At 38.9% G+C, this 144,179-nt stretch overlaps 4 protein-coding genes across 15 annotated transcripts; 2 read left to right on the top strand and 2 right to left on the bottom strand.

Annotated features, from left to right (window-relative positions):
* Positions 1 to 24,516: 24,516 nt before the first annotated feature.
* Positions 24,517 to 46,548, bottom strand: NSUN3 (NOP2/Sun RNA methyltransferase 3). Of its 6 annotated transcripts, none has more exons than XM_049824489.1 (7): positions 46,429 to 46,539; positions 45,414 to 45,647; positions 45,080 to 45,189; positions 43,125 to 43,468; positions 41,473 to 41,627; positions 40,836 to 40,957; positions 24,517 to 25,197 (listed from the first exon to the last, which is right to left on the bottom strand). In XM_049824489.1, exons 2-7 carry the CDS (start codon positions 45,426 to 45,428, stop codon positions 24,936 to 24,938), a joined length of 1,008 nt encoding a protein of 335 aa, XP_049680446.1. In that variant the 5' UTR covers positions 45,429 to 45,647; positions 46,429 to 46,539; the 3' UTR covers positions 24,517 to 24,935. The 6 variants fall into 6 exon arrangements, with proteins under 6 accessions (XP_049680446.1, XP_049680445.1, XP_049680448.1 ...); XM_049824488.1 differs by lacking the exon at positions 46,429 to 46,539 and adding an exon at positions 46,126 to 46,342; XM_049824491.1 differs by lacking the exon at positions 46,429 to 46,539 and adding an exon at positions 46,136 to 46,342 and having other exon boundaries at positions 45,414 to 45,572.
* A 4,665-nt stretch (positions 46,549 to 51,213) lies between these two features.
* On the bottom strand, positions 51,214 to 102,611 carry ARL13B (ADP ribosylation factor like GTPase 13B). Of its 4 annotated transcripts, XM_049824485.1 has the most exons (12): positions 102,535 to 102,611; positions 97,489 to 97,660; positions 95,694 to 95,760; positions 91,690 to 91,939; positions 66,963 to 67,068; positions 64,033 to 64,235; positions 61,525 to 61,621; positions 59,402 to 59,633; positions 58,825 to 58,941; positions 58,292 to 58,360; positions 56,562 to 56,605; positions 51,214 to 53,310 (listed from the first exon to the last, which is right to left on the bottom strand). In XM_049824485.1, the coding sequence occupies exons 2-11, from the start codon at positions 97,555 to 97,557 to the stop codon at positions 56,598 to 56,600; spliced, it is 1,218 nt and encodes a 405-aa protein (XP_049680442.1). In that variant the 5' UTR covers positions 97,558 to 97,660; positions 102,535 to 102,611; the 3' UTR covers positions 51,214 to 53,310; positions 56,562 to 56,597. The 4 variants fall into 4 exon arrangements, with proteins under 4 accessions (XP_049680442.1, XP_049680440.1, XP_049680439.1 ...); XM_049824483.1 differs by lacking the exon at positions 56,562 to 56,605 and having other exon boundaries at positions 95,694 to 95,764; XM_049824482.1 differs by lacking the exon at positions 56,562 to 56,605.
* Positions 80,883 to 81,844, top strand: STX19 (syntaxin 19). The gene has a single exon (XM_049824493.1). It carries the CDS (start codon positions 80,966 to 80,968, stop codon positions 81,842 to 81,844), a length of 879 nt encoding a protein of 292 aa, XP_049680450.1. The 5' UTR covers positions 80,883 to 80,965.
* An 864-nt stretch (positions 102,612 to 103,475) lies between the features above and the next one.
* On the top strand, positions 103,476 to 138,732 carry PROS1 (protein S). 4 transcript variants are annotated; one of them, XM_049824717.1, is made up of 15 exons: positions 103,476 to 103,647; positions 108,332 to 108,489; positions 109,518 to 109,542; positions 109,874 to 109,960; positions 113,830 to 113,952; positions 114,112 to 114,234; positions 116,144 to 116,269; positions 123,067 to 123,188; positions 125,733 to 125,851; positions 127,923 to 128,112; positions 129,101 to 129,268; positions 130,344 to 130,512; positions 132,148 to 132,296; positions 133,117 to 133,330; positions 136,292 to 138,732. In XM_049824717.1, the coding sequence occupies exons 1-15, from the start codon at positions 103,569 to 103,571 to the stop codon at positions 136,435 to 136,437; spliced, it is 1,998 nt and encodes a 665-aa protein (XP_049680674.1). In that variant the 5' UTR covers positions 103,476 to 103,568; the 3' UTR covers positions 136,438 to 138,732. The 4 variants fall into 4 exon arrangements, 3 of the variants coding, with proteins under 3 accessions (XP_049680674.1, XP_049680675.1, XP_049680673.1); XM_049824716.1 differs by lacking the exon at positions 103,476 to 103,647 and adding an exon at positions 104,961 to 105,162; XR_007509075.1 differs by lacking the exons at positions 103,476 to 103,647; positions 132,148 to 132,296 and adding an exon at positions 104,955 to 105,162 and having other exon boundaries at positions 136,292 to 136,430.
* Positions 138,733 to 144,179: the final 5,447 nt, after the last annotated feature.

The raw sequence follows: 144,179 nt of genomic DNA, 5'->3' as shown, positions 1-144,179 counted from the left end.
GTCAGCATTGGGGTGACATTGTCCTACATGCTTGAGACAAGCAGTTTTTCTGCAGTTTCTGCTTTGAGCAGCAATGTGCCATCTTACACTACGCTAAGACTTCGTACAGGAAAGGTGAGGGAGCATGGAAAACCAGTAGATGTCAATGGGGAGAAAGGGTTAAATAAGAGTGGTAGGGAGCATGAGGCTTAGGAAAGGAGCAATAATTCGGGAGACAACACTGTAAGTGTTGGTGAGGTGTGTAGCCACATGAGTTCGAAGGAGAAGAAGGTAAATTTTCCACAGGTGACCATAAGAGAAGACAAGGTCACAGACAGGGGGGATACAGACAAGAGAAGGAAGAGCACTGAGAAGACTGCTAGGCTGTGTGGGGGGAAAAGACCATGGTAATTCCTCTAACTCTGGCTCCTGCCCTTGGGTATCTCTTTCAGAGCAGAGCTGTAGCCAGCAGGGGAAGAGGGAAGGACATCATGTTGCTCCCTTCTCACAGGCTCCAGGAGGCAATTACAGGTACTTGGTATTCCAATTAGTATTAAAGTGAATCTAGTTCAGTGCAAGTGAGGCTACTATCTCCCGATTTGGATTTAGTCCAACGTTTCTAAGACAGAAAGCAGATGGTTTTTAGCTTAATGCTCTGACAAAAGCAGAACCTTTAAAACAATGCTGTGTAAGAGTCCTGTAAGACATTTGTTTATAAGCACTTTCCTAAATAGCACCACTTATTATTTGAAGAGAACAGCATTTGTGGGCTGTTCTCACCTTTCAAAGATAGGGCATAGGCTGCAGTCAAGATTCTTCTTCTTATTGTTTCATTATTTCTGCAAACATAGGACAGAACATTGACTAGCAGACTATGAAGCATCATAAATAAAGATACACTAACGCTGACAAAAAAAGAGAAACAGAATATGTTTACTGAAGCAGTGGCCATCCTTGTAAAATGGTTTATTTGCTAGTGCACAAAATTCATTAGTGTAGAAGTTTTTTCATTCACCACTGAAAATTAGCAAGGACTTATTGTTCTGATGAAGGGAATGAAAATCAGAGTACGAAAAGACAAAGGGAAAAGCTTTTCTTTTCAAAACTGCCAAACCCCCACATCTATACACCAAAGTAGATGCCTGAAGTCAACGTAATTGTTTCCTTGATTCAGCCATTTCTAGATCACACATTATGTGTTTGATTTTTCAAAAGGCAAAGCACATATGTTTAATCATGGATTGTATATGAAGCATACAGATATGTATATAAAAAATGAAGTGCTTCAGCTCAGACAGAAATCATAGCTCAGGTTGTGGTCTACATCTGATGCAATGCATTCAAAATACAGGTAATTATACAGAAGAACTAGTTGTAAAGATACATGAAGTAAGATTCTATAACTTCTATTGTAAATTCCTGTATTAAAGGGTGATTCCTTCAGTGATGGACTTTTCTACCATTTAGAATGTTTCCATTTACACGTTTATGGTCATGAGTTTTAAAAGCGGGACATGCACACATATCTTTTGTTAGACATACATGACTGCTTTCATTGTTTTTTGACTTCTTGGCTTCAATTTACAAATTTTCTGACAAGACGCTTTAGTAGTAAAATCTTGTCCTAGTTTAGCAAATGAATTAACCATTATCACACTTGAGTACAGCAGACTGAGATTGAAAATATCTAAAAACCCGTAAGCAACTCTTCCTCAAAACTAATTATCTTGTTTCCTAATTTGGTTTTTCGTGGTTAGTTCAGAATACAGTACAAAATTACCTGAAAACAGATCTTGATGTGGGGTATAGCTGTGCATATCCATGCTCTCTCCATTTCTTGCCATGGACAGTATACTAAAAATCTGTGTTCATAAGCTTTTGTGGACAGTTTGCAAAATTGAAGCCTCAGGGAAAAGTGACAGCTAATCTAAGTGATCTCACAAAACAACATTTTCCATAGTTCTTGTTATAAAATATAGACCAGGAGGCCTCTTGGTCTTATCCCTTACAGCAGGGTGGATCAGGAACAATGCACTATGAACTATTTGAGTGCCTCGATGCAGAATTAGTGGAAAGGGAGAGCTGAGCCAAGGGACATTAATGACTACACAGCATTACATATCTTCCAAAATCAGTTACCAAGACACATAAGGTTTAGTAATTGGAATGAATTTTACAGTATCTCCATATTCTTTAGTTAGTGGTACACGTAACAACCCAACAGATTCAGGTGATTCAGGCCAGTTGGCAGCCCCAGAAAGAGGATGGGTTTCTTGTTGGAAATGTTCTTTAAATGGACTGCATATTTATGTTCCAATTTAATAGTTACCCTTTGGTTTTTCTAAAATCTGCTCTCCTTAAAAAAAACCACAAACAAACCACCAGCTAAAGGAGTAAAACAGCTTCACAGACTCCATATTTATGCCAATTACCAGAAATGTCACCTATCCTTAATTTATATTTATTTATAATGTGCCTAAGCATTGTTTTTCAAGAGCATGTGAAATAAGCTACAGAACTGAAGTGTATTCATCAACTTTGTTACCCATGTAAAATCAATTGTTCAAATCTCTAGGAGGTGTGTGGGGAGGGAAAAAAGGTTAATTCCTTCTATGCCTTTACTTAAAAGGCTTCCCTGTATTTAGAGAGCAACCATTTAGCTAATTACTTTCATCATCTTAAACTTGAAGGATCAGAGATCTACAGAAAATGCTAGTGGAATTTGTATTAGAACAAGCGCAGTGTAAAGCTTGAAAACATGAACTTTGGGAATCTGAAAATCCACGGAGAAACCAATATTCAAGTGCTTTTTAAAAAAACATGTAAGAAGGCTTAACTCACTCTTTTCTTTTTGAAGTCCAACTAACTCAAAATACTGACAGCTTGAGGCTAAGGAAGGGAGAAAAGGGCAGGCAGAAGTGAATGGAGATTACGCAGTTGGGAAGACCAGGCAGTGTCCCTGCCACCTAGCAGATTTTAGCACTGCTAAACCCATCCAGCATGGGATGTCTTTTCATTAAATGGAAGGAGGATCACATAATAGTTGTCTTTCTCGGTCGCTGGGTTCCCTGTGTATTCACAGGGTAGGTATGAATTACACGTACAACAGTATTTTCTTTGGATCAGGATTATGCTTTTGGAGCAAATCTGTCTCACCATGCTTTTGGTTCACATTATGGGGTGGTTTTGGAGTGTGAAAACTGGATTCCTTTTAGATGAATCTCAATCAGACGGTGTGCTCTGAGAATCCACCTGGTGTTCTCCAGCCACTAACAGCCACCGAGTTCACAGCACCAAGCTACAGTTGACCCAGAGTAAGCTGTTGAAATACATAGTGCTGGGTTCTCAACCCCAACTGTTCTGCTGCACACCTCTGCTTCTGTTTAACTGTTGGTAGCTGGTTTAACTATTTGGTAATACAGACATAGCCATGAACCTAGGTGCTTTATGTGGTCTACGTCTTTTGAGCAAGCCTTTTCTAGCTACAACCATGCACTACTATTTCAACCCTTCAGTGTGAGAACATGTTGCTAATACAATCAAATAATACTGCTGCATTCTGCTGCAGCTCCATAGTGGATTGGAAAACATCCACCCACCCAAATGTGTTTATGATGCCAAAGGTTCAAAGCCTGTGCATCAGTAGAGAGCTCTAGTTTCCTAGAACACTTCAAGTTTTCTTTTCCCTGACACACAGAAGTGCTGCGCCACATCATATAATACCATAAGACCATCTGGCTTGCTACATCACAAAACCTGTAAAGAAGAGTCTTGCACTATGCCACAAAAGCCTAAGACATGATCCTACCTCAAGGGAATGTAGAGTGCAGCTGTTTGTATGAGTCTCTCCTAAAACAGTGTTTCTTTCTCCAAAAGATTTTATCTTATGGTCTTGACTTATGATAGGACAGGCTACTTGAATAAAAATGGTCGGGAAGATAAGGTAAGGTGGAGAAAAATATGCTGCTCCTAGGAATAAGCTGAAGATACCAGTTTGAAGCCTGCATATTTCTGTTAAGCCTTGGATAATCAACAACAAACTCAATGACAATGTGTCAAGCCATTAAAGAACAGGTCTGGCTTATGGCCAAGAGCTATAAAAAGAACAAGGATATTTAATCAAAGCCATAAACGTGCAGAACTGGGCATGGGAGAAACTTTATCCTTTAAAAGGCAGAATGGACAGTCTTGCAGATAAATATTTCTTTAGCATGACAAATTATACACCTTTGTCTGCATTTCTCCATTTTTGGAGTCATAATCTGTATTAGGTCATTCTCTCAAGATTAAAATTCTACTTGGTCTCTGCTCTCTTAAATGGAAATTCTCATCTCTCTGTCCTTGTTTATCCTCTTGCTGCTCAAAACTCTTCCCTACCTCTCACAGTAGCTTTGAACTGCAAGGTCATCTATTCCTTGTCTCAATCCTAATGGCTGGACTCCAAATTCTCCTGTTTTTTCCTCCTTGTGAAGCTCCTTTCTCATACCTTTTGCACTTGCTTGACATAGACAAAATATTTAAAATGGAAACAACAAATCCAATATTCATGAAAATGTGTGTTAATTCAAGTGTTGGCAAATGGCCTTTGTTGTGCCAGAAGTCAGATCAGACTACCATAATGGTCTCTCTCTGGCCTTTGACTGTAACAGAAAACACTTGGTTCTTTCGTACTCATCCATGTAATTAAGAAGCAGAGCATCAGTCAGTAGCTTATACATACAGAGGGCTTGGTGTTCAACAGAGGCTGAGTTCCTGGCAGTGCTGAATTCAGATATGCCTAGGAGAAAACATGATTTTAAGACACAAGAAAAAATAACCTTATTTAAAAAAAAAAACTTTATGAAATCACACTTTGCTCTGAGATTCAAAATCTATTTCGTATATTCAGAATTTAAAATTCTGGAAAGCTGTTCTTTCCTTTAGTAAAAATAATAGCACAACCTTTGAAAGGAAAAGGAAATCTCTTATTAGCCTGATGGTTGTCATGGTATGAAAAATTGCCTTGTCTAACTGAAATCTGATTCAAATGGCTTGGATATCAGGATTTGATATGTTGCATTCTTAACTAGACATAAAGAATTTTTTCTATGCAAATTCACCTGCACAATGTGATTGCTTGGGTGCAGATTCAAGAAAAAAAGCAGCTGATTACAGCAACACTCAGCTAGCTCTACATTAACATGAATTTATTATGTGTATTTCACTACATGTATGCTTCACAATATATATTTAGGTATGTAGCTGTGGATGAGAATCCGATGATGTTAGACCTTGCAGAAACACAAGAAAAGGAGGACAAGACAGTTATTGCCCTAGAAAGCCCTCTGTACAGTAAATGGTTTGACCTCAAAACCTGCTTGCTTATACTCAAGAGTATGCAATTTTACTAGGTATGAAGGTTTTCAGGTGCCACCGCCTCCCATGGGAATACAAAGGCAGCTGTCCTTTTGTGTGGAGAAAGCAGAATGGTTTTCCTCAACACTGCAACACATCCAGACTGTCCTGTGGGCTGCACTGACTTCACTTCGTGCCCCGTAGCTTTATCCTGTGCAGTCTTTGATGCCATAATCTAGGCTACAGAATGCCTCTCCACTACCCTGCTTGGATTGCTTGCCTGATAAACCTGTCAGAGGATGGAAGATGGAAATCTGTAGCCATTTTGTAGTCAGTCAGCACAGCAAGAGAATGAGAGCTCAGGAATACAGCTCAGGAAATAAGGCAGATAAATCATATCTGAATGCTTGGGTTTTCCCCCACACCATCACCTTCAACTCTCTTCCATGTCTCTTACATGTTCATATATCAGAGAACTTGCATTAAACCTGAAACAAGCTTACCTGGGACTGAGGCTGAACATGTTTCCATATTTTTGATAATGTTTCACTTTTGGCTTAGATTTATTAACAGCCCCTTTGCTGCAAAATTCTGGATGAAGGTAAAGAAAGCTATAACTCAAAATATTCTGCGTAGGAATCTGCTGTGAAAAAAAATAATTTGTGGATCTCTGACAGTAAAGATTTAATGTACTAATAATGATTTTTACTGTTTTATTCATATCCAGAATTCACAAACATGAGAGGATAGAAAAGAGACTACAGAAATTCAGTTCGAATAGCAATTTTGTATTAAAATGAAGACTGTTATACCTTAACCACCAAGTTAGAAAAAATCCAGTTTGCACATCTCAGTCTAGTCAAATAAATACCAACAATAAGCAGCACATCTCTGACCTCTAGACCTTTCAGATTTTTCTAATTATTGCCATTTTTTACTAATCAATATATTGGTATTATCTGACAAGCAGGCCTACTATAACTACAGAAAACTACCTGTGCCACCAAAAATACTACATCACTGGGTATTCATATGTGAGTGTAAATAACAATTCAAGCACTGCTTATATTACATTGGCCTAATCATTACTGGAGGTCACAGAGATCTGGTTTGGCCAAGTAAATCAGAATCATGCATCATATCACCTGTTTGAAATAAAAAAAACAAGCAAATAATTAAAAATAAATTGACCTGGTCAACAAATAAACTTTGTGGTCAACAAATAAAAGAGCCAGTAGCAAGTCATCTGATCTGCTGTCCCCTCCAGAGCCCATTACTCACCTTTCCTTCCACAGAGATAGAAGGAAAAAAACCCAAGAAATGGTGTTGAAATTTTATGGCTATGCAAGAGGTCAACTCTTCAGAAAAACTGCTCTCTTGCCAGTAACTTCTGAAGCCAGTATTCACAGATGTAATGTGGTGAGTAATGTCACCATCACTGGAAAAACCCTTCAAGACCTCGTGGCCACATGAATGATGAAGCATACCAGAAGGGCCCAAGACTAGTGAGAACTGAAGGTGAGTGAAAAAAGTAGAGATAACGCAATGCCCCAAGATCTGCCAACTCTCCTGCTGGCCCCTGCTCCTCCAAAAATAGACAGGAGAGTGAGAGAAGAGGTAAAAGATTTGTGAATTAGCTGCAGTAGTCTCGCTAAAAAGAACTCACAGCACTCATCGACTTTCCCATCCTTCCATTTCACCATTGCTTTCTTTTTTGAAGCTCAAACCCACTATTAGGCTGTCATCGTTACACTCTTGATGTTTTTAGTGACAGACCAGGAGAGGCATTCAACATACATTGACTTCAGCAAGGCCTTTGACACTGTCTCTCATGGCATACTCCTTGAGAAACTGGCGTCTCGTGGCCTAGATAAGTGTAGTCTTCACTGGGTGAAAAACTGGCTGGATGGACAAGCCCAGAGGGTTGTGGTGAATGGGGTGAAATCCAGTCGGTGGCGGGTCACAAGTGGTGTTCCCCAGGGCTCAGTGTTGGGCCCCGTTCTGTTTAATATCTTTATTGATGATTTGGATGAGGGGACTGAGTGCACCCTCAGCAAGTTTGCAGATGACACCAAGTTGGGAGGCAGGGTTGATCTGCTTGAGGTAGGGAGGCTCTACAGAGAGATCTGGACAGGCTGGATCAATGGGCTGAGACCAATCATATGAAGTTCAACAAGGCCAAGTGCCGGGTCTTGCACTTCGGTCACAGCAACCCCATGCAGCGCTACAGGCTTGGGGAAGAGTGGCTGGAAATCTGCCCGGCAGAGAAAGACCTGGGGGTGCTGGTTGACAGCCGGCTGGATATGAGCCAGCAGTGTGCCCAGGTGGCCAAGAAGGCCAACGGCATCCTGGCCTGTATCAGAAATAGTGTGGCCAGCAGGAGCAGGGAGGTGGTTGTCCCCCTGTACTCGGCATTGGTGAGGCCGCAACTCCAGTCCTGTGTTCGGTTTTGGGCCCCTCACTACAGGAAAGACATGGAGGTGCTGGAGCGTGTCCAGAGAAGGGCAACCAAGTTGGTGAGGGGCCTGGAGCACAAGTCTTATGAGGAGCAGCTGAGGGAACTGGGGTTGTTTAGCCTGGAGAAAATGAGGTTGAGGGGAGACCTTATCGCTCTCTATAACTACCTGAAGGGGGTTGTAGTGAGGTGGGTGCTGGTCTCTTCTGTCAGGTGGCTGGAGATAGGACGAGAGGAAATGGCCTCAAGTTGAAGCAAGGGAGATTTAGGTTAGATATTAGGAAATTTTTTTTTACTGAGAGGGTTGTCAAACATTGGAATGGGCTGCCCAGGGAAGTAGTTGAGTCACCATCCCTGGAGATATTCAAAAAACGAGTGGGCAGGGTACTTCAGGACATGGTTTAGTGGGCATGGTTAATGGTTGGACTCAATGATCTTGAAGGTCTTTTCCAACCTAGATGATTCTATGTTTCTATACACATACTATAACCAATAGCAGACCTTTCTTGAACTAATATGCTCAAGTGATCTTTTCAGGTAATCAACAATACTCAATAAACATAGACCTGTTCTTGCCAAGAGCATATTACTTTTGCATTTTATACTACAGGTTGCTCTAGGACTGTAGCAAGCCACAAGGAGAAGATGCTGTACTACTTTATGGGAAGGTCTTGTGCAACCTAAAAAAAAGAATAACTGAAACAATGAAACACCATAGAAATGTGATGGATTTATACAGAAATTATTGTGAAAACCTGTGGAATTTGTTAGATAGAATCTTGTTCTAAAACTGTGTTAAAGTATCCTATAGAAATGAATGTCACAGATAATAATTTTACTAAACACTACAGCATGGTCCAATTTAAGATTGGAGCTTTTCCAATAGTAAGACTCCTCCTCCAACCTGCAGTTGTCCTACACCATATGCATGCTCTATGCAATATTATATATGTTTTTTACTTATATATTTTACATATATATTATATATTATATTATTACATTATATATATGCACTAAATAATCTATATGTTTCTATTCCTATATTTTGGGCTGGTTTACAACACCATGTCCAAGAGCAACTACCAGTATGCAAACAGCTTTACATCAAAAGACAACAGGTAATTAAACTATTACTTACAGTAGTAGCTGAAACAGTATTGAGAAGTCATAAATTTTGGCTGATTCAAAGCACACTAAACAAAAAAAAGGAATCCCTATTCTATGAAAAGCTACAGCAATTTGAGGTTCCAGTCTGTGATACAGATTGTCATCCAAAGACCAGCAGGAAGGTGGAAAGGAGGTAAGAGAGAACAACATTATCATAAATGGTAGAGAACAAACAGCAACAGTATTGAATTTTATCTGAAGAAATGAATCAAAACCTCTTAAATAGTAATGAAAAAATACAGAAATACAATACCAGAACTTAAACAAAGTAATTTATAAGAGAATATTTGTAGCATATTTCCAACCTACTGCAGTGGGAAAATTCATGAATAATATTAGTGGCATTTATGTGATCCACTTTCTGCCTGTACAGTGTTTGTCTAATGTAATGAGATCTAGATCAGCTGAATATAATACAAATTTTAAAGTGTTATACCTGATACTGATCATGCATGTTAGGAGGGGAAAAAAAGAATAAAAAAAAAAAAGGGCAAACGGAGCATTTTTAATGCATATAATGCTGTGTGTTAATATTTACACTCAACTGCACTAATATAGGAGGTTATTGCTACTGAATTAACAATGCTCTCAAATTAACAGCCCTAGAAGCCCCACAGATTACACGGGCACCTTCTATATAAATATTTTTTTTTTATTCTTGTTTCTATTCAGGTCAAGGCCATGACATTCTAATTTCATTTGAACATTTCAAATCCCATTTTCTGAAGCAGACAATGTGCAGAAGTATGACCAATAGAAGTTGGATTTGCTTTATTCTCTGAAATTGAAGTGAAAATTACATTTGTGTCACTACATTTTAACACACTCTTACCATGAATATACATATACATGAATATACATACCAGTATACATATATATATTTCTCTGACTATGTAGATGCAACTTCTTACCATTCTAGACACTAAAAGTTGAGTAAGACTCATTTATAGCTCCAGGAATTCAAATAGGACTAGCACCTTTGTTTGCAAGCACTGCATAAACTATGTACAGTAGTTTTCACCAAGCAGATAGTATGCAAGTCTCTCCTACTCTGGGAATAAAGCCAGATTATTTTAGGTAGGATAGGACTGGGCTTGCCTACAGCATACGTTAGCGAGAACTCTATGTTTAAAAAGGGAAGCAAGTCAGTAGCTTGTTAAATGTGGTCTTATGTCTCTTCCCTTCTTTGAGCCCTGTTTTTCAGGTTCTTATTTTTTGTGTACTACCATCCCAGCCACCTTTTGAGTAGCCACACAAAGCCCTAGTAGCTACAAGTATGTTCATGTCTTCAGAACGTGTATGTTTTTGGTGTAACCAAGGGACACCATTCCCTTTCCTCTGAGAAGGAAGTGATCTTCAGAGGGATTTTTGTGCTCAAAGCACACTACTTACTTGATGAGGCTTGTACCCCCAGACCATCTAGGGATAGTTCTAAACTAATTGCTAAGTCAAGGCAATGTGAAAGCCTGGATCTTGCAAGTGAAAACTTCTAGAAAGCCTTTCCCTCTCAAAGGATGGAGCAGATTCCTAGCTGGTATTGGCTACCACTGCTCTGCTGAAACTGCGAGAATTTACACCAGCGGAGCATCTGTCCTCGGAGAGAATTTGTACCTACTAAGGATTTTCAGTGTGTAGATTCAGAACAACAGGGACTGCTACAGGGTAAGAGCAGTTAGGAGGTCTTTAATTCTGACATATGTATTGACATCCTTTAATGGAGTAGGGTTGTGAGATAAATGTTATAATTTTGTTCCTGGGCAATAGCTACGAGTGGAAATGAGTTGACAGGCCTGTATGCGAGGCTCAACAGACTCACCCTTCTTGGAAATACAGAAGTGAAACGAAGCGAGATTAGAGCTGACTCTATATCCAAATGTGATAATAGCCAAGACAGCTCTTCTACACTAGAGGTTGCAATAGTTCAGATCCAATATAAATTAAGCGAATGAACCGATGCTTAACTTCACTTTTACTTCAGTTTGCATAGATTCTTGGGAGAAAACAACCACTTAACTTTTACTGTTTTCCCAACCTCCAGTAAACCTACTAGGATGGCATTCATTACAGACCTTGCATTTTAGCGTAAGCATAATCACACCTTTTGGAAGAGGTGAGAAAATCAGTTATTCAACTGAATAATATTTAGATATTATAGAACAGAAAAATACTCCTGCCTGAAGCCCCTGAGAGACACAATGTTAACATTGGTTATGCACGTCTCGATCTGAGTACAAGACCAAAAGTTCAAAGAAATCATCATAGGCTTGTCATTACAGAATATGAGTTAAAGACAGAAAGGGGAAAGACTCAGATCTCACTCTCACGTCATTAAACTCACTGAACAAATATATGACGTAAAACGTAAGGAGGCATTAACACAACGATATTCTAGTATCACTTATTACGTTTGTTAACTTCTTCCTCCAGGGCAGGCTGCTGCCAAACTGGCTGTGCTTAGAACTGGCTTCTTCCAGATTTATCAATGCTCTAAACCAATGATGTCAAAAAGGGAGTACACCAAAGAAAGAAGAGCAAAGACCAGGTATGCATTTTGCTTATTTCAGAAATACCATTGCCATTTTGAAGGAAAATCTTCATGTTTACTACTTACCCACAGGAATTTGAAATCCAAAAGCAGGCTGGGATCGTGATACTACTATAAGTTCAACAATGAGACTTGTCGGGGGGAGGAGCTTGTGAAGTGAGCCATCCCACTGTAAGAACTCCTAAAGTCAGCCATATGTTACCAAACCAGCCACATAGCTAGTCCAATACCTTGCCCCCCAGTATGATAAAAAATGACTGCTGGGAGAGAAAGTGCAAGAGAGAACCACTTAATATGCTTTCCAGCTTCCCTAAAATCATGGGAGTAATCCTTGCCAGTGCTTCTGATTGAATGAATTTATACAGGATGCCAATGTAACCACCTTAAGCACTCATTCTCTTCTCCCTCCCACCAAACCATCCTGCTCACCTCCATTCAGAGTTGCTTTTGCCTCTCCTACAGTTCTTACAGGTTTTCTTTTTCACCTCTCCTAAAACTTCAGGTAGAAAGAAAACAAAACATTCTCCTTACAAAAGTGGAGGGTGCTGTACAAGTGCAACGTGCTGCAGAGCAGTAAGAAGCAGCAGCAAAGGGAGCAAGGTGACCTGGGGCAGCTGAGCTGCCCTGTGTGCTCTCTCCAGGGAGAGCAGTGGCGATGCCCTGGAGGAGTGAGTGACCATTCTGCTGGGCTGCACTTCGTTTGGCAGCAGAGCACGAGGAGAAAGTTGCTATCCAGAGGGATGGGGCTTTTCTTACGGATCTTACATTCTTTTGAAGATGAAACCTATCTGTGTGCCTCCATGGGCTTAGCTGCACCCAGGCCTAAACTTTTTTCTTCTTGGGGAGTGGGCTGTCAGGTTCCAAATAAATTTTGGAGCCTGAATGAAGACATCAACTAGATTCTTTGAAACATACTTAGCCCAAGCAGTGGTTTGCAGTCTGCAATTACCTTTGTTACACCAACATCAGGCATTTGTGTGCTGTCCTCTCTTCCTAAGGGTATCCTCTTAGCAGCACCCTGTCACATAATTGGACTTAAACATGGACATACAGGCTGTTAGAGATGAGCTGGTATGATGGCATTTCTACTGCAAAATTTAACACCCATTTGTGCCTAGTCCTGCTGTATTCATCATAACAACAATCAATTAAAGAGTGTAAACCAGTTGCAGGTATTCCACCAGAACTTTACCTTTTCTTTTCCGAAACAAGTCTACACAATGTTTTCATTAAAATCCCTTATGGCAGATCAAATGCACTTTCCCGTTCACCATCAGCAATAGCAGTTGTGTACCTGAAGTAACTGAGATAGCAGGAGGAAGAGCTGCCTTTTAGAACTAACTGAAACTCTGTCCATTTTAAGCTTTGAGTTAACATTTTCAAAGTGCTGAAATGATTTTGAAAGCCTAAGTCTCCAAGGAAGCGAATATGACTTTGACACATAGGTCATAGCCACTGTTAACCTTACTCTGTTTCAGACAGACTAGAGGTACCATGTAAAGAGTGAAAGAGAGTTCTCATTCTCCTTTTAATGTAGGGTTCAACAGAGGATGTGCTTTCTTAGAAAGCTTTTTATATTCCCCTTGTTTTATAGCCTGTTTCAGAAATAGCAGTTTTGCCACTTTCTTTTCTTTAAGAAAACAAACAAAACAAAAAAAAAGGAAAAGAAACTTTGGAAGGCTTAAGATTATTAAGACATTTAGCCCTAGCACAGTTCGGGGTTTTTTTCCCCTTCCAAATGTTCTGCTTATTCAAAATATGCAAAAGAAATCAATAATCCAACAGGGGCAATAAAACAGAAAAAATAAAACACACCCCAATGCATTTAATCAGCTTTCACTTCCTTATCTCTGATCCTATGAACCTAATCACACTGTGGCTATTTATAAGTATTTTCCAGGCAGAAAACTAAAAGGCTCTGCATGTGTGTACATGTGTGTAGTGGCAAGCTGGGTTTTTTTTGTTGTTTAAATACCATTTGGACCATTTTTCACAGAAAGACAGAGATTTCCTTCTTGCATCAAAGCCTATACAGTCAAATCTAAAATCCCCACAAAGAGTCACTGTCAAACACTTCAGAGGAAAACATGGATCCATTCAGTAGAGCTGGCAAAGAGCAACTCTGCCAAGTCACTTTCCGTATAGTTCTCCAAGAGACTGCCCAATGCATGAGGTTAAAACAACTCATCCAAAATTGGTCACCAGTAATGATAATTCTGTCTCTTCTGAGTCACAGCTTATTATGCCCTCATTCTCAGAAACATCTTGTGAAAAAGAGCTTCCAGTTGAAACACAGGCATTGCATTTCAGCTTCCTGAACTTGGAGTTTCCCAAGTTCTAATGATAAAGATCTTGCTGCTTGCATAGTATGAGAAGCTCCATGTCTACAAATTTATGCAAATCAGACCATAGAAAGGGGACAACCCCAGCAGTTCAGAGTTCTGTTTTGTTCCTGAGACTCTTTTTTCACTTTAAGCCAGTGTTTCAAATTTTCTGTCACTTGAAAACACCTGGAAATAACTGACAAATTGGTATTCCAGTCAGTACAATAATTATCTTAATTTTCTTTTTACTCGTTCTTCCAAATAGTTGGTGCACGCTACACTATTTTGGTTCCAGCATGGGAAATTTGGAGCTCAAAATCCATTTTATACATATTTTTCTATTTACCAATATGTGTAATACTCATTCTAATCATAGCCCCTGTGAACTTCTTTAACTACAGTAATTAGATCTAGCATAAAATCTGATAATTTTATTTTTCTTTAGCTCAACACAACTCTTCTCCTGTTCCTTCTCAGATATCCCTTCTTGTCAGGACTGGTATCTATTTCCCCCTTCCGGAAACCCACTTCTGCTGCAAATCAACTCCAAAAGCCTCAAAATGTTGTGTTCCTTTAAGCAGCAGAGTAGCCTTCAGAGAGTGAATTTTTATAACGTCCCCTTTGACATCCCCTGCCTCTGCAACCCCATAACTGTAAATGCTTTTCCAAAACACTTTCTCTTCTATATTGGGACCAAATTTGTATGATGCAACTTCAAGAAAAATAAAACATGCCCTTTGTGTTTCTTGGGTCAAGCATCAATAATTTAAAAAAGCAGCAGCATATCTCTCTCAGACTAAAGCAAAGCCGAGTTTAGAAGTTAGGGCGTTTTGTATTCTGCAAAAAGGAAATGTAAGGGAGACAGGCTTTTGTCAGAAGCCCAGTCCGTTATAATTTTTTGTCTAAGAAAGAACATTTATATCTTTTTTTGTTTAACAGCTTTCACTTATTTTAATCTTTGACATCTCTGGAGTTCACAGTATACTGCCAACTGCCACTGTGACATCTGCTAGGGAGGGCAGAAATAATTTGCAGGCTACCAACAGCTGCTGTGGGTTGCAAGACTCTCTTTTAAGAGGGGACACAGGAAGAAAATGTGTGGCAAAAAGCTTTCCTCATCCCCACCGTCTGCTATTAAAGCATTGTACATTCTCAGTAAAAATAATGAATCCTCTCATTAAAAAGTAGCCTCATAATTTAAAAAATAAATTCCCAGGTTAGTCAGCTTCTGGAAATTGGTGGAGTCAGTCAGACCTTTACAAAGTAAACAAGTGCTACTGGGCCAAGCTTGCTTTTTGTTCTCTAAGATCTGTGTAGCTCACACATATCCAAGAATTTATCCTCGCATCATTTCTATGAGTAAAACACACAATTCTCAGTAGACAGATGGAAAAATGAGACTGGGAGACTTTGAGGACAAAACATCCAATGTGCTTCAATAAGTCTTTGTTTTCAGATAAGTCAATAGGAATTTTTGATTTTCATAGCAGAGTCAGGCCTACACCAAGCGCTTCTAAAAATCTCATCAGAAGCAAATTACCCAAAGGAAATCAATAGAAAAACTAGGAACTGAACTTGGACCTCCCGAACTTCAGGCTAGTGCCATAGGCACACCACCATCCTCTCCACAAAGCCATAGTGGTGGTTTATAGGTGCTTTACAATGAATGGTGTTCTGCTGCACAGTTCAGCACTTGAGACATAGCTCTAAGTGAAACTGTTTTCAGCACTTACTCTGTGTTTCCAGTGCTTGAATTCAACGTCTGCATTCCCTTGAGAACCACACAGGAATATAAATCCCGGCCTAACAGTTCAAGTCAACTTTGTGCCTATAATTTAAAAAAAAAAAACCACCTACTTATGTATTTTAAAAAAAACAAACAAACCTCTGAAACTACCAAGATGGTGAAAACCAGCCAACCAAAACCAGTCAATTCCTATGTGTCTTAGATAACTACTGTTTTCCAAGAGTGGCTGTAAGGGACTGGATGCAAGAGGACTACTTGTACATTTAGATGACGCTTATGTCCTTCAGAATGGTGGTGGTTGTCTCTCCAATTATTGTGTCGCCCGAACATAGCACAGCTACTTAAATCAACACATTCATAAAGAGATACTCTTCAATGTCATGGCGCTAACTAAAGGCAAGTGTACTTCAACAAGCTGCAGATACTCTTGCATACATCCAGTCAAGGAAAAATTTCGTAACGAAGTCTTTGCATAATCCAATTCTAGGACCTGTGACTGCAGCAAGCATTAAGTGGAAGAGTGTATTGTACAGTAAGGCTCGGTGATCCGTCACCTGCTGTGCAGTCTGCTGAATTATCTAGTCTCTACTGGTACATAGCTCATAACTACATTCTAAGAGTTTTAGTTAAACTGCAAACTTCCCATCTGAGTCCTCTACAAACCCTGTTCTCTCATTAAGCTGGGAGTGTGACTGTTCTCCAGCATACATTATTGTGAAGAAAGGAAGCTTCTTGAGTGAAGACAACAGCCTGCCAAGCAATTCCATTCAGCACATGCTGAATGCTGCTATGAATCCAAATCTTTCAATGCATAACCAACAGGGTTTACAGCTACTAAAATATGGCTTATATATTGTACATTTTCTTTAAATATGGTCAAGGATGATGGGTTCTAGAGGGAACAGACACGTTACCGCTGTTTAAAATGTTTCTCAATAAGAGCACTAGCTAAAATATCCAAAGAATCAATAATTAACCTTTTTTTTCTTTTTGGTTTGCACCTTGCTAATTGAGTGAGTGCCTATCCAAACAGATGCTTTACAAAAGGGACCTTTCTTAGCCTCTGGTGCTGCAGGCTGCTGTGTAATCTACTAACCCACTGATCCATGCTGCCTTCAATTTTCTTTGATGCTTCCTATTTTTCAAACGCTGAAGCATAATGTTAACCTTGCAAGTGTAACATCTATTTCTAACATAGTTACCTCCTACAATTTATTTGGGCAAATTTTTCAAAGACAGTACTTTATACATGGAGACCTTCTAGTGCATACTGTGCCTAAAATAAATAAATAAATAGATAAATGTCAACCTTTAAATCTTGTTTTGGAGACAGATCACGTTATCTCATCAGGTGGAGACTACATCAATGGTTGTGACTTAGCCATTTTATAAAACATTCTCCAAACCTCAGACGAGAGGCACATTATACACGAAATATAGTGTGTGCAGGAAATATACATTGTATATCTACAAAATGGGCCATATCCCACTGCTATTAAAATTGATGGGAGTTTTGCCATTCACTTCAATGGGATCAGCAGCAGTATATAAAGATGAATTGGCTATAAGCGCACACACTGGCGCTTTATGGGCGTGACAATATAAAAGCCGTGTGTGAAGTAATGGAATGAATTATAACAGTGCTGGGTGTGTCAATCTTCCTTCTTCTACCTTCAGTTGCTGTATCAGGAACATTAAACATTTCCCCGGTTAGCCATAGAATCATAAAAATTACAGCTAAAAAAGTACTATTAAGTCTACTTCCTGCCAACACAAAATTATTCCTCCCTGTACCTTTTCTAATCCTCTGTGCAGACTGGTTTTACACCACTCACATGTTCTGGCATCTTCTTCTCTCTGTAAAGAATTATTCGATCAGCTACTTAATCACACACTCAGCCAAGCTAGATTTTTCCTAGAAAATAAATCAACAAAGCAAAAAAACTCTACCAAAACCCCATGGTATATCACTCTGAATTTCCTCTTATCATCTTATTTCACTTTGGAACAATTAGAAAAATGCTTTTTGAGAACGTATTTCCCTGCTTTTCACAGCCTACCACATCCAAATGCAGGTAGTAGTAGCTGCTCATTTGTTACTGGTGTGATGGTAAACACCAGAAGCAGGCAGGGAAGTGAACTGATCATTTAGTTCTTTGTATTTTGAGTAACATAATTCCAGAACTGCATTCCAGTGGAGACAGAAAACCTGAAATCTTTGAGGTAAAGTTTTAGCAGTTTATGGCAGGCATATTGGAGACTTACCAAAGCAGGGAAGTGGAACTGGTGATACAGGCAAACACAATGCCAAATCCCTTGATACAGGCAGTCTCTATTTTGTCAGCCAGATTGAATGAGGAGTATGGGGCCACAGTTATTTCTGGACAAAATCTAATGAAATGTTCAGTCTAGAAACCACCGTTTAATTCTCAGTGATATACACATGCTTGTCTTACAGTTCTCAATGAGGCTGAAATCATTAAAAAATGAAGCTATCGTTGTTACTTCATGTTGCTCCTTCCCCATCCACTCCCTACTGCCTTATCACACTTCTGGACTTCACTGACGTGCTGAAAACAGACTCCACAATCAGTGAGATTGTAAAGTAGGTATGTTCATTCAGCGCTGGGCGGCACGGGGGGTAGTCCCACCAAAGTCGTGCGCGCCCGACTCGGCAGTTCGCCTCAAGTTTATACAGTCAGGTATTACATATTTACAATACGCCTATACATATGCATGACCTATCCCCGCTTCATATTAAAATTAGCTCCGAGAGGTCATTTCCATAGTCCCCTCCCAACTGCGCCTGCGCAGGGCCTCTTTATGGTGGTCGTCTGGTGGTCGCAGAGATGAAGATAGATGACTCCTCTTCGTCACCGCTAGTACCCTCTTTCCTTGCGCAGGCTCAGTGATTTCTTGGTATTCACCCAAACCGCAAGACCAGTCTTGGCTGGCTCTTGGGGCCTGCTCCTGCTTCTTATCAAGGACTGTCTTTACCTCGTTGGCTGGTTCTTGGCACCAGCTCTTCTTATCAAGGTCTGTCTCTACCTCAGCTAATTTCAACAATGTAAGCACTAAACATCATCTTTCACCCCCCTTTATTATGTCTACTGAGATTCTTTGACTCCCCTTGTCTCATCACCCTGTTTTAGTTAGGGCAAAGAGCACCAGCCTCCTTTCTCTTTTAGGGCAGGATGTTTAATAGGCACCGAGTATGTTAAAAAAGGGGGAAAACTCCTTCTAAAATATATGCTATGTTTTTAAGTGCCTTCAAATCAAAGGACCTCAAGCAGGTTAAGATACTACAGGAACACCTATTCAGAGATGAAGTTTTGCCTTGTTAGTCTGTGCCATACTAAAGTACATCAAAAGATGGTTTGAAAGCCATTCGTTCACAGATTCTCACTGAAGCAAGACAGGCACCTCTTGAAGTCTCCCCAGTAGCCAAGAAATTTATGTGATACAAAGGGAGAATCAGGAGGAGACATGTCAGGGCCCATACCTGATGTAGGGTGCTGCTATACGAGTATTACACCAGAATAGCATGGGTGGCCACGACACAGCAATCGTTAACCCAAATGTCTTTTGGATCGTTGAGAACGCTACTCTGATGCTGCATGTAAACAAGCCTCTCGCCTATCTTGACTGCTTTATTTGATTAGCCTTGTCAGAAGTAAGGTCAGGCCAAACTCTTATGGTCATTAAAGATGAAAGCCATACATCAGGGAAGCATCACTTTGTAAAGAACAAGGTAAGAATGTCACTAATCGGCTGAAGTGCTAGTGTTGCAAATACTTTGATAAAGAAATTAAAATCTAATTATATAAAAGAGTTTGGTTTGATTAAGAAGTAAAAAATTGTGAAGCATAGGTATGGGAGTGTTAAGTTTGAAATGTAGTCATAGGAACTTAGGAACTTTAGAAAATGTACTATGTGTAACTATAAGAATTCAAGTATTGTCTAAAATCAGTTAACCATAGAAACTTTGACAAAGATTTGTTGGTTTGTAGTGTTTTGTTTTAGGAAACTAAGGAAACCGCTATGGACACTAGTTTGCTGCTTGGAAACCCCTTACCCTTCCCACCTCGATCTAATTATCGAGGATTCCAATCAGTAGAGTTAAGTGAGATTAACCAATGATTGTTTTAACATAATAATATTAATAAGATGGCGTGACTGAAGGACCAATTATTAGAAAGGTTAAATTTAAAAATAGACATAGTATGTATTTTTATGTAAACTAATATAGATGATGGTGAGAATCGTACTGCACAGAATCACCTAAGAGAGGTCAAGAAGCGGACAAGTGAGGAAGACTATGGAAGACCACCAGAGACCTGCACTGCACCTGCATGAAGAGACATTTATATATGCTAATTATTTATCAGAACGTTAACGATTACGTATAACGTTTTCCAGAAATTTAGTGAATATGTATAACAGGTGTGTATTTAACCTGCACAGTTAGACTAGCCAGGTGCACATGGTAGGTAGAGCGATCCCCCGTGCGCCCAGCGCTGCAATAAAGGAGTGCCTGCTTCTTAACTTCTCATTGCTGTTAAGGAGTTTTATTCCGGATTTCGGTAACACTAGCCTCATTCAAATTTGGGTAGCTGTGCTGCCTTCTAGTGCTTCTATCTTCTTTAACAAAAGCCTTAGTTCTGCACAACTTTTGGAGCACCTCTTACTATTCAATTGATTAGTACCTGTGGTTTTAGGGTAGCAGATCCATTTCCTTTTCCTCTGTGACCATGAAGGGTTACATCACCACGACACACTGCTGAGTGACCACAGTACTGCCATGTCCATACTGACACGCTATCACAAAGTGAAACAGCGAGGAAGCATTTATGTAAGTGACCACCTTAAACACAGCTGTAGAGAGTGGAAATTCTTCAGTGAAATACAAAGGCTGGCAAGAAACCCAGGTTTATGTTCCATCCCTTTCTCTCAAGAGTAGTTGTGACTTTTTGATTGAGGCATTTTATTTTGGTACCACCTGAAACACATTTTTTTAAATGGAGCCATGGGAGCTCTATGATGCTTGCCCCTGTTGAAAACTATGTACAACTACTAAGAAAATAAAACCTTCCAATGCCATTAGGCCTTGACCTTAAATCTTAGGAGGCAGCCAGGAAGATCTGTCAATGAAAGCATTTTCTGACAAATGTTTCATGATTGCTGTGATCTGTCTTATAAAAACCTATCTTTAGTAAAAAATCATGTGGTGGGGATGCAGCAGCACCATCTAAAAGCCAAGACTGGAGACTGTGTATGCCCTGTGCTCTCTGATTCAAGTTTGACAAACTGGTAACTGAAAACTTAAAGTTTCACTTTTACCTGAGTTTTTACGTGGCAGTTAAGAGACTATACCAATATATGCTGTTCAAGTTTCCCCTGATAGCCAATATTCATAAAGTTAAATTGGCTTACCAGCAGGCCATATTCTATGACAGAACAGACTATTTAAGCCAGATCAGATTCTCAAAATTTCCTCCCACCAAATAGATTTTTCTGGTAGGAACACCGCACCAATACAGCCATTCATTTTGCAAGAAACAGCTAGCCGTGCTCTATTTAAGCACTCATGGCTAATTTAAATACCCTGCAAATTTAAAGCAAGCCCCCTGCAGTTTTTGTGATTGATGTCCTCAAAAGACATTTTTCTCCTAAGACAGACAAATGAAGTAAGGGGATCCTCCTACCCCAGCACAGGTAACTGTGGCTCCGACTGCCCCAAAGGAACTCTCCTCTCCGCACCACCCAGACACTCACAGAGCTTTTCCTGTGCAGGGTGCAGCATTGCTGCTCTTCCATGCTAACGGCCATGGCATCTCCTCTCCAGTATTTCACATTGTTCTTCCACTGCTGTATTCTTGGTCTTTTCATTTCACCCCTCTTTCAGTGTGCTTCACCTTCTCTTTGCACATCTTAGAAAGCCAAGAATTCGTTAGCCCCCTCGTTGAGTGTAACAGTCCACTGCCATTTGTGTGTAATCTGTTTTTCCACTCTATTCCACAGTGGAGAATGCTTTTGACAAGCCATAATTGAATTGTGTCAGATGTCACTGAATAAAAGATAAAATTTGGCAAATACTGAAGTAGCCTTTATGTAAGGCCTTCATTTCTCATTGTGCCACTCCCCCCGAAACTAACAGGAAAATTACTTTTTGTATGTTTGAAAAGGGAATGGCAGAAAAGCATGATAGTATTTGAGCTCCAGTTATCTCTGCTGCCTCTAAGGTATACTGGCACTGATGTGTGCTATGCATATGATTGTTAGTAGTCAAACAAACACTCTCTTAATTGCCTTCATTAGAGATTATGCAGATTTCTCTGGCTACTCCACGATCCAACAAAAATGGTCATTTTCTTGCCCTCAGCTTGCTTTCCTGCCTTTTCCCTGGGGCTGCAATTTCCCCCAAGTCAGACAGCCTGACTTGTTTGCTACTTCATTTCCACCAGGGTTGCTTGTGAAAGAGGAGGCAGGACATAATACAAGCATTAAATCACAATTCCCCGAGAAAAAGGCGTAAAAAGGGAAAATGTTGCAGCCTTGTCCTGAAGGTGAGCAGAAGTTGTCTTCGGACATCGGAAGTATCTCAGGGCTACCTGAATGGACACGAAAGCTTTTCGAGTACCCTTGAGTGGATGCTGCTTCCCCACACGTGCAAACCTTTTATCCGTGTAGATGCCCTTACACCCACAGGCACGCTTCCCATCCTTTCTACTTTTCCCTTCTCACCCCCCCCTTTCTCCACATGTGCTTACCAAATCCCTGTCACCAGCCAGAACTGATTAGAACAGAACAAAAAACCTCTGCAAAGTATCACTTAGCCTTGTTTTTTCCTGCCTTTTTGGTGCACTTTTAGACTAGTTGAAAAGAAACTCCAGGAGATCAGCAAAGGGTTATGCAGAACTCATTGCAGCTTTTACATACATCACGAGGCCTTGCTGCATAATTTAGGTCTAATGCAATGCAGTTCACAGGGACTCGCCCATATGCTGAGACTGAGCGAAGTTCGGTTTTCAAGCATCCCTTTGTTCTTTCTGTGATTACCTAGCCCATGTTCTCCTCAACCATTCAGTTTAACCACATATTTTAATTCCATCCCTGAGTAAGTTACATTCTTGGCTTTCCATTTCAATTTCCACAGGGCAAATAAAACTGATGGAAAGCGTTTTGACAAGGGTATTGTTATTGCATCCAGTAGCCTGAGATGACTCCAAATCTGGATATTACATTTAATGTTTCTGGGACAGATGCTGTTAGGTCTTTTCATAGGAACACAGTATCATCTGCATACATTAGTAACTTCTGTGCCTCAAGTTGCATATGCTTTATATCCTCTTAAGTTTTCAGACACACTGCTGACAATTTAATGCTGCAGGGGCACCTCAAACATTTTTCATCACAAAGTAGGGGAAAGGATAATTGGGGAAGCTCATGCACCAAAGGGGCCGAGTACATTGCGCATTATTTATTTCCTTCAGCAAAAGGTGCAGCAGTGAGAAAAACTGCCCAACCCATCCTCTTAGTCACAGAAGCCTGAAGAACCAAAGCCGCTGCTCACAATCAGCATCTGCTTTTAGGCAACTAAGACTTTCTTCAGTTCAGGTGCTGTGCTTCTGAACTCTGCTTTCTTACTGCGCTAGATACTACGGACAGGACCTTCCCAGCAGCCACAATGCTCAGAGCGGGGACAAATGTTGAGTGCTCCGTGACTATGGGTGTACTGACAGAGAACTGCCATGAATGCAGAATCGAGGCTCACCAGTGTAACAAGGTGAGTAGGGAATAAAGGCAGTGAAAAGTCAACTGAATTTTTCAGAGACAAAAGGCAATCAACTTTTTTCCTGCCTTTGTGAACAAGGTGCAGAATCACCGATTTGATAGTTTTTCCAGTATTTAGATGTTGATGTTCTTTTGTATTCAGAAAAAAAATAATCAAATCTGCATTAACAAGTCATGTTTGTGATTCTAAAAAACGTATAATTACATATATACACAGACAGACGTACACAGTCTCACACACACAATTTCCACATGAACAACTCACCTACCAGAAAAAAACCTGTTCTTTAAAACACTATTCCTTAAAAACAATTATTCTAAGTTTCAATCAAGGAAGGGACCCCTCTTTGCTTGGAAAGGGATGCAAGGGCTCCATTCTGCTTCAAGACAAGCCTTTGACCTAATATATACACCGTTAAATGATCCACTCAAGCATAATTCAAGCACTGCTGGGTCAGAAGTTTTTACAGGTTTTTATAGGAAGGCAGTTTGCCTGTGCATACGCATGAACATGTGCACACGCATGAACATGTGCACATATGTCTAGATATTTATCCATAGCATCGTGTAGCAGAACTGAGGGAACCTCTAAACAACATCAGTACTCACTGGGACTCTCTTTCCTTACACACCACAGATATGACATCATGAATTCACATAACATTTCCTAACTCGGTGGATAAGCCACTTCTCCAGAATGTGTGTTGCTCATCATGACTGTAATTATGTAACAAAACTCTGAATACTGTACTATTACAGCAATTATTAATCATTATGCTTCTGTTTCATATATGTGCTCTAGAGACTGCTGGATATACTGCATTATGCCACAAACTAAACTTAAAAAAAACAAAAAAAAAGCTAAACCAAAGCTAAACACATCTAAATCTACTGTTTTAAGGACATCTCAACATAATTTACTCTTTGAATTTATATTTTTGTAAGCTCAAAAATATAAAACAAGAAAAAGCTGGTGTCGATATAGCTGCTGACCTTTGCGACTGTAAACAAAAGACAGTTTTTAACCAGTAAACAACTTAGAAAATGAAACCTGTTTTGCCAGTGGTTGGAATAGTCAGCGCTTAAGATGACAAACTCTGCATACAAATCAGTTCTTACAGGAAAACAGATTTCTAGACGTGTTTGAGAGAGAATGCAGGATTTCCATGCCTTCAGACCATTGAAACAATTTATTTTAAAATATACTGTATTAAAATCAAATTAGTAATTAAAAGCAAACAAAAAACCCCCAGTGCAAAAACCCAAAACGGTGCAAAACCCCACCACATTAGGCCTCTATTCTAGGATACAAATCCATTCCATTTAAGAGCATCATCTTAAAAATAATACAAAGCTCCCTCAACTTCATAAGGACTTCACAGAGGCCCATTAGTCCACATTAGAAGACACATTCAGTATTTTAAGCTAAATTAAGTGTCTAGCTTCCTTTTTATTAGGCAGCAACCAATACAAAACTGCAATGCTTTAAATTCAGTTGCCTTGGACATGTTCCTGTACACATACTATACTCGAAATAACTATTAATTTTTCACACATCCCTTATAAAAAACTAACAGGCATCAGATGGGACTACATTTTCTTTAATTTAGCTACATACATTGGACCCCATGCTCTCCCTTTCTCTGGGAGAACCAGAAGTTCATGCTGTTGCGTACCACTGAGAAAAGTGAATTCCTGAGAAACAGCTCTGGCCATTTCACTTATGTCTACAGGCATTACATTACTGCAGGAGTTTAGAATGAGATTTATTACATCGCTGTTTTCTGCCCTTGAGAGAGTGCACGTAGAATAGACCAATGATCCGCCAGGACGCAGTGCTTTAATAGCAGACCTGCAAATAATGAGAAAAAAAAAATTCAACAGAAGTGACATACTGGGGGTGGAGAACATGTAAAGACTTACAAATAGGTATAAATAAATATGAGAAAAATAACATTATGAAAATGTCTTAACAGTATATAATTGACAGTTCAGGAAACTACCTGCAACACATTTTTGCTTTCTCATTTATTAATGTATTCTCAGTTAACTGAAGGTATTTTTTATACAATGGTGACAAGTAGAAAGCAGCATCCATTCAGAGTTGCAGAATATACTTCAAACATTTATATGCGCAGCACAACTGTGAAAATGCTGCAACTCTGCATACAAAATGGGTTACACCACATCAAAAGTGCTAGTTAGATATTGAGCTAGCTGCTTGTGTGAACAAATATCAGAATGTACAGTTGCAGTAATAGCCTGAATTAATTACTGGGCTGTAATTTTACAAACATTGGTGCAAATTCTGCAACTTAATTAGCAGGTAAGAGGACTCGGGGGTTTCACTGAGACACTGCATTTCAACCAGATTTCCTAAGGAAATATGACTTATAGGAACATATTGTCTGTTTATGTGCCCTTCCCCTATTAACCTGCTGACAAATTTTAACTAAACAAAGGCAAAATAGCGGCTTAGGATTTCAAGTACCCTGAAAGCTTATGACTACTGGTGAACAGAGGTTCTTTTTCACATCCCTGCTGAAACTGACTTTAAACAGACTGTTCACTTTCCATTAAACCAGATCTGCAAGGTTCTTTTTCAGACAGACAAAATATAACCTATGAGAGTACAGAAATGAGATATGCAATCCACATTCACCTACTGCAAATTAAAAGAGTAAGGAGAAAAATCCCAAATCTTGCACCACAGAAGAGCAATCTGGTACCACCACATAACTGAAAGAGGAAGCTACACTAAAGGTTCATTTGCTATTAAAATTCTCTCTTAAAATAACCCCTTTTAATCATACACTTTGTAGCCTTCAAGGACATAATGGCTCAAAGACTGAGTTGTAAGCTAGTATTCAAACAGATCACCTCACTGCTTCTGGAAAACACATGCCACTGGGTTGAAGCAAATACCACATTAAATTAAAATACAATTGTTCCCTAAACAAAACTTCTTTTGTTTACAAACAAGAGAATCTCAACAGGTGAATGCTGTTACTCAGCTTGCGAATGTCAGAAAGACAACAAGGTAGGTGCTCAGGACCACAGGTGTGTCACTGGGAATTTAGCAGGTGCACAAGGGCAGGGCAGATACTGGAAGCACAATGACACACAGTCATGCTGTATGGAAAGACACTGAATAATCTTAGATTGGTAGATATTACCGATAATACAGCATTGACCCAAAATAAAAACATCTTCAATGAAAAATAAAAAGAAGAAAAAAAAGAAAAAAACACCGTATCTTCAAACTAGACGAGGTGAGAAGCCCCCAAATGCAGCCCTGATTCTGAGCCCAGATAAACAAACATAATGCCATTGAAACAGCAATTCCTCCAGAGACAAGCTGAGGACTTGCTAAGGGTGATATCTGAAAAAAACCAAACAGCTGAGAAAGGAAAGAAGAAAATACAAGGGGAAAAAGGCAAGTCCTTTTAACAGGATTGGGCCTTTTCAGGAAAAGAATCAATAAAGAAAAGCCTCATCACAAGCAGCATCAAAGCAGATCACAGGTCAAAGCTACTCTGAAAGTCCTGTCCAAAATAATAAGGAAACATCAGGACAAATGACTGTTTCAGACAGAGATAATACAACTCTGTTCACCTTCCCTGGTGAAAACTTCTGTGTATTATACCCAGTCTGTTTCTCTGGGGAGTGTACACATTATCTTGCTCAGTTCTTCTGTGAGTCTTGGTTACGTTCATCAGCAAGCCAAGTACATATTTTACTGGAGTCTATAGTACTCCAATTTTAGTTAGTGTAATATAAAAGAACAAAGCTCTATCAACTGATGATGCTCAGAGAAAAATCAGTGTTTAATGCCTTTGTTGTATCAGTCTTCAGTAAAAAGATGGAGATTGAGCAGATGGCTAGCACATTTAGCCTAAGTGAGTGAGCAGTTCAAGTTCAGCCTGTTATAGGTAAAGAACAGGTTAGAGAGTACTTAAGCAGTCTGAATACTTTCAATTTAACTGGGCCTAATGGACTCATTCTAGAATAATTCCAAAATTAGCTAAAGCTATCACAAAACTGCAAGCTTATCTCAGACCTCTGAGTAGCTTTTGAGAGTCTGCAAAAATGTTTAAGAATGTTTTAGACACAGGTTGATATAGGACGATGTTTACAATGTCACCTTGAGACAGTAAAACAGAGCAGTTGTCATCCTAACGTCCCTGCCAGATCTTATTTTCTAAAATTCTGCAGTTACCAGCATACGTTTGAATTGCCTAGCTCCAGATATTCATCATTCCTCCCCTCCGCATTCCAACACACATATACTCCTTTGCAGACCACAAAAGCACCAGTACTGAACCAGAGGCTCTAAGCTGTCTCCACTGTCTCTCCAGCTACTTTCCTTGCCTGCAGCTGTCCTCCTGTGGCTGCTGTCCATTTAAAAGGGCAGGGCTTATGCTGCTGCTCTCTGGCCTGTCTGAGCAACTGCAGTGCGCCCACATGTATGGAAGGTAACTATTGTAAAGCAGAGCAGGAATGTACAACCTTCCCTTCTCAGTAACAAGTCAGCAAGAGAATCGCACACTGATCCCCTGTCTCCTTGGCCTCATACCAGTTCTGGAAAACATAAAAGCATTTTTTTTTTCTCCATGTAATAGTTGCTTGCTTTCTAGCTTTCACATCAGAGCTCAAAGAGAACAGGGCTGAAGTCTAAATGGGCTCTCAAAGTTGAGCAGATCTTCACAGTATTATTAGAAACCACCTACTTTACTGATCTTCATAGAATTTCCCCCTACAGCTACATGTTTTCCATGCATACAGGAATGCTGAGCCATGAGAGGACAGCTAGTTGGCTTGAAAATGTTTTTGCATGACAATCAAGATGTACTTTTAGCATACCTGATAACGTTACACATAGAAGCAGATAATGACAACTACTTTCCTACCTATAAGACAGACACTACATGAACATTTTAATAAGTAAGAAGATATTTTTACCACGTAAAAGTGGAAAAGGTAAAAGGTATAGGTATATACCAAAAAAGTAGGCTTACACAGTTAAAAGCTTGGGCACTTCCTAAGTGTCCTTTTCTTACCATATATTAAGTAACAACCATTCAAGACAATACTTTCAATGGCACCATGCTTCTACAACTGAGTCACTGGGGCAGTGATTCAGAGGAAAAAGCAGCACAGGCTTCTGAATGAAATCCTGAAAATCTCACATCAACCCCCCCATAACTCTAAGCTTCCTTAGCTTGGGAATCTTCACTGGCCCATGACCCAAAAAGGTCAGGCTGCTCAGTGCAGTTATCTTTATTCTGAACCTAAGTCACGAATTAAAATATCTAAGGAGGATTACTTTACGCTACAAGGTTAATCAATGTATCTATCCATCTTGTCAAGTTCAGCAACAGTTGTTTCAGTGGCTGTGTTCAAAGTCAACCGACCGCCATCCCTGATTAAGCCGTGCTTGGCTTTTGATAAACCTGCACTGAGCTGCAAAATTCAAAGTGAAGAAGTGCTGGGCTCAAAGTCACAGGGTGATACTGTGCTGGGCTAAGCAGATTCAGGGAGTTTGGTCTCCTCGTCATCAGCATGACAGAGAATTCATTCATATGAGAATTTGTTCAAATAAATTTAAGAAACTAGTCTTCCTCTATAATCAATGGAGGGAAACAAGCTTATCCAAGGGATAGGCAGGAGGTGGAGCATAATTTATAGACATCTAGCAGAACCCACCACTGCTACTATGACTCCACTATCTAAGAATGTAAGATTCCTCTTACATTAGGCATCTTAATTATCCCCCAAATCTTTACTTAAAGCTCGACTCTTAGGTGAAGGAATATGGTACCTGTTATAAGGTACTTTGTAACTTCCAAAACCAGGGTCCAGATGTAGAATGATTAAAAAGGATGCTAGCGCAAAAGACTCTAAAATATTTTTTCACCTTCCCCTTATTAAAGTATGTTGTTTAAAAATAAAACACGTTACTTAAAGGTAATTAATCTGCAGTTATTTTTCTCTTAGTGGTACAGATGACCTTCAGGTTTATTAAAGAACTAAAACTTTCAGTTTAAATGTAGAGCTAGTTATAATTAATTTCATAATTTTAAATTCAGGTATATACATTTACCATAATGGATTTTACAAATTACAGGCACTAATACTGCAAAGTTTCAAGCTTCATATGGAGAAACATAAGAACACACAGTAAAAGCACAGGAAACTTTTCCTGGAGCCTCATGACTTGCTCACCTTTCCCTATAACCATTTTTGCTTTCATAACATGACAACACCTTAGTGCTAGCAAGGTCCTTTGGTCTCTCATCTCAGTGGAGGTAGGGGATGGAGATCCATGCTGCAGCAAAGACACAAGGGTTATTCATGTTAGAAACCACGGAAGCATCTGAGAATGGTCATGTAGGAATTAGGGCTTGCTCCCCCAAAACGTTGGCGGGATCAACAGCCCGACTGAAGTGCATCTACACCAATGCACGCAGCATGGGCAACAAACAGGAGGAGCTGGAAGCCATTGTGCAGCAGAAAAACTATGATATAGTTGCCATCACGTAAACACGGTGGGATGACTTGCACAACTGGAGTGCTGCAATGGATAGCTATAAACTCTTCAGAAGGGATAGGCAAGGAAGGAGAGGCAGTAGGGTAGCCCTGTATGTTAGGGAGTGTTATGATTGTCTAGAGCTTAATGATGGTGACAACAGGGTTGAGTGTTTATGGGTAAGAATCGGGGGGGAAGACCAACAAGGCAGATATAATGGTGGGAGTCTGCTATAGACCTCCCAACCAGGACGAAGAGGCAGGTGAAATATTCTGTAAGCAGCTGGGAGAAACTCACAATCCCTAGCCCTTGTTCTCGTGGGGGACTTCAACTTCCCAGATGTCTGCTGGAAATACAACACAGTAGAGAGGAAACAGTCTCGGAGGTTCCTGGAGTGTGTGGAAGATGACTTCCTGACACAGCTGGTGAGTGAGCCAGCTAGGGAAGGCGCCCCGCTGGACCCGTTGTTTGGGAACAGAGAAGGACTTGTGGGTGATGTGACGGCTGGAGGCCTCCTTGGTCATAGCGATCACGAAATGAAAGAGTTTTCGAGTCTTGGAGAAGTAAGGAGGGAGGTCAGCAGAACAGCTACCCTGGGCTTCTGGAGGGCAGACTTTGGCCTGCTTAGGAGCCTGGTTGACAGAGTCCCTTGGGAGGCAATCCTGAAGGGCAAAGGAGTCCAGGAAGGCTGGACATTCTTCAAGAAGGAAATCTTAAAGGCGCAGGAGCAGGCTGCCCCATGTGCCGAAAGATGAGCCAGTGGGGAAGAAGACTGGCCTGGCTAAACAGAGAGCTTTGGCTGGAACTTGGGAAAAAAGGAGAGTTTACGACCTTTGGAAGAAGTGGCAGGCAACTCAGGAGGGACTACAGGGATGTCGTAAGGTTATGCAAGGAGAAAATTAGAAGGGCCAAAGTCCAACTAGAGCTTAATCTGGCTACTGCTGTAAATGGCAATAAAAAATGTTTCTATAAATACGTTAGCAACAAGAGGAGGGCTAAGGAGAATCTCCATCCTTTATTGGATGCAGGGGTAAACACAGTGACAAAGGATGAGGAAAAGGCTGAGGTACTGAATGCCTTCTTTACCTCAGTCTTTAATAGTAAGACCAGTTGTTGTCCAGGTACCCAACCCCCTGCACTGGAAGACCGGGAGCAGAATGAAGCCCCCACAATCCAAGGGGAAATGATTAGTGACCTGCTACACCACTTAGACAGACATAGGTCTATGGGGCCAGATAGGGTACTGAGAGAGCTGGCAGAAGTTCTCACCAAGCCACTTCCCATCATTTACCAGCAGTCCTGGCTAATTGGGAGGTCCCAGTGGACTGGAAGTTAGCAAATGTGACGCCCATCTACAAGAAGGGCCAGAAGGAGGATCCAGGGAACTACAGGCCTGTCAGTCTGACCTCGGTGCTGGGGAAGGTTATGGAGCAGATCATCTTGAGTGTCATCATGCGGCACGTACAGGACAACCAGGTGATCAGGCCCAGTCAGCATGGGTTCATGAAAGGCAGGTCCTGCTTGACTAGATCTCCTTCTTTGACAAGGTGACCTGCTTAGTGGATGAGGGAAAGGCTGTGGATGTTGTCTGCCTAGACTGTAGTAAAGCCTTTGACACCGTTTCCCACAGTATTCTCCTGCAGAAACCGGCTGCTCGTGGCTTGGATGGGCGTATTCTTTGCTGGGTAAAAAACTGGCTGGATGGCCAGGCCCAAACAGTTGTGGTGAATGGAGTTAAATCCAGCTGCCAGCCAGTCACAACTGGTGTTGCCCAGGGCTCAGTACTGGGGCCAGTTCTGTTTAATATCTTTATCAATGACCTGGATGAAGGGATGGAGTGCACCCTCAGTAAGTTTGCAGATGACACCAAGTTGGGTGGGAGTGTGGATGCGCTTGAGGGAAGGAAGACGCTGCAGAGGGACAGGCTGGATCGATGGGCTAAGGCCAGCTGTATAAGGTTTAGCAAGGCCAGGTGCCAGGTCCTGCACTTGGGTCACAACAACCCCATGCAACGCTACAGGCTTGGGGAAGAGTGGCTGGAATGCTGCTCGGCAGAAAAGGACCTGGGGATGTTGGTCGACAGCTGGCTGAATATGAGTCGGCAGTGTGCCCAGATGCCCAAGAAGGCCAACGGCATCCTGGCTTGTCTAAGAAATAGTGTGGCCAAGCAGGACTAGGGAAGCAATCATCCCCCTGTGCTCTCAGCACCGATGAGGCCACAAATCAAATACTGGGTTCAGTTTTGGGCCCTTCACTACAAGAAAGATATTGAGGTGCTGGAGCATGTGCAAAGAAGGGCAATGAAGCTGGTGAGGGGTCTAGAGAACAAGTCTTATGAGGAGTAGCTGAGGGAGCTGGGGTTGTTTAGCCTGGAGAAAAGGAGGCCGAGGGGAGACCTTATTGGTCTCTACAGCTACCTGAAAGGAGATTGTAGTGACGTCGGTGTTGGTCTCTTCTCCCAAGTAACAAGCAATAGGACAAGAAGAAATGCCCTCAAGTTGTGCCAACGGAGGTTTAGATTGGATATTAGGAAAAATTTGTTCACTGAAAGGGTTGTCAAGCATTGGAACAGGCTGCCCAGGGAAGCGGTTGAGTCACCATCCCTGGAGGTCTTTAAAAGACGTGTAGATGTGGTGCTTGGGGACATGGTTTAGTGGTGGACTTGGCAGTGGTTGGTTAACAGTTGGACTTGATGATCTTAAAGGTCTTTTCCAACCTAAAGAATTCTATGATTCTACTTGTAATCAAGACCATAAAGAAGCAGCACCATTGTCAGCAGCTGGTATGTGTAACTTAAGTTTTTATGTTGCATGCTATCATACTACACTGCAGAAGTATGAGGTTACTGTTTTAGTACCATAAGATAGTCAACACATAGCAGAAAAGACTAAAATTGGTGAAATGCATGACAATCCATTAACATGCCCTATTTACCAGGAAAGGCCCGTATACAAAATCTCCAAGGTTCGTTCTTCCAGGAGATGATATAAAACAGTACACAAAAGTAGTAATTACTTTATAGAACTGCAAGTACTATCACACGTTTGTTACAAGACAACATACATGCTGAACTAAAGAAAAAAGTCAGCCCTTTTCTGGGGTTCTGAACACAGCTTTAGTATATATCAGCATATCACAGTTTAGGAGACTTTACTGATATCAAATAGTCCAAAATTTTAATGACATTTTCAAATCATCAATAGCTTTGAATTACAGGAGCTGAAAAACTGCAGGATAGAGTGAGATTCACTGGCATATAATTCTATAGAAATTTGCCTGATGTTTTTCCACACTTATTTTGAACTATAGACATCACTTTATAGCCACCAAATCCACACTTACATCTTTCCAGCACAGTAGCGCAAGACACCTCTGTAATCCAAACAAAAAGGGTGGTTGATGTCCATCCCATTCAGGAGGTACTCTAAAACAATTAACACACACAGTTTGCTCCCCTCCTCATTGTAAACAAGGTTTTAAGAAAAAGGAAAAAAAAAAAAAAAGAAAAAAGGAAAAAAGTATTAGCAATACTTCATATTTTTGCAGAGTGTCTTTGGATACAGGTTCAATGGCACATATAGTACTAAGGAAGTCAGAGGTATGAAAGATGCATTAGAGTAATCATCCTAACCCCCTTGTATTACAGGAGTACTGGATGAGATTTTTTAAAAGAAATAAATTATTTTAAAGCAGTTTAGTTTATTTCTCAAGATTTACTTTAAATCTAACAACGGAGGAGATGCTAACAATAAACTATGAAAAACAGAGCAGTATTATTATTTAATATCTCAGGGAAAAAAGACCACTCTAGAGCCACACAACAACTCTAAAGGGAAAAAACTCTTTCATGCAACTAAACATACTTAGCCAGAACCCAAAAAGAGGATTTTTCACACTTACAGAAAATTAAACATGATAGGCTGACATTTTGTTCATTCTAAAAGTCTTGGAGTCTCAAACATCCTTTTAAAAATAAGCAGACACTAAACATGTATTTCATACTACAGGTAGCACCTACATGTCCAGCCTATTCCTCCGGTGCTTGGGTTTATGTTGCATGCCATTGGAAGGGTCAGCATTAATTATGTTAATCATTCAACCACTTTCAGTATTAAAGTAAAAAGATTGCCTATATTTTAGGGCAATTTTAAAATAATACAACACTTCAACAGTGCCATCTTTTGGCAACTGGGATGTATTTCTGCTCAATATGCAAGATAATGTCTGATCAGAATAAAAACTATCATACCAACCCTTTTATAAGCTAGTCAAGAAACAAAGCATCTCAAGATGCGTTTGCTTTGATCCTCAATCCTATTCTTTTTATTGACTAAAGATATTACACATTTCTTTCTTCCTCTTACAACAGTCCAGATACATCATGGTAATATGGCCTGCATGCTAAAGGTTTTGCTTTTATTTCTCCAAACCAAGTCAAAAAAAAGGTAAGGAAATTCCTCCTGTGTCAAAATACCGATTTTTTTAATACTTTGTAATGGGCAGTGACAGAGGTGCATAGGAGACAGAAACACTAGTTTACGTATTCTCTCCATACCCCAAGCATGCACTCCCTCTGCTTCTCTCTAAGTAAGCTTTGCTATTGTGGAGAGAGACATTGCAGTTCAGTATTACACGGCAGCAAGATGAGAAACATGAAGTGAACTGCTTTTTTTAAGCATTAGGATTGGACTATAAATAAAAGCAGACATAGCCACCAAAAACCCCCACCCAAACAACCAAACACCACAAAATCAAAAAACCCACTCTGTTCTGCTCTAGCCAAAATTTGTCCCCAAAATTCTGATAAATAACATTTCTATAGCAAACAACTTTAAATTTTTCTAAAGCAAAGACCAAACCTTCAGTTTGACATTACTGAGCTTTCTCCTCTAATGCATGGTGACTTTTGAAATACTCATCCTGTTAACACAGGGCTACGAGATCTCCTTTGCAATACCAAAACTGCAGTGCCTTTGTAATGGTAATAGAGTGATTTATTTCCCATTCTCAGATTTAAGACCCACAAGCACCAACACAACACTCAATAATTTTGCTTCCACTCTCGACATTGCAGTTACCTTGCTCACTCACATGCTGGGTTTCCCCACACTCAGTTAACACTAACAGCAGGGCTGTTTCTAGCTGGCTATCCTCCAGCAGCCAGAGGTAGTCCACTGTAAGAAATCTACAATCCTTCTGTTGTTTCAGTCATCCCAGAATTACCTTCTTACCTTATACACTCTCAGAGGTCCATCCCTCTTCCCAACTTAAACTTATTATTTACCAGAAGAAAAAAATATATAGCCCACGCAGAACCTTCCCAGCTACAGAAGGGAGAACAGAAGAGAACATGGAGCCACAACAGGGGCCACAGCACTCACTCTTTGTGAGAAATTCAAACCAACCATGAGTCTAAAAAACTCAGTAAAATGACTCATACCTGCAGCAACATAACCAACAGTGTTTTGGGGAATGGCACAGCGCAAACATGCCACGTTTATGCATACACAATTAGAAAAAAAACCAAAGCCTCCTTGTCCAGTCACCAGCTATCTAACCATTTTCATCCTGAGGGACAAGGATGCACAGAGAGTGAACACGGTTTGCACAGCGAGACACCCTGGACAGCATGCCCAATTTGGAGCCTGGGCCCAGCAGTCTATATAAACTATTCAGCTTTTCCAGCATAGAAAGTGGTTAAAGAAGGAATCATCCACACAACCCATATAAGATTTGTTGGTCCAACACTTGCAATTCTAAAAAATTCCCAGTGGAGCTAACTGACTAAATGGTTATGGATAACAAGTGGATTAAATGGGCAGCTACAGAAAAGCAAAATTCCAGGGGAAGACCTGAAGAACAGTGTGATGAAGCAATCCTGAATGTGATTTTCTCCACTTTCCTATGTGCCTTTTTTCCCTTCTCCACAGAAAATGGCATCCACTTTACTACTTTCCTCAGCTCACTTCTCCTGCTCCAGTACCGCAGTTCAGAATTCCCTCGGTCACTCCAAAACACCCCTGAACTTCACCCAGGGAGCTCCTGTGCAGGAGTCCCACGCACACTGAAACAGAAATCTGTGACACAAGATGGCTGCTGTATTTCTGGAGGGACTCCCTTGTGTTTCTCCTTCCCTCATGACATTCAGCCCTGCCATCCTTTTAATGCCTGACACAAACTCAAATAACTTCTATGATGGTAAATTTTTTTAAAGGTTCAAGACACTGGCTCTCCTTGCTTTTGCAATGAACATTAAAGGCTGAGATTTTTTTCATCAGTAGCAAATCACAAGCAAAACTGAATCACTTTGCCTGGACAGGACAACTAGCTAAATGCAAGTATCTTCCTTTTTACTTCATCATTACACGTCCACGTGCTATAAAGGCTTTTGTCTTAAAGCAGAAATGGTACAGTGGTACAATATGCTAAATATATGATGGTATATTTACAAAAAAATCCAATTTTTGCCTTCACTCTACAACAACAAAAAAACCCCACAATTAAGAGCACACAATTCCTCTTCTAGGTACATGTGGAAGACTCCACATTTCAGTGAAAACAGAGGTGGCATTGAATGCGGGAAGAGGAATATCAGGATTTTTCCAGTAAATCACAGTATTTACTACACACTATGTGAAAAAGACTCTTTTTTCAACACATAAATCTATGACTATATGTATTCTGTGAAACAATGTCAGTAATTTTCATATACCAGGGAAAACAGAGCAGCTGGTAACTTAAGGTTTGTTATATTTGCATCCTATGTTTTCACCAAAAGTTTTACCATTTATTTTAAGATATATTTTCAAAGGTCTGGACTGGAGAAAATAAAGTGGGTCCTGTGGCATGTAGATTAGCCTTTAGAGACTTCGGTTGCCAACTCTACCTGATGACTTAAGGGAAAGAGTCAATCTCATTTTACTTCCCATGTGTGCAGACTGGTAAACCACCATACAAAGTGGCTGCATAATCAGTAGTCTCTGCTCTGAGACTAAAGCAACAAGACAAACACAGATCAAATGCTTTATGAAGCCGCTTGCACAACACCTGGTTACTTACATATGACAGTAACTGATGGTTTAATTACCCTTTAATTCAGAAAAATAGGTTCAGAATATTTGGGTTGAGGGTTGTTTTTTTTTATTTTTCCTTCCAGGTAGCATGTGCACAACCCTCCTACCTCCCAAACTATTCAACGAGAAAGAAAAAATAAACCCTCAAAACTTCTGGTAACCTTTTCATGAAAAAGATCAGTAATTTCAAATACCATGTTATGACTGATATCCAAAGCAAAATTTGTTTGTACAGAGGGACACATTCAGTTTTTTCTCACTATTGTGATCCACTTGCATAGGATTTGTAAGAGGAGATATGCATGTTATACAGAACCAGACACAGTTCCTTAAAAATCATATTTGTAAGCAAAACAGGGATTGAAACATCTCATTAGCTAGGAAGACTGAAGGGTTTTCTGGATTTCTCAAGCCAAGTTTAATGTTTCATCCTGAGTTCTGAAAAATGAGAATACATACACCTCGAAAGACATCAACTAGGAAAATGAGCATTTTGTACAGTTTATTTTGCCACCAGTAATCCAAAGCACACTTCAAACTTCTCATGCACCCTGAAATCCCACAAATCTCTTAACTTTCTGTGTGCACGTCTTAGGTATTCAAAACAGTCTTCCTTGTAGCTAACTACTAGGGAGAAAAAGAGGTGAAGAAGGAAAATCAGCCAATATGTATCTTCTAAAGTTAGTCTGAACTCCTGTGGACCAGAACTCTATTATACATCAATTACAGCTGTTTAATTACTTAGAGATGTTGTGTATAGAAGAGTTACACTAGTCTGAATGCCTTTACTGTGTTTTCTAAATTGCATCCTGTTGGAATTATTTTCAGCTGAACCCTAACACAGTTTCTTTCAGCTGCAGTAACTGGCCTAGGAATAATTACAACATCCGTAACAGTTTCACCACTAAGTTATTATGCACTTGAGCTTAATTCAAAATTTAATTTCTATCTGAGAACTGATAACATTGGAAAATTCACTTACAGGAACCACTGCATTTTGTGCTAGCATTCAGCATCAGGAAATGAACATTCCTTCCTTACTTTGCAATTTGTTTTCTGCATGAACACTCCAAATAATAACAAGATTTGCAGTGTGTTCTTGGATTATAGCACTCAGCAGGGATGCTTTGGTTTTGGTATTAACAATCATTACAATCTCAGTTTCCTTCAAATCAGTGGTGCCCTCACTGCTTATAAAATTTGCTGTTCAGCATTTATGCCACTTATTTACATTTCAGATTTTATTCAGGCTGAAGTAGGAAAATCGTTGCATCAATTTCAACTTCTTCCATATCTTCATTCTCTGAAGCCTCTATATACTTAATAAATTACACTGTATTGCAAAAAATACTTTTCTTTCCTTCACTTCCTCTCTGATGTCCCCAGCTTACGCCCAAGCAGATCTGCTAACAAAAAAACCCCACCCCAAACCCAACAAACCCACACCCAAAAAAGAAAAAAAAAAGTGCAAGATGACCAAACCCAGAAAAACAGATTACAAGATTACAGGCGAAGCGCTTCCTTAAGAAAGAGGGAATCTTTACATTTTGGGCTGAGTGTCACTTGATAGAAATTAAAATAGAACTCCCCGTTGCATTTCATCCTTCTCATTTGTGTGTTATCCTTATACTTAATACTACTGCTAAACCGAAATAATGCTTGGTCCTTATACTTTAAGCTTCATCTTCAAATCATATGTTACTACTTACACTACTTTCAAAAAAACTGCTGGGATCCAGCTTTATACTTGTTTTTGTTTTACAGATAGAGGAACCAAGGTGAGAGATGCCCACAAGCATAAAGCACTGGGTAATCTGAACAGATAAACCAGAGGTAGCTCTGCATGAACTGACTCACATAAAATGCAGTCTAGCTGGATTAATGCAGGTTCAGCCTTCCTGAATATTACTGGAAGTATCAGAGATGGGATTCAAACTCAATTTTTCATTTATAATTATGCACTCTAGCCATAAAACAAAGGCTTGAATAGGGTAGCATCCCATAATTTTAGTTTTGCCAAACTTCTAATGCACTTGCATGAATCATTTAGCCTTTCCTGGTCTCATTTTATCATTTCCTTTTTCCCCTTCACACAGGATCCAAGATGTCTTTAGTATTGGATATTAATTCTAAAATGATCAGATAAAAGGAACAATAAAAATACAGTGGACAGCTATACCATTTACTAAGTATACGTCAAATATTTTACCCAATAACACTTGCAATCTCTAACTCTTGAACCTAACCACTTATTTCATATGCTCCAAAATCTTGTAAAAGACAAAAATTCCAGCGCACATAACAATAGATCGGCCAATCTACAGAACTACTCACACCTATGTTGAGCAATGAAATTGAAATTACCATCCTTTTACTTCCATTTACAAATCAAAACTATTTTGTCTTTACAAATCCAATTCTTATTGCTGTTGCTATAATAAAGTATACTTTCAACAGAAACAAAGTTCTCTTCTTGATTTAGGAATAATTCAATTAAATCTGATTTGGGCTGACAGGAACGTCTCCTTTTTTAAAAACAAGGTTCCTGCTGTCATGAGTTCTCCACTTCAGGATTACAATCTGGAGTGATTTATGCAAATGCTCAAAATTTCTCTGCATGATATATGCTTTCTTTTGGTAGGGGTTCACAAATTGGATTTTATATGTCAAATATTGAAAAGGAAAAACTGAAACAGGTCAGTGTTTTAAATGTGATTGATTTCTTCAAAGGAAATCGGTGACATGATGCATTACTGCAATAAGATACTCATATTTCTGTTATAAATCATAGGCTTCTGCTAGGCCTTTTTCAACTGAAGTCATGCAAAAGTATCTTGAACTGCTGCAATGGGAACTTTCCATAAAAACTTTCTTTTTTATAATATGTTATTTTTCCCTCAATTTGCTCTGACAGATGGACTTCAGATGGGACTGTTACTTTGCAAAACCCACTCAAGTCTAGAAGATATTATTGGTAAATCACATTCTTTTCTTTTTTTTCCCCAGTGAGAAAAAAACTGTGGAGTTTGAGATGCTTCACAAATGCTAGCTTATGGCTGGTATCATCAAAAGTGTAATACATGACAACCTTGATGTGGATTATTGGGTGGATGTTCTTGAAAAATAAACAATCCTCTCTCCTGCACTGAACCCCACATCCTTTTACTTTTTTACCCAATCATGATCAGTAGTCTTTCTATGCTACAAATAGTCAAATGGGTATTAAATTCAAGCAGCATGTAAGAATGTGCAATAGTGGACTCAATCTCTTCACATAAACGGCCCAGAAAGCAAATTCTGGAGCAGCATTAACTAGTGACCTAAGTGACATTTGGTAACCAGTCCTGACTTACAGCTCAGTTATCAAAAAGACTGTAATGAAGAACTGGAAAGGGTAATTCTGTGAAAGAACAACAACAACAACAAAAGGAGTTTGGGGAAGAATGCCCAGCTTGACAGGTTTATAGACTACCTTCAGAGACAGTTAAAATAAAACTATTAAAAATTATATGTGTGTGTTTGCTTCAGCTGAGGAATATATCTGAAACTGTTTTAGCTGTGTCCACCGAAAATATTTTTATATGGTACCAGACTGTTCTGTGTCATCTGAATGGACATGTATGTGAATAAGCGAGTTACGAGGACTGTACAGCAGTATGGTAGTAAAGGACCTAGGCCTCGCTGCTTATATTACCCCATACAAACTTCCATGTTCACATTAACCTAGATCAACTGTTTATTCTAAACAGCATTGCAACAACATAGTCTTCACATTCTTTTCACATGGTGAAACCTGGTTTTGGTTATTAAACATGACAAATCTTGCCCCCATGTCACTTTTATTAATTATGAAAAGCTCCTTTAACAGTTTTCCTTTGCACTTCTCACCTTAGCAGCTGGAATTGTAGAGATGGTAACTCCTTCCTTTGCATTAGCCTAAGCATAGCTTGCTGAATATCAGAAGAGAATAGCCAACTTCTGTCATTTGAACAAGGAGCATCAACCAGTACCTACACAATAAATAAGAGCAAATAAGACAATTCACTATAAGGATACTCATTTTCTGAACACTGGGCCAAAACTCTACTCAACTTTTGCAAATACTTAGAGCATCCTTTTTATTTTCCATTTTAGGTGCAGAAATTATCTACTTACTATTTTGAGATGGTTTTATGGAGTTATCGGGGGTGGGGAGATAAGAAATTACTGCTCCAAAAGCACCCTCTACCTGATTAGCTCTCCCTCGTTCCCTCCCCTTCCTAATTACACATTATGCAAAGAACACTGCTGCAAGGTCTTCAGAATTCTCTACCAAGGCTAAATGGGCAACATCATCTAACACATGAATAAATGCATAACAGTCTTCATAAAGTGATTCCTGAGGCTCTGCAAATCCTGTACATGACCTTGGTTCCCCTTGATTTTTGTGGGGGCCAGAAAAAAAAGAAAATTTAAAAAAGAGAGACATAGGAAGAAAAAGTAGCAGAATGCAGAAATATAATTTTCTAATAAGTAATAATGTTACCTTTTCATATAATTCAGGCTTAAGATCTCCGATCTGTCTACCATCCAGTTTAGAGACTGTTATTACATTAATCAAAGGATATGGGATGAAGGATTCTATCGTCTGTTTCAACCATCTTGACCTCAAGTCATCATATTCGTTACAGTGAAACTGACCTTAGAAAATTTAAAAAAATGAAGTAAACACCCAAAAATAAGTCTTTATGGTTTTTTCTGTTTCTTTTTTTTTTTTCTTTTTTTTTACAAATATAAGGAGCTACACTGATTTCAGAAGTTCTACTGTTTTGCCACGACTGTCATAGAGTTTACACCTCATGTGCTTATGTTATTGCACATTTTATAACACTGCTGAATTTTTATAAACCTGAGTAAATTTCAACATGCTCCTACAGAGCAATCCATAAATATTTACTAGCAAATATTTACTGTAGCAATAGACTTCCACAGTAAAACAAACTTTAAACATGATCCATATCCAAAGACCAGTGCTAAGTGAGTGCCTTTCTGGGCTCCTTGAGCCACTGTCTAAATGAAGTACCTGCTCCTTATAAATTAATTAACTGCCTTTTAAATAAATAAAACATCAGTTTTGCATATCCTAAGCTGAGCAGTCCAACCCATTACTTATTTGAAATTTAAGCTGTGTTTTAACATAAGGGGTTGGTTGCACTTACTTTTATAGCAATGTAGCCAGAGTAGTTACCCCTTCAGAAGAAACACTGCTGTTGCTTGTACCCAGACCAGAAACACAGCACAATAGCTTTTCTCTCTTAGTCCTGTTTTCTGATTTAATAAAATTTTTATTTTCATGCTTCCACGGGTTGTCCTACACCATGTTTGCCACACACAATATGGTACATCTTTGCATTCACCGAGGCATATAAAGAATCAACTTCCTTACATCTTTCTTTCTCAGCAACAATTTGGTATCTTCAGAAACAGCCATGGGATATAAGTGTTTTTTTTCAAACTTTTTGAAAGGACAATCCACATTTAATTTACCTCACTGGTATCATTCCTTTAGAAGAGGGAAGGGAGAACTAGCTGTAATCAACAGGTGCAGCTGGTTATAGTAATGGTCTCATCAGCAAGAACATAAGGTGCTGTGAACATTTTAAGACAACTACTACCCAAGCTAACATATAAACTTGGAAACAGCAATCACAGCTTGCTTTAACTCCCCGGCCTGGAAGAACTGAGCTGCTGCTTGCTGTTGCTTTCTAAACACTGTGATTATCTTAGTGCCCTTCTGCAATATCTAGGTGGATTGAGACACAGAGCTTATTAAATACTGATATAGACCAATTCCTCACCATGAGCTTTCTCCCTCTGCCTAGATCTTGCACATTTAATTTGTTATACTCCATTTTACATCAGTACACTTAAATTTACTTATACTATTCGCATAGCTACTCCACTTTTGTCTGTCAGTCTGCAGTAACCTATATTTAAATAACTACTGCATTTTTCATCCTCTAAGCTTCATAAAAAAATCTTACTAAACAGCAAGAAACTACTTAGAATATAAATATAAATTGTTGTTTGGTGTGGTTTTTTGCCCCCAACCCAAATCTTTTACAGAACACAGGCACAACTGAAATAGTCCAGGCACAGAGCCAGGGATCAGCTTCTAAAAGCACCTCAATACATTACCTGGATAGGCACACTGCAGTATAGCTATTGATTTACCCCCTGGGGCAGCACAGAGATCCAAAACATCTTCCCCATCTTTCACTTCTAACGCCAGCACTGGCAGCAGCGAAGCAGCATTCAGGAGATAATACTCTTTCAGTTTACCAGCCTGGTGCTTTTGTGCAGGGAATCTCCCAGGAGTTCTCCTGATGTAACACTTCAGCAATGCGGGAAGATAGGGCAAAGGTCCTTGAAAGGCAGGGTGATATCCCTTCACACCCAAGGTGTTCTCCAGTTCAGAGGACTGGCTGAACTTGTTAAGCAGGATGGCGTACTGCCAGCACAATGGGTATGTGAGTACATCTCTAGATTGAAAAAAAGAAAAGCTATTTAATAACTTGGCAAATAAAATGATCCTTCCATAGTGTAGGAAGCCTTTTCTTACATAAGAGTAACAACCTCACCATTGGATGATTCTGGTACAATCAAAAAAGGAATCATTTTGATTAGATACGATTAAGAAAAGTATGCAGGAAAATAATTTTAATTTCAAGCCACCGTTTTCTCCAATTATTGCATTTAAAACACTAACTTCTTCTAAAACAAGATGTTCCCTATTTTCCCTAATTATTTAACAAATTACTGTAGAAGTTATAAATCATGAAGCATAATGGTCTTTCTGACTATAAAGTACTTCCCTAGGGACAAAGAACAACTGTAATATTAGTTGTAAATATCACAACATAAAGAATCACATTGGCTTTGCAATGGTTATTCCAGCCAACACCATAAAATACAGTTTTTACAAGCATTCTTTTCTAAATTTTGTTTTATGTTCTGCAAACATTGAGCCAGAAAAACTTAAACCAATAAGATATGCCTGGAGATAGTAAAAAAGCAGTGCTTATATGGTAAGAACACGCTTGCTCATATTTCAGTTCACTTTTTCAGACCATTCTTACATGGAATCCCCCCATTTTCTCTTTAAACTTCTCTCACTATTTTTTCATTTAGCCTCACAAAGTACTTCTCAGGCATATTCACTGCCTAGAAGAGAAATACGCATTGATCCAACCTAAAAGAGTTTTAAAGTTAACCCACTTAAACTAATGCTATACATCTATGCTTTTTTTAATTTTTCTTTTTATTTTTATTTTTTTTTTAACAATGGAGACACTTATTTTAAACTACTTTTTAATCCAAACAGGCTAAGCCAAAGAGGTCACTCAGATGAATCACAGAGTTTATAATACTCTGAACATATAAGATGCTTTTTCCCTTCAAAGTAATGTGGCACTGATCCTGGGAGCACTCCTCATGCACTTTAGGTCTAAGTCAACTGATTTTGTTCAAATCCCGGTTGAAAAGTATATAAGCTAAGCAGTGAACTTGTCCAGAAGGGCTCTTCTGCTGGCTTTCCTATGAGCAACAACCACCAGCTAGCAAGGAAGGAAAGATGTCTTCTCTCAATATCACAGCCAGTTCTTTAGCGGCTGTGTAATCAAGGCCCAAATTAAGTGATAGTCTTTTCTGTACATGTTGCTAATATTCAATTTCTTCTGATGAAAGAAATCAGCGGATGTCCTCTCTTCTAACATCTTTGTCCCAGTCTCTCAAGATACGATAAAGCTGTAGGAAAAAACCCCAAATCCTAACAGCAGCTGTTAAGTATAAAGGGATGCTTTTTGGACCACATTTTTACAAAACAGTCAACAAAGACATAAGATGGCAGTCCTCTTGCAGTGCATATACATACAGAAGAACAGAACCTTCATCACATCCAAAATACTTAAGTCAATGAAAATAAAAAATTCCAAGTTTTAGTCTTCTGTTACTTATTGCTTTTACGATAGTTCTACACTGAAAACAAACTGAACCAGTTGTTACAGTCCATGACTGTTTTCAAAGTTATTTCATGAAGCACTTAAAAAATAGCAGAACCTCTCCTCTGCCTCCCCCAGTTCCCCAAAACAGACCTGACACTGGTCCATGTATGTCCCAGTTCCGTTGTGTACTGCTTCTCAAAATGATCCAAAACAACTTGACAAATCTGCTTTTGAGGTTTCCCTTTTGTTTTATTTTCCACCTTCAGAAAGAGAAGGAAAAAAGAAAAGCAGTAAAGACAAACAAATGAAACCTTCCCTAGCTCTCATTAGAATTATTAAAAGAACATTTTATCAATTTAAATCAACTTAGTAACAGTGATACTAGGACGCTCAAACATCAAGGTTACATCACACATGCGATCAAGACGTAACAGAAATTTCAGAGAACAAACTAGTTAAGCTGGCGTACTCTCTCTGTCCCTACCTGCGAAGAGGTCATTGGAAGCTTGCTGATAATACTCCTCCATATCCACTATGCTAATAATACAGTGGTTCCTGGGACTCTAATACACCGGGAGCAAAATAAGCAAGGCGTGATTTTGATCCTGCACTACGATCACCTCCGCCAAGATGTACCCATGTGCTTAAGTAAAAGAAAGAAATTCATTGGAACCATTGTGGAAGTCAGCTGGAGTTGAGCCACAAAGCACCGCAATAACTAATTTATTCCAGGAATAAGGAAAAGAAGAAAAAAAAATCGGCTATGCTTTTGTTTGTTTGGTTTTTTTTTAACCTATGAAAGTGTTGTGTTTTATTTGGGGAGGAGGGGGAAGAACTTTTAGTTTCCAAGCAAACTCGTGCTACTCAGAAGGAAAACCCCGAAGACAAGCGCTAGGTTTTGGCGGACCTCCCCCGCCCAGGACAGGCAGCAGCCCTCCCCTGCCCTCCGACCACCCGTCCCCCTGCCTCCCCTTACCGCCAAGCACCGCTCCCCTCCCGACGGCAACCCCCGGCAGAAAGCAGACCCCGACGGGGCCACCAAGCTGCCGCCGCCTCCCACCGCAGCGGTGCCGTTGCGGCTCCGGTTCCCCCCGGGCTGCGCGGCCTCACGGCGGGCCAAGGGGGCCAAGGACGCGCAGGCTGCTCGCAGCTGGGACGAGGTGGGGGTGTGTGTGGGGGGGGTGTGTGTCACAAACCGGGTCTCACCGTTACGGAGCGGGACCCCGGCGCCGCTCACCGAGGCCCTACCGAGCTCTTCCTCGCAGCTACCCGGAGCGATAAACCACCCCTTTTCGACCCGAGAAGCCCCGCTCTCGCCCCTCCGCCCCGCCCGCAGGCGGCCGCCCTCGGGCGGAGGAGAAGAGAGGAGAGGAGGAAAATGGCCGCCGCCCTCGGCGCCGGCGGAGGGGAGTACTCCCGGGCCGCGCCGGAAGGCGCCGAGCGCCAGCCCGCTCCGCTTCCGGCTGCCGAGCCCCAGCCGCCCCGCGCCCCCGCCTCACCTGCTCCGAGGCCCGGGCGGCCGATCGCCGCGGCAGGAGGGCGGCCCCGGGGCGGGGGAGCGGCGGCGGCGGCGGCAGCAGCCGGGCCACCGCCCGCGGCAGCCGCATGGCCGGTGTCGGGAGCGGGGCGGCGGGAGCGGGGCGGCCCCTGGCGGCCGAGGGGGGCGTCCCGTGGGGTGGGCTGAGGTGGTTTGGGTGGTTTCTTTGATTTTGGGCTTCGTTGTGGTCTTCTTTTTTACCGTGGGAGGCTGTACTGTCTGTCCTCCAGTCTCCTCTGCCTCTCCAGGGGATAAACCAGGACTAGGCAGCAACTGGACCCTCCGTTAATCAATTTACAACCCTGACGCTCATCCCAGGGCCCGCTCCAGGTGCTGCCGCCATCCACGCCACCACCGCCAGACCGAACGGCTTTTCACCAGTCCTTAACGCCTGGCTGGTCCTGGCTTATGCAGACATTGCAGCTGCTACTCAGCTGCTCAACAGCCTCCTCTAAACCACACTGGAAATCAGCTCTAGCATAACCTGCAGCTACTGGGGAAAAAAAAAAAAAAAAAAAAAAAAGGATAGAAACTTATGACTTATTCACACAAATGTCATACACACGTTTTCAGGTAACCCATTCTCTGGGAACGGTAACGAGGAGAACCACCAGACACCAGTCTGCCAGCTGTAACTGTTTTAGGAGCGCTCCAGTCCGAGGCTGCCAACAAGCTCGGGCAGTTCCTCCTTTGATCGCTTCGTCTGAACAGAACCACCGAGACCTGCAAGCTCCTCCTGTGAGAAAGGGCATCTTGCTCTGTTGGCCACCTCCTGCTGACATCGTCACGGCCTGGCAAAACAAAGTCGCCATGTACCCTCCTTCTCTCAAATGCTCACTTGTCCATCAGCATTTGCTGGACTCCTTCAGTAAGAGCAACCCTTGCGGAAACAGCAAGTTTGTTTAACAGTAGTTTTGATTAAAGTCTGCCCACACAGCTTCTGCGCGCTGAAACTGGCCTCTGAAATCCAGACTGGAAGAGGGTGCAAAGGTAAAGGCAGGAGTGCTATCGTACAGATAAATATTTGAGTTTCGGGTACCGACTAATGAAGACTAAGAACATTTATGCAAACCTCATGCAAATTGCCATCAAACTTGAAATCTTATTTAATCTTATTTCATTCGGGATCCTGACAAAGAGCCAGTAGGCAAAATGGAGACCTCCTACTATCAAATGTGAAAGGAAACCAGATAGGCTTCTTGATAAATGAGTTATACCAACAGATACAGAACAAAACTGGTATAAAAAGTACAGTTCTCTACAGTTGTAATTCTGCCAATACCCGTAACATACAAGAAAATACATACAATAATTGACTTTTACCACACCGATAAAACAAAAAAGTACGCTGAATGAGTCACCTTCCCCTAAATCTAGGGCTATATTCCACTTGTAGATGGTGCCGTCAGTGTTGACTGATGTGTCTGAAACCAGTAAGATTTGCAATGCATCAGAAGCAAAGAAAGGACTTCAGTTAAACAGTTTGTTCACTAGCAAACGAACGGCAACAAAACAGTATACAGGCAACTGGAACCTGTATCTCTCTCACGTGCTGCCAAAGAGATGGATCGACGCTAGGGGGGATTAACTTCAGTACATTTTGCAAGGCAGGCTACTGTTCTTAATAAAAAGCAATCCAAAACTATGCCATTTCTGTCACCTAAGCAACTACACTTACCATGGTAAGCGACCACGTGCATGCCCGGATGCCCTGTTAAACCACAAACCACAGGCTGTATCTTATTTCTGCAAAATCCATTGTATCTCTGCAAGTCCACTATAACCTCAGTCCACAATTCTCTTAAGCTAGTGCATTTCCTTTTAACCTAAGTTACCTTATTTCAAACTTGTATTTTCTAAGCATGTACTTGCATTCAGGAAAGCAAAGGAAGAGGACACAAGGTATGCCCTGTTGTCCCCTGATACTTTCAGAGAGTGGAGGACGGATGAAATGTCTTAAAATTAGCGAGTCAATATTCAGAAATACCACCACCACCAGCACATCAACATCCTCCAAGCCTAGCAAACAGAAAAGACAGGCCATTACTGTGAATTTCACTGTTTAGTTTCAGGTGTCCACAGTTTCCTGGAGCAAGCACAAAGCGAGTCTTCACCTTCACATTATTATACAATAATTTAGAAATACACAAGCAAACAATATTCTCCTTGTTTGTTCTATTAGGACAGACTTAGCAAAAGCTTGCTAGGTTTTATGGAGATCAAGGTCATGGACAGCATGACTTCTAGGATAAAAATTATGCAGATTATAAGATCATGTAAATTAATACTATTGGGATGTAGTACTTTTTGGAAAACTTTTTTAAGACTATTTTTTACATGATAAATTTTAGGACACTGTTTTTTGCAGTAGCAAATGCAAACACGGTGGGAAGACTGACTAAGCATCACTTTGAGGTCTGCAAAATCTACTACCTTCTGAAGAAAATTTTTATCTGTACGTATACACTTCAAAATCCCAAGTCTCCTACTCTATTTCAGTCCTTCAGTCTATCATCTAGTTGCTTATCAGTGAATCACTATTTCAGTAGCACTGCTAGCTTATTCAGGCTCACCTGGCTTTGTTGGTCTTCACAAGTTTAACCCACATACTCCACTTGATGCAAGGACTTAATTTCTTGTTACTCATCCTCACTCAACTTTTCTCTCTCAATCTTTCCACTAGCCCAGCAGGAGGAGAATTTGAAGTGTTTTAAATTCATATTCCCTGCAGAGTATACATAGATTGCTAACCATTCCATGGCCCACTTTCCTAAAATCTTCTGGAAAGCACAGATTTTGTTACCATAGGGCAGTTGACAGAGCAATCCTAAGTAAGAAAATACAGCTTATGTGAACCGTAGGGGGAGAAAATAGAAAAAAGAAAAACCACCCCCAAACCACCCCCAAACCCCATCACAAAACCAACCAAACAAGAAAAAGATTCTTCTGTCCCAAGATGTCTCAAATTACACTTACTTTGAAAATATAGTTCCTCACTCCATTTACAGATGCATCTATTGAAACACTGTGGGGTACATTCTGTTCAAAATAGTAAAGTACTTTAAGTTGAATGAATTCCAGAAGCTAGAAAGCTAACAGACAGTATGGCAAAGTTAGTGGGTAGCATCCTGAAGTTACACTACTAAGCTCTCAGCTAAAATACTAGAATATCTTAGTGGAAAAAATACCACTTGAATGCTATTTAAAGAAAAAAAAACCCCTACAACCTATGCTGCTTGCTTTGTTACCGTCCATCAATCTTTTCTAATGTGGCATCATTATATCCAAAAGTAACTGTTCTCAGGGAATATACTGGTTTCTACTGGAGAAGAAAATTGTCATGAGACCACTCCTGGCAGTCTTATTTTAAAAATCATCTAAAATAGCAATACTGAGAAATCCATTTTTAAGTGACAGATGGGCCTCCAGGGGATAGAGTTGCGGTTCTTTGAGCTTCAGGGAAAGGATAATCACCACGGCCTTTATAAAGCTCATATGGAATTCACAGCCCAGAATTTGAGAGAGAACACAGGCTCAAAGCCTGTTGCAGAGGGGCTTCCGCAGCCCCACTGGTAGCCAGCGGGGTGGTGGACGTGCTGGAGGATTGCCAGTTGCACTCGCCTGGCAGGGCTCTCTGCGGGTGCCTTGCTGCTTCCATCGTCATCCTCGTAACCAGGGCTCACAAGAGGGCCATCGGAAAGCTGGCATCAGCTGTCTTTTGTAGGTAATTCTTTTAAAGCTTTCCAATTCTCCATCGGGACTGTGGAATTTAAATAGAAATCTCACAAGATTATCAAATAGCTTCCTCTAAAATCACAGTGCTTCTCTCTGGCCTCAATATGAGTGCCCCTCACTGTGCATTATTTACACGGACAGACCACGTCACAGACGTAAAACTAAACCTAAGGGACATCAAATATACCTACTTTTAATAATACAATTATAGTTACTATTTTCTATTTAAAACCTTTAAATCTCTGAGTAAGGTCCTTCTGTGGATTCTAGGTTTTGGCTAAAAAGGAAGACAACAATGAGAATGATGTATGTTGAAGCACTGATTACCTTTCACACTAATTCAGCTCATGAAAATTACTATTCCTTATCTTAGAAGATACATTTAACTTACCTTTAAAATATTTTGTCTGAAATGTATTTAAAATCTTGCACATAGGTAATGCAAAATGTTCTGCTTACATAGCACATTTCTGTGTTCTTACCACTCATGTACATACAAATACTTTGAGCTGAACGCACTGTTGTATTTTGAAAGTGATATTCTTGACAATGAAAAGCATCAGAACCCTTCTAATTTGTGCGATAATTATTACCTCTCAACTTACAACTGTGCAATTTATAACCTGTCAAATAAGTGGACTATCACAGCATTTTATATGTATACATATATACATAACTTAGTGCCAATCTATCAATATATTCTCAATTTGACCACATTGCAGTTGAAAAATATGCAAAGATTCTGTCTATAAGGTCTCTGTTTTGTACATTTTAGCAATGTAAATGAGACTTGCAGCCATTAAACATTTATGACTATACTTGCTTCCAAAAATTTGTAAATTTATGGTAATATGGGAAACATGTTGACGCTGTGCATTAGTTTTATTCTATACATGTCACCTTGAGCAAATAAAAAGTCAAGGTAGTATAAATTACTGAAAAAACTACTGTAGTAAATAATTATAGAACATATTAATAAACAAAACTGTATGAAACATTTTTGAGTACTTTGGTCACATATTAGTAAAATTTATTTTAAAAGCAGAAACAAAACTGATACATGTGTCCACACACACAACACACATAACACATATTTCACATGTAAGTATCAACTTCTTACATTTCAGTTTCTCAAATTTTGTTACCGCAGCAGTATATAGCTTTATTTTTAATAAAGACTTCCATTAATTTATTTTAGATAAGTGTTAAAATAAAAGGGTAATACTTTCCTAGAAACTGAAGCTGTAAAAAAAAATGAGTCTGCGAAAGTAGAGCATTTAAGCCAAAAACTTTAAGTGGTAACATAGCTAAAGATAATAAGATTGAGATTGCACACAAACTTTTATGCAACCCCCCTCCACTTACTATTGTGTTTGTCTGAAGTGAAAATGCCTAAATCCTGAGAATAATCAAACTGAACCATGTCACACAGAATACAACAAAAGTGTTCTCATGCCGACAGTCACATACAAATGGTTTCATCCTTACACTAAACTAGCAAACTTGGAATATTCCTCTCCACCCATTCCAAACTTAATATTCATAAGACTGAGGGGTTTTCCCCCCACTCAAACATACTCTTTAAAAATCTTAATTAATAATTTCATTTTGATTAATGTGGTAGACATTTATTTGTGCAACTCATTGCCATAAGTGGTATGTGGCAAAGATTTCTAATGTCAAAGTGCCGAATATATACATTGCATTTTTTTAACATTTACTAAAATCATTTGGTAATACCATGTTATGGAAGACTGAGAGCGTAAAAGAAAATAATCAAGTACTGCTACTTCAAAAAAACTTTGAATGGGGGTTTCATCCTTGCTGTAACTAAATGGCAAAATGATATACCTTTACACAATATTCCAATGGTTGTCTCCAATGTAAGAGGAAAAACATTTAAATAAGAATATAACCAATTGTAACAGTTGTTGTTTATGTATCACTTGCATGTGATTTTTTAAATGCAAAATTAACACATTACATGGAAGCATTATGTAAGTCCTTAAAAATCTGTGGTTTCTTTAGTTTTCAAGATGGTGTTTTAGTATTATTGAGATTAAAAACTGCTGGAGCTTATCTGCATACCAGTTGATTTGGTTTTCCATTAAAACTGATGACTGAATTAGTGCAAAACTTTTACTATGTGCAATTTTCTTGTATGTTGTAGCAGACAATACAATATTCAGCTCTATTTTTTCAATTGAATTTATTACCTATGCCGAACTCAGTTAACAAAACAAAGAAAACAACACGTAAGAAAACATTCAGACAATCAAATATAATTAAATTTGTATAAAATGTCTTTAACTTTCCTTTCTACCCCCCCCCCCCCCTGCTTTGGGTTGTCAGAAATATGAAATATGCATCTGGTAATGTAATCCCTAATAAGAGATATTGCTACTGTAAGAGAAATGTAAGAGTCAAACATACTCTATTAGTATGTATTTGACTATCAGCTTTCTAATACTTTTTAGGTATTTTATTGGTAGTAAGTATGCATGTCCACTCAGACTTTCAAATAATTTTATAAAAAGTTAGAAAAATATACTCAATATTTGTTGCATAACCTTCCTATAGTCACCCTATCATACATGAATCTTACAAAATGCATTAGAATCACTTATTAGCTGCAAAAATACCAACGACTGCACAGCACATGGAGAAAGGTCTTGGTGAGAATGTACAATCCGGTATTATGTGATCTTGAAGGTATTTTTCTTCAGGTTTACAGCTATGTATTTTTACAAGTAAATCCAATAAATACTCAATACCATGTTCACATGAGCATCCATGGACACATAGACCGTCCTCGATTTCATGCTAAATCCTGAAGAAGAGCTGGTGATTTGAAAAGTAAATGATAAAGTCTGATCAACTAAGTATAATAGAATGAACTCCATGTTTAATCGTCACCAAGTTATTTTGCAACAAGCTGATAGAGGGTCATTTTAAAAATCTTTCTTCAAGGGCAAAAAATGTTTCTGTTGTAATTTTTTGATTTTGTTTTTTAAATGCTATTTGTGATCCACTTAAGCAATGACATCATGGGTATCACTGTTGGGTCTTTGGCGTATAGTCAGCGGGGGCAGAGGCTTTCCATAGAAATCTGTATAAGAGATGTCAGAGAAGAAAAACACATTAATCTGTCATTTACCATCTCCCTTTCTTAAAGGATTTTTAAATAAGGTAAATTCTCGCTTCCTTAATGAAAGCTAGGTAGCCTACAAGTTTAGAGCTAATTCCTACAAGCAACTTTCAGACAGCGCTAATCAGTGCCTGGAGGTGTTTTGGCCAAAACAGATTTTAATTACGTTTTGTTATACATGCATCAGCATTTGCAAGATTAAGCCCAAAGGTGATCTGTAAATATCCCTAAAAAGAGGAAATGAGACATCCAAAGTGTGCAAATAACAAATGAAAAAATGAAGTATCAAAATTTGAATGTTGCTGTAGTCAAGTCTGCATTGCAATAGTTTGCTATGCAGCATCCAAAATTTTGGGACCATCTATGCACGGCATCTATGTTGAAAGCCATACTAACTTCCTAAAAGAACTATATTAAGAATTTTTAGATAAAAGTGCAACATTTCCTTTTGGCAGTAACGGAGTTTAAAGTAGTAAAATTGTTCAAGACAAAATTAAGTACACCAGCAGAGACTAACAAGTATTCTCAAACATTTGTAATTGATATAAAAGAAAAAAAAAAAAGTAGACTGGTACATGCAAAGAATTTCACAAGCAAAATAATGTCATGAAAGATGGTAAGAGGAAACAGGTAGAAATCAAGAAAAAATAAAAGCAGCTTTTTGAAGCATTCATATCTCAGTTTTGCTTATACAGACAACCTCCTTCCCAACAAAGCCTTGATAGCTTGCCAACACAAAATTCAGCTTTAATCATAATTTTCCAAGAAAAATGTATTCCACTTGTTCTACATATGCAACAACTTGTGTTAAAATTGCATTCCTGAGCTAAAATTAATAAAAGCCAGCAAGCTGGATAACATTAAGAATATGCGTACCAGCCTGCAGGATAAAGGTTTTCGTTATCCTCACATTTAATCAGTCAAATAACAACACTTTTATATTATTGTTGTAATTTTTTTTATTTTAATAGAGCTAATTCAGTGTTACAGCAGCATGTGAAAAGCAACAAAACTGCAATAAATGATTATAGGGTAAATGGAAACCTGTACAATGGATATTTTTATTAGTTTCTTGAGGTCTGGCAGATAACTTTAGGATTGGCAGACAATTTTACTTCCTATAATGAGAGAGATTTATCATTCTTGCAAATGTGTCCTCCAGTGACAATAAATAGACACTCATTACCTAGTGTTGTGCTAGAATCATTAGCATGACTGGAAAAATTGCAGATTTTAGTGAAAATAAATGTATAATTAAAGATTTATATAATTGACTCTACTGCCTGTTAACTCTGCCTAAACATCCAACATAATATTCTCTGCTAAGAATGGGAAAAAATGACTCAATATGTATACGAAATAGCTTGCTTACCAACATTTAAATTTTTCAGTTTGCACATTAAAGCATTAAGACAGATTTGTGTCTCTGAGAACACCTAGCATTAAAAGCAGACCTTTGGAGGTTGTTTCAACCTCACAATACACTGATTTTATATATTTCAGCAGCAAGGTCTACCATGTATCTATGACACATCCAAAAAAATAATTTTTAAGACAAAACCAAATGAATAACTGCTATCCTAACTGACAAAAATCTGTAGTAGAAAGCATGGGAATGAATACTGAGAAGCAGCTGTTCCTGTGTTTTTTCCAGGGACTAGTAGAAATGAACACTACAAATAGTCATATCTGTTTTGAATCTTAAGGGGATTGACTTACATTGAGGAGCTATCAAGTGTTTCATTGATACACTCTTGGACATAGAATTTGAGAGTACTCCTGACAATAACCTCTATGTATAACCAGGCTCCTTAAACTTTTAAAAGCAGATTGTTAAATACTTTTTTTCTTTCCTTGCTCTTATGGACACTAACAGTTTTACCTGGAGTCCTGACAAAAGCATCTCCTGGGCATCCTACTGGAATTGAGGTTTTTCACTCTGATCTACATGAAAGTAGGTGCTCATTTGCCCCACATACAAAGACTTTTGAGCCATGTGGCCAATAACAGTTTGTCAAAACAAATTGTTCAATAGAATGCAGTATTGTTATAGAAAACAGTGCACTTCAGAGAATCCCCAAAAAAACCACAGAAAAGAAAGCCTTAGTAAAGTCCCAGCTAAAGGAAATAAATAAAAAAAGTACTTTAAGCTTTCACTGCAAATTATACCTTCAAGCCATTTAATATCAATTAATCATGAAACCAATATGGAAAGTAGGCCTTTTTATTTCACAAAGGTTGAATGCCTGAAAAACTTTTAAAACCATCTTTGCAGTGGATTTTGGGCAAAGCTGGGGGGTGAAAAAAAAATAAAAATCAAACTGGATTTATTTTTCTGCTGAAGGGACAGCCAAAAAGAAGTTGGTTTTCAGAAAGACACAATTCAGGGAATATTCTAAAAAATGGGCCAAAGTTAGGGTCCACTGGTCTTAGAAAAACTTGAGTGAGTTTCCAAGCAGAAGCAGGTTCTCCATCTGCAAAATATATAAAAACTCATTGAAAAACACTGTTGCGTGACAGAAAACGGGCGAGGACAGATGGCAAGCTAAAATTGGTGCAAGATGGACTTGGTAGTGTTAGGTTAACGGTTGAACTCAATGATTTTAAGGGTCTTTTCCAGCCTAAATGATTCTATGGCTCTCAAGTGGTCTGAGTAAAAAAACAACTGCTTTAAGCAAAATAAGTAATTAATGCTCCTTGATATCAGGACCTAACTAAAGGTTTGACAATGCTAGACCATGCGTTTGAAGATCTTTTTTTTAATTTACAAACAGTGCTTTCCTGACAGATGTTTTCTTGCTTTCTCAGGGTTTTCTGGATCTGTGTGAATCTTGTGTGTCTCAAAATTCCTGAAAAAAACCCAAACCTCGGCAAAGAGCAGGCAGTATCTTGAATTCAGCTGCAAAGTTCTAAGCACTCCAAGTTTCCTCTGATCTCAATGGTTTCACCTCTGGTCAAGAGATCATTCCCCTACCAACATCTTTTCCATTGTTAGATTCCAAAATACTTTCATTATTATCCTTATTTTACAAATGGACTAAATTAACACAGATCTTGGGTTACTAACTTACACACCTGTGAGTAGGGAACCTACCTTAACCTTTTTTTTTTTTTCTCTTTGTCCCACCCATGCTCTTGCTACAAAATGCAACACCTCCCTTAGGCACAGATAAAAATTGAGTACCACCTCTTCCCTTTCTTCCCCTCCCTACCTCTTCATCTGGCTTTTCTTTCTTGCCGCCTTCTCTCTATATGCCTTTAAAAAAAAAGAGCAAGATGGTTTTATGATTAAGACTACAAATTACATTTTATGCACATGAATTACGCTCCTGTAAAGAATAAATATCTAGGGTTTAGAGATTTTAATTCCCCTTCAGGCATCTTTTGATTCTTTGGCAGAGAAGCTTCATGTTCTGTTCCTTCAGAACTTCAGCGGGTATGTCCACATGGTGCTGTACTACATGACAGTAGTACAATCAGTTCAAGTCAGGGTTAAGCTCAAGGATCACTACAGCCACACTGAGCTCCTTTCTCTAGAAGTTCCTCAATTAATGTTCTCTTTGTTCAATTTGTATAAGTGTTGCCATTGCTTTAGTTTGGTTATTATCCTCTCATATTACTCCAGATGTCTCCATATTCACTTCTCTTTTCAAAATTAAAAAATAAAAGTAAGAAAAATGAAGAAATTATCATCTTAAAACTGAGAAAAAGCTGCAATATGAGCATATGAAAAACATTAAAACCTTCCATAGTCTTCCAAAAATAGAAAATAGTCATTATTTAAGGGAGAAATCAAGAATCTGCCTACTACACCTTGACATATCCAGTTATTAAACTTACTTTTCCTATCAGTTTGTGAACTTGCAGGGACACCGGCTCTTCAGGTAAAGCAGCAGATCCCAAGCTTTATCCCTGACACCTCTCCTTGCAGACCAATAACCTAGTTTCCAGTTGGAAGTCTCACTACTTCTGCAATCAAATTTATGTTGGAGCTTTTCATCACAGCTGGGATTGCAGTCTCTCATTTGGAGTTGCTAACGTAATGCACCTCTGAATTAAAGAGGTGCCCACATGTCTTTAGCTTTCCTTCTCACAAGAAAACACCCCCAAATCAATGACAAAAGTCTTAACAGACTATGCTTTTAAAACCATACGGAAACAGTAGCAGTGGGTAGAAGAAACTGTAGGCTATCTCAAGAGGCAACACAAGCAGTCAGCTTACACACAGCAAGTTCATCTGGATGTGGGCTGTCATTCGCAGAACGACAGAAATACCTGGGGCCCATTTGGGCTCAGTATTGTGAAGCGATTACCACTTCCAGATCAGATCATAAGATCAGTGTGGAAACAAACAGGCAGCTTAGCGCAGAACCAGCCTGGATGTGGAGAAGCCACTACGGATGGCAAATGAATAAGCCCTGATGGATCTCTGCAGTCCTGCGTAGGTCTTTGTGCAGTGTCCTCTCTGCTGAGTACCTCGGACTTCTTCCAGTATCCAGGTAACCCAACTCCTGTCCCCACTGCATCAGATAATGATGAACTGTCTACATATGGACAATGGAAATAGACTTTGAAATTTTAACTTTGAATGCAGTGTGTGTTTGGACTCTTAAAGTAACTGGTCCCGATACGTTTTGTTATATGGCACTTTATAATATTTACGTGCATGCTGCTGTGCAAGTAACTTCCGATCAATAATAGCTTCGGATATCCTATGCCACTTCATAAGGGAATCTGAGAGTACTTATTCTTTTTAGTAAAAAAAGAAATGAGACTTGAAAAATCAAAAAGATGCTTTCTACTAAGCAAAAGTGTTAGCTTTTTGTCAATGAAAATTGGCATTAAGAAATTAAAAAAAGATGAAGAATGAAATGAATGTAGAAGTGAATGAACAATGGAGAATGCTTTAAAAAAGTACAAAACCCAAAATATTTTCAATTACCAGCATGATGTGTTTCACCAAGAGGCTCAAGTTTTCGAAGTCTATTAAGTTTGGGAGTTCCCCAGCCAACTAAAGGAAAACAAAGACAGTCAAAACACGCCACGACTGCACTTGATTCTGATGAAAGGTATGGAAACCAGTTCTTCTGGGAAGAAATCAAAGCATTTAGAAATGCCGAAACTATGTAATATATTGTACATATGGTGAATAATGATGAAATACTTCAAAAATAGACTGATTTACTGTTAAAAATATTGATATTTTTAATCACTTTTTCATCAGTGAATAGTCAAGTTTCTGACTCTTTTTTTTGTGAAAATAACAACATCCTCCCCCACGGACTAGATCAAATCAATACTGCTGAAAGTTCGTATCGTGCAGTGGGGAACTGCATCAAAGATTTCCTAGTGAGTAAGGTTTAGTAGCATATCTCTGTATGAAGACTATTCCAGTTTCAACATTCACAAATGAATATTTTAAAGAATTATTAACCACAAATTGAGACATCGATTATTGTTTGTTAGTACACTTACCTGGTGGAAGAGCTGGTGGTGGTGTAGGATTTTTGGTAACAGTGTCCTCTGTATTAACAGGTTCTACTCTGTGGCCCCTTTTTAATTTTGGTTTTTTATTTTTTTTCTTACTGTTTTCTATACCAAACAGAAAGAAAGCATTACATATCCTACAGTTATATTTAGGGAATATCTTAGATCATCTAATACAATTGTTGGGGTGAGATACATCAGCATTTTCAGTACAAACTTATACACAAAATGATGTGAAATGTAAAATTCACACAACATTTTCCTATAGAAAATAAACTGTAAGCATAAAATGTAAGTAAACTCAATATTTTAATAAAGAAATTCAACTTAGCTTGGTACTGAAGGAAAGTGGACCACATATTTGATTATGATAAAAATGAACCTAGTTTCAGCTATAGTAGCAGTCACACTAACACACACACACTTTTCAAAGCAGATTTTCCAACATAATAATCTAATGGTGCATTTTTATGTTTTCAATAGATTGACATGTGGTATCATGAATAATAATACAGACAGATGGAAAAACTATGTGAAATGATACATTAAAAGGAAGCAGTTTTACCTGAGTCAAGGCATTCTGTGACTTGCTGCTCATTCTCTTCTTCATGCTGCAAAAGCTGTGTAGTTGTAGAATTGCATGTTTCTAGTCTACTATCATTTGTGTTTTGGCTACTGCTACTTGACAAGTGCTGGGCATCCGTTTGTTCCTGTTCTGTTTGCGATTTAGGGACAATCGTAGCCTTTTCAGTCTCCAACCTTTGCCGCTTCTTTTCCTTTTCAATTTGTTTTTCATTCTAACAAAAAGTAAAAGAATTTTTCTTTTTTTTTTTTTTTTTTTTTTTTTACAAATTCTAATGCTGTATACTGACTAATAAGACAGGAAGGTTATTTTTAAAATGAAAATATTCCTAAAATATTTTTCTGTCCCACATCTAGCATAGAAAATATTTTCAAATAGGTGAAGAAATTAAATTCCAAATATCCTGTCCAGAGGAAGTGTGTGTGTGTGTGAAGATTAACAGCAAAAGAAATGAACTTTAGGTTTACAGCCTGTTTTCTTGCTTTCTTTTTGGTTATATGACAAAATAGCTATACAAATCAACATCAACAGTCCTGAGCAAAAGGTTAGATAACTCCTAATTTCTTCCTCTTCAATTATCTTTTTTTTTTTTAAATAATGTTTTATTTAAAACATAATACACATGCACAGAGCTTAAGTACCCCGAAAGTGCTACCATGATCTGGACAAATACCAGCTGTGTCATACAGACTCAATGACAGGCTGTTTCACAGGCTCTGTATCACTAAATCACCATCTTTGCAATACTCGCAGCTATTCCCTTCTCTTCTTTACTCTGTATGTTATGTATTATTGTGCATGTAGCTGACTTTACAAGATATATGGACATGGGCGCTTTTCTCCTGGAGAGAAGCAAACGTTTGAATTACTGGAAAAGTCTCTCAGAGTTTATGTGTTTCTTGAGATTATGTTATCTCAAGCCAACTGAATAAAAAGATACAGTACAATAAATAAGAACTACCTGAAGTCAGAAACAAAGGTTAAGGAAACTTTATATATTAATATGCTTTTCATATTTCAAAGCTAAGGAAGCTTCTCAATCGTCCCAGTTTTCAACAGAAAACAGGTTATGCTCAGAAATCTAAATAGCTGAATTAGGGAGATTTTATATGACTCACTACATCACTAAAACACTTTACAGGAAACTAATAGACCTTAAATATTTTCCATGCCTGAATATCTGATAGTTTAATTAGGAAATGTGTTCAGCCATCTGTTTACAATACCTTTATTTTACTGTGTTGTCATGGTTTAAGCCCAGCCAGTAACTAGGCACCACACAGCTGCTCACTCACTCCTCCCACCCCAGCAGGATGGGGGACAGAATCAGGAGAAAAAAAACAACCCCAAACCTCATGGGTTGACATAAGAATGATTTAATAACTAAAGTAAAATAAAATGTAATAATAATAACAACAATAAAAACAATAATAAAAATAGCAATAATATAATAATATAACATTTAAAAAAAAAAAAGAAAAAAAAAAGAAAAACAAAAAAAAAAAAGACAAGACAAATGATGCACAATGCAATTGCTCACCACCTGCTGACTGATGCCTGAGCAGTGATCCACCCCTCCTGACCAACTCCCCCCCAGTTAATATACTGAGCATGGCGTTCTGTGGTATGGAATATCCCTTTGGCTAGTTCGGGTCAGCTATCCTGGCCATGCTCCCTCCTAGCTTCTTGTACACCCGCTTGCTGGCAGAGCATGGGAAACGGAAAAATCCTTAACTTAGGGTGAGTGCTACTGAGTAACAACCGAAACATTAGTGTGTTATCAACATTATTCTCACACTAAAACCAAAACACACTGTACCAGCTACTAAGAAGAAAATTAACTCTATCCCAGCCAAAACCAGGACATGTGTCTACAAAACTTTTTGTCCCCAAATCAATAATAGGGTATTTTCTTAACATGAAAGCATTGATTCAATGCACACAAAACAAGACTGCCAAGATTAAAAAATAATAATTAAAAAAAAAATAGTTCTGTGAATACAGACTTACAACAATTCTTTTAAATAAACCATTTTTCTCATTACCTCTCAGACATTTGTTAGTGGTAGGTCTAAAACGATCCAGATTTCCACATATTCTCATACCTCAGAGATTACAGCAGATATAGGTTGGAAGGGGTTTTCAGAGTTCCCAGGCTCCAGGTCTTCTTCATCAGGTACACTTCTTCCTTCTTCTCTTTCTCTTTGTTGTTGTTGTTGGGTTTATGTTGTTGTTGTTGTTTTAGTGTTTTGGGATTGGTTTGGGTTTTTTTTGGGGGGTGGGAGTGGAAAGAAGGGGGGATGAACAAAGAATTATGAAGAAGCCAAGCCATAAATTTTACATAATAGAGAACACTTATTAGGTCACCTAACTCATCCTCCAGTTTATGCCAGCTGATTTTTACAATACACTTCTGTATTTTGAAAAACATTCTACAGATATCACAATGACAGGCTAACATCAAGAAAGCACAAGGATATGTTATGGCAGAGGTAGAAACACATGCTGCTAAGTGCCAGAATGTTCCATCAGCACTTCAGGAAGTAGAAGCAGTTTCTGAGGACAGGATGGATATGTGACAGCATACATCTGTAACTGGAAGGTTTTGATTATTCAACAGTATGCTGAAATTTTCAGGCTGAAATTTTCACACTGGTAATCCTTTATAACAATTGTTTCAAGGTATTCAATTGCTTAAGAAAAAAAAAATTTAAAAAAATCTATGTGGTGGGAAACCAGGCTATCTAAACCCTATTCTTCTATTTTTAATACACCTCCACTTCTCATAATTCTAGATTCTTCTTAATATACATAAGGGAGAACTGGTACCAGACTGTTCAGTTCATGTAGTAACAATTAGGGAATCATATTTGCTTCAACTAGACTCAGAAAAGTTCAGAAAGACACATAATGCTCAGTACACTGTCGTTGCACGAGCGCTAGTTATTTTTTAGGTACCAGATCTCTATGTAAGAAATATTAAACTACTATGTATTAAATAGTATATTAATAAAGTATATGCTCATCAACTACTTTTCATCAGTCGACCTGATGGCACCTGTGCATATGAAGTCACTGTTTCACCTACTTTACAGCTGCAAGTACTGAGAGATGAAGTAACCCTGTTGTTCAGAGGCACCGATGGGACTGAAAAGGAGGTCACCGATCTACCTATAGAAACCATACTGCTTGGAAGGAACGGACAGTGCTATGTTAAAACTTATTGGCACTACCCCTCTCTCTCGTTTTCCGTTTGGAACAAGATAATCGGAGGTCACATTGTGGAGGAAATGCACTTTCAGAAAACATTCAGGGAAGCAAATCTGAACAAAAAGCAGTCTGAGGAATTATTAAAACCGAGAATGAAACAGAACTACACTTGAATCAAGATTAACCTGTTTCTTACAGTAAGAAATTGATTTGATGCAAAACAGCAAAATGAGAGTTAATGCCATCTTGTATCTGAGACAAGCCCTCAGCTACAGGTGAAACCAGCAGAAGTTACTAGTTAGCTGTCCTCTAAGACACAAGAAGATAAGCAAAACTTTTAAGCTTTTAATCCAATTCAGACCCAACCAATTCTTCCAGTGAACAGATACAATCAAGATCACTGAGCAAGAACAGGAGATATGGAAAATGCCCATATTATCAGACAATCTCTTTGAGACATGTTTCAAAGTCAGTCCTCACTACACCTCTCAACATGCCATAAACCCAACACAAACCAACATGGTCAGAGGATTTTGTCTATGCAGAGACATCTAGCAGACTAACAGTACGTGAATTTTTTATACAATTGTGAAATATGTATGAAGACCGTGTCACATTTCCAGGTGTTTAAAATGTGCTTAAGTAATTTACTTGCTGAAGTAAACCAAATCAGCAAGACTACAAGCCGAGACACTTCACAGTAGCTTCAGAGTTACTTCTCAAAGTAACTGAGACTCACAAATCTCTGCATATACAGGGCAGACGGGGGGACAGGGATGCTCAGCAATTTTTTTAAGAATGCACCAGTAAAATGATTCACATCAGTCTCTAGTAGGAAATATGGTGGGCTGATGATGACCACAAAGAGCTTTGAAGGGAGGTAATAAATCACTTGCCCTGCTTCCCCTCCCTGCATCAGCTTAAGTCTCTCCATGCCTCACCCGCTGGACATCCTGAAGTTTAAGCAGCACAGTGTTGAATAAAGTTTCACATCTAGTCTTTTATATTCACATATGGGTTACAAAGTCTCACTTAACAAAAGTTTATTTTAGAACACACTTGAAGGTAACTTCAGATTAAATGACAGGATTTATATTTTAGGTTAGCCTCCTGAGAAGGTATATTAGCAAGGCCAAATTTATTCCACGACTACCTTGGAATTCTCATTCACAGTACATTTCCAGCATAGAGCAAATAAAATAAAGGGGATGAACCAGACAGAAACTTGTAGTTCTTAAAGAAAGGCTCTAGCATTCAGGTCCATAGCTTTAATATGGAGACTCTTGGCTTGTAAGCTTTAAATCCTTGATAGCTTGGTTCCCATAAGGTTTATATACAGGAATGAATCAAGTATTGTATAGAAAGGGAGGAAGGGGAGGTAGGAAAAATTACAGAGAGAATACCTTTCTTCTCGTATCCTTCTCACTCGCTCAGCTCGTTCTAGTTTCTTTTGTTCTTCATATGCTTTTTGTTCTGTAGTGTCTCTTTGGATGCGCTCATTTAAGGCATCAAAATCTTTTGCTATGATATGTAGAAGCCAGTATAAACCCTTTTTTATTGATTTATCAATTTTTTTCCCACAGCCCATGATAGCTGAGCAAGGTTCCTGTAAATATAAGGACAAGGAGGGGAAAATTATTTGCACTTCAGATCACATTTCTTGACTGAAAACAAGAAATCAGCCAAACAATTACTGTTTACTTTGAAGCTTGCAAAACACTAAGAAGTATGGGAAATAAATTTGCATTTAGGTATTCTATAAATTTAAGTGCTTTTTTTTACCAAGATACAAATCACAATAGTTCCACCAAATTCCATTATTTCCCATCCCATTTCAAAAATACTTGAATACTGCACAGAAAAATGTTTGCACATCTATCTCTAGACATATATATACATCTCTTATGTATACACACATCTGTTACATATACACCTGCTATGTGTATATATGTATATTTACACGCCTGTTTCTATACAGATCCATATCTATGCATCTCTATAGAAATATAATTTGTCAACCCCAAATATGTATGCAATCAGGAAAAGAATAATTTTCTCTTCATGTTCATTGTCAGGAGGACAAATATAATGGGCTTTCATTGGAACAAAAGAGATATAACTTGTTTCTAGCTTAGAACATGGAGAAGGACTAGATGACCTCTCAAGATCTCTTCAGAACTATTTTCCAGCATGTTTTGGAGCACTGTATGGGTCTTTTAAACTGTTCTCTGAATAATAATTGAGTAGATCCAGCTATGTATTTGACATGAAGAAATGATATTTCAACACTATTTGTCTTCAGAATTTGTGTTCATGAATGAAGGAAGATTAAAAAAGACTAACTCTCCAATGTTAACACCGAAAAAATTCTCTGTGTATGTCTTCATTTGACAAGCATTTAAATGGCACCTAAGTGCCATCTGCTTAAAAGTCAGCTAAGGTATGTAGGATTTACATCAGAAAAAAGAAATAATTCTGACTTGTTATGTCCCCCCAGAGTGCCAAACCTAGTTTGCATTTTAATACATTCCCACTTTGCTACATTAAGGTTCAAATATGAGCGTTGTTCACTATGGAACGCTACAATACTCTCTAGCAGAACCTAATCAGGGAGAAAACTAAGATAAAACAATAGACAGCACTGGGGCAATTTTATTCTTGGTTTGCACCAAGATTATCGTTGCTGTAGTTTAGTTATAAAATATAGAAACTTAGAAATATAGAATATACAGACACGTTAAAAAAGAAGAAGAGGAAGGTCACTCTCACTGACACTATGTGGCAGTGAGACAAATGACTCCTTCCATTTGCTTTAATATTTTGTGGGGAAATTTAAAGATCCAGAAGAAAACTAACTAAAAGAATAAGAACAAAAAAAAGGTTTTTTGGTCCTTGCCTAATTTTACTTAAATCTTGTTTCACAAGACTCCTGTTTAAATTCACTATGAGTCATCATATTGAAATAACTTGGGACCATGTTTACCTTTGATGAGCCTAGTAAAGAAGCTGCCCATTTGAGTATGTAAGACTCTCTGCTGCTTTCCGCTAAAATGACTGAGAGTAAGAGATCTAGTTTCTTTATTGATTACACCCAAGATATAAATGGAGAATAAGAACTGGAACATGTCATAAATTAAGTAATTCTAAAGTACTGGAAAAATACACTAGAATCTTTCAGGTCTTTTATACTGATAATGTTTTGCAAGAAAATATTTTTGCCACAAAAGTCCCTTGGAAAAAAAGGGTGAATTTGCAATTTTTATTTTTAGGATTGCTACACACGCATAGTGCAAAGTACACTGACCGAAGAAATGCAGTCAAAGAGTCATGACATAATGAACATAGCTATGCCCTGCTACAACTCAAATTTTTAAAGAAAATAATAGCAATACGTATTACCCTATGAATTTTGCAAATCTCCCTAGGGAATTAAAAGTTTATTTTAAATTTTATACCCCAAATACCATCTGGAATAGTTTTGCAAAATTGCCTTCTAATTTTGGTTAATAACGGTGTAACTTTCATTATCTTTTAAAATGTTTATTATTGCAATTAGAAAAAGACTATAAGAGTAAAGCCCACAAATAGTTAACTAACAAACTAGTCGATTAAAGCAAAGGCTTAAAGAAAACTTCAGGGACTACTGATTTGGATAAATTATCTGAAATATTGACCAATATTAAGTAGCTTTCATACAGATTTCTGGTTTAACCCCCCCACACCACTTTTTTTATGATTTTTTTTTTTTTTTTTAACATGACTATGAATACTACCTCTGAAATGTAGTTATTTTAGGACAAATATTAACTAGCAACTAGCTCTAACAGTGTTCTTTGGTGACTGCTGTGCTGGGAATTAGATGCCCTAGGAATTAGATTAAGTTCTTGCTGTTTGCCAGGTGGTGACTCAGACTACATGATGTTTTTAGCTATGAACAGAAATGAGACAAACATCATATCTGAATAGTGATCCTTCTTGAATGTCAACATAGGCAAATTCAATTTCCTGCTTCTTTTTAATAAAGTGGAATACTAAACTTGCTGTCCAATTAAGCAAGTTTTAAACCACATCAGTAACTAATTATTCTTACATGGTTTCAGAATGGACCAGCAGGTACACTTTGAGGATCCTTGTTATAAAGATTTCTTCAACAGATCCAGAAGCAGAATGTCAAGGTGAACAGTAGAATTGCTTGCAAAACAGATACAGGTACTGTATCTTTGCTGGGATTGCAGGGTTTTAGTTTCAGTTTTATGCTATGCAGCACAATCTTCCACCTTATTGCAAGCTTTAAATATATATTAGAAAATGAAGCATCTTAAAATATACTTACAATTTGACATAGACACTTGTGTTCATTGACAAGCTTTTCCAGAGATAAGGACTCGATCACATCTGCTTCTGACAGAGCTCCTTCTCTGTCCTGCTTATTTGCCAGCCTAAAGAAAAGATCAAAAGAAACACTTAGCACCCTGACACTAGAGAGACTTTCAGATCTCCAAAAGCTAAGTTTTTGACAAAAGTAGGAAGAAGAAGGGGAAGAAGGAGAAGGTAAAGAGAAAATGCCTTGTTTCAGCTTTAATTCTGAATTGTTCTTTCTACTTAAAAAATGTTAGTCCATGCAATATTTTCTGCAGACACTTACATTAAATAATTACTAAGGTGCTTAGGAATTATTTATTAATTATTAATAGACAAAGAATTTATATTTTACGGCTAAGATGGATGTAAAAGACTGTACTGTTCTACATCTAAAGCTACACAGTACAATCTGTTCGAGTATACATCAAAGTTCAGAACTCTGCAACTTCCCAAACCATGTGCATAATACTGCTTTATGATCATCTTGCACTTGCCTACTATCCAGAATTTCTCTCTGATGCCAAACGACTTGATATGTAATGTTTTGAACCTGCTTTTCATAAGTAAAACTTAAAGCTCAGAGGGAGGGAGGTGCATGAATAGCTCTAAAAATCCACACTTTATTATTAAATAGAGGGAAGCAAAAAAAAAAAAAAAAAAGTATGAAACACATAGCTTACAAAATAAGTGTTCTGTAAGATTAAGTGCCATCATTGTCTTATTTCTTCGAGATATGGTAGCAAAGAGGACTCCAGAAAATAAATATCATAAGTTTGGGCGGGACTGTTGTTCTTGATCAGATTTGTCTTCCATATACTCTGTAGCTGCATCCAACATGACAGCCACTAATGTGTGTTTTTTAAAACCAGATCTGATTTACCACCCAAAGTATGTTATTCATTATTTCATACTTTAATATGGACATACACCCTGAAGCAGAGGCTGTTATGTTCCTTTCAACACTGTTATCGTTAACTACTACAAAGATAGGAGGGCTGTCCAGAATTGTAAATAACCCAAATGCTTAAGTTCTTCCCCTCAGCAAACTCCCGGTGATACCACGTTCTAACAACAGAAATGAAAGTTACTTCCTTTTATCAAGACTAATTTTTTAATGTTTCAATGAAAACTCCTCTGTATATGAAATAAAACTGGAAAAACTTCCAATCTAAAGCCCTAAAAGGTACATCACAAACTACATGTAAGAAAAAGCAAGGGTAACTGCCAAAACCTGTATGGAACAACAACTCACGGAAAGGCAACATCTTTTCTTTTATGGGGATTTCTCTCAGCTATCCAAGTAATAATTTTCATGACGCTCTCAGGACTTGACTGTCCTCAAGACCTCAATTTCTCGATTTAAATTGGTCAACATCCAGAAAGGCAGGATGGCTTAACAAGGTAAGTTTACCTAAGTATTTGGGAAGGTATTAGCCAGGCAGATGTATTCCTTAAGAAAAAACTTTAAAAAGTAAACTTGCAATCATGTTGGCCAGTGATTTTCTGAGTTCACTTACAAGCAGATTTTAAGAACAGATGGAGAAATTTAGATAGAAATCCAAAATGTATATTTTAAACAAACAAAAATGACCAAAAAATCATAGGAAATCATTCCTGAGGATCTGAGAGTTTTATAAGGAATAAACTAAACTTCACAAAAGAGGTCAAGTCAAAAAAGAGTTGTTCCCATCTTCCATGAAAACTCTTTGTGACAATAGGATATATAGTCTTTCCTCTCCTGTTATCTGCTTTCAATTAAAAGCTAGTATCGTAAAACTCTAGGAACTATGAAAAGATAATATCTTAAATTTCAATTATATTTTACAAGCAATACACTACTGTTCAAAGTTATTACTTTTCACCATGAAAACTGGTACTGTTTGCTTTGAACCTATGTAGACCATTTTGGAATGTAATCTTACTTTGCGCTTTCTACAACAGTAATTATCCAAGCTAAGTGCAAAAGCTGCAAAGACGAGTATTGCATAGCATTAGGGAATCTGAAAATTGCACTCGCCTCTCTTTAATAAAGGAATTCCAGTAAAATAATGTTGTTCTGAAATTTAGCAACCCTTCCATTACATGAGAACTCTTGATTCAACTTTCTGGATATAATCACAAATATTTGGCTTCCATGAACATAATGGCAGATGGTTTTGGAACCAGACAACATAGCCTTTCTTTTGGAATCTCAAGTCATCATCATTAACTCAAGTGGCTTGTAGGGAATCCTAGGCCAAAGCTTGTACTTTGGATTTATCATACACCTTCCTGAGAAGGAACAGTGGTAAGAATTCACTCTGTAGTTAGCAGAATTTGTCAGCACTTTAGTTTGATCTAAGAACTTATTCTTTCTTATTTTCCAGAATCGCAGTATGAGAGCCTGAATTCTTAAACATTTTATTCCCAAGAGAGTTTTTAGCTCCAAAGAGACATTAACAAAAAAAGCTGTGTTCCATCTACAGCTCAAAAAAACCGCTCCTTGTCACCATTAACCTCATGCACTGTGATTCATTATCTAATCTTTCTTTTCAAGAAGAGTTTATGAAGGAGACCAGAGAAAGACAGCTTCTCAAATGTCCATTCTCTCTCAATCTTCATTAGTCTTAACTACCTGTGGTCCAAAAGGTTCACTTATTTATCATCATCTTGGGGATAAAACCCTCTACATCCTACTGATAAGCAAAACTTTGCTGACTTGCCTGCAGAGCTAGAAGGAGCATAAGGCTCTCCTCCCTGTCCCTGCTTTGATAATCCTTGCCCACCTGTCAACAAAAAGAGTACTTCTAAAGTACTTTGTATGATTTAGTGCAGAGATTCCCTAACTGTTGTTCAATGCATACACAGAACCTATGACATTTTCAGTATGCTTATGATTCTCTGGCACTATTCCTTCTCACCAGCCAACTAGAACAAGTAACGTCCTCTCAGTATTTAGCTATGAAATAGGGCCAAAGCTAAACCAGGAAAAAACTGAAATGAAATTCAAGAAAGCTATGGAAAGTAATTAAAAGACTGGAAACTATTATCTCCACTTTTCTTTTTTTTCCACATAACCTATCTTTGTTACAGTCTGAAAATCCTACTGCACTGCCCCTTAGTCTCAAAAAGGATTCTTCAGCAGTGCTGTCAGTTCATCTAGATCTAATTGAAGAAAATATTTCTGAACACAGAGTTTGTTGCCACAGCCTATTCCTTTCTCACCCGAAGATTAAATAACTGCACTATTTACAATGTTATTGGACTGCACGTTCTACAAAGCACAGCTGAAGCAGAATGAAATGTTGGTAAGCTGCATACCTCAGTGTGAGTGTGACACTAATGTCCCATAACTTGCAGTAGCTGCTGATTTTTAACCTCTAATACCTTGAAAGGTGTAAGATTTGTCTTTTTGGTCAATTAGCTTCCATTTTCTCCATGGCGCTTCTGTTGCAATACTGACTATATTCAAAAAATACAGCTGAGGTGCTGTACCTGGAAAGGTAGCATATCCAAATAGCTGTCTCCACCTTATGCTCCCCCCAAGAACTGAAGTGGTTCTGCACAGGTCATACATTTGCTGCTGTACACCCCTGCCCACTTCAGCCTTCAGGTCAAACTTACAAATGGAGTTAAAATATTTTTAAGATACTGTGATAAAGGGTATTATTTTGCTGGTTTGGTTTTTTTTTTCCCCTTTCAGGTAAGTGCATTAACAGATCCATGACCTACCCTTGCCTCCTTTTCCCTTCGTGCTTCAGTGTAGAAGAAAGCAATCCCTGCGCTTACACTTGTGCTTCACAGGTAGGCAGTGCTCCACTTCCAGCTTACAAGGTCTCTCTCTCGGGAGCTGCTCCTAGACACTTCCTACTCCTGGGCAGCTCCAGCAGTGATCCGCCTCTCAGCAAGGCTGGGTTTCAAACAGGCAGAACCAGATTCCCCAAGTAGAAAGTAATCAATTTGCCTGTCTACTGCAGTTGCAGAAGTCAGCTTCTCTCTCACACCACCGCTCCTGAAGATGAACCCTTGGACAACTAAATAAGAACTAGAAGCAGAAGGCATGCAGAAAAGACTTAATGGAATGCCACTCAAGACACATTACTTAGGCAAATATTCGAAACAACGTTTTTCAGATTATACTGAAGCTTAACCTCAGTAGTTCCTCTGTAAAGGATAAAACAGAAACCCAACAGCACAGGATTAAAAGGTAAGACTTTTCTTTTACTTAACATTTATAAAGTTGCAAATATCAGAAAAAGGCTGTGTAGTGTGGTTTCGAATGCAAAAGTGTCAAGACATGCAAATAATAGATGTCTACCCTGCAAAGAATTGAATATTTCTCTAGGTGAATACAGTCTCAGAGCTCTGCTGCTCATGCACAGGAATGCTAGGTTTTGAGACAAGTTTTATGCATAAAACTTCATTCCTTAGGGAATACATCAGAGTTATCTTAAAGGATAGACCTTGATTTTAATTTTCCAAGTCAGTAGAACTTCATATATAGCAATTTTTCATGTTTAAAAAACTGTAGGAGGCATATATCAAAACATACTTGAAAGCACAGGAAAGCGTCTGTTGGTTTATCACATTAAGTCTGCTGAGTAAGAAACTTTCATATCTAAAATCATGCTTGGCTTATTTCAATTTCACATAAAGTATATTTGGAACCTTCTCAGTGTCACAAACTTACTTTACACAAGAAATAAAGAAAAGCTAGATACCAAGTGCTTTTATATCAAGTAGGATTTTTTTAAGCAACTAGAGAGCTTTTGAACTTTAAGAGTCATGGGAAACAATGTGGAAAGGGAGTGTATGTGTGCATTGGCACAACTGACATCTACAGTTCAGTAACAATATTTCTCTTAGAAGCCAGAAGACATGCCAGAGAAAAACAGTCTGAACACAAACTATGCGTGTTCCTTGACCTGTTTCTAAAATGTAAATTACTGAGCAAAGAGGAAAAAGAAAAAAAAAAAACAAACCAGTATTAAAGTTTACTTTATAATCCAAAAGATTTGGTGAAAAAAAAATCCAGTATGAAATGGACATATTTGTATCTCAGCTTTTATCAAAAATCCAAGAAGTGTTACAGAAAGTGTTTATTTGGGAAGAGGGTATTTTGCGCGAGTGTATGTGCACATTCGCTTTCTTGTTTTGCAGACTTGGAGGGTTTTTTTAAGCACTTAATTTGCAACTTACGCCTTTTTCTCCACTTGTGTGGGATTCTCATACAGTAACGTAACACTGAAAACTAAATACTGTAGAGGGTACACACGGACACAGTGGCAGGGGGGAATATATACACATAAACTGTAGAAGTGTCTCAGAGATGCTGCTTTTAATCAGAGTCAGTTATCATAAACCCAAAATTTTGAGTCAAACCTGCATGGTGGCCATCAAAATTAATGAAGTGCAAAGCAACCCTGACGTCAAAGTATTACAGTATCAAACTATCAACATGATTAAAAGCAACTTTAGGAAAATGTATCTTCATGAGAATGATTGATCTAAGATCAAGAATACCAGTCTTTAAGGCTACTTCAAGAAGCCATAGCTTTGAGTGGCTGAATTGGCATTCCCGGGAAAACAAAGGAGAGAGAGAAACCTTTGAATTTAACAGCAGTCTACACAAGGGAAAGAACAATGCTGTATTCTTCAGTCTATGGTCAATCTCTATCAAAAAATGCAGTTCTACCCTTTTTCCTTCAGAAATTTAATCTATTAACATTTTTCTTGGGCAACCCTGTGGACAGCAATCAGTAGGATGTTTTATCCTAGAGAAGTGAGGCCTCAGCAGATACAGCAAGAAAAGGTTTGTTAGTCCCTTTATGTTTTACTTATGTTAATATCCATGAAAGTCAAACTCCCAATCCACAAACAGGCAGAGAGATGTCAGTTTGTCAGTTTTGTTTGTTCCTTCCTCTTCAGTTACTGGCAGTTCATCAGCTTTTTGAGGAAGTCGCAGAAAACAAAACTCTTGACATTTTTAACAAGCAGACAGGAGAACTAGCCAACAGTTTTGGCCTCCCATGGAGACCATAAGGCACTCTAAGATTAAGCTCTGAGCCACCTCTTTCTGCAGACTTTTTGTGGATTGCCTCTAAAAGCTTTTAACTACACTGAAAGAATCCAAATGGTAGGTGTTAACAGATCTTAAACTACATTCTTCTTTAGCACTCCTGTGCCTTCTGGATTGTTGACAACAATTACAAACCCATTAGTAATTTTTTTACTGATTTATACTAGGCTCTTTCTCAAATAAACCGGTTTATTTCATTTCTCTAGTTTGCTTTTCATGCCTTCAATTCTTATGCAAAACAATCCTTTGAATATTGGGGTAAACTATAATGAAAAACTGGTGAATAAAGTGCTACAAGATTATCTGCCTGTAAACATCAATTAGGAATTTGCTTTCATGCAGTTGCAGGGAGATATGAGAGACATTTCTCCAATTTAACCTTTTCCCTAAACAGTTCCTCCAGGTCACATTTAAATAAGAGAATAGTTAGAAATAAGATTCTAAACTTATCCTGTTTATAGTATCTCTAGGCAACTTTAGAGCAACTTCATTGTCATACTACCTTTTGAAGTGGTCACAAGAATGTCAACAATTATAATTTGTTTAATTTTGGTTAAGTGTCCTCACTCTCACCTCAGGTCTGAATCATATTCCCATTTACTGAAAACATGATTCTCTGACACACTCTGCTTTGCTACCAGTTTAATCATACTTATTGATCAAATAGGTTGCATCCAAAGAGATGTCTGAGCTCACATCAAGAATATTATGTTCAGCTTCCAGATGTGTAATTCCAAAAGCAATGACAATGATATTGCCATGCATTTTTGTATGAGATTTAAAAAAGTTGTAAATATGAATTATTTTCTTATACTCTATTTCACCTTGATATATCAATACCTAGGCAAACATTAAGTTATTTAGTCAAAGTTGCCTATAAGAGATGTTTTTTAAAAAAGCTGCCTGGAAATCCTTACATTTATTACAGGTGAGTTCCAAGGTTGTGATACATAGCTATATGGTCTGACAAGATGAAATGGGAATGTAAAGTAGGTGGGATGTTGCACAGTACAAATTTTGACCCTGCAATTCTACTGTCAGGAAGACAAAAATCTTGAAACTGATTTATAGCAATACAAAGTCATTAACTAGGAGTTCAAACTATATATCCTATTAAGTGTAAAGAATTTCACCTGTCCTCTATCCTCTTGCAGCCCTTTCTCTTGCTCCTAATTTATTTTCAAATACTGCTTTAAAATATATCAATATCTGGAACTTAATTATGTGATCTTTTGGCAGGGGAGATTATGATTTTCTTTTTGGATTTCTGTGACCTATAGGTGGCCGTCATATTTGCACCAACTAATTAAGTGAAGGTACTGATTTCTAGTATTATCCTTGCTGGAAATAAACAAATAAACCCAGGCATCCACAACATATAAATTGACTTCTCTCTACTGCTCATTTCTGAGGTCTCTTAAAGAGCACTACTGACAATAAATCTCTGGTTTAATAGGTGAAAAAACCCACCATCAAAACATTAAGTAAATTCTTCAGTTTTGCTTTTAATCAAGGGATACTCCATTCCCTTACAATTACAGAGAATAATCTACAGACTGATTTGCAGAGTGAGATCATTGTTTTGTCAGTCGGAACTTGTAGGTGCAGTATGCGTCACCCTTACTGTGACTTATGTCAGCGCAAAAGCATGAACTCACCACCTTCCATTACCCAAAGTATCAGTAGGGAACATGGGAATTGCTGGTAGATGCTTTTCGTCAAGTCTTCCACATTCATAACAGCATGTAGCCACACATTCATAACAAAGGTCCCAAAACTTCAAGGAACAATCTCAGATTTGCCACCGATTAACTGTGCATCTTTGAACCAAACACTTTATAGAATAGCAAAAAACCCCACATTTTTTTAATTGGAATGTAAGAGAAGTACTGACAGTTGTAGAGATTTTCAAAGTATAAAAGCTAGTAATACAGGTGATTTACAAACTGCTGTATTCTCCCACTCCACTAATGCTAAAGTCTATACCTTGTATTATTCCCTTACGGCAGCTATGGTGGGTAACATTGGCTCAAAGGGACAAGCCACCAGAATGCATTTCCTCAATGTTACATAGTAGGCAATGCCAGAAGCAATGTGCTACAGGTTATTTCCTAGAGAGAAAGGCCGACAAATGACTTTTGCATGTTAGTATTTTTTAATATTAAAAATGAGATGTCTATTAGCACTTAAGTCCTCTGTGCTGAAAATGTTACTGATTTTGCACTATGATATTATGTATTAGCTACCTTCCACGTATAATGGCATCTTTTTTTTAGGCTCATAACCAGGGCAAGCTCTCTGCCTTTGGTATTTTCCTGTTGAACCACTCCCCCACTTCCCACAAACAGCACTTGAACTTAGAATTATTTTTAAATATGTTTTTCTAAGGACTTATCATCCTAGAGACAGAAATGCTTTAACAGGCTAATTTCATCCAACCACCTTGCTGTGTAATAATCCTTGATTTAAGCATGTTTGTTTACAAGGTATTTAAGTTAAAAGAAACTTTTTAAACAGCGGAGAAATTAAACATAACCTGTAGCAAGATTGCTTACTTTAGTTACTTAAGATATGTCTTTGGGTAATAGGGCAAGATTCCAAAAGACCATCAAACAAGTTCCTTCTTTTCTTGTGAGAATATCGAGAGAGCACAGCCTTTGGAGAAAACTGAAATTTAACTCAAGCCCCAAGTTTTCCCCACAGACTACTATAAGTAAACTGTAGTTTTAACTATAAGTTAAACTGTAGGCACTTAAATGGTATATGTGTCTCACTAATTTTTTTCTTGCTAAACTTAGGACACTTAAAGCAATAATCAAGTTCCAGACCAGAGTATGACTCCAAACATTACTCAGAGCCACTGTGCTCAAAAATAACAGTTATACAGGTTTGTTGGCACCATATAACAGAGCTATAATGTAATTTCACTACAGTCTGGAAATGGATTAAAAAAAAATAATAAAAAAATATATAAGATTACTTGTAACCTGAAATTCCTTAGGGACATGTTGCTTGAAACTGTCCTCTACCCAGTGCCCTTAATGGACTCACAACTACAGAACAGGAAAACAAACTGACACTTATTTTTTTGCCATCATTAAAAAAAAAAAGTACTATTTCAGCAGACAAAGAATGAGTATGACGCAGAACACAGATCATACATCTCAAAGAGCTCTTTAAGACAGATTTCTGTCCCTTGATCGTCTGCAAGTCCTCTTCTCCTGGTGGACCGCAGTATGTTAAAATGAATGCATGAAGGCATGCAAATTGCATCAAAGATCAAATACAAACAGAGGCTTTTGTGTTAGGCATTTTAATGAAGGTGCTGAATAACCAAGAAATAGTGAACAAAACTATGGAAATTAAAATAAACAGGAGGTTTTGGTAAGTCAGGGGTGGGAGGAAATAAAACAATTCATCAAAGCCAAAAGAGAAGACAATATATCTAATTACAACCAGTAACAAGAGTTCCATATTATCAACTTATCTACTTCACATATCCATTTATGCCTTTAACTTAATGCAGCACAAATCTCATTTTTGGATGTAGGCTCCCTGTTTACTGGATCTACTGATTAGATAGGTGGAAGAACATTCTATATGTCTGCTTTGCAATTAAGTGAAAGGACATTTCAACTTGCCTTTTTTTTTTTCCCCCCTTAAAAAATGGAGAGGATAATATAAAAATTTTCATTTCCGCCAAATTCATTATCTTTGAATTCAGGACATACTTTATCATCATGACAGATTAATAACGGTGGTCCAGTCATCAGGATCTATTATTCCCCTAGTCAGTGTGCTGAGGTAATTGTCATTATAAAGACTTTCCCAGCCACACATGTCATCAGTTTGACTGGAGAGATTCATAACCCTGATGAGCAACACAGTAAAGTTATCGGAAGGCAAAGATTCTTGCAATACCCTTAAAATATATTTGACAAGGATGTGAAAATTGCATTTCTGAACTTGTCAACTATATATAAAGATGCCTACCAGAAGGACAAATACAGACTTAATCACCAGTGGATCTGCATGATAAAAACACTGCAAGGGGCAGGAAGGCAAACCTTTCTAGAAGATAAGGTATGCCAGAGTGACCAAACTGAAACACCGCATGCGCATTCCTACTTTTTCTCCCCTAATATGTGTAAGAAAGCACATCAGTAACCCTTGAACTCCAAGTACAACTGGGCAAAACTGGGCCTGATTCTTCCTCCTTTCCCTTCCTTACCCCAGCCACCTCCTCCCCAAATCCATCCTGTAGCCCTGTCTGTTCTTCGGCTATGTTTTCAGTCTTACATTGCTTCTAAGTGTGAACAGAGAAGACAGAGTGCCACATCAGTTTGCCTAAGTTACTGCAGCCTTATTATTAGAGCAACTCCATTTCTACAGATTATCTTTTATTGAAGCCTGGCCAGCAGCTTGTGATCCCGGCTCCAAACACATTGGTTTCAGCATCAGTAACAGTTCAGATAAAAGATGACACAGCAGCATTTATGACACAGGAATGGCCAGAAACATGGGCAAACCTCACCAAGGCTCTTCAGATTTACATGTGTAAGAGCATTTAGGGCCATTTCTAAACATAGTCAATAATTTGAAGCTAGAGTTTAACAAGCTAATGCTTTCCCATCTACTGATTTGCTTTGCCTTTACTGCAGTCTCTTAGCTGTTTTAACCTAAATTTTCCAACCTTCAGTGAAGAAAAAGTCTGATGAGGATGTGCTAGGTTGTGCTACTTTATCGCTTCAGAAGGATCATCTTTTAAAATCTGTTTTTGAATGTAGGGGACACACTAAGCCACTGGAGTGCTTTCAGTCCACATATTCCCTTAACTGTAAAAGAATAGGCATAATCTCCCTCTCTTGACAAAAAATTCAAGGAAATAGATCTTTCATCTCAATCAAAAGAACAACAGGACATACCCCTATACATATACACAAACACGTAGGACAACGACAAGAACTTAGTATATGAACAAAGCTTGTGGAACACTCAAGAAGTCAGGCCAACAATTTCCAAAGTTATCTTTGTCATGAAGACATCCTTATTTATTTGAAACCAGCATGCATTTCAGTTGCCAGTATAATCAACGACATTTATTGGCAAGCACATTTAGTGGCAGGTTTTGAAGTCAAGCCCAATAGGATACAAAACCAGGGTTCAATTGCTTAGATTCCACTCTTTAGGGAGACTGATGTTTAAACAAACAAACAAAAAATCCATTAACATCAAACTTAAGTATTTTCTGCTTACTTCTTTGCAAGTTTGATCTTTGAGAATATTTGCAGATTTGCAATTCCATTGCTTCGCCCCCCCCCCCCCCAGGAATATGGCTATTTCAAGACTGATGCACCCAAAACATTGAAAAGTAGCTGTCAATTGTTAATGGATACACAAATTGAAGATGAAATCCAGTATGGTTCTTACGCTCCTGTGTTTAACTTACTTTCAAACCATAGGAGAATCATCATATGAAAAAATCAGTAACTGCTCTTTCCAGAAATTGTACTGTGTTCTGAAGGAGTAACTGGATGACTGGATGCATGTTTTAGAGTTTTTCAGTAATTACTTGCATTCTCTTAGATACAAGAAAGTCTTGCCACCTCACATCATAAGCATTAATGCTGCCCTTAGAACTTGCTTTTAATCAGAGGCTTGTCGAGCCATGCTAAATTAATATGGGTCAACAGATGTGTTAGGCTCTACTAAAACAGATTTTCAGGTCACTTGTCTGAAGCATTGGTTAGCACTCCTGGTTCCTTTCACATGCCCTAGACTGAACTTTCCCTGCAGCAGTCTCCCTGGTGCCAAGCAGCTCTGAAACATTCCTAAAGAATGTTACCTTGAAGAAATTGCCTGACTTCTGCTGTGGGGAGATTCACAGCAAGTTAGGCAATGAAGGGAAATTACTGTAACAAAATTAATATATGTTGCATTTTCCCCACCCCAAAGTAATGTTTTCCAATAAACTGCTTTCAAGCTTACCTGATCACAAGTCTCAGTACATTACAGTAGCTTCCAATGACTGCCAGGCTTTTTGAATTCTCTTGATGTGAATCAACAGACACTAAATTCAGATACTAAGGCATTAAGGGGAAAAAACCCCCAACCCCAAACAGTAAGGGAAATCCACACTAGGGTAGCATTTCAACATTCTTTCTCATGATTGATCTCTGCAGCATTTCAAGTTTTGTTTTTCAGCTAATCCTCCTGCAGACAACCAGACTTAAGTCTGTGGAAGACATGTTCAGAGTGTTCAACTCCATGATTTATATTACACAAAAAACTATTTAGGGACTTTAAATATGCATAAGGGAGCAGAGATACCACAGCAGTATCATTTGAAGCTCTTCAAATGTAACAAAATCATTTGCATATTGACAGGTTACTGGATTGATGCTTTGCAGTTACTACAAATGAATCCTTTTGGATACTACAGAGAAATACTGCATTTGCTTACTAAAATCAATCAATCAATCAATCAATGTTTACAATTGGGGTTTAAGAAAAAACGTACCTATCAAACACTACTATTTCAGAAGACTGCCCTGAAACCTCTGAAAACACCTGTACTGTTTAACGTCTACGCTTGAACAGCCCTTTGAAAGACATGCATTTGATTTAACCAGAAGACCCCAAGTAAAAATCCCATAACATCCTAAGCATTTTACTTTTTACTGATATTTTCTATTCTTGATCATAGTCCAAGGAAAACACTCATGTAGAGTTTGAGGAAAATACTTTCTTCCCTATAATTAAAAATAGTTGAACTTAGATATTTTCTAAAACATACACAATAGAAACTTTCCTTAATTATATCTCCAGTAAAGCTTGCACAACAGCTAGGCTAGAAAACAGAACTAAATCCACTTTCTATTAATTAAGAAACAGTACTGAATTGTATCCCACTATGGTGCACAAAGTATATTTGCATAATTTTTTTTAAGACTGCAAAGGACAATGGAAGAATAGATGACAGTAATCCAAAAAAGTTTAGAAAAATCAAGTTGCAACATTAGTGATATGGATCCACCTCTATGAAAACTCAGACATTAAAAAAATAAAAGTATTTTCATGCTAAATTATTAGAGTTCTTTAATTATTAGATTTCTGCTGTTCTGTCTTGCTGTAGAGTTAACTGCTTCAGTTACTATCAGTTTACCTCCCCAGGCAAGGGAAGGCAAGGAAAATGGAGAAAGTTTTTTCAGCATGGCTAAACTAAAAACCTAAAGTAACTTATTCATGCCAGAACTCTGATTCATTAGTCTATCTCATAACCTCAAAAGCTGAAGTGTGTGTTTCCTACTGAGAATCCAAAAATGGAGCATCACATTCACTGATATTTCCAAAAAAATTGAAATGTTGATTAATTTTCATCAAGTAAGGAATTACAATAACATAAGAATTTGAGTTACTCCTCTTTTCCTCCCCAAAATAAAAGTCCTCTCCACATGCTGTATTCCTCATTGTTCTAAGTTCCGGACCCTACACCACAAATCTACCACAAAAATGAGCTTGGGCTACAAATCACTGTATGTGGAAAACCCCCCACTATAGTGAAGAAGCTGAGGGAAGACTGTTAACCATACCCATGCGAAGATAAATTAAAAACTTTAGGTTATGATTAAGTCCTACAGAAACTGGATTAAATGGTGGATTAACTGATGCCACCTATCTTGTACATTTGTTCAGAATACCTACCACTTCCAATTCATTGCTACTTTCACTTTACTTTTGTGCAGAGGGAAGTTGCTCTAATCTCCAAAACTACTTTTCATGTATACATATAACTGCTAACATTGATTGTTTTTACACTTTGATTACAGTGAAACAAGAAAAAAAATATTGGAATTAACTCCCTGTGTTGCAAGAGGGGAAAAAAACCCTGAAAAAGAACCCTGAACACAAAAACCATGAGAGACCGCCTCCAAGAGCTTAAACTGAGAGCTAAGGAACTACAGCTAGCTGGAGAAAACAATGGTGCAACTGTACAAGAAGAGGAGCAGGAGGAGTTTGAACAGCTGGCCATTATTTATGAAAAAGAGCCCATAACTGAAAGGCACTTGCATGAAATCCAGAAGCTTCAGAATGAAATTAATAATTTGGTGGAGGAAGTTCATAAATTCAGTCAACAACAAAAAAGCCTACTATCTTCAATGAGAAGATTCAGTGTTCTGAAAAAGGAATCTAACATAGCAAGAGAAATAAAAATTCAAGCAGAGCATATACGAAAATGTTTGGATGAACTGTCAAAAACAGTGAAAAAGGCTGAAAATGAACATGGGCCATCACGTGCCACAGTAAGAATTTTAGCTTCCCAGCACGCTTTCTTATCCCAGCGTTACCTAAATGCTATGCTGTCATACAACGATGCTATAACTGCTAAGCAAGAGAAATGCAGAAGATTTATTGTTCGTCAGCTTGAAGTAGCTGGTAAAGAAGTACCCGAGGAAGAAGTCAATGACATGCTCCAACAAGGAAAATGGGAGATTTTCAATGAAAATCTACTCACTGAAGTAAAAATTACCAAAGCTCAGCTTTCGGAGATCGAACAGAGACACAAAGAACTAGTCAATCTGGAGAACCAGGTCAAAGACTTAAAGGAACTTTTTATCCAGATATCAGTTCTGATGGAAGAGCAAGGGGAGATGATCAACAACATTGAAATCAGTATGAACAACACTCAAGAATACACTCAAGTATCTAAAGAAAAATTTGGGCTTGCAGTCAAGTATCGAAGAAGAAACCTTTGCAAAGCAGTGTGCTGCTGGTGTTGTCCATGCTGCAAATGACAAAAGAAATAAACTGTCTGAAATACCAATGGTTCCTATTTAGTAAACTATTCTTGTAAAGCAGATTCAGGATCCCTTGATTGCTTCATTTTTCTTCCCATTTCCCCCTCCACAGAGCTCTCGGGAAAAACTGCATCTGTTTTTCCAAAGAGAGTTAGAAGAATGAAAAGAATTTTATGTTTTCACAGAAACACATGAACTAGGGGAAAGGATCAAAGGACACAAGTGACACTTTTTTGTTCTTCCACTCAAATTAATACAACGTGGCAACAAACTACCTGTACTTTTGGGAAGCATTGAAAATATTGTTAATCTCGATGACAGGATTCAGAAGAACGGTTTAGTTACCTTTTACAAAATCATGATTAGTGGTTTTAATTGCCTTGTGTTTTTTTAGCACTCATATTTACTTGGTTCAAATTCTAAGGTTTTTTTTTTCCAGGAATCTGAAATTCTACAAAAAAAATCCCAAATGTACACATAAAGCAGACTTCGTTAGTAACAATCCAGAACATGATGCCTAAACCAAACAGAAGTCAGAAAACAGTTATTAGGAGTGTTTCAATACTACCTCTATAGGAAAAGTTACTTACAGGCTTACTTACCTACTTAACACCATCAAATATTCCTCATGTTATAGCAGGACAGAGTGTACTGTCTTATGGAATGCAAAACAGACATTGGGTTATTTATTTTAATAACACCATGCTCTATTTCTTACAGATGGGTGTTGAGCTGGTATTTTCTGAACACATTAAAGATCACTAGCAGCAGAAGACCATCACCAAACTTGCAGGGACATGTTAGCAGTCTGCTGAGAAGCCAAGCATTAATAAACTGACATAGAGGTATTTACGTTATTCAACTACATAGGCAGACCCCTACAAGATAAGGATAGGGGAATATGACACTTTATTACACAGTGATAAGACACGTCCTTACTTTTACTGAGCCTATCTAAATATGCAGTTGCCTCTGCAGTCTCACTTTCACTAGTACAAAAATGAAGGAAAAAATATAATTTAAAAAATAGAACTCCATCCTTATAAAAATAAACATAATCTAGAACCAGAGAATGATTTAGGTCACAAGAAACTTCTGGGGGACATGCAGAGCAACCTCTTGCTCAAACTCTTGATCAAATCAAGACAGGAATTTCCCTGGTTGCAGCTCTTGTCCACCACTTCTCATCCTACCACGACACCTCTGAGAGAAGCCTTGTTCTGTGATCTTCACACCTTACTAGTAGGCAGTAGGAAGATGTCTCCCTTAGTTTCTTCATCTTAAGTCCAAACAAACGCAGCTTTCTGACTCTCCTTATATGTCACACACTCCAATACCCGAGCAGTATGGACTCACTATAGTATAATCAACGTTTGTCTTCATGGTCTTCTTGTATTGGGAAGTCCAGAACCAGCCATGGTATAGGAACATGCATTTATTTGTACTACTACAGGAGCAGCCAGAAGAACTAGTTGAGGGTTTCCAGAACTCCAAAGGGTTCCATGAAATTCTGCTAATTGTAGAAGCCTAGGATCTTCATGTAGGTATGCAAAACAGATGCCTGAAGTAGCAAATATGAATGCCTCCCCTGAGTACCTTTAACAGAGCAGCTAGCCATTGACTCAACCTGTCCCTGAAGATACTTTAGATGTTCTTTATGAAACAGCTGAATTAGCAAGACAGGAAGTATACCACTGTTTTATTTTGCAGCAGCAGTTATTTCTGCAGTGAAGAGAAGCAAGCAGAAGCAGAGTGCTTTTGCTTTCCATGGTCCCAATGGTTGGTTTCTGCCCTGTACCTAACCCCTCTTGGAACTGAATGAGAAATCATGCTCTAATGCAATTTAACAGAAAATAACAATGCAACTGAGACAAAAGAGTTATTTCCAAAAAGAAGAAAACTCACAAACACCACTAAAAACCAAACACCAAACCAGGAATGTTATTTCTGAACTCCGTTATGCTGTGCAAAGACACAATCAATACCACTATACCTGGATACAGTCAAAGAAGTCAGAGCAAATTGCACTGCAATTCTGCAAGACACTAAGTGAGCTAGATGTCTTTAATTGCATCTAGTGCGTGAGCGCGGGTGAATCAATCTACTATCAAAAGGCTCTATTGAATTATTTTTACACTGCAATATCTATAAATAGTTGGGATTCTTTCCATCCCAGCTGAAAATTGCAACTGAAATTAACTGTTATCAAAGTACAATCAGAGGACTGAACCTTAAAGTGAAAAACACTATTTACAATGTAGCGACAAAAAATAAAATTAGATAATGGCACCACTGATACCATCCCATTAAATAATCTACCCTGTTACCTATATGGAAGCTACCTTTACGTGCCAAGGGCAGAGTAGAAATTAGTCAATAAGCAATACAGAGAAAAAAGTTGCTGTGGCCAACATGCTCTTTTGTGTATATATGTATATAAACATATATAATACACACATTAATACGCATATATACATGCACCACCCAGAAACACCACCCCATCTACTTTTCCTGGTTTTACTTTTGGAAAAAACCAAAGGTACATAACAGGTAGCCCTTTCCTTCTCTCCTGGGTCCTTAAAAAAAGAAACGCATTATGGTACTTCTGTGAAGGATTATTGCATCCAGAATTGAGAGAAGAGAAAACCAAAACACAACAAACATCACCTATTTACACAGCATCCCTCATGCAGGAGTGTTCATACAAGCATTGCTTATCTGAGAGAGAAACGTGTTCCTGGGCTAGCCCTTCCTCTTCACACAATAGATGTGTTTCTTTGAAATAAACATGGTCTTGTTAAACAAGAGCTGTACTTTAAATCCTGGAAGAAAACTCCAGTTTCACTACTACTAAGGAAGACAGCTGCCTATCCATACATTGTAAATAATTCAAGTAGTTTTCAGCTGTGTATTGATTACAAAATGGCAAAACAGAAACATACATAACATGCTGCAGAACTGAGAAGAGAGGAGACCAGAAAGACTTGTGGAAAGGTTTTTCTTAATACGAGGTGCTGTTAACTGATAGTAAAAATATTAAGTACAACTTACATTGACATAATGAGAAATTTATATGAAGCATTCAAAATTATTAACAGCAGAAATTTTGCAGTAATCATTAAAATAACTTTCCAGTGGTTTTTTTTGTTACATAGTTATGCAGAAGAGCAAACAAATTAAAGCAGAGCTGCTAGTGTTCTAGTAAAAAACGTGAAATATTAACAGCTATAATCCCTCATCACCAAAATAGCAGGTAGAACGTAGCTTTCTACTAAAAAAAAATACCTACCCAACAACCTCTCTGGTATAAAAATATCAGCCATAGCACATGGATTTGTATTTCCTCTTGCATGTGTTTCATGTCTAAGGAAAAAAAAAAAACACAACCACAAACCCACAACAAACAAAAATCCAACAAAACCCACCAATCAGCAAACACAAAAATAACCCCAAACGAAACCAGTATATGCCTCTCTTTTTTCTGGCATAATATGAAGTCTAAGTGTTCCTTTCTGAGAAAAAGGACAAAAAAATTTCTAAGAGAAAAAAATTTAAACTTGCATACCTATATAAGTCTTGAGGATATTGACAGAAGAATTGACCCATGAACTTAAGAACTGCAAGAACTCTTGCCTTCTACAATTCAATTTCCCCACACGTAACAGACTGATCAACTACTTAAGCACTTAGATGCTTAAACGAGGCCTACATGAGCAAAGCAAACATAAATTAAGTAGTAACACTAAACAGTAAAAAAAATGCCAAATAAAAAGTTTAATGTCTTCAAGTATTTAATACTAAGAGTCAGTAACAGCCAATACCATCAGCACTTCAGGAAAACTGTCTTAAACAATACTGTGATACCTCCATGGCCAGCGATAGATAATAAGATGCCACAGTACCAATTCAATTTGAAGCAAGTATCACACTGAACAATATCAGAACTCTTATATTCCCATATTACTGTAACATAGAATGTCTTGTACCAATCTCATGCCCACATTGCACAATTCAGCCTATTCTCTTTCCAGGCTATTGGGCCTCCACTTCTCCCTGAAGAGTGCTGAGGCTCGCTATCCATTCCTTTATCAGGGAGGATGAGGAGCAAGAGCTGTCTCCCCCTTTTCTTCTGTCAGCAGTGTGTCTTCTCACCCTTGGCAAAAAGCAGAGTTGCCACATGCATAGGCATACTATGGGATTAGGGCATACCAAAACGCAATTGATCGGGATGGAAGAGAAGATGGCAAAAGGAAGAGTGGGCCAATGACTCCAACTCCACTTTGCTCCGTAACAAAGACTGCATCCCAAACCCTTTAGTAATAGATCCTGTTCTTCATTGTGAAATGAGACCCATCTACCCATGATAATTCTCAGCGGTATCTTGCTAGCACTACTCAGTATAAGGTTGATTATGAACAAAAGATATCTAAGATGACATGCAGTGACATAAATTGACATTAATTCCCAGTGCTTTTCAGAAAGGACTGTTGCTTGTTTTGGCACATGTAAAACAAAATAGGAAAAATATTCAGGGGAAATGTTCTGTTACTTAAAGAAACAATAAAAAAAAGCATATTTACTGGGAAAAGCTAGCATTTAAAAAAACCCCAGATTTTTTACTTTTTTACTTAAAGTTACTTTTTCCAGAATAAAACACATACATTTTTCAAGGACGTACTCTTCCACTGGAAAGATTCTAAAGTATTTGTTGTGGATACAATTCTCCACATACTTCATGGAAGAATGGAGGGCCTCCTTTGCACACCTCCCTATACATTGATTAAAACACTTCTAGTGCACACATCACAGTCCTAGCTGGATAGCATATCCAAAATTGTTCTCCCACCTCTCCTCCCCAGCTTCTTCCAAATACACACATTAACTTAGTTGCTTACCTGGTTGATAAATTATAACTACACTGTCTTTGTGGCCAGTGCTAGAGAGCAAGCTCTGACCCCTGGAAAAAGTGGTGTGGATCAGCACCCACGTACGCTGTTTGGAGCAAAGAGCTTTTGGAGATCCTCTTCTGGAGAGGACTGGTCACATCTACACTACAGGGCTTGACCCCAATCTTTTGTGGGCTGCATGTGACATCCCTCTGGCCTTAGGACTTACATATATAAAATTATTTTATTTTTAATTCAACAAATCCAAAATTATGATCAGTGCAATGCATGTCATGAAAATTGTTCATGCTGGTATCATATGCTCAAAGTTTTGGGACATAGCACGGGGGCATGTAGTGTGCAAGACCTGCTGATGCAGTGTAGGAGACCTGTCCTGATTAGTAGGAGGTGAAGTTGGTATGATCTACACCCTTACTATCTGACCAAACTAGAGTGTTATACAGACATGTCCTCTCAGTAAAAGGGGGGACATGCAACTGTTTCTCTCCAAGATGTAGGTCAATCAGCTACCACATACACAGTATGGCTTATTGTGGTGACAGCACCCAAAGAACAACAAAAAAAGGGGGGGAAGGGGAGAGTGTGAATGACTAAATCTCTCAGTGTAGACAAATCACATAATTACTGTGCTGTTCAAAACGGAAAGGGGGAAAGAAAGTTTAATTTGTCTACTTTCATTAAGGAATGTCTGTCAAAGATTCCCAAACCTTTTCTGGTGACCATTAAGTATATTGCTGCTGAAGTTTGTTCCTATTCTTGGTTTTTTGTGTGTGTGTTCTTTGTTTTTTGTTTGAGTTTTTTTAGGGGTGGGTTTTTTGTGGATTTTGTTTGTTTGGGGTTGGTGTGGTTTGGGGTTTTTTGTTTTGTGGGTTTTGTTTGTTTGTTTGTGGTTTAGGGGGGGGTTGTTTACAACTCTCAACTCTACATCAGCAAATGAAAAAATCTTGAAATGGAATGAATCTACAGAGCATTGAACAAAGATATAGAGCAGCAGACAAGCCTGCCATCACATAACAGCAAGCAACTGGAGAATACTTTTATTTAAATGTTACTATCATAGATGTTTTTACTGTTAATGAAGCAGATCCCATAGTTAAACACAACATTATCTTTTTACAGGAAGAAACAGTTATGTAAATTAGGATATGTTATCTTCTTTTTTAAATCTTTAAAGATAAAAGATATATTTAGATAAAGGAACTTCATGATTCAGCATATATTTTAGCCATTATATCACATCAAAATCTGCTTACATGACTAGAAAAAGTTTTTTCCCACTACTTTTTTAGACCATTTTTGCAAGGACAGTTAGCTCCTCCAACAACCGTACTGCTGACCTATATCAAATTCATATGGGTAGAAGAGAGAGACCAAAACTAGTTTTAATTCATTCACTTCACCAATTCTCAAAGGCAACTGACAGCTGAGTACTTCACTTGTTGCACCACAACCAGACACAGCATGTGCTTACCCAGCCAGAGAAGAAATGCTGAGCGGGCAAAGGGAAGAGAAGGAGAAAGAGGGTAAGACTTCAGGAACTAGTGAGAGAGGTCAGAGTATGTAAGAAAAGGTGAGTATATTAGGGAATGTGTTTATTCATTAGTACAGAGCTATACTACTTTTATTTCCTCTTAGAATTATTATTGAGCAACCAATTTTCTAAAAGCATTCAACAACAGCACTCTTCTTAATCCAAACCTTAACATTCTAAACACCAGCAACTCTACAAGTAAAACAGGATGAAAATTCTGGTAAGCATTAACTGACCTAACAGTGAATCCAATTTCTGTTTCAAGTTTTTCTTTCATATATACTGAGGTAGTCCAGATTAGAAAGAGAAGTCTGACAGATCAGAGTTCTTGTCCAGAGGCAAATTCCCACCTCCTTACGATTGTTACCACTCCAGCCAGTATCACTCCTTTCCAAGGTTTATTAAATAATAAGAAAAATATTACAGAGCACAGCTACAAATATGATATTGATAACCTGATAACTGGAATCTCCTTTACAAATACACAAATGTAATTGTCTGGTGAGCAATGGTTTATTTCAAATGTCCATCTACCAGTCATGAAGATTTTATTTTTCCCCGATCCAACTGGTAAAATTACTTTTGCCCAGATAGATGAAAGCCCATAAATGCAAAAGAAAAAGGTCATTCTGTCTCTTTGATTATTATCTACCACAATTACACACACACACACAAAAGGAAAAATAGAGGGGGAAAAAAAAGAGGCATAATCATCAGGTTATTTCAAAGACAAGATGGTTGAAAATTCGGTACATTGGTTCATTCTATGCTTAAAAAGAAATGTGAATATCCAGTATAAACATTTCAATTGTTTCATTGTGATCAAGTCACCAATACCTCTTTCATCATTATTCAGCACACACACACACACTTTGAAGTTACAGCTCACTCCTTTTCATTCCCTTAGCATTTAGGTTCTTTTATTAGTTTTTAAGATGGTAATCGCTAATTAATAAAACATTAATGAATAAGCTCTTTGTATTTAAGCAAACAAATAACATAGTAGAGAACTCTGTGCACCTACAGACAGCAGAGAATAAACAAATTACAACTTGTTTTTCTGCTTCTCCTTGTTTATTTCAAGTGCTGGAGGAAAGCAGTAGTCCAGACCATAGACACACTTGTGGAGTGTGGAAATCAAAGAGAAGGAGTCTCTCTCCTCTGGCATGAAATTATAACAGTATTCTATGAAAAGAGAAATAGATTGTGCTCTGCACTGCAAGAGCATGAGAGAGAAGGCAATTACTTAAAGAAAACGTCAACTTTCCTAGATTTAATACTTAGAGGTCACTGTACTATTTTCAGTAAATACTGGCCTTCACGCATACATGGACAGACTAAAATGCACTAATTAGAAGCTTACCAAGATATTAGGGAACTTATTGCTACACAGATACCAAGTATCTCACTATTAAAAAACAAAACAAAAGCTGAATATCCTTAGAAGCAGGAAATATTAAAAAAGGCTAACTTTCACCACAAATTTGGAAATCAGCTGTTTCCTTTGCTCTTGATACATTTTCATTTTTTGTTTTAGTGACTTAAGGGGGAAAAAAGTTTATGCCACAGAAATTCTTTTTGGCAAGTATGAGTGATGGAGATTTGCATCTCCAACCAAAGGCATCCTCAGGGAAGGGAAGGTACATGGGACCAGTTTAATCTCATTTGCTAAGTACTCCATTTCTATACCACAAACACTAGTGCTTACTGACCAAGCTTTCCTGCTTCACAACTTGCAGGCTTCACAATGTAAGAAGTGCTTCAAATACCGGAACAAATTTTAGCGTTTACGTGATTTGAACATGCCAAGGGTAGCATAGCTATGCCATGAACACATACACCAAACAAAAGAAAGACAATACAGGAAACAATTTATAACTCAAGATGCAGGCTCATATAGGGAGTATAAAACAAAACTACTGGATCCCTCCACAGAACTGGGACACTGCAAGAGCAAATTCTCTTCAAAGGCCTGAGGCTCAATCAATTAGAACACAGTAACATCAATAAACTTAGTTTAGTCACCATTAGACTCAGTTAATATGCTCTGCCTTCCGATTATCTACTGACATGGGTTGAAAAGCACGATCAAGTCCCAGAGAAGCGAGTCGGCTCTCTACAGGTACAGCCAGCCACCCACCCAAATAAACTCTATTACAGGATTAGGGCATAGAGATTTCTATGAAAAAAACCCTAAAATGTATTTATTTAGAAACACTGCACAGTTGTCAACTGTCACAGTTGCATCTTCAGAACAGATTTTGGTTAAACGAGCTGCATTAAGTTGGTTTTATTGCCTTCCCTGTAGTAATAACATTCAGATAACAGTGGAAGTTAAAATCTAATCTATTTTTTAACATATACGCTATTAGCTTGCTGAACAACACTCCACTTGAGCAAAACTATTAGCCAGTTTCACCCTCAAACCACCAGAGCATCACTGCTTCCTAGAAGTAAGAGGCCACTCCTCTGAGTTTTACAGATTCTTTATATCACAGAAAAGTTGTGTAGTTACTGCATTATGGAGGTCTTATGCCCACCAGCCATAAAGATATTGTCCTGATAAACCATTTTAAACTTTCACAGTTTATTTTGTTACTTCAAAATGGTATTTGTCCCCAAAGACCTTTTGTGTGGCTGAATAAAACATGCTATTTTCGATAGTTTACAAACCCTAGTTTTTAAGCAGAGAAGTTCATGAATCTATCTGTTCTGTGAAAGAATGTCTAGACCTTTTGAAACTTTTTTTTTAATTAAACACATGCACTGCAACAAAAGCATATGCCAAATACTATTAAAGTAAGCCTTCTTTAATGAGATTTTGCTGATTGTGTATCAGCAGCACCACCGTGTGTTAAGTGAACAAGACATTTATTGCTGAGATTACTGGTATTGCAGAATATAATCAACCATTTACAATTTAAGTAATTGATGTAGGCCTAACTAGTAACAATATTTTTACACCATGTTGCCATGACAAACTTGCAAAGCCTTTAACCTATCATACCATTTCAAGTAATATTAGAATTTTAAAGATTTAAAAAAGCCCCACCTTATTTTTCCACTGCTAATGAAAGAGAAGAGAAATAAATATCCCTGAGAAGGACTAAATAAGATCTAATGTCAGATGCAGTGAATGGATTCAGTACATCACCATGTGGAAAGACAGAAAGACAGACAGACAGAAAAGGCTTTGTTCACTAGTATGATATTAAGATTGGCATAAATAAATACTTCAGAAATACTGTAAAACTAATTGTAATATTGCATAGCACTAAAGTTACAGTAGTATTAGCATACTTTATACTTATGTTGATACTATACATAAATACTTCTTTAAAAGGTGTATTGAAGGTCAAAATTTACAAAACTTGAGAGTAGGAGAATTTATTAACATTACTTACACTAACACGGGTTTTCCTGATATCTTAGGACTGTTTAAAACTTCTATCATGGCTTGCTTTGTTTCTTCCATTCTTGCAATGTCACTAGAATCCACAACAAATATTACACCGTAGGACTCGGCATAGTAATTTCTCCAGATATTTCGAATTCGTTTTCCACCTCCTAAATCAAAGATGGTGACTTCAAAGCGTCCCTGTTTAAGGTCAATCTTGGAAAACCCAACTGTTGGAGCCACATCTTCAGGAGACTCTGTCAGAGTTCAAAGAAGAAAGCCTTCAGTAAAAAGTGTCCTTAGTTATTTAAAGAGGATTTTACACTGTGTTTTGGGTAGCAAAATCAATATTTTAAAAACATGGAGGAAACCCTCCCTATTAAGTGACACCATATTGCTAACTGTGTATTTTTTATGTTAAGATTTCCCCTCTCCTCAGGTAATTTCATATTAATACACGAGTGTCTCAACCAGTTACTTTACATTAATTTTGATAGGACCATCAAGAAAAAGAAAAAGAAAAAAAAAAAAAAGAGAAAAAAGCCCCAAATGCAATTTTTGATATTTAACATCACAGTTAAATTGCAGTAGTGTTCAGTGTACTGCAGTTTTTACTTTCCTCCTCACCACCAATGCTCCCATCTGAACAGTTATAAAGCATTTGCATAGTATTAATCCAGGTCTGAGAAGGAAAACAAACCAGTTAATGCATTATGACCTGGGAAGACTTGTGCTCTACCAAATTTATTCTTTATCCCTCATGGTTGCCAGAACAGCCCCAAAAGTTCAAACCAAGGGCTGAGATGAAGTGATAGAAACCATGTTCTTCTGAGATGTAAACTACTTGATTCCCTTTATTCAAGATCAGGTTTTGGCCTTTGTTTGTTTGTTTATTTTTATTTTCTGCTTTTTAGTTTGCCATGCAATATGCTAAAAAACTATAGCTTTACATTTAATACCTTTGCTTGCTGTGTCCCTCTCCAGAGGGCAATGAAAGCCTGTACTTGCCTCACACCACTAAGCTGTCTCTGCAGGGGTGAGTTAATTGGATCTCTGCAACTGTTTTGTGTAGCTTGGTAGCACAAGGCAGGAGAAACAGATGTAAAATTCAGCTTGTTGAAAGGAAGAAATGAAGGCATGGTCAAAAGTGCTGAGCTCTGAAGAGCAGTGCAGAAGCTACATCACCAGCCTTCTGCTACCACACTCCCTTTTTATGAGAATCCTTCAAACACCACAAAGATGGGGATTCAGAACAGACCCCTTCACTGGAACAGTGTAAGCCAAAACTCCAGCTAGAGAATGGTCCGGAACCCCTTTTTTTTTTTGTGAAAAACTACAGCTTCAAAACTCAGCGGACTATTTTGAAGAATGTTTTGCACTCTGAGCTGTAAGTATGTGCTCTTAAAAGAAAGAACAGTGTGAACATGAGGGGTGGTTAAGGGTGAAAGTTATTGATGGTGCTGAATGTAAGGGGATATTGCTGAAACATCTGCTCCTATTGTATGGTGAGGTCTCCAATAATAAACAGTCTTCAATGTAAAAACAGGGTCTGCCATATAAGCTGCAGATCCAATTTGGCAAATATTACTTTGATGACCATGGTGATTTGCCTAGGTTTAAGAGTCCTAAGAACTGAAATATATTTGGTTTCTGCTAAAACCCAGTAGTCATAACTGCATTCTCCTCCTATAGGCTGTATGACTGATGCACAGCCCAAAATACTGGTTTTATCAACCCTGAAGACTAACTGAAGTCTCTGCAAGCCCTGTTAAGGGAAAAAAAAATGCTTTCTAAGGTGTTGTGGTTTAACCTCAGCCAGCAACTAAGCACCACACAGCTGCTCACTGAATCAAAAAAAAGAAGTAAACCTTCTGGGTTGAGATAAGAAACATTTAATAGCTAAAGTAAAATAAAATATAGTAGTAGCAATAATAATAATAAAAATGTAATAATTGTAATGAAAAGGAACATTAAAAAAAAAGAAAAGAGAGAAATCAAACCCAAGAAAAGACAAGTGATGCACAATGCAATTGCTCACCACCTGCTGACCAATGCCCAAGCAGCGATCTGTCCCTCCTAGTCTACTCCCCCCAGTTTATATACTGAGCATGACATTCTGTGGCATGGAATATCCCTTTGGCCAGTTTGGGTCAGCTATCCTGGCCATGCTCCCTCCCCCAGCTTCTTGCACACCTGCTGGCAGAGCATGGGAAACTGAAAAATCCTTAATTTAGGATAAGTGGGAAACTGAAAAATCCTTAATTTAGGATAAGGGCTATCTAGCAACAACTAAACCATCAGTGTGTTATCAACATTCTCACACTAAACCCAAAACACTGTACCAGCTACTAAGAAGAAAATTAACTCTATCCCAGCCAAAACCAGGACATAAGCACTATTCAAGCCCTGGGAAACAGTCACAGAAGTCAGAACTATGTTTTCCTGGAGTTTCCATTTAGAAATACCCATCTTTACTCCTAATTTTTCCAAGAAAAAAGACTTTTAGAAATAACTGTCACATTTAGTTAATAAAGGCATTAAAGTTGATTTTGAAACAGAACAGAAGGCTAAACAACAAAGCTCTCATGTTTTCAGGGCAAAGATTCAGGAATATAAATGAGAGAATAATCATAACTTTATTCAACTTCAGCAAGTCCGTGAACTTATACAACATGTGTAAATAGAAAGTCGAAGTAGAGTCTCCAAGTCTGCCAAAACACCAAGTACACTCTTGTTATTACACAAGATGAAGTTATTTAGAAAGACAATCCCACAAGGGGGTGGGGGGAGAATTTTTGTTTTCATAAGCACAAGTTTCATCTCAAATTGCATCTGGCTTGCATGTGTCATTGGATGGTGCAAAGTACCCTCCAAAATCAAGTCATCTCTTACTGAAGTAAGTGCCTAGAAAATTGCTAGTGCTTTTCTGGTGATAAATAATGATATAAAATATGTATCACTAGAACCATCCCTTATGATATATACACACACATACCATTTCCTTCTTTTAAACCTCTTCCTCATTATACATACTTACAACATGGATTTTTATATAAAGTTTACTGATGTATGCGTGTTACCGGATGGTCACTTCAGCACATGCACACCAGAAAAAAAAACACAAAAAAAACCAAACCCAAAACCCAGGTCCATTGACTTCTCTAATGTATAGTAGATGTGAAACACATCATTAACCAGAATATTTTGTATCATTGCATTAATTCAAAGTAATTAAATAATTAGTATGTGGTCTACAGCCTTCAGAGTTTGTCCTATGCTTTCACTTAAAGCAGCTGATGGAGACAGACGGCTTGATTGCAGTTACAATGTTCCTTCAGCTATTTATTGAACTACTGAAAAAAACCTTACTCTAGTCCAAAAATATGCTCATGAAATTTAAAAAAGAACCTAGAACAGATTTTGTTGCAATTTAGCATTTTGCACAGTTAACAATGCCGTGGTCAACTCGAGGCACATGAGCACCAAGGTAGTCTGAACATTTAGTCTTAGTATTTCCAAGATAAATAAATACTTCTGTGGACTAATTTTTTCTGTCTGAGTGGACCAAGAGCTCTAATGCTGCACGGTGCAATGTCTTAAGAGGCAGCTCTCTCCATGCTATCTATCTTGCCTCTGCACCTTCAACTTTGTTGAACTACCACTGACTTGCTCTAAGTCAGTCATAAAGCACATGACTGGGAGAACCTACTTTTTCAGACACCCTAGCATGACTTGCCAGATATCAAAAATCAGTCTTTATGCATCAAAGGTAAGACCCCTTAATTCTTCTCTCATCTGCAGGTCTTCACACAATGGGGCCTGTGACACGCTCACTCTGGCAATCACACGTGTACCACTTTCAGTGGTACAATGACTAAAATTTTCTTTCAACAATATGGGAGGGAGAGACAATTTAAGAGCTGAAGCAGCATTTTTAGATTAAAATGATGGAAAATTAGTAATTATACTCTCTCTTTCAATGCTCCATTTAGATGATAAACAATTGCTTACCTCCTTGAATTCCTCGGACTGTAGCAGTTTTACCAGCATTATCAAGACCCACCATTATTAGTGTCACCTTCCTCCAAAAGGAGAAAAAAAAAAAAAAGAAAAGACATTTCAAATCTTTTTTTCCTCTAGCTTATTTTATTAAGTTTTTTTTTAATACATGCATAGCAAATTTACCACAAAGTACTAGAAAGAATAGGTATCAAAATACCAAGTAGCAGGAATTGTTACAATTGTGTATCTGGTGTTCAGTATGTCAAACCATCTGATTAGACAGAACAGCAGAACAAGGTATGAAATGAGAAGTCTAGTATTGTGCTGTAAGTTTCGCATGAGCCAATGATTTTGCTTTCAACTTGTATCTGCCTGCTGAAATTTAATTTCATGGTACTGTAAATTTTATCCTTTTTTTGGTGTGGTCATGGTCTCTTTAACAATTTCTATAATTTCATTTCCATTCCCCTGTATTTTTACCACCTCTCTGGCTCAAAGTTATGCCTATACTAGAAATTAATTTCTGTCTCAACCAGTGCATCTGAACAACACTATACAGTATGCAACACTTGTGTAGACAACATCAGATGCTGTAAATAAGCCACACCAGTACTCATCATGCCTTTGTTTCAAGTAAGAGCAATCTAGACTGCAAATGTGCAAACCAGTGCTGTTGAGTACGTACAATACTTTAGCAAACTGCTATACAGGTTAGAATTTATACCAGGATAGGATTTTAAGTAAAGCAATAGGAAAAACATATCTATGTGTATACCTCAATTGTTCCTCCTATTCACAAAGACTCAGAGGAGTCAAAGGAATTTGCTCAATTTTATGCCCCTTTGAGTGAAGGAATACTAAAAACATTGTTATTTCTGGTCTTAAAACTATAATAGCATCATACATGAAGTATAGTTTATGCAAGTTCTTTCAGAAGAGCCAAAAAACTCTGAGAAAAGAACCTAAAAATGAACAGTAGGATCATAGTAAATTATACTTTAACAGTAAGCTAAAATCAGAACAACCACGAACATCTATAAACTCACAATTGTCTATAGTACATTGGCGGTGTCAGAAAGCTATTCAATCCAATATAGTTCTTTGAACAGCAGCACCTTCTGTAAAACCTAAACTACATACTATTGAAGAAAAGAACAAATCTTCCTACATGAGCGTGAAGTATAAGTAAGTGTGGTATGCCCTTTATTTCCCTTCCCCATAGTTTGAAACAAACTATGCACCTCTGCTAATTGGAGGGAAAAGGATGCAGGATGTCAAAGTAAAAGTAACAGAAACAAACAAGAAGCATAGAATTCCATAAGTGAGAATGGATCACCACACTACTCACAAAATGCAGTATTAAGTTACTTAGATAATAGTAAGCAAACTAGTATGACACTGGAGCTACAGTCTGCTCTTGACAATGAAGTATTTTAACACATTACACTTCAGAATCTCAAAATGCAGAAACTAAATCAATAAGACAAAAACCAAATAAACTTTACATAAACATTCTATCATCATGCCATAATGCTCAACTTGAGGAAACGGTATACAAAGCACATTATTTTGAACTTTATACCTTCCTGAAGTCAGAAACAAAGTACCCGAATCAGAGATGACTAACATCTAACTTTTAAATTCAGAAGATGTATTGATTTTCTCTTAGAGAAAAAAAATGACAGGTTTTGTCTCAGAAATAAAAAATATGAAACAATGTTATATAGCAAATAAAGTAAAACATAGGTGAGAGGACAGTTTGGGAGGGTCAGTGCAGAAATATAAAATACTTTCACATGTTTACCTCACAGGTTCCTGCCACCGTTTTAACCAGCTGCAGCAATTGGCCATTAGACTGAACATCCCTCTTCATTAGCCATCCAGAGCCATGCAAGCTACAGAAACAATGTGGACAGGCCAGAACAAAACAAGAAGACTGCGAGAGAGACTGCAGAGACCCAGACGTCTTGTCACTGCTAGGAAAAAAAAAAAAAAAAAAAAAAAGAAAAGAAAAGAAAAGAAAAAAAAAGAAGAAATGCATAGTTAGCCCTTATGTATAACCAAGGCAAGCCATTTCCCTGGCAGCAGCCTGTCTATTCAGAGTGTGTCATATTCAGTCAGCCCCATGACAGTCTCATTATATCTTTCACCTTTCCATCCTCTCACACTTCATCTGCCCCCATTTTACATATCTGGGCAGCAACAACACAATACTTGCACAAAATGATAATGCAAGACCACTGTACCTAAGGAAACCTGCAAGTTAGAGCAGTAAGATACATCAAGCTATGGAATTCCAGAGCTTGCCTCGCTAACACATCCCACAGCTCTGACAGAAAATGAGGACCAATTTCAAGCATGAGTAAGGCTTGCAAGAACATAAAAGGATAAGACATTAAAAGCAAACAAAGAATATCCTACCTGTTAAGTATATTCCTTTAACTGTCAATTTCTTTTACACAGAAAGATCTCACAAGGAAAGTGGGTTCTCTAGCCAGTACTTTGAGGAACCAGCAACTTAATGTCTAGTAATTGTCACTAAGTTAAATGGAAGCAACAAGTACTTCCATTATTTTACTATCCCACTCTTCAAGCGGGAGGAAGAAACACAATATTCTTTCTGGTGTTGCTCTGTGGAACAAACAATAGAGAATAACTGTGCGATCACGTGCATGTTTACTTCTTTGTATGCACGCATAGCTATGAAACAGTAAAGCTTACACAAGCCATGCAGTCAAGTGCACAACGATGCAAAAGCTTTAAAACCCCTTAGTTACTCAGCTACGATAATCCTACTGCAAATGACAGTAGTTGCCCAGGTAAAGGCCTTTCACTGGCAAGCTTTGGGCAATTTTGCTTCACGAGTTCAAATCCACAGACTCCCTGGTAGGACGATGTACCAAACCTGGCTGTTATTTTCTTCACAGCAGCCTGTAATGTGCTTTGCATTTTTGGCTAAAACACTGCTGATGTCACACAAATACTTTGGCTATTACTGGACAGTGCTTGCACAGCATCGAGGCTTTCTCTCTTTCCCACTCTGCCCTGCCCACCTCTCCCCCAAGCCTCCTGGCTGGGGAGGGGGGGGGGGGGGGAAGGGCAAGAGGTTGGGAGGCGACACAGCCAGGACAGCTGACCCCAACTGAACAAGGGGATATCCCATACCATACAATGTTATCCTCAGTAAAAAAAATAGCTGAGGGAAAAGAGGAGGAAGGGGGAACGTTCATGGTTATTGCGTTTGTCTTCCCAAGCAGTTGTTAAGCGTGCTGAGACCCGCTGAACATCTCCCCACTGATGGGAAGAAATAATTAATTCCTCTTTTTGTTCTGCTTGAGCATGCAGCTTTTGCTTTCCCCATTAAACTGCCATTAACTCCATCCATGAGTCTTCTCACCGTCCTATCTTATCCCCATCCCATGGGAGAGGGGAGTGAGCAAGTCACTGGGTGCACGTTTAGCTGTTGGGCAGGGTCAAGCCACCACAGTCCTCCTCAGTGCCAAGGTGGGGCTAAGGATAATGACAACTTTGTTCTGAGCACATTATAGTTGTTAATTGGCAGGCTCCTGTGCTGGTCACTGAGCTTGCTTACTGTACTGAATATTAGAGTCCGACACTTGTTAGTGGCTGGAAAAGGCTGTTTAGGTTGCTCCTCCCTTGGGAAAAGGCAAAGCCAGTTGTGGGATTATGTCTGCTCACATGCACTTGGTGGGTATTGTGGAAAGATGGGGAAATCCAGTGTGTATCTCAAGGAGACTTAAACTTGGGGGAAAATAATCCATGATTTGAGTTGGATGTTACAGGAACAGTACAGCAGAAACCACTTGAAGCAAAGGAGGATGAGCCTTCTGAGGACCAGGCGAGTGTGGCGGTGACTCCACCAAGTGGGTCTTGGCACCCAACAGGCCACTTCCCCTGCCCTGAGTGACGACCTCCAGGGATGGAGCCCAAGTCATCAACTGTTCTTACTCGGGGAGCGGGAGGCAGCTATGGAACAGGGGAATAATATCCGTGCATATGTCATGGGACCGGGGGTGGCGGTTGACGACATACCAATCTCTCCTCCAGAGATTATCACAACCCTTGCGGAAAGAATGTGCACTATCACCTCAGCTCATAGGCTCACATCATCTTAGCTCGCATTTTGATCAGCAGCTTAGGTGAAAAAATCCAACCAGATTCACATCAGAAGAGCTGAGATGTAGACAGATACTCCCTACCGCTAACTTGCCTCCATGAGCAGATTAACCGAGAGTAGTAACACTTTGAATTACCACAGCAAGTTTCCTAAAGTTGTCTTTCAATTATTTTTTTAAACAAAGAAATTCCTTTCAAATTTCAAATGATAACTAACCTCAAACAAAGGTAATTTCAAATGATGCAGAAAACTGAATAATGAAAGATGATAACAACTTTCCAAAGTTGTCATCTCCCCAATCTAGACCAATAAGAGTAGAAAAAAAATTGAGGAACTATGCCTAACAAACATATTTTTTCCCTATGATGGTCTAGATAATTTATACTGGTAGGAACTGGGAACTCCTCCTGATCTTATGAAGCTGCTGTATTCAAGGATGTCTTTGTGTGGATCTGCCATCATTCAGTGTCAGAAACAGGTCAGATTTCTTCCAGAGTAGAGACAACAGATACTCTTCAAATATTTATATTCCATTATACAAGGCACCTGAGAATAGCTTCTCTACAGGAAAGTTTAGTGTATGAAGAACAGAGAAGATCTTAAAAAGGACAGCAAGATGATTATAACTATTGCAAATATTAAAATCGGGCTCTGACACATGCAAAATAAAAAAAAAGAAAATTTAAAAAAAAATCCCACATACAGTGGAATACAGTGTCTCAACCCATAAGCAAGCACCAACAAAGCTAACTTTGAGAACGTAGCTACACAAATTTCACCTAGTTCTGCTGAAAAGCAAAATGTAACAGCTCACTGCACAATGCACTGACAAAAATATAACATTTTCAGTGCCTGAGCATCGTCACAGAACAACTTCCATCCCATGTTACACAGATTGTCTAGATTTGCAAATTGTCAAAAATTGCTCTAAAGCACAGATATGGCCCATAGCATTCAAATGGGATTCATGAGATTAAGAAAACTCATTAAAGAGTAAAGAAGAGAGGATGACTACATCATAGCAGAGGATTCTTGTTTAAATATGAAACCCTAAAGGGGGGGGGAGTGGGACAGAAGTGACAAATAAGATGAAAAACTTCCAAAATATGCATCTATAGCAGGGAAGGGCATTCAACAGTGCTGAGAAAATTATGGTAGGGAGGAAAATTGCATTTTATTATGCTATTTGGGAGAGACTTGATCTCTGAAATACATATGGAAGAAACTACTACATGTATTTTATGTGTTGCATTAACAACATTCAGAAGTTGTTCCAAATATTATATCTGTCAGCTTGAACTCTTTATGCTTGTTGAGGTGAAGCAAAACCAGCAGGCTCACAAGCTCAGAAATAACATAAAACTGTGTAGTTAAGCCAGTATACCACTTAGGTCAGCACAAGTACCAAGGACTAAGAATGTCAAAGATCCCATTTTTAGGTAAGAGAAGAGAAAAAGTGTACTACCGAGACTATGAAAAACATGACAGATAACTGCATTAACTCTTAACGCTCTAGATTAAGATCAAAAGCTACTTGGCAGCCCGTATGTTATGTGATCCAAAGTACTGGGTACCAGCAAGTCCAACATCCAAAGTCATCTGATGAATAAGTTTATCTACTTCCACATCAAAGTACAAAACAAGCACCTTTTACCCATTTCACTGTCAGAGTTTACATTAAATGTTCTGCCTTTGGTAGAGGCTTTTATGGTAGAGAATTTTTTCAGTCATACCAAGCTCTCACTTTCTTTAAAACATAATTAAACAAGCCATTCAAAGCTGACCCTCCTCATAAAGTTTAATTGCGTAACTTCTTACTGTGATGTTCCTTGTCTGACTTGAATTTTAGTTACAAGAACACAGTATTTTAGTTGTATTGGGTTATATTTTGAACAGCAAACCGAGTGACTGAGCAGTAAAGAAGGCATATTGAGCAAAAATCCGAACACCGTCCTCTCTGCCAAAATTGCAGTGTAGTTAACGGGTGCACGAAGCGCAAGCGAGAACTGTAATGTCCTGAAAGATGGAAGCACGCAAGTATTTGTGAGAAATAGCTCTAGGACCATCAGTTGTTCCGCGAAGAAAAGTTACGACAAGACTAGCAGTTCCAGTGAGTTTCCGCACCTCCCAGCCACGCTCCTACCCTTCTTGTGTTTCCAAAAAAGAAGCAGCCGTAAGATCCAGACCTTGGTTCAGGCAGGTTTCATTCGCTTGTCTCTTCCACTCCGCGAGTACGGGTTTTATTTTAAAAAAAATAAATTAAAAAAATCACCATTTCAGAGAAAATCCGCTCTCTGTCGCTTACAGACTCACACGCAGGCTGCCAAACACCCACAGCCCGAGGCTGCCATTGCGGAGACGCACCGGGGTGTTTTACGAGGCGAGACTGGAGCCGAGCCGGCACAAACTCGACCTCCGCCGCCGCCGGCGACCCGAGCAGGACGCTCGGCCCGAGCCTGCCGAGGCGACCCCTCTCCACCGCGGCCACCTCACCCGCCCGCCCGCCCGGGGGCCGGGGCAGCCCCTGAGGCCGGCAGCCCGCCGCACCGAGCCGCTCTGACCCCGAGCTCCCAGCCTCGCTCCTCGCCCACGGCGCTTCGGGAAAGACGGGCCCCGGCGGCTCCTCTCCCGCGTCCGTCGTCCCCGTCCCCGTCCCCCCCCCCCCCCCGCCCCGGAGCCGCCGCCGCTGCCTGCGCGCCCGCCGGCACTTACCGGCCGCTCAGCGGCGGCGACGAGGCCGCGCAGTCCGAGCGCTAACGGCTCCGCGCTGCCCGCCCGCGCCCCAGGGGGCTCCGCGCCGCGCAGCCCGTCCCCGCCACGGCGGCGGCCAGCGGGACTGGCGCTGCCCCGGGCGACGGGAGGGCCGCGGCCGAACGCGGGGAGGGGGAGGAGGCGGCGGCCGAACGCGGGGCTCCGCTCGGCTCCGCCGCGCCGGGCCCGACGCGGCAGCTCCGGGGTCACGTGCCCGGCACCCCGCTCACACCAAGCCGCTCATTGGTCGGAGCCGAGATCTCCGAGGCGGCGGGGACGCGTAACCAGGCCGGTAGCCCCTGGTAACCGACAACGGGAGAGAGGAAGGGACAAACTTGAGGGCGGCAGCGGAGAGCGAAGGCAGGCGACGCCAGCGCACGGCCGGAGAGGCGCGAGCGGGCGGGCGGGCCGGCCCATGCCTAGCCAATGGGAGCGGGCGGCTGCCCCGGTGCCGGCGGAGGATCGGCCAATCAGCTGTAAGGGGGCGAGGATGGGAGGCTCCCCCACCCCAGTCACCCCCAGCCCAAAAGTAATCAACGGCGCGCGCGTGCGGCCGGGCCCGGCGCCACCCCTCCAGCCGTTCACCCCCGCCGGGCCCGCGTTGCGCCTCTCTCGCTGGTGTGGGGCCGTCCCTGGTTCGCGCCCTCCCGCTTGCTGTGCGCGGCGCGCCGGCAGCCGCTGCCGGGAGGATGCCCGCGGGCCGCCGCGGGCCCGGCTGCCGCCGCCACCGCCCCCCCGGGGCCGCCCTTCGGCGCGGCCCGGCCGCGGGTCAGGCGCCAGCCGCCCGCGTCCCCGCGGCGCTGCCCCCGGCGGCCTTCTGACGCTCCCGCAGGGCAAGGCTGCTGGGACGCGGCCCATCCTCCACCCCCCCCGCCCCGCTGCCCCTCCCTCCCGCCCCCAGAGGCTCGCCCGGCCCCGCCGCCCCGGCCGCCGCGCAGAGGAGGCGTCGCGCAGTCACGGCGCCGTGCCCGGTCCCGGCCGCCCCCCCGGTAGCGATGAGGCCGCGGGGCAGGCGGTGTGTCCCGCTGCTGGCGGGCCTGGCGGTGGCCATCGCCCTGGCGGAGGCCGCGACCTGTGAGTGAGTGAGGCGAGGCGAGGCGGTGGGGAGGGGGGGTGGCCGGGAGGGCGAGCGGGGCCGGGACGCGCGGGCGGTGTCCGTTAGCGCCCCTCGCGCTCCCAGCCGCCCGTCTCTCAGCCCCGGGGGGGCGAGGGGCCCCGCGGCAGGCTGCCGACCCGCGGGCGTGGGGACGGGGTGCCGCAGGCGGCCGCCTCGGCACCCAGGCGAGGGGTCGGCCCTCCCCACCGGCCCGGTGCATCGCGTCCTCCCTCCCCGGCTAGGTGCCGCTGAGCCACCGCGTTGGCGGAGCGCCTTGACCCCCGTCGGTTTTTTGGCCGCTTTCTGGAAGGCAGCGGTTACCGTTGGGGCAGCCGAGCTGTAACCGGGGACCGGTGGCGGCTCTGAAGCTGTTTGCGGCCGAAACGCAGCTCTGCGGCTCGGGGGAAAGCGTGCCTTCGATTAGCTTGGAAGGAAACCCCTCGATAGATCACGGTCTCGGGAGAGTGGCGTTATTGTGGAGTCCAGGCAAAGCGGCCCTGACTCTTGATAAGTTCAGACCTGTCGGCCTAGGTAAGAACTACTCGCTCTCACGTACAGATTAAAAAAACCCAACAAAACCCCAAAACAAAATCAAAGCTTATGTCTTTGACATGGAAGTCTTTGAGCTTAGTAGTAAAAGACGACACGGGTGTCTGGAACAAGCGGAATTGCAGCTCAAAGTAAGCCTGTTTCTGACGTGTTTTACTAATGATTAAACAGGCAGAAGAAAAACCTAATGTTTACTATTCAGAGTTCTGTTTGAATGCTAGGGATTCTGACTATGAAGGGAACGGCATGGAAGGATGAAGGTTCATTTTATTACTTATTTTTCAACAAGTCCTAAAAATAAATCTTCTAATAAATATTTCAGAATGTTTTTTTTCTCCTGGTTTCATCACATTTTCTGTTCCATTTGTCTTCCCTACTGCATACCTTGTCAGTTTTTCATGAACAGTGGGAAATTAGGACTTGTCCTACCCATGCAAAATTTCTGTGGTCCATGTAGTCTGGTTTCCTATCCTTGCCTCTGAACAGTGCCAGGGATTTCTGGAAGGGGGACGGGGGGAAGGGGGATAGGGGGGGGACGGGGGGGGGGGGATGGGTCGGAAAAACAGAAAGATCTTAATAATGCAGCTTGTACCATTCAATAATCATAAATGGAAGTTTACTGCTAGTCTCAGTGCAGCTGCATTTGGTCCAACATCCAGTGAGGGACATGTGTTGGATAAGATAGATAAGGAACAGGCAAACATTAGCAGTTGGTTGGCTTTATTTTGTTGGCTGCATAAAGCTTATTGTCACTGATGAGCATTTCGGGAGTCTCTAGTCACTGGAATTATGGAGCTGATTGCAGTAGAACAGCTGTACAAACAAGATCATGTCACTTTCTACAATGGCATCACATGTCCTTTTTATTCAGTCTATGGGGTCTTCTGAGTTTCTGAGAGAGCGCACTAGTAGGCTACAACTGCTTTCCACAACTGGGATATTAGGTAAGCAGCTCTAAGCTATGTTTAACTAGCCTGCTTAAGGCAGGTTTATAGTTGCATCTGCAGTACAAAACAGCTGTAAGGAACAACTGAATCTCATTTTCTTCCCCCATTTTTTTTCCTTTCAAGTAGCATTACTTCTAAACAGGTGCCTGATGATTAATCACTACACAGTGTCTGTACAACACCTACTGAAATCATAAGGCTATTGAATTTCATAAGGCTTCAGTGATAACCGAATGAAACACACCGAGTACGTTAAGGGTGAACTATCGGTTTAGCAGGGTCAGAAGTGGGCTGGAGTTTCCTGTAATCAAACTGGCAGCAGCAGTCAGGATTTTTTTTTAATTTATTTTTTTATTTAAATAAAAGTCCTATCATAATCTATGTAAGGAAAAAAACAGTTGAATAAATACGCTACTAATTCTGTGCATGGGCATTGAAATATTTGCACTAAAAATACGAAATTTGCATTGAGTTACATGTTTTACTTAAACTCAAAAGTCATAGGAAATCAGCTTAGGAGAAGGCTGAACTGCTGTGATGTAGGGGAAAAGACCTGTTTCCATTACCTCGCTGTACTGAAAACACGAGGTAGGCAGTTTTATCTGCTGTAATGTCCTCAAGAACATTGCAGACACTTGGAATTTTCTTGTGCTTTACTTACAGAAAAATTGTGTCAAAATGAGAATGATGTAGCTAAAGCTCAAAACAAGATTGTCTAAAGTCAGCTGTGAATTGGGCCTCATCTACACCACAGAGCCTCTGCCCCAAAGCTATGTCAGCATGCTTGTGCTGGTAGAAATCTCCAATGTAAACAAAATCAGCAGGTGCAATGCACAATTTTACTACTTTGTTGTTGCTCCTTTTGCCTCAGAACAGATGGACTTTCTATATTCTTCTTATTAGTCTGCTTTTATGTAACGACAAATGCAGCCATTTACCCAAGTTAATTAAAATGACACTGCTAGCAGCAGTTGGTGATAAATAAACAATCAAAATGTTTTTCTGGGTATGCTTTCCAGTGTGGTTAGGGCTCAGAATAGCTCTCATAAGGTCCTTCTTGTCCTGTCATCTTGCTGTGCTTTTTGCCAGTCTCTCAGCAGGCCATATGTTAGTGATGGGCTCATTGATTGAGAGAGAAGGTCTGGGAGATCCACAGTTGCAGCAGCTTCCAGTTAATTTCTCCTCCTAACTGCTGTATGAAGGATACGTAAAAACCAGAGAATGCAAATCCAGCTCTTTAAATACATTGTTACCAACCCTTCAGATGTACTTATGGCTACCTTAAGGTTTGTGAAAGTGGAAAACAGTGGAAGATGAAAGCAGGCTTGAATCATTTCTTTTGTACCAAGAATTTCTAGAAATGGGGGCCCAGAAAGTAAGGTAAGACTTTTCTTCGAGCAGTTTCCTTGAGGATCAGTCTTCACCTTACAGAGTTCTTTCCATTCTCCAGTAAGACCACCATGAAGATCAAAATGTATATAAAAAGCAATGAATCCTCAAATACCAGACTGCTGCCTGCTCATATACTTATTAGGAGGAAGAGCACAAGCTGACTTCTCCTCCTTGCATTTTTAAGCAACTTGCTGGTTGCTCTCTGAGATAAAGGTGTGCTTCAAAACTTTGGAGGTATGCTGTAGTACATCCACCTTATGCTCAGGAAGTCTTACCTATTGCCTTACCTATTGTCTTACCAGAGTGGAAGCAGATAGATGAGATTGGACTTACAAGCTTATCCCACATTGAATACATTCAGGATGCTCTAACGGGGAGGTTTCTTCAGGTCATCATCCAAAGTTGCAGCACTTCAGAGTGCTTCAGCTGTGTTCCCTGTCACTGATAGGGACCTTTAAGTAATGTGTTTAGGATGGTACGGTTTTAGTTACATCTGTCACCTAAAAGGTATTCTCGCTTCAGGTTCTGGGCCTCATTAGCTGCTCTTTCTAATAAGCCATCTTAAGTTTTTTACTTTCCCTTTAGTGCACAGACATTGGGAGGCTGTTCTCTGACATTTGACTGCTGGCATGTCTCATAAAGGTGCTCAGGGTTTGAAGTATTACGTGCTCATGAGCAGTACTGAATTGACTATGTCTGCTTGAATTGATCTTCTTTGTCGACTAGTGATGAATATGTATGCACACCATATCTGGTTTGCACTGCAGGTGTCATGACCCTCACACAGTTGTGCTAGTCTGAGAGGTTAAGTTGTGCAAAGACTGATAAAAGAAGTGCAGGTGTGTAGAAGTGTGGTGCTCTCTAGTTAACATGTCAGCCATGCTCTTTAACCCTGTCAGCTGGACTTTTTCCAATTAGGCTCATCCATTTTTCTTAGTCACAAGGTATGTCCAAAGCCTAAACTAACAAGGCAGTCTAATTCAGTTGCTGTTCCTCTAGGGTTGTGTGCTCTACAGAGAACATGGAAGCAAATAAACTTCTTTCATTTTTAATATTTCTCAATTCACTTGTTTGTTCACCATTTGTGTAAAAGTCAATAAAATGACAGTAACAAGATACGTGAAAATTAAGTAATGACACGTAACATGATGGATCTGAAATACAAAAATTAGGTTGGTTTATGTTTTATCTTGGTAAAATGTGAATGTAGGTAGGTTGTCTGCCTTGATATATCTCAGGATATCATTCTCACCTTTTACTTTGTCTTGTTCTTTTACAGTTCTGAAAAATAAAATAACATTTCTGTTAATTACATATAACAGGTAGCCTGATTTTATAAGACACATTTTTGGTCTCACGTAAGTTAATTAGGATCAGAATATTTACTCTTAGATCACTGAAACAGGTAATATAAAAGGCTTCACAGCTTTTTTTCCACTTGTTGGTCACATATATCACTTTGTATTATCCATAGCTAAAAAAAAAATAAAAAATCTTGACCTGAATATGACATTTAAATTATGCTTCAGACATAGCATTGCACAAAGTTTTTTTCGGTGACTCGGGATTTTTTTGGTCAGAAACAGCTACCTCACATACAGAAAACAGAATTCTAGGATTTCTTGCCCACATTTTCCAAAATGATAGCAAACAGCAACTCCTGACTAAGCATTTAATTCAGATTTTTGTTAGATTCTTGTAGTTGTTCAGTGCTTACAGCGTTTTTCAGCTGTTAAAAAATAAATAACAACAGAGCTCCTTTGTTTCTACAAAGTTTTATCCCAGCAGTATGCCTCTCAGTTCCTGTTGAGGAAACGTCGAGCAAATTCTTTTATGGAAGAAAGTAAGAAGGGAAATCTAGAAAGAGAGTGCATTGAAGAATTATGCAATAAGGAAGAAGCCAGGGAAATCTTTGAAAATAATCCTGAAACTGTAAGTATCTGATGAATATCTATGAGGTAGATAGTAGTTCTTTGCAGAGGGAAAGCTAGAAGTCCATAGAATTCACACTGCAAAGCTAAAAGAACCCCACTATGCAGACCAAGAACTGGTTTGAAATTCTTTTGTGTAAAGAACATGCACAATTATTAATGAAGACCGTATAAGCAAAGAGAATAGTTGAGTAGATATTATTTTAATTCCCAGTATGGATCACCAGTTTTAGACCACAGTTGTCTGCAAGCATTCCATGTGGGGAAACTGTTGGCTTCATTTAAAATTTTACACAGAGGATGCATGGCAGTGCAGCCCTTTTAATGAAAGGATTGGACATACTACTGTGAGCTTTTTTCCTAGTGGAGAGAACTCTGTTCCTCAGTTCGTTCCCACTGCACATTATTTAGTATTAGGTATATTTTTTATTAATTTTTATATATATTATATATATATAGAATACCTATTATATATAGGTATTTTTTTTTATTATTATTATTCAACTTCTTGTTTTAAAAATTTCTGGTTTAGTAACAGTTTTCATGTTATTTGGAATGAATTGCATATGAGAAATTCAAGCTATGCCAGGGGTTTTGTTTATTTTAGGCTGAAAAAGGGAAATAAAGGAGGCTGCTCTGCATCCAATAGCAACATTGGGCAAGATCGTCCCATTTAAAGAGACAATTTTTGAAGTAATTTTGACACCCAATTCATTTTCATTGCTTTCACTTTGAAAGTGTCCAATTCAGTGCAGTATCTTAATCTCTCCAATGAGTCTTGTGTTTATTAAATCATCTGCTGTCTTAGCCTAAACAACAGTGATGCAGAAAACTTGGTCCATATTCTATGAGTCAAAGTGACTTTTTCTTTTTTGCTTCTTTTATAGTTAACAAAATATATAGTACCAATATATATTTTGGTACAAAATATAGTACCAATATATTTTAGAACATATTCAGTGATATATTTTGCTGTAATTCTGTCTACCTTAATTTTTCTTACTCTTTATTTTTCTTTTCTTTCTGCAGGAGTATTTTTATCCCAAATATTTAAGTAAGTACAAAAAATCTGAACATCTCTAGTATATCATTCACTGGTCTTCTTATTTGGCTAATACTAGTTTAGTTATTCTGCTCATAGCGCTTGAATGATTTCCGTGCTGGTTGTAATGCATAGTAGCTCATAGGCAGTTCTGTGTGCTTAGATCCTAGCAGAGGCACTCAGAAGGCTGGTCTGTGATCACCTGTCCTTAATATGTCCAGACAAGTTTTCTAATTCAAGCTGTGAGAACACAGTCTTTGAAGATGCTATGCATAAGCTGTTGTAATTTCAGTCTAAATGAGTGTTTGTATCATAAGCAGATTGTGTGGGTTTGCATTTGCAGGCTGCCTTGCCTCCCATCGAGCAGGGATTTTCAGGGTTACAGCAGTTACTCCAGATTCTCCAGCTGACCTGAGGGCTTGTGTCAACGGTAAGTGCTGCTGTTACTTTACCTAATGCACTCAGATCTAAGAACACATGCGTACGTGGCTAGAAAGCAGTTCACATAGGCAGGAAAAGACAAATCTCCATTTAACTCAGGCAAACTCTATAATCTAAACCAGAAATTGACAAAAAAATATTAGGTGAGACATAGCATTTTCAGAGCAAGCTGTGTAAGTGACTTTTTAACTTTATAAAGCATGCTGGAAAGTAAACATAATTAACTGCAAAATGGAAGGCAGAATTCTTCTAGAAACATAGAAACATCCTACACCAACCCACTGATGCTCCCTAGTATGTCCTCTGTACTCTACCATGTTTTTAATAGTTATGCCTGACTCTTTGCATCTAGCAAGTCCTGTTCTGTCAGTTAAGGGAAGAGACCATCTGGTTAATTCTCCTTTCTACCACTCTTTGGCCCATAGTTACACTGTAGCCCTTCATGAAGTGGATGACATTACCAGATGAAAAATTCAAATATTAGCTGGAAGACATAGTCATTGACTCCAGACACAAGAAGGTCACAAAACATGAAACTTGTGATGTTGCTGAAATTTTTTTTTTTTCTATGCCTATACATTGATAAGTCCAGTGTGAATCGTGTTTTTTTCTAGTAAATTCACAGGAAGCAATCTGTACCATATGCTCTACTTGTCACAGTAGAAACTTCTCTCTAAACCTCTTAAACTTTTACAACCAAGTTACATCAAAGAAGCTTTCAGTTAGTTTGAATAGGAATACTTATCCTTAACCATCTGACACTCTTTTTCTCATTGAAAGCAACAGAAGGCAAAAAAACCCCTTAATAATTACAGTGCACATGGTCATGGGTGAACATATTTTCCAGATCACTTGGCCAACGTGACTGCTGTCACAAACTAAAATGTACTCCCATTCATATCACTCTTTCTCACTCTCATTAGAGGTCCTGGGAGGAAAGGATTTAGCAGAGTTGTGTGAGTGTGCAGTGTTTCTGTATTACCCAGTGAAAACAGCTAGTTTAGTTGATAGTCATTGTAGTCATTGTATTTCTCCATTTGGGTTCACATTATAAAATCAAATTAAATAAACTGTTACTATTGGTCAGTTACCAGGATAAAGAAGAAGTAAAGTGAGTATGCATAAAGTTTTCAAGTGTTTCCAAGGCTTAAATGTTCAATGAAATTTATGCACATTTCCACTGCTGAGAAAGTGGAATTTAAAATTCCCATTAAAACTACATAACATTTTTTTAAAATGTGTTTTCATTGAGACAAAGATTTTGTGATACTGATATCAACATTTTTTTAAAATTTTAAAAGTTTTTTCTTTCAGAACTTATCAATCCAAATTTTGTTGATATTGTCAAAATGAAAATCCAATTTTCCTAATGAGAAATAATTAAATAATTGTAGGAATTAGTTTATAATAATACAGTAGCTAGTTTGAATCTCAAGCTGAAAAAAAAATCAAGGAATAAAAATAACAATGCAAACAGAATTGAAAAATTATATAATTGTTTTCAGATTTGTCCAAATGACTGATTTCAGAACACAAATGAACATACATTTTAAAGACACACATTTCTCGATAAACAGTTACAAAAATCTGTGAATATATTGACTTTTTAATCCCCATCTAGAAAGGAAAAGGAAAATTTTCACAGGAATAGAAGACCCTTTCTCATACTTTTCTATTCCAAGCAGGTATCTAAGCTGCATCTTTAAGTCCCTAAACATCTGTATCCCATAAATCTGCATACTTAATTGCTTTTGAAAATAAACACTTAAAAAATCCCTGCATTTACATCTATCCAGCTCACCATGACACATCTGATGGGTACCAAAGCCTCTGAGTCACAGAGGATACAGGTACCACAACACATTTCTTGCTACCTACTCTTTCTGTTGCAGACGGAGTATATCTTCTGATATTTAGTTGTTTTCACAAATGTTTATCAAAAAGCATTGCTGGGTAGTAGGTCAGAAGGCACTGTGAACTGGGAAAAGAGGAACACTAGGCCTGCTTTTAGAACAAATGGCTGCTGCGTTACTCTTCCTGTAGTGGCATCTTAATCATTCATTTGTGGACATAACCTCTTTGTCCATCCAGTCCTATCCATCTTTTTCTGTCTTCTTCCTCTAGTGTATTTCACCAGTTCTCCTTTTTTCATTCATTGGTTTCCTCAATTTCCTTGCCCCTTATATCCTTAATTCACCTCATTCCATCTCCTCATGTTTCATACTGCCAACCCAACCCATCTTCTCTCAGTTCAGACTCTCACAAGCCCTCACTGCCTTTTGCTTAGAAACATTTAGTCAAGTTTGTTCCCCAGTTGCACACTCTGAGGGTGCCTTCTACATCTGTCACATATGAAGTGCTTTGCTCGTACCAACCTTAGTTCACACACTTGTTCCTGGACCTACAAAAGCAGTAAATAATCAAAAAAAGAGAAAAAAAAATGTAGGGAGTTTTAGAACTTACATTTGGAGATTGCTGTGAAGGATTCATACAGAAACCCCATTCCTTTTATTTCTTCTGTACAATTTCTTCTGTCAGTCTGCAACTGGAGTCCCTTGGTCTGCGCTATGAATACTACATGACATGCAGCACCTATTCTAGATGTGCACTGTAGTTTTGGAGCTTGGCTGGCCTCTGGGCTTTTGGATTTACTTGCAGCAGAATTTCATTAGAAGTAGATTTAATTGACAAATATACTAACACAGATTTTGTTAAGCTTTCTTAGTCACAGAAGGCTAAACTTATAATTCTGTGGGGCTCAGTTCTTTAGTTCCTTTGAGTGAAGTAAGAAACATTTAAAATATCCAATGAGGCCTTATGTACAGAATTTTAGCAAGTTTCAGTCTTCAGGAACACTTGCCTTTTATTCCACTTTTTTGTATCTGAACATCACTAAATGCTTTCTTCTTTTCACTCTGCTCTCTGTTTTTTAGGATGCTACTTTTTTTTTAAAAGCATGCCTCAGAATGACATTCCAGAGCTTTACAAGAACATAACTTTAAAGTAGAAACAATGTATTTGTCATGTTTGGAGGCCTGCAGATAAATAATCCAGAAGCTACCAGCATATTCAAGAGACACAAATAGAACAATGCCTTATGTGGTATGCTGATGTAAGATTATGAAAATGGTGGCAAAAGCTAAAAGGACTTTATGTATTTTGGTTAGAGAAAAAAAGGCAGTGAATTCTGTGTTCTCTGCCCCAATCTATGTATTTTGAGCCTTGCTTTCTGAGATCTTGCTAGCATGTATAAAGAGTCTTCAGTCGCTCTTTACGATACAAATTTGTTTGTCATTGATTTATAAGAGGTGACAGTATTAGACACTGATGTATCCAGTCTACCCGCAGGACCTGGACAGCCAAGGCGACCTGTGGTGTTAGTTTCTCTGTAAATGTAACCCCCCTTGAACAGAGAAACTGATCTCTGTAATCTTGAATTCTTGGTATTCTTGAAACATTGTTACTTCTAGTGAAATTTGTGGTAATATGATAGCACAGAGCACTGTTCTTTAAAAAGTGAAATACATCCTTAAAACATAATGAAAATAGTATCAAGTCTGTGTTTGGTCACATCTTGCAGGGATTAACATGTCTTAGTGAGGAGTCATTTGTTTTCAAGTTGTTTTCTTTCTGAAAACAGAAAAAGTACTGGTGGCTTTGTTTTCTCTCAGTCACTTGCAAATTCTTGCTGACAGAATTAGAAGCAAGGTGGTTGTATGAATACTTGATGTTATGCATTAAGCCCGTTCCTATTTCATGAAAGATACCTGTGGGAAGAGAAGAAGGAAGACTAAACTGATCCTTGAGAAAAAAAAGACAAACAGATAACAACTATTCCCAATGTTTTCCATCCCACAGAAATCTCAAATCAGTGTAGCCCTCTGCCATGCCATAAAGATGGATATAAGGATTGCATAGATGGACAAGCCAAATATACATGTGTCTGTAAACCAGGATGGCAAGGAGAGAAATGTGAAGAAGGTATAGTCTCTAATCTCATTATGCTGTTAGCTCTCAGGAACACTATTCTAGTTCTGCTAATATTGAATAGTATCAGTTCTTTAAGTATACCTACCCTCACACAGTTGGTCAATGAATGCCTTCCCCTCAGCAGAGATTTTTATTTTGTTTTCCTTCTAGATATAAATGAATGTGAAGACATAAATGGAGGTTGTAGCCAACGCTGTTCTAATTTACCTGGAAGCTACCGTTGTTTATGTGAAGACGGCTACTTCATGCATTCAAATAAACAGGATTGCGGAGGTAGGAAGTGAGACTTAAGGAGAACATCATTACATGACAGTACATTGCCTGTTGACTAGAGGGGGGAAGGAATTTAGTCCAGTAGTTCCATAAATGCTCTAAGTCAGCAGAAGCTTGCATTGCCTCTGAAAGATGCAGTCCTGCTTCAGCTTGGCTACTCGTTCCACCTGCAGTCTTACACCATTGCAAGCATTTGGGCAACCGTATAGTGAACCAGATCGAGAAACTGAGGTGGGTTGAAACCAATTCAGGGGGAAAAAAAAAAAAAAAAAAAAAAAGGGAACTAAAAAAAAAAAGAGAGAGGCTATAGATTAGATTTTGCTTCATTATTAGAGCTCCATAAAGCTTGTTTTGGTCAGTAACCAGTTTCACATACCTTTTAAGCATGCTGAAACAAGAATCTAGAGTGGTGCAATCAGCTAATATTGTTACCACGGAAATCCTGTCTGGTAAACACTGGTTTAGGCTGAGTCACTCCTAATTAGTGATGCTGCTCTTTTGGGAGTTTGAAGTTCATTAGAGAAGAAACTATTAATGAATCTGAAAATGCTCTTAGTGGAGAAAAAGATTCGTCTTTTATTCATCCAGCATAATTTTTTTTCTGTACATGCTTGTGTCTGTTATTGTTGGCCATGACCTACATGCTTCATTCCATTCCAGAAAAAGACTATGTATTGACATAATTAGCAATTCTTACTGCATAGTTAGAAAAAAATACTACCTCATTCCATTTTAATGTTATATTTTATTGCCGAACTATGACAACAGTTTTGGTTAATGTCAAATAATTTAAGAGGACGGACTTAAGGGCCATCTCCCACTGTCACGTCATTTAGTCTGTATATTATCGTGAATGAATAATTTCCAGAGAAATTCCAGAAGAACAGAAGATTGCTGTTTTGTCAGAAAGGGCAAGCAGATAAGTTGGTTAGAATCTCTGTAATTCTTGGAAAGATACTGGAAAAGCTGGTTAAAAAATAATCAAAAGATAAAAATACACTAATATAACTTAGTACCTAGAGTACTAGTTTGGTCATTTGATAAAGCAGATTTAAGTGTTTCATTACATCTAACTACAGAATTATACACCTAGGAATTTGGAGTACACACAGTAACTGTAGAAAAGTAGGCCAAATTCAGGACAGCTTTGACTTAAAAAATGTTTTGGAAGTCCTAGCAAGCTGGTGCCAGAATCTATTCTCCCTGTGCAGCACCATTTCCACAACTACTACAAAACCACAGAGAAAACTAGAATGATCCCTGCACATACAAGTGGGAATTGAAGTACTACCAGGGATCTGATATTTTTCTGTCTGCAAGACATTTAGTAAGATTGATACTATAAGCTGCATCCAGTTGTCACATCTGCATTTTGAAAATGACATTGAAAAATTAGAAACAACATAAAAGATAGACACGAAAATGGTTTGAGGGATGGAGAGACAGCAAGGGACTTGAACACCTGTCAGCATAGCCAATTAAAAGACGATTGTGACATGAATTGATTGTAGCATGTAAGAAACTCTGATAGGATTATCTCTTGTCTTTCTGGATGTCTTTTTCTAAGATAGGATTTTCTTATGCAGTCTGGTCTAGCTTATAGGAAATCTGCAGACTCTTTCTCTCTATGCCTTCCTGGAAGTGCATCCCTTTTCCTGTTATCCACAGAACACGTGAGAGCATGGGAAAGGTAGGCAGGCAGAGAATTCATTTTTCACTGAGGGCATGCAGAAGTGCCTTTTAGAGACCTCTGGAAATCTTTACGGCTATAGCTGTAGTCTTCTATGAAAGCATGGTAGACCTAGCAAGAAAAAGCCAGTTTGCCAGCCTCAGTCTGCGCAGTTTTGGATAGGGTTAGGAAGAAAGTGGTGCACAAGAGACAAATTTAATAACTTGTTTGTATTTCTAGATATAAATGAATGTGTGTTACATCCGAATATCTGTGGGACAGCCATCTGTAGAAACACCCTGGGGAAATATGAATGTGAATGTGCAGAAGGCTACACATATAATTCAACTTCCAAGAACTGTGAAGGTAGGCCTTTCTCCTCCCCAGCTCCCTGGCTTTTTTCTTTTTTTAGTCCACTGCTATACCAAACTCTAGCATCTCATCTAGTGGTGTACTTATTAATCTTCATACTGTTTATTACAATATGACTCAATTGTTTGTTCTTTCGGAGCTTCCGTCAGGCTATATTACATGCAGTGTATACAGTTGCAATGACTTACTCCCAGACTTTGGAGGGTTTTACTCGGGTGTTCTGCTCTTTGCCAGATAACTTTTTCAGTTCATGGGAGCTCTCCTGTCCCACTGTAGAGAGGACTTTCTGTCCAAGCTCTCAAACCAGCTAGCATATTTCTTTCAGATAACTTGGAGCAAAGTGTTGAGGATCTGCACATTAGTAGAGTGTCTTGTGCCTTGTTTTTAAGCATCATTACAGTTATAAGGATGGAATATTTGATGTCAATCAGTTCAATATATATCCCTAACTCAAGACAAGCTTTAGCAAAAGCAATTAAAAGTATTTATTTGGCAATTCCAAACTGGGCAAGACAGTTAGGAAGATTTATAAAGAGGTAATCACCAGAAATGAAAACCGTACTTAAAAACTTAAAAAACTTGTCTGTATCCATCTGATGGGCTGTTTAGGTGCTTATTTAGTTCTCATGGCCAGGGACTCAGTCTCTGTCCTTTATATGTCCTTAGATCTCAGATATTGGAAAGAGCTTTTCACTGGGGTCATTGAATTCCACTTAAAATAACATCTGTCTAATCCTTCCTCAGGGTATCTAGTTATGCTAGAAAATAACAGCGTTAGAGTGAGCTGATCTCCATTCTAGGCTGGAAATGGCAGCATGGCAGTTGTATAGAAGATGTTTTGTAAAGACCCCACATTTAAAATAAAAATGTTCTTAAATGCCCAGAAAAGGACCTATGAAAAAAGGAGCTGCGCCAAAAGAATCTTTCCTCAGGACTATTCTTTTCTGAAATGAAAATCTGGAAGAAAGAATTTCAAAACAAAGTTCTGTAACAATTATAGTAAAATTGAGAAGTACTGACAGCTAGCAGTAAAGCAGCAAGAAGCCATTCATACACAGACCATCATAAAATAACTTTTTCAAGTATTGAAAGTATTTGTTTAATTTTCCTAGAACGTATTTTATTTCTCTCTACTTGTAAAAGTTTCTGTTTAGTACACACATCAGAAATTAAATTTCAGTTGTAGAAGGGATATATAAGCTCTTAGAGTTTTACTATGAAGAGGAATTTTCTACATTGCCATTTTAAGAAAAATACATCTGTGACTGATTTTTAAATGCTGCCTTTATGTTATTGCTCAAAAGGACACAAAACTAGCTTCTTGCTGGCTATGAATCTTTTGCTCCATGGCTTTTTGTGCAGCTTCTTTGTGACAAAGCTTTGCATAGTGGCAATGATGACATATTCAGATGTCTGCTCCTTGTCCAGTTACTACGGGATTATGACAATTTTATGTCCCTGCATGCACTGAAATGAGAAAAACTTCACAGTCATTAATCTAATTCTCGCTCCTCTTAGTCCTTTTTGCAGATACATGGGTTGCATCAAATTGAATTTAAGTATTGTTTTTCTTCTGAAACATGGATTCCAGAAGGTTGCAAGATGAGGACATTAAAACGAGCAAAGTCTTACCTCCTAGAAGGAGGATTACGCTGCTAAGCTTTCAGACCTTGTTGTAACCACATTAAATGAGTCACCAAATCCTGTCTAAGGACAGGATTGTGCAGACTGACAGGAATGTAGCCTTACAGAAATACTAAATGACATTAGCTTTTCATTGTCATATTGCGTGTAGGTGGCCAAATTAAATTATGCTTATTAGAAAAATCAAATTTACATACATTTATGCACAACTATCTCTGTGATGACAGATCCAATTAGAGTGGAATAGAAGAGAGAGAGTTTGGGGTTTTTTTTTCCTTACCCATTCCCAGGTGAATGTTGCTGCAGTTCTTCATCCCCACCTTTTGGGAGACACTGTCAGTGGAAGATATCTGTACAGTCCAGTCTTTGTTTCATAGAAGCCATGCAATTTTGTACGCAGAATTTGATTACCTTCTTTTCACCACCTTTGCAATTTCAAACACCTTGCCAAAAGAAGGGGTAGTGGGAATGAGTAAGTATGTTTATTGTGCTAGAGGGGTCTGCCTTGCAGTCAGTACTGAGGGGACAAACCAAGCTGAACCGGTATTTTAAAGAATGACTTAAGTTTTGGCATGTCTTTCCCCATATTCTTCCTTCTCTGAAGGGGGAAATTCTCTCAAAAAAGTGACTGAACCAGTTAATCAAACAGCACAGAGTATGTTTGTATTTCAGGTATTAGCCCCTCCCTAGCACTAGTGTGAAAATTTGAGACAAGGAATCAGGGTTTCCCCTTCCCACATGGACTGTTTAACACACAAAAAAATCCTGCCTACCTTCATCCATGCTCTGGGGAAATCACCCTATTTCCCTAGTGTTACATAGAGTAGCTCCCTTCCAAGACATGGCATGCAGCTCTTTTGTGGCTGATTTTATCATAGCTTAGCAGCTTACCTGAAGCAAGCTATTTTAGCTTTCCACTGAAAGCAGCTGTATAAACCCAGGATGCTGCTCAGGTTCATGGGTTTGTGCAAATAGCTTCTACTGACTGCTTTATGATGTGGGACGGACATTTGGACAGATCTGTGGGAAGCCTTTGAAAGAGCTCAAACAAACATGCAAAGATGCTGACTACAGCTTGGAAGAAAAAAAAAGCAGGATAGTTATAACATAAATGATTAAAACAAACCTCGAGAAAACTTCGTCCCCTCCAGCCTGTGCATGTCAGCATTTCTGTAGCAGGACAATTAACTACGCATGGGGAGATCCTGCCATTTGGACTGATCAGGGATTCCAGAATGGCTGCTGAGGAAGGAGACTTCATACCTATCCAAGAAGCTTGCCTGTCCCTCTGCTGCTACAGTACACGCTGGAGGGATACCTTACCCTTGAGCAGTAGGTTCATTTGGGGTAATGGAAATTTACACCCCTACAAGACTGGTGCAAGTCTCTGAGTAATTGATTTAATGGTAGATATTCATCTCCCAAACTGTGTGATAAGCTTTCATAATAACTTCATAAGTCTGCGTTTGTCTGCAGGCCCGGGGCCTGACGAACATGCTCAAAATTAACTAATGCTTTCAGAGAATTCAGCACTCAGATTTACTGTAGTGCTACTGGTTACCCAGTTCTTGTAGTTTTACTTTTGTACTGCTATGCATTCAAGTACTGGAAGGGGCACAGGATCTTTCACAGAGAACAATGACTCATAAAGTGTCTACACAGAGTCATGCTCCTCTGGGAAGTGCATGGGAAACGAGGTGCTTCTTGGAGTCTCTCTACTCCAGTTGCTCTTGGGAGGTGTTAGATTTTTTAATTTCCTTTTACATCTCCACAGTGAAGCAGGCTATAGGCTTGGGTGTTTGGGGTTGTTTGGTGGTTTTTTTTCTTCTCTCTATGTGCTTAGGCCTAGATCAATTTCTTGGCCTTTTCAGATCCCAAAATGATCATAACTAGAAGGATTTTTTTTTTTCCCCCCAAAACAGGCAGGATAGGAAAGGACACAGAAAGTGTTCTTTTCACCCATGGCACACTGTGGCCAGGCTACATTTTGGATTTTGTCATTGCCTTATTTGCATGTTAGCCAGGATGCACAAACAGTGACAGAAGCAGCTTCACATTGTAACACATTATCTTGTAGTCTTAGTTTTAATTGGACATCAGATTGCCAGTCCCCAGAAATTATTAGGAAGTGACTTTCCCAGCAGAACCTCTTTCACCGAGCTGAGCTTGCAACCTACTGGGTTAGAGAACCCTCATCAAGACCATAAACAGTTTAATGATTTCTAAATGGAAAGGAGTACACATGCCAAACAAAAGAGTAAGAGGTAATCTAGTTGTAGCTGGAAGAAATGAAGGGGCTCAATCAGTAGCAAATATGCATCAGCAAATTATTTCATAACAACTGATGAAATCCTGCCATGTGACTAATGCCCAAGCATTGTCTCCAAAGCATATGGAAAGAAGTTTGAATAAGACTTCAAAATAAGCACTTAGATATTGCAACCCACCCTTGCACCTTACTGCCCTAAGTGACAGAGGCCAAAATGAATGAAATAAGTAGTAATTAAACCATGAGTAGGGGGGTGGTAATTTACAGTTGCAGTAGTCTGCACATGTGTGCGTACATATATACATTCAGAGTTACACTTTTTAACAAGACAGCTTTCTCAAATCTGAGCAAGGATAAAACTCTTTAACACTAGCAAAAATTCATCTCTGAAGGGACTGTAATTTCAGACACAGTCACAATTTAATTTATATGCTCATTATTTAAAACTAGATTGATTTATGAGGATGCAACACAGAAAACATCTGCAAAATGTCAGATCAACGTGAAGAAACACCCAGTACTGTTTTTCTATATTAAAAATTGCCTTTACTCACTTAGCTGACATTTTGGATGGATGAAGCAATTGAAGGAGTAGAGGGAAACAGAAGAATCTCCTACATAACCTTTTCTGCAGCTATGAACTCAGGACCAGTTAGAACTTGAACAATCCAAAAAGCCAGTCATCAACTCTCCACTTACTTATATTTTAGGAACTGTCTTCCAATATCAAATCTTTTCCCCAGAACAGGAAAACAAGCTGGCAATGCTTGCTTGTCAAAGGCTTGAGGTCTTCTATGTGTCTTTATAACCCAGTGTATCCTCAGAGAACCCTCTGGGGACAGGCAGTGGAACTGTGTACAGAGCAGTTGGTTCAAGCTCATTGTTTATAGAAGTACCATGACAGCAATGCAGAGAACTCCCATTAAGAACCTTGTTTCTTTTCCCATCCCTCACCCCCTTCCAGGGGAGAGACCTCTTCTGGTGAAATGGAAGCAAGGAGGTGGTGGAGCTGGCTGTAGAGTGCTAATGCCATGTTGAATTTTACACAGCTTGAATATACTACAGATTATCTGTATTGCATCCTATGCCTTTCAACAGAATGCCCAAGACACTTGACAGGCTTCTAGCATACAGTGCAATCATTCTTAAACTTGTTAAGCTAGCTCAAAACAGCACTGAAACTCTTTCCAAAAAAAGTGGGGGAGGAAAACCTCACTGTTGTATTCCATCAGCCTGCTACACAGCAGATGGTTCTCAGCTTGGCAGGGCAGAGGTAAGCAACCATTCTGGAGCTAATAGAAGTGACTCAGAAGAGTCCTCAATAGTTCATGCAAAGAGTGAACATGAAAGTTGGTATCACACAGACCAGCCTATGTAAAGGGCCATCCAGCTTCTGAAGATCAGAGGGTAGAATGGGAGATGAGTGGAAGGAGGTAGAAATTATGCAAACATGAGCACGAGCCTGTATTTGAATCCTGTAGCTTACACAGCCACACATCAGACTGCAGGAAGACTGACACAGCATGTGACTAGATCTTGAGCAGAACTGTGGTTCTGGCTGTATTAGCTGCAGTACAGCACAGTACAGCTTTTTCTTCTGGTAAAATCACGTACGAAGGAGTGTAAGCCTGAGCACAGAGCCCTTGCAGTGATGCCTTACGGCAAAGGTGAGGAAGAGAAGACATTTTAGTGATAGGAAACTCTTCAGCCAAACATTGAGACCAGTTTCCTCAACCTCTTCATGAACTGTTGGCCATTTTAATGCTAGTACTTGACAGTAAAATAACTTGCCCGGGATTATTAACTGCAGCAGAGGTAGAAATCAGAGTAGCATCCACAAGCTGTTAAACATAGTAGCATGTTTTGGACAAGAGATTATGCATGGTCACTACAAAGTAACAGTTTCTCCAATAAGGTTTTGATGTGGGTTTGGGTTGGTTTTTTTTCCCTTGGGTTTGGGGTTTTTTTCCCTTTTTCTGTCTCCTCCCCAAGCAACAGAAAAAAAGTATTTTAATCTTTAAAAGAAATCCTAGAATAGTATAAAACAGATTTTTTTAAATGCACACATTGGCACAAAATTGATTATTCCCACTAGAAGGGCCATTTCTTTCAAAATAAGTATTGCAGTTTCTTTAATGTGAGGCGCAAAATCACCATCATTAGAGTATCTTATCCAGGAGAGATTTTGTTTGTTTCTGTATTGGAAATGTAACAGTTACATTGACCTTTTACACAGCCTTTCATTGCTAGATTATTTATTGTGTACAGCCTACTAAATAGAAAATGAAGTTCCTTTACTTGGTTTAGCTTATTAGCAGCTCAAATCAGATTGGTGTCCACAAATAGATGCTGTCTGAAACTTATTTATGAGATTATTGTATGTTATTTCAAAAAGTATTTTGCTCTGAGATTATTTTTGTTTTATGAGAATAAAGCACATCCTTTCTCTACATACTTGCCATATATACTCTTAATACTCTAAGTTCTCATGACATCTTATAGGGAAAGGAAGAGATCTGGCCCAGAATGGCATTTCTGCCATAAATGGTAGTGATTTATTGAGCTCTCTTTCACTAATTCAGCCACCTTACAGCAGCTTCTTACTGCCTACAAATCAGACCAGGTTTTCCCCAGCTCTGCATACAAGACCTCTATGAAACTACTAGGTCTTGTCCACCCAGCAGATAATTTTGGATTGTAAATTTTGCATAGGAGACATCCATTAGCATTAGTTTAGCTTAGCAGCAGTCACCTATTGGATTCATGTTATGTCAGAGAACCCATCTTGTCTGTTATTCCATTAATTTATTGTGTTAGTTTTCAGTCTGTGCCATGAATAATCTGAATAAATCTTTCTGCATGCTTCCATTTCTCCTAGATATTGATGAATGTGCTGAAAATGTTTGTGCTCAACTCTGTGTAAACTCTCCAGGAAGTTATAGCTGCTATTGTGATGGCAAGAAAGGATTCAAGCTCTCTAAGGACATGAAGAATTGTGAGGTAAAACTACACTATGTAAAATTCCATGCAGAAAATCATAATGTTGGATATTTCTTGATGACAGGAAAAGTTAGATTAAGGAAAATTGGAAGCTATTTGAGAACTGATTCAAAATTGCTGAGAAAGTGCTGGGGACTCTGAGCTGTGGTTTGGCACAAAGCAGACCCAGTAGGGATTTAGATGCCATTCAGTTCATGCATGCTCATTTACAGGAATCCTGTCAAGGGAAGCTTGCCTTAGCCAGTCATCTTTATTCCCTGCTGCTACCAAAATAAGCCCCAGCCTTCTCCTATCAAACAAATAATCCCTCTTCAGCTTACTCAGAGCCAGAATACTCCATTTGTCTGTATGTTCCCAGATTTTCCTTAGACTGCACAAAAGTTTTCACTCACTCTTTTAGAATTACTCTATGCTTTGCCTATTTGGGTTGAAAAAAATGGATTGTTTTCCACAGTTCTCATCTGCCATAGCTTAAGAAAAAGCACTTAGTAATACTTGCCAATTGAAGAACATCTCAGCCAAAATTGGCTGTTCTTGCTCAGTTTGAAAATTTACATTTCTTAGTAGTAGAAAGTTTGAATCTCTGGAGAATCCCAGTTCAAGGATTTTCTTGTGAGTGGTTCTCTGTATACTTTGAAAGGTTCAGGCAGGCTGAGACTTGTTATGCTAAGTGAGTTCAGATAACTGCCAACAAAAAACCCCACCTCTAACAGTATAACAAAATTGGGCTTAAACTGTAGGAACAATGTCTGACACAAGTTCTAGCATGTATGTATTAGATCTTGTTTGTACTTCCTGAAATTTAATATCTGAACAACACCTGCAGTCATTATATTTCATTTTGCTTATTCATGAAATAGGAGGAGCATCTTCGAGCCTCATTACATGTTATTTTCAATACTGTTGTTCAAAAGTGATTAACTCTCTATCTGAAAGCTAGTTTCAGGCCTTTTCATTGGGAAAAAAAAAGTGTAATCAGATGAAAATATGTGCAATCCGAAGACTAGTGACGCTAGCAGACATAAAATGAAGTAGCCATAAAATTCAGGATGAACACCTATATATTTAATGGAACTGCTGCATCGTGAATACAGAAGTCAGAGTTTGGAACTGCGTTGTTAACTTTTACCAAAGCACAGCATGTCTTGAGAACAGAAAAACCCTTCACACCTACTCTTGATTGTTCTGTAGGACTACTATACTGCCATCATATAGAAGATATTCAAGGGGTGTTTTGAGGGATAACTTTAGATCAAAAAGACTTTTAGGCTCCTAGTAGTCAATGAGACAGGTTCTCTAAACCGCATTCTGGAAGAGTCTTCCCACCTCTCTCCACATGCAGAGCCTAGTTCCCTGTACCAAAAGGAAATCCAAGTGTTTTACTTTTAAAACAAAACTGTAGATATTACTAATTATAACATCACAGTTTCAGAAGACAAAGAAGTCAACAGTGCCTTAGAATGGATACCTGGCATTTGTTTACTGAATGTTTTACTAGTTCAAACTACACCACACATGAAATAGACATTATTCCTGGATATAAACTTCTTTGTTTAAAACTTAAGGTAGATGAATACCTGAAGGAATAAGCACCATTTTTTCCCCTCTCATTGCAACTACAGTTGGCTGACTGTGATTACTCACATTGACTTTGGCTAGAGCATTAGGATTAATCCCAGTTTTACATACTGTTGTAGGCCTTTCAGTTGCCACAAATACTTAGAAATTCTTTTACAGTTTTCCTGAGAATGTAGTCTTAAGACCTTCATATTACCACTAACAGTTCTCAGAAATACTAATTCAGTGCTACTCCAGCAGTCATTGTGCTGTTGATTTCATCAGCATGCCTTTCCAGAGGTCAAACAGGACAAGGACATTCAAGGAACAGCCAGATAGAAACATTTTCTTTTAATCCGTTACTTAATCCACTTGTAAAATGTTACTTTTTATTCCAGGTAGATGATTCTAGTAGTACTAGAGATTGTTCAGCTCTGAGTAGTTGTACATCAATACTGATAAAGAAAATAAAAGGTGGGGTTTGTTTGGGGGGGGGGAGGGTTGTTTCTTTTGTTTTTTTTTAATTATTATTAAATCTTCAAGGCACAGCTCTGGCCCCATTCCCTTCTAACACCTGATCAGGTTTAGATTCCAGACAACTTTAATAATGGAGCCTGGCAGGACCCTTGTAAGTGCGTGTCACAGGTCCCTGGTGAAAGAAAAGTGCCTCATGGAAGATCTGAATTCTTGATTCAAATACTAAATATTTAAATATTAGTTGCAATCCACCAGAACTGTGTTTCAACCTGAATTGTCCTCCAACAGCTTAAATAATGGACATTTCAAGCAAAAACAAAACCACACCCCTTCATTTGTACATAGGTATTCAAATTTTAAAAAAGAAAAAACAGAAAAAGAAAAAGAGAGGTAAGCCATTGCTTTAAAAAAAAAAAAAAAAACAAAGAAAAAAGGGACAGGCTAACAATAGGAGTTGCTTCATGAACTATCACAATGCACTAAGCTTTTTTTATTCTCTACCATTTTCAGTCTGTTACTGCATGTATCCCACTGAACCTTGAAAAGAATTATGAACTGCTTTACCTGGCAGAGCAATTTATAGGAATTCCTGTTCTGTACTTAAAGTTTAAATTGCCAAATGTCACAAGGTAAGCATTTGCTATTATGAAAAGTATGCACTGAAATTATGAACATTTGTTTCCATGAATTTTCTGAGGGTTTAGGAGTACATTGCACGCACTAATTATATCACCATCTCCCCACTGGTTAAGATACTTTTATATGAAGAATGAATTGACTTGGGTTCCTATGTATACTAGCACTTAGAGGAAGCTGGACTCATTTGAAAGTAGAAAGACAAGAGTGTCTGGACTCAGTTTACAGCATCTTTTATTGGTTGTACCATGTCCTTGAGCCACCTTATCACTACAGACAGCAGCTCTTGTACATGACAAAACTTTTAGTTCAGCAAAATACCTCAGAAACAGGTAGGAGGCATCAGCAGCTGTGTCCGAGCCAGGAAACAGTGCACAGCTAGGGCAAGACATACACCACTGGCATTCAGACGTGATCATATCTATGAATAACAGAGTCCAGCCATTACAGTCGTGGTTACCAGTGCTGTTGTAGGGAGAGCTGTATAGACTGGAAGAAAAAGTTCAAAGAGATCCAGACTTGAATGGGCAAAAAAGGAAGACGATTGAGGGCAGTAAGTCCCATTGGTTTGTGGACAAGAGAGCAAAAAGATTGGTACTTCCTCATGACAGAAGCTTACTCTTCCTCTGAAGGAAAGAGCAGGGGCTGGGGAAGGTAGGAGGCAGTGATACAGATACAGGAAGGCATTTAGAGTTCTCAACATAAAATTCAGATTTTATAGGAAGATAATTACAGCATCTATTTATATATGGGAATGGCTTTCATTTGGATGTTGCTGCTAGTTCACTTCTGCTCTGGGTAGAAGTTGTGACATGCTACACACATACTGCTGAGAAACAAAACCAGGCAGATGCTTCCTTCCCACCCCTGTGCTTCATTTCACAGGGTGTTCCAAGGACACTGATAGAGCGCTGTACCTTGTCTAGAGTGTTGTCTGTATGATTTACTTTACAGCTGTCAGAACAATTGCTAATAGTAGTGACCCCTTTATTACTCCTGGATTTCTTCGCTGTGGCGGCTGAAATTGCAGTGTTCCTTGACTTACTGGCTGAACAATTTGAGGGTAACAGCAGCAGCAGCAGCTGTTGAGCTGGTGATCCCCAGAGCCTCAGAACCTTAGAGAAGGACATAAATATTGAGAATTTTTTCCTCTGATGCTATTCCAAGTTGACCAGGCATTAATGGTCTCCTGGAAGACCTTTCTAAGATGATAAATGTTTGAAGCTATCTTCGTAGTCTCTGTAAATACAGAATGATTTTTCTGTGGGTCTGCATGAGAGACAATGACATCTGGTGGACAAAGAGCAAGACTGAGAGTGAAAGCAATGCAAGTTGTTAATTACAGCTCCCTTACTTGTTCCTTTTGTTGTCTTCAGCAAATCCTAACTTCCAAATGCTTTGGTTTCTCCTTTCATCCTTCATCTAGTTTATCTAGTCCAAGAGTTCTAGGAAACAAGGACTGTTTTTCTCTATACTTGTACTCTCTCTCTTCCACTGTACAGGCGGTACCATGCAAACCATAATTCTGCTACATACACACATTCAACCAATTGCCAAGATCCAGGCAACAAAACCTCAAATTAGAGAATGACATGTAAGAGGCAGCAGTAACTAAAGCAAATTGCTAGTTATAATTGTTGTAGCACAACACTTGGCAACCCTGTTGTACTGAAGCACATCATAGATCATGTATTTTTTCCGCATCACATCTCCATGAAACGCAATAGGAATATTACATCTATCTTTGTACTCAAGGGGGTGTGATATCCTTCACACGTAAAGCTCATAGCAGATTTGGGAACTGAGCCACGGCTCTTTCAAATCCCAGCTCAGGATGCTAATCTCAAAACTTTTCACTGGATTCAGATGAACAAGGCTTACATTATTAGATTCTGCTTTTGACTAATTGTGTGCAAATATCACAACTGCTCAGATAGATACAGAGTTACCAAAAGGTTAGTATCTATGAACTTTTTTTTTTTAACCCTATTAATGAGTTATCCTAGGCTACACAGTATTTCATGTTTCCTGTCTTCTTATTAAGATTCCTTCTTCACAACTCAGATTTACAGCAGAATTTGATTTCCGGACATATGATGCAGAGGGAGTTATATTATATGCAGAATCCCTTGACAATACAGCATGGATCTTGCTTGCTGTTCGTGATGGGAAGATTGAAATTCAATTCAAGAATGAGTTTGGAACAAAAGTCACCAGTGGAGGCAAAGCCATTAATGACGGACTATGGCATATAGTAAGCTGGGTTTTCTTTTCCCCTTTCCTTCCTTTAACCCACTATGGGAACATTCTGTCTTGATAAGTAAAGTAGGGAGAAACTAAGCAACTATTAAAAAGGCTTAAAATGATGCCCTCAAATCCCAGATTTAAAAATCAACCAAGAAATCCACAAGAATGCCTTATATCTGGGAAATTGTGGCACCTGTTTACGATCAAGAAAGAGGTAACTACCACTAGCTGGCAACATAGGAATTATTCTTTGTAATGATGAAAAAGGAAGCAGCAGAATATTAAAAAGTGTGATTGCATGGTCAAGTGCATAGTTACTTAATGCTTTGTCTAGAGACTAAGTTTTACATTTACTAGACCAGAAATCCATCTTATTCTTCGAGGTTCCATACCTAGGATGAAAGGCCTTGGTCACTTACACCACCTCTAAATCACACCAAATTATTAACATCAGTTAGGTTTTGTTTGGTTGGTTTTAAAAGGGGGCAAGAGAAGCTAGGATTCTGCATAGACTTCCTGTTTCAGTTCAGTACGACTTCCTCGAGATTAAAAATCCACTTTGATGCCTAATAATATCAGAAGCAAGCGTTGAACCCATTTAGTCTATGTCCCATCTGAAGATTCAATCCTCTGTTAGCAGGTTGCAGTGACATGGACAACTGTATGCCAAATGTGGATTGGATATAGAGCAGCTGTAGGAATCAGCTTCTTGCAAACTCTATAGCGCATAAAGCTAACTAATCAGCTGCTTGAGTTTTCCCAGGGGTAGGATGAGGGTGGAATGTAAGATCATCCTCCTGTGGATATCCATGGATATGGACAGTTGTTGTGATTCAAGTTTAAATATGCTGTAAATACTGACTGCATTATAACTATTTTACAAGTTAGGTATTTAGAGAAACATTAGTAATGCTTCATACAGATATATGTAATTAGTATTTAAAATATTCTACATGTTTGTCTGTTTATATGTAATTATTTGTATTTAATTCTAGATATCGGTTGAAGAACTAGAACACAGCATCAGTGTAAAAATAGCTAAAGAAGCCGTGATGAGTATCAACAGCCCAGGAACTCTTTTTAAACAATCACAGGGTTTCTTGGAAACTAAGGTGTACATTGCAGGATTACCTCGCAAAGTGGGCAACACTCTTGTTAAACAGGTAACTAACATAGTAAGAGTAATGTTGATTAATGCCATTCTGTTATTTGTTTGGGTTTGTATTGTTTACTTAGTAGTCACAGAGGAAGGAAGAGTGGCATAGAATCCATTTAGAAGATGAAAATCAGGTTATTAAACCACTGTTTTGAAAATAAACATGCATGAAGCATTGTAGTCTGTCTTCAGTTAGGTTTCAGTTGAAAAAACACAGCACTTATAGTATAATCTTTCAGGATTCTGTAGCCTGTTTCCTAATATAGCTTTAAGATTCCCTAAATCACCACCATTTCTGCTGCGAGAGCATTTCAGAATGATTCATGTTTCTAGTGCTGGCTTTTGCTAGGCTCTGAATAGGTATGGAATTCACTGTGCAGGCAGGCAGCACAATGAACTTTCATTTTTATTAGGTTTCATAATAGCCCAGGCTAGACATGGCCCATGATTCTTTCAGTCTTCCATCCTTAACAGCTCTGTCTTATGCTGGAGATGGGTACAGTCAAGTTGTTGCAACTGTCTGCTTCACAGTCCAGGAGCCCTCAAACTCATTGGCAGTCTAAACAGAGAGGCAAAAAGTAACTACAGTAGAGGCTGCACCTTTTTTTTCTAATTAAATCCATTTTTGCTCAAAAGAGAAACAGAGAGAAAAAATATGAAGCAACACAACAACATCCCCTTACCCAATAGAAAGTAATTCCAGAAATTTCTTTGTACTTTGGCACAAGGAGAAGAGGAAACCTTGAACAAGGAACAGTGCTAGTGATCATTGTCTTTTGGCTACAGAAAAGCTGTTGTGACCTAAATGAAAGGACAGCATGAGCTTTAAAAATTGAAGCAATCTATTTTGTACAGATCACTGGCATCAAAATGGGAAATGTTATTAAATCAGAAATACCTTTTGAAGGCTGAGGTCCTAAATGCATGCCATTTGTTTTCTCCCAGCATCAGTACTGTAACCTATAGCACCAATAGGGCTATTATTGGCTACCCAGAAATAAACTGATATGTAAAGTAATGCCTTATTAACATTTTTAAAACAACTTTGAATGCAAACACCTAATGCTGTAATTCTTCTACAGATTAACCCTCGACTAGATGGGTGCATTCGTGCCTGGAACCTGATGAATCAGGGACATTCTGGTGTAAAAGAAGTTATTCAAGAAAAACAAAGTAAACACTGTTTAATAGCAGTGGGGAGAGGATCCTTCTACCCTGGCACTGGAACAGCAACATTTCAGATAAACTATAGTAAGTATTTTTCTGTCTAGTCCTTTATTTTTTGCTGGACTGGTGATGGAACTGATGAATTGTTGAAAGGAAGGAATAAAAAACCCCACACACTCAAACTAAACTATACACCACTGCATTCAGCAATGATTCCCATAACTTCTGTTAGAAGTTTGCTTGAATGAGAATTCTGATCCCATTGGTGCAATCCATTTAACTTCTGAAGTGCTTTAGGTTGGGAAGTCTATTTTCTATTTGCAAAGGATGGGTGCTGTTGAACACACTCACCTTCCAAAGATCTAATTCTGACCCCTGTTGATCAATGGGGAAAGCTATCACATTACTGACAGAAAAAGAACATTGAGGACGGAGAAAAGGATCGCTGATAGTTTTGTGTATGCAATTGTGCTTTTAAATGAACATCCTACCTAGATGTTTTAGGTGCATCTCTTGCTCCTTCCTGAACCCAGAACTTTCTTGCCTGACCTCCTGCCCTAATTTCAAAATTTTCAATCCAGAATCAATTTGTGCACATCTGAGAGCCCAAAACAAAACATCTCTTGAGCATCATCCCAAATCCAGTTTTCATTATGCTCTTCCCCATCGCAAATGCTGTGCCACCCTTCAGCCCTGCTCTTATCCCCAATCCTTTTCATCCCAGGACTTGCTATTGTTTCCTAGGCTTTTTCTTTAAATTCCCTAGCCTACTTCAAAAGATTTCTCCAGCTTTTTATATTCTATTTTTCCAACCAACTTATATCACAGTTTCATACGCCACTCAAATTTCCTTAACTTTTCTCCTATTCATTCACTAACACCCTGCTGCCATGACTCATCCTGACCTTTGTGTTTGGGGCTGCTGCCATGACTTCACCCCCTCTCCTTTCTGTTCTCACACCCCTACCCCCAACACCGAGAGGCTACCCACACCTACTGCTACCCTTCTATGAGCTATTACAGCCCGCTGTCTCACTGCCCATTTGGCCTTGTGCAGGGATACAACCTCACCTCATATTTTAGGATTTTTGCTTCCTCAAAAAACTACTAGAAATTGAGAAACTACTAGATTTGACTTTGGGGGCGGGGGGAGAGAAAAGGCACTGGAAGAAAAGATACAAAGATCTCAAAACGTCGAATATCTCTTTAAACAGTAATTCTTATATTACCTTCACTATGAATGCATTATAGGAAATTATATTTGCACCATCTGCATATTTACTTTACGCACCTGCATATTCCCATTTTAATAGTGGAACTGCTTTGGAATGTAAAATTGTAGAATAACTGCCAATCTTCTACTAAGTGGAAGCAATTTATGAGTAAATTAGTTTTTTGGGTTTAATCTTGAACTGACCTCTAATGAATGTGGCACCTATTCCACATTAGAATGGAGAAGGTAGCAAAAAAAAAAAAAAAAAAAAGTCCAATAAGCACAGAAGATTAGGGAAGATGCAGGATTAAAAGTTTTCTTTTTTTTTTTTTTTTCTTTCTTACTGACTCACAGTTCTTTCTGAAAATTCCAAAGTTCACTGTTTTTTTCTGGAGATTAGTACTAATTTTTCCACAGTGGGAGCAGACTAAATGCTAATTTTTAACACCATATTAGTTTTTCATTAGCAGATGGATTATTAATTTCAATTATTCTTTTTAAAACAGATAATCTTGACAGTGCTGAAGATTGGCTAATAAATGTGACACTGACTATTCGCCCATCCACAGACACTGGTGTTATGTTTGCCTTGGTTTCTAATGAAACAGTGCCTCTTGCTTTGTCCATAGTGGACTCTAACTCCTCTGACTCACAGGTGATCTTACAATTCTCATAGCAGCTGATACACATATACATCACACCTCTTGTTTTTGTCTCACTTAACTTACTACTCCATTTGTGAAAAATCAAACTAAAAAAAAGCTACTCATGCGTATTTGCAGTGGAGCTGGTAGGCTGAATTAATATTTTGAAAAAGCACTTAGATCGTATAGCGATGTGCAGAAAAGGTGTTACTCTTAATGATTGCTACAGCAGTGACTAAGCACTAATTGCTCTTGTGTCAGGCACTATCCGTTACATCACATCTTCTTCAACCTTTCCTTCCAAATGCACAAAGCAGAAAGGGGAATATGGCAGAAGTAGAATGATGATACTATAGTAATGGCATCATGTTATTTTCAATTTATAAACAGACATTTTGTCCTTAAGTTTCCATTTACATCTATTTACATCAGGCATCCTGAGAGAGCATGATTATACACTATGGCTAATCCATGCTTTTGCCCGAGATGAGAACCTATACCGAACACTTTGTTACCTTTGAAACTTTAGCAGTACTCCTTTTGCCTGTAAGAGAAACAGGATTTCACCTCAGAACCATAGCCAAAGTTTTTTTTTACAGTGAACATTCTGACTTATAAATTTAAGAATATAAATGAATGGCATTCATCACCAAAGGTGATGATTATACAGCAATTTTAGTAACTTATCCAACTTAATGTACTAGTTTTTAAAATGTGGCTCTAACATTTCCTTTTCTTCTACTTCCAAATATAAAATGCATCAGAACTAAGTATAATTGTGTGTTAAAGTTATATGTGACATCTTTTGTGACCTACCATTCTTCCATTTAGAAAATCATTGTGACCATTGGAAACATCACTGTTGCACATCTGGAATCAAAGAAGTTATGTACACCCAGGAAAGTTCTGGTTGGACTTGTAGTGACCAAACAGCAACTTGAACTGTCTGTTGATTCACACACAGTCAGAAGCAATTCAGAGCAGCTGTCTATCCTGCATCAGGCAATGATGGCAAATGTTGTTACCTACTTGGGTGGCCTGCCAGGTGAATTCTATTTCTTTTCATTAATTTGATTATTTGTACAAGCCTGATTATATTCAGCCTTACCCGAGCTAGAAAAAGTCTACAACTGTACAAAAAAAACCCAGGTTTTTTCCCAAGTGATTCGTATTTCATCCATTCTATACAGCTTCTGAGGGATCCTGCTTTTCGACAGTAGCATTATTAGGCCCAGTAAAGGGCATGGGTCTTTCTCTAGAGGTTTGAAGTCTTGATTTTCGAGCTAGGGAGGAGTGAGCATTGCGTATTTCTGATATGCCACCAGCTGGCACAATTTAGGAACTGCATCAAGCATGTAAGAAAACCAGGCATTTTTAAGTAAATTGTCAGAAGTGCAGAAGGAGAGGTCAGGTTTCAGTAATTAAACTCTGGGCAATAGATGACTGGCAATCTTTGAGACAGAAAATGTGTTGAAACAGCAAATATTTTGATTAAAGCAAGCTGCGAGTGCATCCCCAGTCTTAAGACATGTACAAACGTTATTTTGTACAGGAAGTGTACACATGCTTATCTGTAAAATAGTTCGACTTCAGGCTGAATCATGAAGAAAAATAGCATTGCTGCAGACAAGGAATTTGCAAAGCCTAAGATCTTGAAAAGAACTTGAAAACTAGTAGAGGGAAGACACCATGGTTACAACCATTACTACTAGCAGAGCTTTTCTATATCCTCTCTTAAAGTTACTTTAGGGAGAATAAGCCACAATTCCTAAGGAAATTCTAAGAGTTTGACCAACATAGTTTTGAATTGACATCCATTTTACACGTAGGCTGCAGTGTCATATCACTGCCCCAGTTACAGTTGGCCTGTATGTGCAGTGTGGGTCTTCTGCAGGAGTCAAGGGTGCACGGGAGTAGAAAGGAGGGAGGAACTGTGTATCCATTGGAGATGATCTCTTTAGGCATTTCTTCCAAGGTAGCTTACACAGGAGAAGCTGGAATTATGGTTCACCCTCTAGACTTGCTTGTCAGAATAGAAGAAAGGTGTGTAGGGCAGCACTGCAGGTATCACAGCCTCCGTCTGAAGTGGTTGTTGCCTGAGTATCCAGGCCTGTATGTTGGCATTTATTTGTTCTCTACAAGTCTTTGTACACTGGTAATCAAGGATGTAACAAGATTTAGGCACCAAATATGACAATTTCTCTTCTAACTTTGTTTTTGAATGCATATGCAGTATCTTGGAAACCAGATAACCAGGTGAGTTCAAATTGAATGTGTAAAATGAGAATAATGCACTAATGGTGCAGTACCATCACATACCGCAATAGGTCAGCGTCGGTATTTTTGCGATACCATCTCTCTTCTTTAAAAGAGAGATGAAGTCAGTATTTACTTAGTAGAGATGTGTCAGTAGGTTAACTGAGCTATAGTAACTTAACAATGATTCCAGTAATTTCTTAGACCTCTTCATCTTTGTGATATTTAAATGATCCTTTCGAGTACATTGCCAGCCACAGAGTAATTAGCATCTTAAGAGTTAAGACCTTGGCTTCAGTCAGGCATCCTAAATAAATAAGAAGCAAGTATTAGTTACTTGTTGGTCCTTAAAAGTGAGTGTAATCTCTCAGTTTTAAAAGGTATCTTCAACATGCAAATTAACAAAAAAAAACCCTCTGTATGCATAAACAGTCTCTACTTGAAGGTCTCAAAAAAGCAACAAACCCCCCCACATTATCCAAAGGACCCTCTTCCACAACAGCCTCTGTTACCAAAAAGAGAAAAAGTAATATAGGAAAACTACTTTAGATCCCTGTGTACAGCCAGTTTGGCTAGACCGATTCATTCACTTACTCTAACTCACCCCTGAAAAGCCTCTGGGATTACTGAGCAGTATAAAAAGGTAGGTAAGGATCCCCACACTGAGCTACGATGTACAGAACTGTATAGTTAAAAGGCACCTAACAAAAATATGCATTTCATGAAGGCCAGAAGTCCCTATTTTTTATACGTTTCTTCAAACTAGTAACAGCATTGAGAGTATGCCTCCTTGTTAATTAATACAGCACAACCAGTGCAGGCTAGATGAGACTTGCACAGTTCTATGACAGCAGTGTTATCATCACCAGAGTAAAAAGAGCAGAAGGGCACAATTCTACAGGAATTTGTGCAGTACCTCAGCTTACAGCAAAATAAAATGACAAGGAAGCAACATTTCTTGTTCCCCAGACAATCAAGTCGATCTTCTAGGAGTGATAGGATGATTAACATCTGAAAAAAAAGGTGATGCTCTTGAGATCAGCTTCTAGGCATCCTCATTCTAGTTGCTGAAGGTACGTGGATCACCTTATGTCTACCTTGTAAGACTCCAGTTGTACCCTAAGACCTCAGAGCAATGCCTGCTTGATTTTGTGCTTAACATACTGTTTCCTGAAGCATATCCATGATCTGATATTGCCATAACCCAAACAATACCTAAATGAGTAACAGATAAAGTGAGTCTTTTACAGAGAATTCCCTTCTAAGAAGCAGTAAGGAAGCAGTAAAATGTGTGGAGTTCCCAGGGGTCCCCTATCTGAGAACCTGCAGTTTTGAATCCAGAGTAGCTTTCTGGCAAAAGCAAGATGGTTCTTTCTGTGACCTCTAAAGCCATAAACATCTGTTTGTAGGTCAGTACGAGAACAGTGGACTCCAGGAAACAAACTATTGGTTCACTGTTGTTAATACAGGAAATACTGCTATGAAAAACATTCGCATAAGTTAGGTTTCTGGATGGGAATAGACTCCTAACGCATATTTCAAATTTTACTGACCTCTCTCATCTTTGCTGACTTTATCTTAATCTTAAAGAAAAGGGAGAAGAACTTAAGTGTTTCCTTCCAAATTGCTTTTTTCTCCCATGGCTGTCTAATGCACGGGGAATGTAGTATTCCCCGTGTTTTTGCTAATCTGGAAAATACATAAGAATTTGTATGCCTTGGCCTAATAAATTGAATGTGTTTCTGTGCAGATGTTCCTCTGGGTGCTACGTTAATAACCGCTTTTTATAATGGCTGCATGGAGGTGAAGGTCAACAACAGACAGCTGGATCTGGATGAAGCCATTTCTAAACACAATGACATTAGATCTCACTCATGCCCACTGATTATGCAGTAACCATTCAATTCTTAATTTAACTTTTTTCTTTCAGATATAATTTGTGTAATTAGTCTCATGCCATAATGAAGCCTGTATTATTTTATTCAAGATGTGCCAGGAAAGTAATCAACAGCATGTTTTTCCTCCCTTTCATATAGAATGAGAGAAAAAAATCCCCTCTCTTTTCAGCTGTAAAGAGACAATCAAGATGAAAATTCTGTAAAATGTTCTTTTATTCATATTGGTGATAAATCTTAAAGCTAGATTTATCTTCCATGTTCTTACTATGCCCTTGATATATTTAGTTCGGAGCAAAAGTTCAGGAAGTTCTGTTTAGAACCAATTTTACTTCTTATTTTTCATATATCAGCATACAGTTACGAGTTGCAAATTTTGGTAATGTATTTGAATCTAAACAAAACCAGTCTCAAACTTTTCCAAGCATAATATACAGAGAAAAAAAATCTCTACAGGTTTTGTAACATGTGCTTTTGGTAAAGCAAAAAAATACCCCAGAATCCAGAGCACAAGCTCTCAGTGAATATGTTTACAAGTTGTATCAATATTGGTAAAGCAACTTCAAAACGGAAGTGTTTTTGTAAGTAGCTCAATTTTTGAAAATAGGTCTTGTTATACTGTACCAGCTTTAATTCTTCTATCTTAAGAACCCAGCTTTAGACAGAGTTCTGGATCAGGTCAGGTAATTTGCTTTCAAAGTGGGTTAGAATACACCTCAGGCAATTTTGGAAAACAGAGGAGATGGCTTGAAAGAAGGAGCTCTGGTCTTCATCACAGGACATCAAACTGGACTTTGCTAAGTAAAGTTGAGAATTTGCGGTAAACATTTCTTCCATTTGTGACAAATCTAGCACTCCTCAAAATGAGCACCCTTTAATAGTCCATCATATCATTCCCTTTATTTAGGTCAACCTTGCATTCACAGAGCACCAGAAGAGATTTGTTTGTGAGCTCTCTTGCAGTTGTGTTTCTGACATACTTGAAAGCCTAAATTTTGCTAGTAACATCAGAATGTAAAGCCATATTCTGCTCAACCAACTTTAATGGAACAGGTAATTAGAAAGGTATTGTTTTCCTCAGGTGTGCTCATTTCAAGCATTTCTAATACTTCTTTAACATCCTTTGAGTGCTCTTTCCACTTTCACACAATCAGAAACCTCCCTGTGCAGCTCACCTAGAGGTTTTGTTAACCCCAAACCAAATAAATAGCAAGAGAATTGCTATAAGCAATGAATATATACTCTCATCCATCAACCAGAGAGACATTTATCTGCCAGGATTCTTGACCTGAGATTTGCTTTCTTAGCTTGAGACATTGAAGTGGAAATGTATGTACAGAAGGATGGATTGTGACAATACTCATTTTGAGTATTGCCTTTCTCCAGAGCTATTCCCAGTGACATTAGTGAGGTTTCTTTCATTGTTGAGCACTAACATTAGTACATCAGTATTGCAGAATATGAGCCCATCTTTCAACATTATTGCTTTGTCTGAGGTTATAGTTAACTTCACTTCCCACTTGTGTAATGTAATACAGGATTTGCTCTGACTTTCATACCAGCCAGCCTCAGTACAGTCTCTGAATCTGTCCAGCCCTCGTTCATACGTAGCTGCTTATAAGCAGGAATACCATATGACTGACACTGGGGGGCTAATTGCTTGTGAACTAATAGTTCACTTTTCTAGGATGGCATGTAAAAAAAGCTTTGATTTCTCCAGACTCCGTGCAGGGGTAATAACTGCAGGAAAGCATTCCTCCCTGCTCTCCTTCCATCCCAACACACACATTCTTCAGTTGGGCCTAAGCTGAAGAAAAAGTTGACTGAAATAAGTAGGTTTTGCATGCAAGGCAGAGCTGAATTGGGACTTTCGACACCAAATACACGTGATCGCTATTTACAGTATCTCACGGCAACACCCACTAAATTCTGGAAAGCCCTCTGGTCAGCCTCTGCCTTCCACAACAAACACAGAAATGATGAGATGAGAAACACACAGTAAAGTGTCAGCAATACTCTAAATGCTTGTGTCGGCCTGTGCAACCAGAAGAAAAGGTTTGGGGTTTTGTTTGTTTGTTTTTTTAGCTTTGGTTTGTTTAAGGGTAATAAATGGTATAGAGGTAAAATGAAAGAAAAAAAAAATTTCTCATGCAGTCACCATTTCTTTTTGTTTTCATGGAATAATGTTTTAGGGTTTTGTAGTTATAATGAAACCTCTGCACTTTTTTTTTTTTAATGTAAAAGTGCCTCCCTATTGTAAGAATTAAATAAAGCAGCATTTGCAAGTTTCTTTTCATTTTAAGTTGTATTTGCATATCTTCGCTCATTTTCACTGTGTAATAAGACTTGTTCCAGTGGTCAAATGGCTTACTCAGGAGATTGTGATAATCTTCAGCTTCAAAGAAAAGAGTTGGCTCAAATTAATATGCTATCCAAATAGGCATCCATATTCTCTAGATAAATTTTTAAGTTTATTAATTGTTCAATATTGCCTGAGGAAATTAAGCTTTACTTAAAACTACATGTGGAAGAAAAGGGATCAGTGAAAGTTATTGATTCCTATCTTTTCTCCTTCATCAGATGATTATACCTAAAAATACAATGCAGTACATTTCAGCAGGGGCCATTCAGTGTTTATACAGAACAGCTGCACCTGCTCTGTGCTTTTTCAGCTCCTGTGCACCGAGTGTTAAAAATCAGTATCTCCTAATTTACTTGAAAATGAAATCTAGTCATGGAATTCGTTCTCATTTATACTAAGCAGCTTCCTGCTTACATGCCTGATCAACGTTTACTTTACATTCTTTAATGCTTGCATGTCTCCTAGTAGATTGAGTGCAAACACCTTCACTGTTGATACTCAAGATTAGCTCTAGAGCTGTCATCTTCAGAGAAAGAGAGGCCAAACTCATTTTCAGTCATTCTAGTCCTGCTTATCACTGAACAGTGCACTGATGTTGGTCCTTTGATGTCATTAGTCATACATACACACTTAATATTTTGTTGCCTCAGCAACCTTATTATATCAAAATAACCACCCTGATTTGGGAGCAATTTCATGTTTCATCTGCCAAAAAGAACAGTTATGTACCAAAAAAATGGATACAAAGAAAACCATAACAGCTAATACCAAAGGGGTAAAAGGAAGGCATCACTGTGACTAAAAAAGAACTGAGATACTCACACTCTGGTTTTGTCTTTTCCTGACCACAGTCCCAGAGCAGCAGTTCAGAGCTAGGTGACCTTGGTTCCTGTCATTTTAGATAGCTTGTGGGTGCTGAAGTGCCAGCAAGATGGAAATACCATTGCACTATCACTGGAAATCAGAAGGAACATCTACAAAAAAACTCCATCCAAACTACCTACAAAATCTTCATAGTAACAGGGTTTACTGTTCATGTTTTTAAAAAAATGCTTCCTATCCACAAAACAACTGTACCCCCCATTGTTATACTGGGCATATCCTTTTGCTCTCAGGGTAGTTACATTAAAATAGGAATATGTGAATAAGCAGCTAAATCAAGCTGGTTCCAAGTAAGGGAGCTAGTATGTTGCTTATAGGCACTTGAACCAATCAAGTGGTTGCAAATTGACACAGCTGTATGTAATTCAGGACTTAACTATGTAGGGTTTTTCTGAGTGGTTTTTGTTTGTTTGTTTGTTTTGGGTTTTTTTTAAAGGAATTTGTAGCATTTCAGCAAATTAGGAATGTGGAAAAAACACAAGTAACAAGAAACCAGTATCACGCAACATAGGTTTGCAGAGCCACAGATTCCTCCACCCCACCCCCCCCCGCCTCGCCTTGTCATTCAGGATGAGGACCATGGGAAGCACAACAACATGTAAAGCAAAAAAAAAACACTCACCGCACCCCTCCTCCCTTTCCCCATAAGCAGTTAGGTGCATTTTGGGAAAGTCAGACATGTGCAAAAATAATTATGACAACAGTACTTTTTGAAGTAACATTTTCATACACAAACATTAACATAAAAGCATCCTATGCAGCAATCTGTGCCAGAAGATTTTCAAAGTAGCATGGTGCTTCATTTCTGTCCCTTGATTTTGAAAACACTGAAAAGGCAGAAACCCAGTCCACCTTTGTGTGTTGGCTTCTATCCAGCCTAGTGGAGCACTTGCAGGAGGGACACACACACACACAAAATCAGAAACAACACTGACAAAAAAAAACCCCTCACCAAACAGCACACACACACCAAAACACACATGCCAATTTGATCCAACAGATGTTTTCACCTTTCCTCTCTTTTCCACTCTATGCCCCTCCAAACACATCGACACCTCTTTCAAAAAAAACCCAGCTTACTTTTTAACCTCACTTGGCAATTTTCCATCATCCAGCATGGCAACAGTTTGCTCAAAAGTCAGGGCTGTGTGTGTGCCCCCCCACCCCAAGGCCAGCTTTACAAATGAATGTGTTTGAACAGGCAGGCCTGACTGTAAACTGCAGCTTAAACAAGGACTTCATGTTGCCCTTGAGTATCTGTCACTAGAAGAGTAACCAAAGACACTGAAAGTACAAGAGTCTACTTTGTGATGCCAGACCTGCTATAGATCGAGTCTCTCTCTCACCTTTCCTCATAAGCAAAATAGGTCCTTGAAGCCCTTTCTGAAATTCTCGCTTTACTTTTGCAAGCCTTAACATTTCCAAAGTAGTGCTTTGTTTCTTAATGCTCAGCAGGAAGCTGTGCTTCCCTCCCCTCCCATCCCCCAGTTAAAAGGTAAATAAAACCCAACACAACAATACACTGATCCGCAGTTACAAAAGCCATATAATTAGGTTTTCCAGAGACAGGGTCAGCATCAGCCTCATTCGTCTCCGATCAGGTCAAACTTCCTCTGCTGAAGGCCCGCAGCAGCACTGGCAGGGGAAGCACATGCTAACAGCAATGCTGACACCCGGCATCAGTCAACTGAAGAGGTGTTGAGGGCCACAGGACTGGTGAGCAATACTTCCAGAACTTACTAGTGGGTTTATTTATGATATTATAAATAAAATATTAATTAAAGGTAAGGCCTTAATTAGTGGGACATAAGAAGAGCACTGTAAGACACATGCTAAGGTACATGTGAATTGTTGCAAGGTTTGGGTAGCACAGAAGATACAGAATAAAACTAGCTTTGCTTAAAACAAACCCCAAGAAAGAAAAGATCATGTATAAAACAGCCAATATTTCTGGTTACCATTCAGCAGCAGCTTACCTTTCCAGGAAGGGTTTTTTTCCTTTCTTCAAATTCTAGCATGATTCCCATCAACCAAAACTCTGTATTAAAAAAAAAGAAAGAAAACCACAAACCAGCTGTCATTAGAGCAAGCCTTACTCTTTTCTAGCCTATCACAGAGTGCTTGATCATTCCCACGAGCTGGTCACAGACTCCTGCTGACACAGCCTGTTGAAAAGCAATCTTTCCTTTTAAATCTGGGAGGAAGCCAGCCTTTTGCTGAAAGGGTTTCTTCTGGAACAGAAGGTTGTGTGGATTTAACAAACCTGTTTGCCTGGAACAGGCAAACCCTATCACCTTGTAATTCATGACTTTATATTACTACACTGGGCAATAGAGGCATTAAGCAAGCTGCACAGATGAACTGAAGTTTGTGTCTCAGTGAAGGTTTATACACGCTCTCACAGTCTTTCAGAGGATTCATAAGTAGTTTATTGGCAGCTTCACAAAATCCTCATAGTGAAGTCATTACTCTGCATTTGCTGTTTTCCACAGATGTGAACCAGGATGACATGAGGATCTGCCCCAAAATGTCCTTCCATCTGCTGGGGTGGGCCAAAACCCCCAGTCCTTGGGGTGCTCCACCCCATACGGGAAATGAGATTAGTCTGGGTCAAACAGTCAAGAGAGGGACTGGTGTCCTGTCTTCACAAGTGAAGGCTGCTTTTGTAGACACTTATCTTTTTAGACAAAGGTAAAGGAACATTATTTTCAAGCATGCTCCATATTAAAAAAAAGATTGTCTCTTTAAATACACAATGGATAAGAACAATCTTTTCAAGTAAGATGAGCACAGTTACTGTAGGTCTTTTTTAAAGCAAGATGAGCCTTACATTGTTATTTTCCAAACTTTATTTACACAGGGAAGACTTTTTAAAGAAATAACCCAACAAAAATTAGAAATACAGGCTGAATATTTTCAAACAAGCAGACAGAATACAATCACAATAATTTGGGGCAATATGGGTTGGTAAGTTCTTTTACATGTCACTGAAAAGCCCCATCATTGATTTAAATGACACGAATCTTCTTCTTCATATTTTGTTCCTGCAGAAAATAAAATGGTTTTTACTGCTGTTGTAAAGCAGGTATCTTACTTAAATGGTTACTCTTTCAGCTGTTTGTGCTCTGTAGCAACCTTTCTTCTGAACTGGCTTTAGACTTTCATCAAAAGGTGAAGATACAAGGAGTCCCAAGTTCCTCACCACTAACGATATTAGTAGTTGATGCATTCAGCAATTCCTTGCTCTGTTTTGAGTGTCAGTGATGTCATTAGCCAAAGCCAGTGAAGCAGAGCTATGACCTATGATTTCAAGGGCTGAAAATGTAGTTTAGCTCATCTATAAGAAAGTAAGAACAAACTTTGCCAATATTTCAAACGTCCAGCTACTGCCAGAAGCCGAAGAAACTGCTGCTAAGCAAGTATGTAATTGATATAATCAGTCTTACCTTACACCCTATTGTAGATCTTGATATAAAACCCACCCTCCACTTGCCCCCAAAAAACCAACCACTGAAAATTTAAAAGATGATATTAGTTCCTCAGGAATATGCACAATGTTTATTAAACAGATCCCTGAAGCGCTTCATGCCTTTGCCCAGAATCAATGGGGTTTTCTTCATTATGTGCACTGATTTTTCTGCTGCTAATGTTGGGTTTAACTTCTAAACTACAGAAAGTGTTTGTGTAGGCAGGTGACAAAACAATACATGAAGGAATGATCTCCAAGGGCGCAAAGGGATGTCAGGCATCCACCTGCTGTTGAAAGTCAACCACCCCACTACCTTTCATGCTTCTGCAAATCTGTCTTGTTAGACAGCCAAAAGAACCTGATCTACACACACTACCTCAAAGCCAAAACTTAAATTGTGTGCTATTCTTTACCAGAACAAAGATCCACCTGGGTACAAATACAGAGGTTTATATTTGCAGTCAGAAGAGAAATAGGTCCAAAGATTCTCTGACTTCAAACAAAAATAAAACATGCTTGTGACAGTACTGCATTGGGAGACCAATTTTAACCTGTCCCAGCTAAGTATGATGTATACAGAGAGTTAGAAAGCAACTTCCCAGACAATCCAGAAATCTGATGATTTCCCATGTCTGTTGTACATTGTACTATATATCAATGCATAGCATAATACATTTTTAAGTATTGTGTTGAACATCAGGCGTGTTGGCTTTATGCAGCAATGCCAAGTTTAAACTCCTGCTGGAAACTTTCTATCCAGACTTTTCAGTTCCTAGTGATGAAGAAAGTTGCAATGACACTAGTGACTTTTGCAAACTGCAGCTAGGCTTATACACCACTGCCCCAGGGAGAATGTTGGGGACTCCAGTGTGCTAACAAAATTAATCATCTCCACTTCTGTTCCACCAGAGTTCAAAAGTCCAGTCACTTGGCGTGGCTATGTCTGAGCCTTGGAGGAGAGCTAGCTGGCTGTCACTCAGTCCTTATAGCAGAAAGGAGATGCTAGCTGGCCGTTCAAGGCAAGCAGAGG

This window comes from Accipiter gentilis, chromosome 21 (assembly GCF_929443795.1).
Source record: "Accipiter gentilis chromosome 21, bAccGen1.1, whole genome shotgun sequence".
NCBI classification, from domain to species: Eukaryota; Metazoa; Chordata; class Aves; order Accipitriformes; family Accipitridae; genus Astur; species Astur gentilis.
The sequence above is the reverse complement of the archived record's forward strand: the minus strand, read 5'-3'. Positions and strand labels throughout refer to the sequence as shown.

Coding starts and splice junctions, on each gene's coding strand:
- NSUN3 (XM_049824487.1), bottom strand. CDS start 46,536: ATGCGGCTGCCGCGGGCGGTGGCCCGGCTGCTGCCGCCGCCGCCGCCG. Junction 45,190..46,428: donor CCGCCCGGGCCTCGGAGCAG/GTGAGGCGGGGG, acceptor CTCTTTCTGAAG/GTGGAAAATAAAACAAAAGG. Junction 25,198..40,835: donor CTACAATTCCAGCTGCTAAG/GTGAGAAGTGCA, acceptor CATTATTTGCAG/GTCTGCTATTAAAGCACTGC.
- STX19 (XM_049824493.1), top strand. CDS start 80,966: ATGAGAGACCGCCTCCAAGAGCTTAAACTGAGAGCTAAGGAACTACAG.
- ARL13B (XM_049824482.1), bottom strand. CDS start 97,557: ATGAAGAGGGATGTTCAGTCTAATGGCCAATTGCTGCAGCTGGTTAAA. Junction 95,761..97,488: donor CGGTGGCAGGAACCTGTGAG/GTAAACATGTGA, acceptor TTTTGGAGGAAG/GTGACACTAATAATGGTGGG. Junction 67,069..91,689: donor TCAGGAAAACCCGTGTTAGT/GTAAGTAATGTT, acceptor TCTTTTCTTTAG/GCTGGCAAATAAGCAGGACA.
- PROS1 (XM_049824716.1), top strand. CDS start 105,048: ATGTCACTTTCTACAATGGCATCACATGTCCTTTTTATTCAGTCTATG. Junction 109,543..109,873: donor TTTTTATCCCAAATATTTAA/GTAAGTACAAAA, acceptor TTGCATTTGCAG/GCTGCCTTGCCTCCCATCGA. Junction 132,297..133,116: donor CTAACTCCTCTGACTCACAG/GTGATCTTACAA, acceptor TCTTCCATTTAG/AAAATCATTGTGACCATTGG.